General features: G+C 41.8%; 1 protein-coding gene and 1 pseudogene across 1 annotated transcript; one reads left to right on the forward strand and one right to left on the reverse strand.

Moving 5' to 3' along the window:
* Window positions 1-13,627: 13,627 nt before the first annotated feature.
* Window positions 13,628-105,470, forward strand: dcaf12 (DDB1 and CUL4 associated factor 12). Its single transcript, XM_043687546.2, has 9 exons — window positions 13,628-13,941; window positions 35,386-35,640; window positions 44,552-44,764; window positions 44,986-45,046; window positions 49,924-50,117; window positions 58,388-58,453; window positions 67,401-67,563; window positions 85,826-86,013; window positions 104,951-105,470. Exons 1-9 carry the CDS (start codon window positions 13,885-13,887, stop codon window positions 105,107-105,109), a joined length of 1,356 nt encoding a protein of 451 aa, XP_043543481.1. The 5' UTR covers window positions 13,628-13,884; the 3' UTR covers window positions 105,110-105,470.
* LOC122548786 (L-lactate dehydrogenase B chain pseudogene) lies at window positions 86,866-87,855 on the reverse strand (annotated as a pseudogene).
* Window positions 105,471-143,691: the final 38,221 nt, after the last annotated feature.

Consider the following 143,691-nt stretch of genomic DNA (forward strand, 5'->3'; position numbering starts at 1 on the left):
CGTGTGTGTGCTGTGTCTATGTGTGCATGCTGTTTGGAGACTCACCTTCCAAAAGGCAGCAGCACAAGCAGTCTTACTGTTGGTGTCAAGCCCGGCTGCCCCAGAGAGGGGTGGGGGCAGACGGGGGAGGGGGGGGAGTGGGGGAAACGCACGGGGTTAGGGGGCAGTGATGGATGAGGGTGGGGCATGGGTGGAGGGCAGTGTTGGGCGGGGACGCCGCGTTGGGGGGCAGGTGGGGGGGGCGGTGTTGGATGGGGCAGGAGATGTTGAGCGGGTGGGAGTGGTGTTGGACGGCGTTGCGCAGTGTTGGACAGAGATGGGGACAGGGAAGTGGGGGGCAGGAGGCGTTTGATGGGGAGGTGTTGGATAGGGATGCGGGTGGAGCTGCAGGAAGTGTTGGATGGGGATGGGGGGGCAGGCTGGGAGGCAGTATTGGACGGGGATGCGGCGGGGGAGTGCAGGGGTTCAGGCGTGGTGTGCTGCTGCCTCATCTCCTGAACGGGGAGCGATCTTAAATAACTCCGATCTCCAGAGGAAAGGCATTTAATTGATTAACCGAATAATCGATTATCCGAATGAAATAGTGCCGACCCATCTTGTTCGGATAATCGAGGTTCCGCTGTAAAAGAGACCTAAGGGGGAACTAGGGATAAGCGATAAATGCAGACCTATCCAGTGAAACTCACATGCCATGAATGAATTTTAAAAAAAGTATAGCCTAGCTTTGGGCAATGAAATAGGATCCTGGCATCATGAGAAGAATTTCAGAGCCTGACAACATATATGTGGCATCTTTTAATATTTTAAGGCTGAGGCAGATACATTCTTGTCAAGCAAGTTTGGTTTGCTGTCGTCTTACTCAAAGGTGGAGCAAGTTTTAATTGGCTGAGTGGCCTACTCCTGCTCCTAGTTCAGATTTTCATATGCTTGTATGTGACAGTATGTGAAATTGACAAGATGAAAAATTGCGAAGATCTGTCCTCCTCAGAAAAATATGGGCAATTCCAGTCTGCCTAATTACTGTCTCATTAATCTACTCTTAATTATCAGTAAAATTATGTAAGGAGTTGTAAACAATGGATGTAGGTTTGCTCAGTGAGCTTGAAGGTTCATTTCTAGACGTTTCGTCACCCTACTAGGTAACATCTTCAGTGGGCCTCAGGCAAAGCACTGCTGAAACTTCCTGCTTTCTATTTATATGTTTGGGTTTCTTTGGGTTGGTGATGTCATTTCCTGTGGTGAAATCACTTTCCTGTTCCTTTTCTCAGGGGGTGGTAGATGGGGTCTAACTCGTCGTGTTTGATAGAGTTCCGGTTGGAATGCCATCCTTCTAGGAATTCTTGTGCGTGTCTTTGTTTGGCTTGTCATAGAGTCATAGAGATGTACAGCACAGAAACAGACCCTTTGGTCCAACCTGTCCATGCCAACCAGATATCCGACCCAATCTAGTCCCACCTGCCAGCACCCAGCCCATATCCCTCCAAACCCTTCCTCTTCGTATACACATCCAAATGCCTCTTAAATGTTGCAATTGTACCAGCCTCCACCACCTCCTCTGGCAGCTCATTCCATACACGTACCACCCTCTGCGAGAAAAGGTTGCCCCATAGGTCTCTTTTATATCTTTCCCTCTCACCTTAAACTTATGCCCTCTACTTCTGAACTCCCCGACTTCAGGGAAAAGATTTTGCCTATTTACCCTATCCATACCCATCATAATTTTGTAAATCCCTATAAGGTCACCCCTCAGCCTCTGACGCTCCAGGGAAAACAGCCCCAGTCTGTTCATCCTCTCCCTGTAGCTCAAATCCTCCAACCCTGGCAACATCCTTGTAAATCTTTTCTGAACCCTTTCAAGTTTCACAACATCTTTCCGATAGGAAGGAGACCAGAATTGCATGCAATATTCCAACAGTGGCCTAACCAATGTCCTGTACAGCTGCAACATGACCTCCCAACTCCTGTACTCAATACTCTGACCGATAAAGGAAAGCATACCAAACGCCTTCTTCACTATCCTATCTACCTGCACTCCAAGGTCTCTTTGTTCAGCAACACTCCCGAGGACCTTACCATTGTGAGAAACAAAGCTCACTCACTTCAATAATTTCAGTCCGAGACAAGATCTGAAGCAATCAGTATGTTTATTATACGCTTGCAAGCGTGGTGCCTGGAATAGGGCACACAGAGTTTAGCAAGTACATATCTTATATAGGACTCACTACTCCCAACCCGGTGCCCATTACTATTGTTTATCTCTTGCCTGACCCAGCCTTGTGCATAACAAAGTACAAGTTTTACTCGGCCATTTCACCACATCCTGCTGTGGTCCATTGTTAGGTATATCCTTCTTCACTATTATCTACTTCCCCCACCTGTGACATTTCCTCCCTTTCCCCAACCATATTGATCCTTATGACCTTTTAAGTGAGGTTTGTTTTTGTGTTTTTGCAAAAGTGGGAAACAGATGCTTATAACTACTGCTTGTACAAGCATATCTGGCTTAACCTACATCCTCACAGCACCTTATCTATTTGTCTGTAACATCTACCATTGTTTGCAGGCACGTTTCATTCTTGTATGCACATTTTAGCTAATACAAAAGCAATTATATATTTCCTCCACATAGTTTTCATTCTTGTTGACTCAGCTCTTGGTTGAAACAATTATACACTGGTGTGAGTGCATTTACCTTGCATAAGTAATTATGATTGCAGAAGTAACACTACTTTACCTATATCCCACAATTTCCCCCTTTTTCTTTAAGTACCATTTGTTATCTTCTGAATTTTTCTTTTAAGCATCGCCCCCAAAATTCGCAAGCATCATTCCGGAGATTTCATCCATCTTGGTCTCACTCATCCCCTCATTATTTAATCGATAAAGTTCCTCTGCCTGATTCCCTTTTAGGGGCATCTGTTTCATTAAGGCTGTTTCAATCAGTCTTTGGGTGAGTCTTTGTATACAGGGTATGATGCAACAGCCAATGGCTACCAATACCCCAACTACTACTATCAGGGAAGTAAGGATGGAAACCACCATCTCCTTCCATTTCCAAACCATGATTCAAACCATCCCGTGAGAGATGTGTCTACTCCTGAATTCTCAGCCAGTTCCTCTACTAAGGTCGTCAATCCCCTTAAGGCCCGAGTCTTTGAACCATCAGGCGCAGTGTTATTAGGAACAAAGGTACAACAGCTTCCTCCTAACATTACACACACACATCCTTTTTCCGCTAAAATCATATCAAGGGCCATTCTGTTTTCCCATGCCATCCTACTTGTCGAATCAAGCTGTTCTGATATTCCTTTAACCGCATCTCTTGTATAATTTATAAATCGCTGTTGATTATAGAAAATCTAATTTATCCAATCTACATTTTTATTAATTGTTACCCACCAGAAGAGAGCTGACTCAAAGCCTGCTGTAATCTGGTTACGAGCCTTGAACTCATCAGGTACCCCCCTAGGGACTCCTATAGAATCGAGATAAATCCTGTCATCGAAAGAAGTGTCTAACAGTGATCTCTTACTCCTTCCCTTTTCCCCTACTATCTTTTCCTTCTCAAATGCCAGGGTAAATGGAATTGCCAATTGTACAATTGCACATATCCCTCTCCAATCCGGAGGGAGAGTGGGTCTCAGTATTTTGCCTCCACAGTACCACCACAGATCTGCTCGGGGAACCTTTAGTTCTGAGTAGTTCCCTCCCTTGTCCATTTCGGTGACATTCTTAATCTCTGTACATAATTTCAGCTCCCTCAAATCTCTAGACCAATTTGTACCTCGTCGACGCACACACGACGTGTGATTTCTGACTGCGGCTGAAAACATAGGGGGGGCTTTTGAATCTTTCTTCTCCGAGGGAGGGAATATCAGAGATAGGGAGGTACAGTTCCTATCATTCCATGCAGTCTTATCCTGATACAGGGCTATCATACATTTCATGCCCTTCCCGTCTCGCTTCCACCCGAGCGGAAAGGGAGCCACCTGGGCCACTGGCCTACCGGAGGCACATGCATAGCAATTGCTCTAATTCAGACATTTTACAGTATACTTTACCCATTCAACCCAGGCATTTGCATCCCCATATCCAGTTTCTATTTCAATGGTATGTTTTAAGTCCTTTACCTCGATAATTTTTACTACTTTAAGGTCACCGGGAGGGGGTGAAAGGTTGTACCTTATTATCCAGTAGTTCTGCTCATTTTCCCTTTCCTACACTAATTCAAAAACAACAGCCTGAGAAATCATTCCTGTTTGCTTTCATTTCTATCGCAAATGTTTCATTTAATTGTATTTCATTGGTGCCCCCCCCCAAGAATTGCTTCGTGCCATGTGGTTTTCTTTATCGTTAAGTATATTGGGTTACACTTTTTATTGGGGAGAAAGTGAGGTCTGCAGACGCTGGAGATCAAAGCTGAAACTTTATTGCTGGAACAGCACAGCAGGTCAGGCAGCATCTAGGGAACAGAAGATTCGACGTTTCGGGCACATGCCCTTCTTCAGGAATGAGCAGAGAGTGTTCAGCAGGAGAAGATAAAAGGTAGGGAGGAGGGACTTGGAGGAGGGGCGTTGGAAATGTGATAGGTGGAAAGAGGTCAAGGTGAGGGTGATAGGTCGGAGCAGGGTGGAGGCGGAGAGGTCAAGAAGACGACTGCAGGTCAGGAAGGCGGTGCCGGGCTGGAGGGATTCGGCTGAGACAAGGTGGGGGGAGGGGGGATGAAGAAACTGGTGAAGTCCAAGTTCATCCCCTGTGGTTGGAGGGTTCCCAGTCGGAAGATAAGACGCTCCTCCTCCGACCGTCGCGTTGTTGTGGTTTGGCGGTGGATGAGTCCAATGACCTGCATATCCTCGGTGGAGTGGGAGGGGGAGTTGAAATGCTGTGCTACAGGGTGATTGGGTTGGTTCGTCCGGGTGGCCCAGAGGTGCTCTCTGAATCGCTCCGCAAGTAGGCGGCCTGTCTCCCCAATATAGAGGAGGCCACACCAGCTGCAGCGGATGCAGTAGATAATGTGGGTGGAGGTGCAGGTGAATCTGTGGCGGATATGGAAGTTTCCTTTGGGGCCTTGGAGAGAAGTGAGGGGGGAGGTGTGGGCGCAAGTGTTGCACCTCCTGCGGTTGCAAGGGAAGGTGCCGGGAGTGGAGGTTGGGTTGGTGGGGGGTATGGATCTGACAAGGGAGTCGCGGAGGGAGTGGTCTCTACGGAAAGCTGATAGAGGAGGGGAGGGAAATATATCCTTGGTGGTGGGGTCCGTTTGGAGGTGGCGGAAGTGACGGCGGATGATGCGCTGTACATGGAGATTGGTGGGGTGGTAGGTGAGGACCAGTGGGGTTCTGTCCTGGTGGCGGTTGGAGGGGCGGGGCTCAAGGGCGGAGGAGCGGGAAGTGGAGGAGATGCGGTGGAGGGCATCGTCGATCACGTCGGGGGGGAAATTGCGGTCCTTGAAGAAGGAGGCCGTCTGTGTTGTGCGTATTTTGAACTGGTCCTCCTGGGAGCAGATGCGGCGGAGACGAAGGAATTGGGAGAATGGGACGGCGTTTTTACAGGGGGCGGGGTGGGAGGAGGTGTAGTCCAGGTAGCTGTGGGAGTCGGTCGGTTTGTAGTAGATGTCCGTGTTGATTCGGTCGTCTGAGATAGAAACAGAAAGGTCTAGGAAGGGGAGGGAGGAGTCCGAGACTGTCCAGGTGAATTTGAGGTCGGGGTGGAAGGTGTTAGTGTAGTGGATGAACTGTTCAACCTCCTCGTGGGAGCACGAGGTAGCGCCGATACAGTCATCAATGTAGCGGAGGAAAAGATGGGGGGTGGGGCCAGTGTAGTTGCGGAAGATGGATTGTTCCACATACCCTACGAAGAGGCAGGCATAGTTGGGGCCCATGCGGGTGCCCATGGCTACTCCTTTTGTTTGGAGAAAGTGGGAGGATTGGAAAGAAAAGTTGTTCAGGGTGAGGACCAGTTCAGTCAGTCGAAGGAGGGTGTCGGTGGAAGGGTACTGGGTGGTACGGCGGGAAAGGAAGAAGCGGAGTGCTTTGAGTCCTTCGTGATGGGGGATGGAGGTATAATCAGTTACTCAAAGTCTCTTTAGCCTGAGTTTCAGTGGTTCTTGCATTGATTCGGCTGTCCAGACTTCTTCCTCAACTGGAGATTCCACTGGCCCTTTGATCAGAGTGTAGTGAGTCCAGCCTTTCTCCGTCATCCTTATTGCCATTTCGGTCGTCAAAAGAGCCTGATACGGCCCTTCCCAGTCCGGCTGCAATTTCGTCTCTGTCCATGATTTTACTAAGACCCAATCTCCCGGCCGGATGGGATGAACGGTGAATTCAAGGGGAGGAGTCTGTGCCAATAAACCCTGTTTCCTGAGGAAAGACAAAGAGGAGGAAAAGCCCAGTATATACTTCTTTAAGAACAAGTCTTTAGTTTCGGGAATTGGCAATTCTCTATTCGTTCCCAGATAATGTAATCCAAATAAGATTTCATAGGGGGATAGTCCCAAATCTTTCCTTGGGGCTGTTCGTACTCACAAGAGAGCTATAGGTAAACATTTAGTCCAAGGGAGTCTGGTTTCTATTATCAATTTAGAGAGCTGTTGTTTGAGTGCATGGCTCATTCTCTCAACCCTTCCTGGTGATGGCGGGTGCCAAGGAGTATGGAACTCCCAGGAAATTCCCAACCCTTTCATTACCCCCTGTAACACTTTAGAGGTAAAATGAGTTCCTTGGTTGAAATCTATACTGTTCACTAGCCCATATCAGGGAATTATGTGCTCTAATAGTAGACACCCCATTCGCAGTGGCAGTAGCTAGGGGGTATGCCTCAACCCAACCAGATAGATGATCTACTATGACCAGCATATATTTTAGTCTTCCTACTCTGGGTAGTTCAGTATAATTTACTTGTATACTCTGGAAGGGTCTCAATCCTGGGTCTCTTCCTTCCAGGGTCTGTTTTCTCAAAACTTTCTTATTTACATTTCTGCATATTATACATCCCTCACATATTTGTTTAGCAATTGTATATATTCCTTTACATCCATATTCCCTAAGAACTAAATCACACATTGCTTGTACTCCCCAATGGGTAAAAACAATGGCTGCAGATGCTGGAAACCAGATTTTGGATTAGTGGTGCTGGAAGAGCACAGCAGTTCAGGCAGCATCTGAGGAGCAGCAAAATCGACGTTTCAGGCAAAAGCCCTTCAGTACTCCCCAATGGCTGCCTTGATGTAGGACTGCCATAATTTCTCGAATCATCATTTTGTTTAACATTTCCCTTCCATCAGGTAACATCCAATGCCCATCTGCTGTTTTTGCAGCCCCTAAATCTCTCAATTCCTTTTCCTCTCTTTCAGTAAATATAGGAGCTTCCCAAGGATCTGGGACAGTAGGTATTAGGGAATGAATCACCACTTCCTGTGGGTTCAGGGTGGCTTCCCTAGCCACTTCATCGGCTAATCTATTCCCCCTAACTTCTGGTTCATTTCCTTTCTGATGACCATTTACATGCACTACCGCTATTTCTCGGGGGGAGTAATAGGGACTCCGTTTAATCAACTCCTCATGTGCTAATTCCTTTCCCCGGCCATTGATCAGTCCTCTTTTCTGTCATATCTTTCCGAAAGTGTGCACAACACCAAATGCATAATTACAGTCTGTGTATACTGTTCCCTCTTTATTTTCTAACGCCCTAAGGGCTCTTTCCAATGCATAGAGTTCGCAGGTCTGAGCTGACCACCCATTTGGCAACCTTCCTGCCTCTACTACACTACCTTTTGTCCCATCTACGACTGCATACCCATTATGTCTTTTCGCTTCAGTCACCCGGGATGATCTGTCTATAAAAAGTCGGGCTCCTGCATGAAGCAGAGCATCTCTCAGATCTATGCAGACCTTAGTTTCGTATTCTATAATGTCAAGGCAGTCGTGCTCTGGATTCTGAGGAGATTCTCCTTCCCCTTTCCAAAGAAAGGCAGCTGGATTTAAACAATTGTCCGTGACCAACACTCGATCATCCTTTTCTATTAATATTGCCTCATATTTCAGAATCCGCGAGTCTGTCAACCATCGTCCAGCTTTTTGGTATAGGATTGTTCTCACTTGGTGTGGAATGCTTACTATTAGGGCTCCCCCAAATGTAAGCTTTCTGCTTTCCTCCACCAACAGTGCAGTGGCAGCCACGGGATACTAGATCCAATAGCTTCGAAAGATATGCTACTGGCTGTTTCATTCCTCCCTACCTCTGGGTTAATACTCCCAAAGCCGCTCCCTTATCCACGGTAGCAGAGGTGGAAAGGTTTATCTAGAGAAGGTAAGGCTAACACAGGGGCATGGATCAGATCTCTCTTGAGTTCCTCAACTAGTTCTTTTTCCTCATCATCCCAACTTAGACACTTTGGTTCCTCCTCTAATAGTTTGAGATATAATTTCTTAGTCTTTTGATCAATTCACAATCTGCAATATCCCATTAGACCCAAAAATTTACGTAACTCCCGTTTAGTCCTAGGCAGCGGCATCCCCACTATTCCCTCTATCAGTTCCGGGCTTATCTTTCGCTTTCCCTCACTAACTTAATGTCCCAAGTATTTCACTTCTCACTCCACTTTTTGTGGTTTGTTTTTAGATACTCGCAGTCCCTGCTGACCCAGGAAATTCAATAATTTGTTAGTGGCTTCTACTACTCTTTCTCTTCTTTTTCCTGTTACTAAGAGGTCGTCTACATACTGCAATAGGGTAGTTCCCTTGGGGCTGCTAAATTTCTCCAATATTTGTTCTAACATCTGTCCAAATAAATTTGGAGATTCCGTAAACCCCTGGGGAGCATGGTCCACCGGTATTGCTGTTTCCGTCCTGTCTTGGGATCTTCCCATTCAAAGGCAAACAAACTCCTACTTTCCTCCACCAAGGGACAAGCCCAAAAGGCATCCTTTAAATCTATCACACTAAACCATTTGTGGTCATGAGGGATCTTACTTAATAACGTATAGGGATTTGGCACCACTGGGTGCCTGATCTGTACTATTTGATTCAATGTTCTCAAATCCTGCACCAATCGATAACTTCCGGCGGATTTCCGTACTTGTAGGATTGGGGTATTATAAGGAGACGTACATGGCTCCAACAGTCCATCTCTAATCAGTCCCTCAATTACTGGCTGCAGTCCTCGTTTACCTTCTATGGAAATGGGATATTGTCGCTCACAGACAACGTCCCCTTTCCTTTTTAAACTTATTTCTAAGGGAGGGAATCTGTATTTTTCCACGATTCCCTTCTCGAGCCCATACAATAGGCCTACCTCTCTCTCCACATCCTCTGTCAACATTGCCATTTGTACAACTAATTCTTTTTCCTGAATTCCATTCTCCAGTCCTAAGAGAATAATTAAATCTCTCCCAAGTAAGTTACTTCCTATATAAGGGATATACAATATACAACAGTTCCCCTGTGACTGTATCCTTAGGAGCTTCTATCATCACAGGTACAAATACTGGAACAGTAAACCCTTCCCCTTTTACCCAGGAAACAGTAATTGACTGTGTTGACATTCCTACTTTCTTTGGTTTAAAATTCAGCAATGACCGTGCTGCCCCCGTATCTACGAGGAAGACTACCTCTTCCCTACAGGGTTCCACCTTCAAGTTTATCAAGGTTTCCTGGTGGGTCCCCGGGGGCAGAAACCCCTGATACCCCTATTCTTCATTAAAATTCAAAAGCGGAATTGCCCTTTCTTCCCTTTGTAGATCAGGACACTCCCGCTTAAAATGCCCTATCTTTCCGCAATAATAGCATCCTACCTGTGGAGACTTCCATCTCTGCCCCTGTCGCCCGAACCCTCTATCAAATGCTCCCCCTTGTCCTCTCCCTCTCCCTCTCTGTCCTACATGCTGCCACCCACCGCTCCGGTTGCTCACTATTGGTTCCATTCTTTTAACTAACTCATCAACCGTAGCTACCATCATTTTTGCCTTCTGTTTTTGTCTCTCATCCTCTCTCTTTACAAACACTTTCTGTGCCTCTCTTAACAATTCATCTAATGGTTTTTCGCTCCACCCTTCTATCTTCTGTATCTTTCTCTGTATGTCTGGCCATGCCTTTGTCACAAAATGTACTTTCAAAAGACCCTGCGCCACTGGGTCCTCAGGGTTCATTCCAGAGTATTTCCGCATTTAGTCTCTTAATCTTTGCAAGAAAGCTGAGGGACTCTCATCTTTCTCCTGTCTAACTTCAAAGGTTTTAGTCAAATTCTGCGATTTCGGAACTGCCTCTCTTATTCCTTTTAGAATCAGGTCTTTCAATTCCCTCATTTCTTCTTTATGCTCTGGGTTTTGATTTTCCCACTGGAGGTCTCTGAGGGGAAACTTCGTCTCTCCCTGTCCAGCATCCCCATCTCCAATGGGATGTTCCTTGTCCCATATTTTAATGGCTGCTCCTCGTATAAGTCCCCTTTCTTCCCCAGTAAATAGTATATTCAAAATAGACATTAACTCAGTCCACGTATATAGACTGGGCCCCAAAAATTGATCAATTTGTTCAGACAACCCTACCAGATCCTCAACCAGGACCTTCATCTCCTTTTTAAATGTTCTGACCTCCCCACTGGTGACGGAGTCACTTACAAACCCAATCTCTTTGTCCCCTATTGGTACCTCCCGAAGGGGATAAGTCTTTACATTCTTCCCCTTTTTTTATTTTTGCTTTCCCCCTTAGGCTTTGGTTTAGATACTCCGGAGGCCTCCTCTACACCTACTTTATCTTTCCTTTCTTTTGTTGAGGATTGAGGGTCGGGAACAACAACATCCCCGTCCACCGCCCCTTCGTCCTCCTCGTGGGTCATCAGTTCCCTATTCCTGTCTGTCTGTCTCTCCTCCTCCCCCATGTTCACCTAATCTGATTTTATGGTACGGGGGGAACAAGCAGCCAAGAGGATGCCAGGGACTGGGTGGGATAGAGGGGGAATCCTTTGTCTTTACTACCATCATTCCCAAACTGCCCTTCCAACAGGACGCACATTCCGCCTCGTCTTGACTAAAAGGTTGTTTTTTATTCACATACAAATCTAAATACTGACATACCCAATCCTCGTCCGAACCATACTTTGGCCAGAAGACAGCCGGTCGAAGGATTGGTTCTTTGGTCCATACTAAACAACAATATTTAATCATTGTCTTTTTATCTTTTGCCCTTATACAAGTATTACTTGTCCATTCCCACAACATCCTCCCCAACGGACTTTAAGGTGGAATGTTACCAGGGACTTTTTCTTCCTTTACTCCGTGACAGTTACTCTGCCTACCCCCTATTTCTCGGGGCCCTCGCCAGTCCCTCAGCGATTAAATACCCCTTTTCCTGGCCACCAAGGCATTTAAAAGTCAGTTTTCTTACCTTGGTCTGTGCACAGAGTTGCCTGGCCCCTTTTCTCAGTATTTTCTATCGACCTCCTTTCACTGTCTGATCTCACTCTCTTGTGGGATTCGTACCAGCTGCCCAAGGGAGCGGACCAAACCGGGACACGAGACCGCTCCTCAATTGGAAACGGGACACGTCTTCCCAGTATCCAGGACCAGCCACTCCCCCCCCACCGCCGGCGATGGAAGAACATCCTGGACGAGCCCCCAATTGTGAGAAACAAAGCTCACTCACTTCAATAATTTCAGTCCGAGACAAGATCTGAAGCAATCAGTATGTTTATTATACGCTTGCAAGCGTGGTGTCTGGAATAGGGCACACAGAGTTTAGCAAGTACATATCTTATATAGGATTCACTACTCCCAACCCGGTACCCATTACTATTGTTTATCTCTTGCCTGACCCAGCCTTGTGCATAACAAAGTACAAGTTTTACTCAGCCATTTCACCACATCCTGCTGTGGTCCATTGTTAGGTATATCCTTCTTCACTATTATCTACTTCCCCCACCTGTGACATTTCCTCCCTTTCCCCAACCATATTGATCCTTATGACCTTTTAATTGGGGTTTGTTTTTATGTTTTTGCAAAAGTGGGAAACAGATGCTTATAACTACTGCTTGTACAAGCATATCTGGCTTAACCTACATCCTCACAGCACCTTATCTATTTGTCTGTAACATCTACCATTGTTTGCAGGCACGTTTCATTCTTGTATGCACATTTTAGCTAATACAAAAGCAATTATATATTTCCTCCACATAGTTTTCATTCTTGTTGACTCAGCTCTTGGTTGAAACAATTATACGCTGGTGTGAGTGCATTTACCTTGCATAAGTAATTATGATTGCAGAAGTAACACTACTTTACCTATATCCCACACCATTTTTAACTTTGTACACCCCAGTCCAACACCGGCATCTCCAAATCATTATTGAATTTTAATGTTAATATATTTTATAAATTCCAGCCTGGAGTGTTTCCGGGGACAAGAAACCCACACACTAAAGATCCTCCAGAGAAGAAAAGGTGTTAAGTAATCCATTCCAATTGCAATCACCAACGCGGGAAGTACAAAAAAATACAGAGCAGTAAAGGTTGGCGGGACTGAATTGAGGGGTGTTGCAGCAAATCACAAGTGTCCAGCCTGGGGAGTCCTGCTAAGAATACCAATGTTACATTCCTCTTGACTGAAATCATGAGCTTTTATTTTTCACAATAACCTATGATATGGTACTTTATCAAATGTCTTCTGAAAATTCAAGTACATCTCTTTTATCCACAGCTGGTTCGAATCACAAAGAATTCCAATAGCCTGGTTAAACATTAACCCTTTCACAAAACCATGTTGACTCTGGCTGATTAGCTTGAACTTACCTCAGTGCCCTGCAGTAATTTCTTTAATAAAAAAAATTAATATTTTCCCTGCTACTGATTTTAAAATAAGTGGTCTGTTTTTTTGTCTAGAATATCAGAACAGGCTTGAATAGCCCATTCCTGCTCCTCAGTTCTATGCTTTGATGTGACTGTTTCCGTACTCGTGCCTTGCTGTAGGTGTACCGTAACCAATCAGGTGACACCGTTGTCCCTGCTGCCGGGAAGCAACCAGGATGTGACTAACTTCGAGGCCGAAGGGCCTGTACTGCGCTGTATTGTTCTATTGTTCATTGATCATGGATTAATTAATAAAAGTCCGTTCTAATGAACCCAACCGCATTCTTCTGCAGACATGATTCTGCCCTGCCAACAAGATACCTCTGCAGCATAGTCTAATGAGCAGTGATAATAACATTCTAGTTGATAAGGGCAAATTCCGTTTGGTTTTAGATATACTCAGCAGACAGGCGTATGATGGAGAGAAGTTAACGTTTTCAAATCCTTCATCAGATCTGAGAAAAGATAGCAATATAGCACCCACTTTATGCAAGTGGGTGGGGGTAGAAAGAGAAATAAACTATCATTTTTGTTGGTTGGTCAAACTTGTGGAGAAAGTTACGGAAAGAAACAAAGTCTGTTGGAAAGCCATTTCCGGATTGGAACGGAACTGTATCCATTACGCACTGGAGGAACAGACCGGAAGTGTATCGGGCGAGCTCTGTAAGAACGGAACGGAAGTCATTTGACAACGATTCCGGAGCGGAACCGAATTGAACTGTGTCCGTCGGGCATTATTGGAACGGAAGTATATTGGGCGGGCGTTGTTGGGGAGGGACGGAAGTGTGTCAATAACGTTCGCTCGCTCGCTCTGAGTGCGCGCGAGCGCAGCGTCGGCAGGAATTTGTTTTATAACATAACGCCGACGTGCAAACGGCTTTCGGTAATCATAAATTCCAAATAATTACGACACCAAATACCAAAGAGGTGCCCTTAAAAAAAGTTAAATAATCCTTTATCTTCACTGCCCACTCTCCGGGACCTGTCCATTAAATCTCTGATTAGTATTAACTCTATGTCCATGTGGATTCAAAGACTTTCCCTCCCACATCATGGCCAGAAAAATAGTTAGCAGAAAGAGAAAGGCTGCGGAACTAGAACCGGAGCAGGTAGGCCGCTTTTTAAAAAAAAACTTTATTGCAAACGAGCTGTCGGTCTGGTCCAGGCTGGACACTTGTGATTTGCTGCAACGCCCCTCAATTCAGTCCCGCCAACCTTTACTGCTCTGTAATTTTTTGTACTTCCCGCGTTGGTGATTGCAATCGGAACGGATTACTTCACACTTTTCCTTCTCTGGAGGATCTTTAGTGTGTGGGTTTTTCGTCCCCGGAATCGCTCCAGTCTGGAATTTATAAAATATATTAACATTAAAATTCAATAATGATTTGGAGATGCCGGTGTTGGACTGGGGTGTACAAAGTTAAAAATCTCACAACACCAGGTTATAGATATATTTTTGTTTAACAAACTTGTCCAGGCTATGGCAGACAGCCCAGAAAGTAGAATTGGGAGGGCAGTCAGCTCTAATCTTAGAGTATTGCAGCTGGCTCAAAGGGCTGAATGGTCTACTGCAGCTCCTAAATCCTTTATCTATATTGCTTTGTATTTTAGAAAGGATTGAACTTAATTTCTCACTTTAGTTTGTAATCTGCTTGAAGATATCTGGACTGTGGGTTTTATTTTAAATTAATTGTGTACTTATTACCTAACTGGAATATGAATCTTCAAATTTTAATATTGAGCTTCTCTCAATTAAGTTTGGCAGTTTCACTTGCGTCCAGGTTTCAGGTGATGATGTGATTATTCTGTAAGAGACTAAGTTATGTAAACTATTAAATATGCAGTTTAAAATGAAAAATTTGTTACCATGCAATATTTCCAAAACTATAACAAAACTGGTGAGTTTCAAAGTGTTGTAGTGTCATCTCTTTGTCCATTTGGTATCAAATGATTGTTTTTGTATATGGAATATTCTTGTTTCTATTAGTGTCGCTGGAAGTACATTTTCATGTAAGCTTGGTCTTGGTTTTGGAAAAGACTGAGTGGTGTGCAGTCCATCAACTCACTGGTTCAAATATACATGATCTGAAATGTTTTTCTTGGCTTTGAACAAAATGTTATGCATTTTTATAGTTCAAAAGTCAGTTGAGATTGCTTAGTGAAGTCATTTTGCCATTATGATGTCATAGTCCTGAGAATGTGACATATATTTCCATTATGTACTAACTGTATTAGATTTAAAATTAGTTTAATATATATTTAGCGTCAGAGAATCCTACAGCACAGCGAAAGGCCCTTTGACCCAAACTGGTCCATGTTGACCAGAGTGTCCGTACACGCTAACCCCATTTCCCTGCACTTGGCCCATATCCCTCTAATCCTTTCCTCTCCATGTATTTGTCCAAATGCCTCTTAAATGTTAATGTACCTGCCCCAACCACTTCCGCTGGCAGCTCATTCTGTACCCATACTACCCTGTATGTAATAACCCCTCCAGTTTTCTCTTTTATTTTTTCCCCTTCTAACTTTAAACTGATGCTCACTAGTCCTCAATTCCCCAACCCTGGAAAAAGACTAAATGCAAAGTCCCTCCCTACCCCTAACAGCTTTCTGCAAAGTCCCTTCCTATCTCTATCTGCTTTCCGCAAAGACAGTTCCCTCCGCGACTACCTGGTCAGGTACACGCCCCCTAACAAGCCACCCTCCTCTCCTGGTACTTTCCCCAGCCACCTCAGAAATTGCAAAACCTGCGCTCTCATCTACCCACCCCACCCCACCCCACCCCCCTTTACCTCCATCTAAGACCCCAAAGCAGCCTTCCACATGCATCAAAGTTTCACCTGCACTTCCACACATCATTTATTGTATCCATTGCTCCCGATGCAGTCGCCTCTGCATTGGGGAGACTGGATGCCTTTTTGCAGAACGTTTTAGAGAACATCTCTGGGACAACAGCACCAATCAACCCCACCACCCTGTGGCCAAACATTTCAACTCCCCTTCCCACTGCCGTGGACATGCAGGTCCTGGCCCTCCTCCATCGCCACTCCCTCACCACCCGGCGTCTGGAGGAAGAACGCCTTATCTTCTGCCTTGGGACCCTTCAATTCCAGAGTATCCATGTGGACATTGCCAGTTTCCTCATTCTACCCCCCCCGCCACCTTACCCCAATTCCAACCTGGTAAAATGAAGGACTGCGGATGCTGGAAAGCAGATTCTAGATTAGTGATGCTGGAAAAGCATAGCAGTTCAGGCAGCATCCAGGAACAGGAAAATCGACGTTTCGGACAAAGGCCCTTCATCAGGAATAGAGGCAGCGTGCCTGCAGGGTGAAGAGATAAATGAGAGGAGGGTGGGAGCGGTGGGAAAGTAATAGTACAGTGGGTGAATGGGGGTGGGGATGAAGGTGATAGCTCAGAGAGGAGGGTGGAGTGGATAGGTGGAAAGGAAGATAGGTAGGTAGGACACGTCATGGGGACAATGCTGAGCTGGAAGTTTGGAACTAGGGTGAGGTGGGGAAAGGGGAAATGAGGAAACTGGTGAAGTCCACATTGATGCCCTGGAGTTGAAGTGTTCCGAGGCGGAAGATGAGGCATTCTTCCTCCAGGCGTCAGGTGGTGAGGGAGCAGCGGTGAAGGAGGCCCAGGACCTCCATGTACTCGGCTGAGTGGGAGGGGGAATTGAAATGTTGGACCATAGGGCGGTGTGGTTAATTTGTGCGGGTATCCCAGAGATATTCCCTAAAGAGCTCTGAGTGGAGGCGTCCAGTCTCCCCGATGTAGAGGAGACTGCATCGTGAGCAACAGATACAATAAATGATACTGGTGGATGTGCAGGTAAAACTTTGATAGATGTGGAAGGCTCCTTTGGGGCCTTGGATGGAGGTGAGGGAGGAGGTATGGGCGCAGGTTTTGCAATTCCTGTGGTGGTCGGGGAAGGTGCCAGGACAGGAGGGTGGGTTGTTGGGGAGGCGTGGACCTGACCAGGCAGTCACGGAGGGAATGGTCTTTGCGGAAGGCGGAAAGGGGTGGGGAGGGAAATATATCCCTGGTGGTGGGGTCCATTTGGAGGTGACGGAAATGTCTTTGGATGATTTGGTTTATGCAAAGGTTGGTAGGGTGGAAGGTGAACACCAGGGGGGCTACCTTCCAGCTCCTCGCTGCCCTCATGACCTGTCCCACCTGTTAATCTTCCTTTGCACCTATCCACTCAACCCTCCTCTCCGGCCTATCACCTTTACCTCCATCTCCATCCACCTATTGCGCTCTCAGCTACTTTCTCCCCACCCCCAAGGCCTCCAGCCTCATTCCTGATGAAGGGCTCCGGCTCAGATGCTGCTTGACCTGCAGAACAGAAATGTGGAGGCTGTTTAAGGAGCACTTGTTGCGAGTGTTGGATAACTTTGTTCCACTGAGGCAGGCAAGGAATGGTAAGGTGAAGGAGTGTTGGATGACCAGAGCAAAGAAACTTCTTGTCAGAAGGAAGAAGAAAACTTACTTCAGGTTGAGGCAGCAAAGATCTGGCACAGCTTTAGAGGATTACAGGGTAGCTTGGAAAGAACTCAAAAGTGGAGTGAGGAGAACTAGGAGGGTACATGGAAAAGCCTTGGTGGGAAGTATTAGGGAAAACCCAAAGGCGTTCCACACGTACGTGAGGAAAAAGAATGATCAGAGGAGGGTAGGGCCAATCAGGGATAGTGGAGGGATCTTCTGCCTGGAGTTTGAAGAGGAATGGGAGGCCCTAAATCACTTTTTTTGCTTCAGCATTCACTAGAGAGGGGCACCTTGTTGATAGTGAGAACACTGTGAACCAGGTTAATAGGCTTGAACAGATTGATATTAAGGAAATGGATGTGCTGGAAATTCTGGGAAGCATCAGGATAGTTAAGACCCTGCACTGGACCAGTTATATCCAAGGTTACTACGGGAAGTGAGGAATGAGATTGCTGCACCTCTGGTGATGATCTTTGTATCCTCACTCTCCATGGGCGGAAGTACTGGCTGATTGGAGGGAGGTGAATGTTATTTCTCTGCTCAAGAAAGGGAATAGGGAAATTCCTCGGAATTACAAATCAGTCAGTCTTACGTCTGTGGTAAGATTGTGAGAGTCAGGATTTATGACTATTTGGAAAAACATAGTTTGATTAACAATAGTCAGCATGCCTTGTGAGGGGAGGTCATGCCTCACAAGCCTTATTGAGTTCTTTGAGGATGTGACAAGACAAGTTGACGAGGGTCGAGCAGTGGATGTAGTGTAGGTTCTGCACGATAAGCTCATTCAGAAAGGTAGGAGATATGGGATACAGGGAATTTTGGCCATCTGGATACAGAATTAGCTGGCTGAAAGAAGACAGCAAGTGGTAGTGGATCGAAAGTATTCCACCTGGAGGTCGGTGACCAGTGGTGTCCCATGGGGATCTATTCTTGGGCCTCTGCTCTTTATAGTTTTTATAAATGACTTGGATGAAGAAGTGGAAGTGGGAGTTAGTAAGTTTGCCGATGACACACAGGTTGACGGTGTTGTAGATAGTGTTGACGGCTATTGCAGGCTAAAACAAGGCATTAGCAGGATGGAGAGCTGGACTGAGAAGTGGCAGATGGAGTTCAACCTGGATAAATGAGAAGTGGTTCATATTGGAAGGTTGAATTTTAATGCTGAATACTGGGTTAAAGACAAAATTCTTGACAGTGTGGAGGAACAGTGGGATATTGGGGTCCACATATGTAGATCCTGCAAAGTTGCTACCAAAGTTGATATTGTCATTAAGGTGTATGATGTTTTGGCTTTCATTAAACAGGAAGATTGAGTTTAAGAGCTGCAAGGTTTTGCTGCAGCTCGTGGAAAGCCCTGGTTAGACCACAGTTGGAATATTGTGTGCAGTTCTGGTCACCTCCACCATAGGAGGGATATAGATGCTTTAGAGAGGGTGCAGAGGAGATTTACCAGAATGCTGCCTGGGTTGGAGGGCTTGTGAAGAAAGGTTGAGTGAGCTCGGATCTTTCACACTAGAGAGATGACTTTATAGAGTTGTAAAAGGTAATGAGAGACATAGAGTAGGTAGCCAGAGACCTTTCCCCAGGGCAGAAATGGCTGTCATAAGGGGTCATAATTTTAAGATGATTGGGGGAAGGTATAGGGGAGATTCCGAGGTAGGTTCTTTATGCAAGGAGTGATGGTTGTGTGGAATGCTCTGCCAGCAGTGGTAGTAGAGTCAGAGACATTAGGGACATTTAAGCGACATTTAAGCGACTGCTGGACAAGCACGTGGGCTGCAGTAAATTGATGTGTAAGTTTGGTTGATCTTGGATTAAGATAAATGCTTGGCACGACATTCAGGGCTGAAGGGTCTATACTATGCTGTACTGTTCTATGTTCTGTGTAACATCCTTGTAAATTTCTTCTGTACTCTCTAAAATTTAATAATATCCTTCCTATAACAAGGTAACCAAAACTGAAATTAAAAATCACACAACACCAGACTATAGTTCAACAGGTTTATTTGGAAGCACTAGCTTTCGAAGTGCTGCTTCTTCACTAGGTGGTTGTGAAGCAGGACCATAAGACACAAAATTTATAGCAAAAGCTTACACTGATACAATGATATATTGAACAAACCTAGATTGTTAACTATTTCATCTTGTAGAATGGATTTGCTGGTTTCCATTCTTTAATACCTAAATCCAAGAACATCTTTTAAATGATATTCTCAAGATAATTTTTAAGTTTTCATAACAGAAGTTGACATCTCAGCTCAGACTACTTTAAAGGTAGCAAAAGGGATGGGCACTTAAGGCAGAAATTCAGGGAGCTAGGGTGGAAATTGAGCTAGAACAAACAGTTGTTATCTCTGGTTTCTTCCCTGTGCCATGTACTAGTGGGGTGAGGAATAGGGAGAGAGAGGAGTTGAGCACATGACTGCAGGGATGGTGTAGGAGGGTGGGATTCGGATACCTGGATAATTGGTGCTCATTCTGGGGGTAGGTGAGACTGCTACAAACTGGATGGTCTGCACCTGAACCAGAGGGGTACCATTATCCTGGGGTGGGGGGATTTGCTATTGCTCTTCAGGAGGGTTCAAACTAGTTCAGCAGGGGAATGGGAACCTAAATTGTAGCTTCACTGTCCAGGAGATTGAGAGTAGTGAGGTCAGAAATAAGGTTTCAAGGTTGCAAGAGTGCACCAGCAAGCACATAGGTGGTCTGAAGCGTGTCTACTTCAACGCCAGGAGCATCTGGAATAAATTGGGTGAACTTGCACATGAGTTGGTACCTGGGACTTCGATGTGGTGGCCATTTCAGAGACGTCGATAGAGAAGGGACAGGAATGGTTGTTGCAGCTTCCGGGGTGTGGATGTTTGAGTAAGAACAGGGAAGGTGGTTAAAGGGTGGGGGTGGGGATGGTATTGTTAGTCAAGGACAGTATTACAGTGGCAAGGACTTTTGAGAACTTGTCTACTGATGCACTATGGGCTGAAGTTAGAAACTGTAAAGGAGAAGTCACCCTCTTAGGAGTTTTCTATAGGCCTCTGCATAGTTCCAGAGATTGCTTGTGGATGTGGTGTCAGTCAAGTGGGCTGCTTCATTCTGGATGATAACTTCTTGTGTTGTTGGAGCTGCACACATCCAGTCTGGTAGGGAGTATTTCACACCGCTGACTTGTCTTGTAGATGACAGGTTTTGGAGAGTCGGTGTGAGTTACTTGCTGTGGTATTCCTAGCCTCTGACCAACTATTCTAGCTGCTGTATTTATATGGTGGTCCAGTTGAGTTTCTGGTCAATGGTCTCTAAGACCCGATCTGGTCTATTAGTAGCTGCTGAGTAACTCTTCAAGGTGGATGTTGAAATTCCTCACCCAGGGTGCACTCTGCACCTTGCCACCCTTGGTGCTTCCTCCAATTGTTGTTCTGCATGGAGAAGCACTGATTCATCAGCTGATGGGGGATGGTACCTGGTAATCGGGAGGTTTTCTTGCCCATGTTTAGCTTAAAGCTATGAGACCTCATGGGGTCTGGAGTCAATGCTGAGGACTCCTTGGGCAACTCCTTCCTGACTGTATACCACTGCTGCTACCTCTGCTGGGAGAAGACTTATCCCGAGATGATGATAATGGTGTCTGGGATGTTTTCTATAAGATGTAATTCCGTGAGTATGACTATATCAGGTTGCTTGACTAGTCTGTGAGACAGCGCTCCCAATTCTGGCACTAGCCCCCAGATATTAGTAAGGAGAACTTTACAGGGTTGACAGGGCTGTTTTTGCTGTTGTCATTTCTGGTGCCAAGGCTGATGCCAGACAGTCCACCAGGTTTCATTTTTTGTCGAAATATGGCAGTGATTGATACAACTGGATGGCTTGCTAGGTATTTCAGAGGGCATGTGAGGGTCAACTGGATTGCTGTGGCTCTGTTGTCACATGTAGGTCAGACCAGGTGAGGGTGACAGATTTCCTTCTCTGAAAGGCATAAGTGTATTTAAGGAATAAGCAATGATGCAGCCAGGAGAGAAAGGCTAAACACTGTCTCTTGGTATTCACTGACATTGCCATTGTAGAATTTACCCACCATCAAAATTTTGGAGCAATTGATGAGAACCTTAATGAGACCAGTCCCACCAATACAGTGACTGTACAAATAGATCAAAGCTTAGGTATTCTATACCAAATAACTACCTTTTTGATTTCTGAAGTCTATCCACATCTATAAGGTACACATCCAGAGTGTATTGGAATTTTCTCCATTTCCCTGATTGACTTGAGAAACTTGAAACTATTTGGGCCAACGCAGCACCCTATTTCCACCTTAAATCTTCCCTCCCTTTTTCACCAGTTCAAAGTTGGTGCAGTGCACATCATCTACAAGATGCACAGCAACAAATTGGCCAACCTTCTTTGGCAGCATCTTCCAAACCTGTGACTTCTGCCACCTAAAAGGATGAATCTCACCAAATCTCTGGTAATACCACTCCCAAGTCTTATCACATCCTGCCTTGGAACTGAATCACCATTTCCTCATTGATAGGTCAAAGCTCAGAACTTCCTTTCTAACAGTTGTAGCTAATCTACATAGACTACAGTGATACACAAAGGTAGCTCACTGTTACTACATTGAAAGCAATTAGGAATGATTTAATTTGTTTTATTATTGTCACATGTACCAACACACAGGGGAAAATATTGTTTTGCGTGCTAACCAGACATATCACATCTTATTTAAGTACATCAGGATAATAGAATGTGGAATATAGTGTTACGGCTACAGAAAAGGTGCAGAGAAAGACTAACTTTAATGTGAGAGGTCCATTCATAAGCCTAATAACAGTGGGAAAGAATGCATGTGGATGTTGGATATGTTAGTGATGCCCATAACCTAGAACTGATTTTTTTTTTAAAATGAAAAGTACAAATCTCAATTGACAGGTTTCACTAGTGTGAAAAGCGTAAGGTGACACAAGATGTACCCCATCCTGTCTTAGATAAATAATAAATATCCTATGGTAATATTCTCAGACAACAGGGAAGTTGTTCCCTATATCCTTATATTTATCTTGCATCATGAGTGTAGATTTATCTTCCACCCCCCACTTGACTCATGATGACCTGCAAGCTGTTTTCCGCATTCAGTCTGGGATCAAGAAAAGCTGTGCCATTGCACCCATTGCTCTTCCCATTCTTTGTTGCTATAATGCTCCTTCTAGCCCTCAAAAGGAGTGGAGCTGATCTGTGGAACAAATGGGAATCTGTTGATGACCTCCACCTACAGGGCAAATCCCAACATCCACTGTCATTGAAATACTATTCAGAAACAGGGCTTTCACTTATGTACTGTTTGAGGTTGAGCTTGAAGCCATTGTCTATAGCTGATGTTTCCGTGCTGTACATCTCTATGACTTTAATGTGGCTCAGAGTTGTCGACTATGTATAGAATAGGCACTCAAAACCATGGCATGATACCACCAGTGCTATATCAACAAGATCCTATAAAGGTGCGTCAAAGTCAGTGTTCTTATTCAGGTCATCGTTACAAGATTCGGAACATTAACTATGCTTGATCAGCTCTGCTAAATCAGCCACATAGGCTGCATGCCTGAACCAAGACTTCTGGAACAAATGCTATGCTTGGAGCTTTGACATGACATGTGAGCCCTAGGAAGGCAGAGGAACCCTTAAACCTTCCTTGGAAGTGTATAATATCCCCATCAACACCATGGCCCAAGACTGCTCGAGTTTAAGGGAAAGGTTAAAGTCTCATTGCCAATAGCAAGCTGAAGTCAAGCATTGACAGAGAAAGAATGCGTAGCAATCATGGCATCCCATCCTCTTAATCTCCAAACTATTGTCTGCCCTACCCGTGACAAAGACTGTAGGTTGTGCATTGGGACTCTGGCATTATACAATGGATGTTTCTCACCTTGTCAACTGGCATTACATAATGGATGCTTTTCACTTTGTTAACCTACTACCCTTGTCTCCAGGATCTCATTGTTTACTGCAAGTTCTTATCTACTCAAAGTTATGCTAGCTGAGCCTTTGCTACACAACCCAAAACTTTACTCTTTCCCTACCTGCTCATACCTTATACACTCTTGAAATGATAAAAGGAAGGAATAAGATAACCACCTAGATGGCACTACCAGCTTTTATAAGTCTCTGACAGCTAGTATTTAAGCAAGTTATTGACACGCAGCATATAATCATTATAACAAAAAAGATTACGAGTCCATTACAGTAAATAGAATTTCTAGGGTCCTCCTGCATGGGAAGAAGTTCACCAGTAAAGTTCTTAAATCCACAGTCCTTGGTCACTACTCTATCCCTTCCAAGTCGAGTGGAAACGAGGCAGTTCTCCAAAATCTCCTTTAGTAAAGTCCAACCAGAAAACAAAATTCAGTCTGTCTTTCTGCATCACTCCATGGAGAAATCCGAATTCTTGGGTAAAGGCAGTTAAATACTTAACATAGCTGGCGAGACTTCTGTCCTTGCAAAGATGCTTCAGATGGAGGATATCAGCCCATCTGAGCGTGCAGTGCTGCAGCTGCAGCAGCAAGCTAGGTGAGTACAGCATTCTTTGCTGCTTCTGCTTCTGCCCTGCTGTTAAACGTAACAAAGCCAGCTGGCTGTTATGATGTCAGCTTGATCAGGGACCTTCATATCCCTTAAATGAACGAAAGACTAGGTAAAGCTCACGTGGTTTGATGTCAGTAGGAAGGCCTCTAACAAAAAGCGTCATACCTCCTCTTCACTGTTGTTAGCTGCTTCACTTTTCATGCTCCTGACCGGGGAGCTGATTGAATCTGTTGGATCAGGTTATGGAGGGGTGGGCGTTGGTCCAAAGGCATGCTTTACCTTTGAATGGAGAAACACGAGACAATGTTAGCTGCTGAAAGTATTTTTGAAGTTCCTCTCTCATTCCTTCCTTGCCAAGGTGATTATCAGTATGAAGGCAGTCACACATTTAACTACACTGAATGGTGTCTGCCTATTTCACCCCTCTTTGAATTTTTGAAGTCAGTTACTCTGTTCACTGACATTATCTAGTTTTATACAATCTATAAACTAAATTGTACTGTCTAAACAATTCACTCAATTGTGAACAACAATCAATGGTCCTAAAATCAAACCCTCGGGGGCCCCATTCACGTTATTCAAAAGTTATTTTCCTTTAACAAATTAATACTTGGCTAATGTAAAAGCTGTCAGGAAACGTATTTCAGAAATCCAGAACAGCAAAGTGGCAACTTTGGTAGAGATCAACATTCTTTGAATTTGCAATTTGAATGGGGCCAGTGAAGTCTCAATATTATTTAACAGAACTGAAACAACTCAGCCTCAAGTTCTAATAGTCTCTAAAATCTTAACAAAACATCAAACTTAAAATGCACTCTTCTTTATGTGAACACGCTGCATTAAAAACGCAGCAGCAGCAAAGATAATACAGTGCTCTCATCTGGCTAAAGCGTGACCACTGACCCAATTGTTTTTTTAAACAGACATTGCAGAATTTGAAACAAATCAGGGACTCGGCACACAATCAATTTGTTTTAAGGTTACAAGTTTCCTAATTTTAAAAAGGACATAATGTACAATTTCAATGTAAAAACAAAGTCTACCCTATTACATAGCCCACAAAACACTTGTCTGAATTAGGATTTCAATTCAAGGCAAAACAATTAGTTAAAAGGGTTTTCTGAACCAGTATTTTAACAAACCAAACTTTTTAACAACAAATACGCTCAGCATGGCACAATTTACATTGAAGCTTCCTTTTCTGACTCAAGTACAAGTAGAACCTTAATTTCAGCATTTTATTTTGTTTTGAAGAGCCTCTGGTCAGAAATTTCTCATTTTAATTCAGGGGGAAAACGTGCACGTTTGAGGACCCCCCCCCGTTAACCCAGTGATGATCCATGAAATGGAAAACAAGGAGCTAAAAAGATGGAGGAGGTGGCCCCAAAAGATCCACACGAGAGACGGACAAAAGTAAATCACATCCACAGACTTTGAATCAACCACCACGACACAGAAAAGAAAAAGACAAGCACTGGTCCAAGATTCCCAAAGCTTCACGAAGCCCACAATGCGGGGCACGTGCACACAAAAAGATCACTGAAACATCGTCGCCTCTGTGGAAACCAGACGATGGAATGCCACCCAACTACCGGACGAGGTCGTGAAGGAAAGAAAGACCACCCGTACTCTCATGATAAAATCACACGCACAAAAATAACCTTGCAGTGGAGTGCACAGTGTTGTAGTTCAAGCCTCCGTCTTCCCCCTGAACAAAGACTCTCAGAGCCTCAAATTTCACCACGAGGGGACTTTAACCCCTTTCTTGCTTTACTACTCATGGGGACTCTAACCTCTTTTCTTATTCTATATGTTCAGGGACTCTAGCACCAATTAAACCCAAGGGACTCAAACCCCAATCAAACACCGTATTGTTGTTCTGTTTTCTCTTCAGTTGAAGCAAAATGTTCAGAGAGACAAGGTAGTTTTACCGCCTTCATCTTTATTCCGGGCCCTGAATGGAGAGAGAATGATCAGCCGTGTGCACAGAGACATGAGTTCTCGGTCTTCTCTCTCAAACAGCAGTTTCTTAATGAGTTATATAGTCATTTTACAGGGAGGAGCATCCAGATAAGGCAACCTACACATTGATTGGGTGACCGTTACAATCAGTGAGTGTCAGTAATAGAGATTAAGTCATCTGCTGTTAAACAATAAATGTTCTTAACTGGCTTCAAGTAATTAATATTTTTCTTCTTGTTAAACTGACTTTACATACTGAATTCTTCCAATATTGTTAAATGGCTCTACATAATGAATGCTTTTCCACCTTGTTAACCCATAACCTTTGCTTCCAACACCCCATTGTTAACTGCACGTTCTTATCTGATCTGTCATGCTCAGCTGAGCCTCTTGTTTCACAAAACTCAAAACATAACTCTTTCCCTACCTGCTCATACCCGATACACATTCTCAATTTGGGACTCGAACCCCAATTAAAACCCAGAGGACTCAAACTCCTGTTTGTCAGCGCATTTACGAAACTCTGTCTCTCGACTGAACCAATTACCATTTGAGGAGTCTATAGAATAGAAGGCAATTGAATGATGGGACCGTTTCTGACACACAGGAATATCAAGGGGGACCAAGGTTTAAAATTTTACCTTTATAGGCCCATGTGTCTCAAGACACTGGTGTTCCAGGCGATCGCTGACACCATTCGATCATAACTGTTCGTTTGGACTCCTGCCTGACTCGCCATATTGTCGTCGCCCTTCCCTATCCCCATATCAGTTGGAGCAAACACTCAAGAGACACAGTATGGCTTTACGTCCTTCATCTTTATTCTGAGCCTGGAGGGAGAGAGAACGATCGCCCATCTACACACAGACATGAGTTCTTGGTCTTCTCTCAAACAGCAGATTCTTAAGGAATTATATAGTCACTTACAGGGAGCAGCATCCAGATAAGACAACATCTGTATTGATTGGGTGACTGTTACAATTAGCAAGCATTAACAGTAAAGATTAAGCCATCTGGCATTATACAATGGATGTTGACAGTAAAGTATTTTGGGATGTCATTTGACCTTGAAAAATGCAATCTAAAGATGTCTTTTTTTAATATTCAGAAATTGAATAAAAACCTTTGTACAAACAAGTGCTTATAAAAGAAAATCATACACTAAATGCACATTTGTGTAGTAACACAAAACACACAATATTGTAAGTGTAGAAAATTGGTATACAGAGGAACCTATATTATCCGAATGTGATGGGTAGGCACTATTTCGTTCGAATAATCGATTATTTGGTGAATCGGTTAAATGCTTTTCTTCTGGGGCTCAAGAGTTTTTAAAGTCTGCTCCCAGTTCAGGAGGTAAGGCAGCATCGCAGCGTGTGAGAACCCGCCCCCAACCACGTGCAATGCCATCCCGCCCTCAACCCCCTGTCCAACACCGCCACCCCCAACCCCGTGCGACACCGCTCCCCCGCCCCTAACCTTGTCCAACACCACCCCCTCTCCGGGGCAGTTGGACTGGACAAAAAGACTGATGCAGTTGCCTTTGTGGGGTGAGTCTCCAAATAGTGTGCGCGCACACAACTTTTTACTGCTACTTTTTGACAGGTTCCACCTTTGCCCTGTACAGGACAATGTTGGAGAGATTATCTTGGGAAGGGGGGGTGGGGGTGGTTAGGGTACACACCTGTGTAGAACTCTAGAGAAAGTGTGGGGAGAGGGGGCCGGCAGGCATTGGAGACAGTGCCTGTTTAATCACTGTAAACAAAATATGTGATCGCTGTTGGAAACACGTCTTTCATCGGGACCTTGATTTCCTTTAGATAGTCCGATATTCGGATAATTGGTATTCGGATATTCGAGGCCCCTCTGTATTGACTGTTGTAACTCAAAACAATTTTGTGCAGAGTGGGCTAGCTTCAGGTCTTAACCATTATTGAGCTGTTCGTAAAGTTGTCTTGCACTGTGGGCGCCACTTCTCTATTGATCATTTTGAGCGAGTATCTAAATTAACAAGACTGGTAAAATCTAATAGCTAAAGAAACTTGTTGGAGAAAGCTAAGTTTTAATCACCATTTGATTAGCCTTTTAAGTGGAACTCCACTCCTGTTATGATCAAAATGATAATTGGGATTATTTTACTTACTTAGTGTGCAAACAGGCCCTTCAGCCCAGCAAGTCCACACCGACCCTCTGAAGAGCAACCCACCCAGACCCATTCCCCTACACTTACCCCTTCACCTAACACTACAGGCAATTTAACATGGCCAGTTCACCTAACCTGCACATTTTTGGACTGTGGGAGGAAACCCACGCAGCCACGGGGGGGAATGTGCAAACTCCACACAGACAGTTGCCTGAGGTGCGAATTGAATTCAGGTGTCTGGCGCTGTGAGGCAGCAGTGCTAACCACTGTGCCACCGTGCCGCTCACATTTTTTCTTAGGCTTTATTATTTGTCAAGTAGTCTCTCAATGTTCATGTTGATGAATAATTGTACTAATGCAATCACTAATTTTGTTACTTAAATTAATGCTCTTAATTTAACACAAACATCATAATTGAATATTTATAAGTAACATTGACTTGCAGATTGAACTGGCACTGTTCTTTTTGTGTAAGCACATAAGGAACACAATTTATATATAGGAATATTCCAATAACTTGAACTCTTTTTGTGGCGAAGAATTGCAAAATTGTCAGCATTGGAATGTTTCTAGAATTGTGTACTGTGATAGAAAGCAGCACAGTTTTGCAGCTGTGTTTGTGTTGCAGCTTTTAAGAAATGTAAATGTGGAGCAGAGGTATAAGATTGCTGCGACAAAAACTTAAAATTGAAGGATCATGTGTCAAAAAATGCACAGGGGGAGTGAGTGATATTCACTTGTAGTAGCCTAGTTCCTAGTTATAGGGTCAGGTAGTATAAAATAGCTTGTTGGAAAAAGTGGTACGGCATTGCCCTCAAAGAGCAACGTTGTCGAGTTTGGTTTTAGTTTGTAGTTGGAATGAATGAGTGAATGGAAGTATTAAGTAGCAATGATCAGAAAGATTTTTTTTTGGGAAGAAGGAAACGAGAAGTCTAATAGAAATTGTTATGGTAGTGAGAGATCGAAGTAAAGTGATTCGGCGAGAAATAATGTAGTCTACGCCCAATGTGATTCAATATTTGATTTTTTTCCGCAGCTGACCAATGATTTAAAAATGCAATTTTTCTACAATAATGTTGACCCCCGCCAACAGCTAGTCTAGCATCGGGTTTACACTGTAGATTGTTAACCATGACTCTAACCATTTTAACCCTGGTACTTGCATAGAAATGGGATGAGTAATTTTAAAACCAGAGTTAGTCTTGGTCACCTTTGTGATGTCATTCATCCTTGTGATGTGATGAGACAAGTCCACCTCCATTTCTCATGTAATAGTTTACTTCCCACAACTCACCTTCTTAAATCTCCCTTTTCTCCTCCCCACCCCATCTGTTTCTCTCTCTCTTTGTGTCTGTGTAAAGTGGTAGTTTATTCATATTTCATACAACACATCAGGGAGACAACAATAGTAAACCAGCAGGTATCCATGGGATACCTTTACTTTGGCAAGTTTGCAATTCACAGTACAGAAGGATGCTAGTAGGCAGATATGTTTGATAAGGACTGTGGCTTTTAGAGTAATTCATGGGTTTATTTTAAATTCTAAATGGCTCTGGATTAGGAGGAATGGGACTATGCTGGTCTCGGCTGCTTGCAAAATTGAACTGCTTATTACAGTATGCCAGCAGTAGACAAAATGCCAGTTTTGGGTTGAGACCAGGACCATGGCAGATTGCAGAAGTTTCTGGGCAAGTGGAAAAGAATAATGTGGAAGAATTACTGATAAGAGTAAGCTGTTTTGAATAGCTTCTAAACTGCCTTGTACTTGGCTATTTTCAGTAAAATCTAGTAAAGTTATTTGATTTAATTTCCTTATATGCATTTGAAATCTAGGTTTGCTTTATGAAATATTGAAAATAATCTCTCACTTTGTCATCCAACTAGTGCAGTAACATATAATTTAGTCTGCCAAGGAATGCAAATTTATTTGACCTTTTGAAACCCTTATTTGAATAAGGGATTAAAATGATCTGCAAATGTCCTGCAATAGATTGATTTTTATAACAAATTTGAGTTGGCTACACTTGCCAACTACTTGATCAGTAATAGTTTTGGAATGTTGTTTGAGTTGTCTATTGATTAATTTGAGGAGTGCATTTGGCTTTAGATCTGTGTTGATTGTTATATCTCCAAAATAATCTGACTGTGCATATATTCTGAGATAAATTTATGAAGTAAGCCTGCTCCAATTTATTAATCTCACTTCCCTGTGTTTACTTTATGAATGTGTTGGTTTTTATTTGAATATATCTCATTGGCTTTACATCTGTTGGTGACTGAACCACAGTGCTGGATTTAATGGAGGCAGTGCTGGCTAGAAAGCTGTGCGCCTTACTGTTTCCAGTGGAAAGCCTGCTGAATTTACGGAGTAAAATGCAGCAAACAACTCGGGCATTTAACTGTACAGCAATAGACTTTACCTGGAACCAAAGACACTGCAAGGGGAATTCCTGCTTACTGAAAGCTTTTGGAAAATCAGCTGAGTGACTACTGCCAGTTATATTCACATCGAAGGCCATGGACTGTCATTGGATCCCAGGCCACACAGCGTGATCCTGAGTTGAGAGGTTGGGGGCCACAAGCAAGGGCGATTGACAGCAACAGCAGAAGTTAATCCTCAGCAGCTAACCCCCTCAACATATGCTTGGTCTCAAATCAGGCAATGTGCCTGTGCACTTGCCCCTGTCTCACATGAGTCTCCTTGTGCTCCCCGCATGGCATGCTTTTAGAAGGATGAACTCTTAAGGCTTGTTTAAGGGCTTTAATTGGCAGCTGGTGGGAATGCCATCTAATGGCCTTTCACCCTTGCCAACTCTTCACTAATTGAGAATGGAACTTAATATCATCAATGTGGGTAGTCATGCTAGAAATTGAGGTCAAGCTATGGAAGCTAGGTATCAAGCACAAATGAAAAATGCTCTTGCTACAACCAGGTAGAGTACAGTATACTTAATCTCTAAAGTAATTTCTGGTGCATGAGAAATTCTGTATTTGAGTAAGTTGTTCTAGGAAGTGAAGCAAGACCATTACAGTGTGTTTGGGCATGAATTTGTGCTTTAATTCTGCATTGTTAATCCGATTCCTGAGATGATAAGATGATGTAATGAAGTGAGACTGGGGAAACTGGGCCGATATTTTCTAAGAGTGAGATGATCTCATTGAAACTTCAAATTCTCACGGGGCATCATGGTGGATGGAAATAGGATGTTTCCACTGGTGGTTGAGTCTAGAGCTAGGTGACATAATCTCCGAACAACGATAGGCCATTTAAGACAAAGATGAGGAGGAATCGCTTTACCCAGGAGTGGTAAATCCTTGGGATTCTGCACTCCAGAAGACTGACGATGTTCAAGATTGAGCATATTCAATATAGAAATTGATAGATTTCTGGATGCGAATGACATCAAGGAATATAGTGATAATATGGGAAAGTGGCATTGAGATAGATGGTAAGGTATGATCAAATTATATTGTGGAGCTGGCTTGATAGGCCAGATGACTTTACTCTTGTTCTTGTGTTGCTGTCTCTGTGAATGGTATACATTGAATAAAAATAGCTCTTTTTCAGTGTTTGATCAGGGCATCTAATTTTGTAGCCAGTGGAGTTGGCAGGAGACTGAATTTAATTTCAAATTAGTGAGGTGTGTACCACAACTTGCTGATTGAAAAGACCAGAAATCCAACCAGAATAATACTACAAAAAGACACTCTACAACCTTTGTTAAAAGGAGATGCACTTTTCATTGGTTTGTCAAAAGTCAATTTCTGGAGGAGCATTCAGTGTGATTTTGTGGATGATCTTTCCATTCTTTTCAGTCACACTGAGCAACAAAAAAAGGGACGACTTCTCTTCTGTGTCCAGTAATTGATTCAACAAGCAGTGGAGTGGTAGTAGGCTGACTCGCTGCCACCAATCTTGCTGGAAGAAATTTGATGACCTTAGCAGGACTATCCAGTAAGACCCTTTCACACCTCTTGAAGCACAGCCTTGCAACCCTTTATTTTAATACTAATACCATGAAACCTTTCCTTCACTAGTTCCTGTGCCACTTTTGTAACTGCATCAAAATACTTCATTGCAATTCTTTCCTACAAACTCAAACTCTAGATATACATCTGCCCTTACAGTTGCATTCCATCTTGATCATACTTCCTTGTCAAATGCTCAGCTGTCTCACATCTTTTAAACTTCCGGCAGGACAGGTTTTAATTCATTGGCAATATTGCAGTTGTGGCTGGATAAATAAATGGCGACAATGTACAAGGACGTGAGGAAATATCAAACGATGTAAATCATGGCACCAACAGAGAAAGTGGTGACAGAGAGGAAGGTTGTACTGCATTGAATCTTGCATTTTTGTTCCCTGATGGGAGGTAGCGGTAGAGTGAACAGTGGAATTTGTCTACTTCATATCCACCAGGACTCAAAGAGCTCATGAGTTCTGAAGTAGGGTCACTGAACCTGAAATGTTAACGCTGCTTTCTCTCCACAGGTACTGCCAGACCTGCTGAGCTTTTCCAGTAAATTCTAATTTTGTTTCTGGTTTCTAGCATCCACGGTTCTTAGATGTTTTTTGTTTTTGTGTCTATCTTTGGTGTGAATGGAGACTGAAAACAAATGGGTTTCAAGCAAAGGCAATCACATTACACCTGTTTCATTTTCTCTCTGCTAAAATTGAGAAATAATTAATTCTTTTGTTTAAGATACAAAATTGTTGTCTATAATTATTTGCAAAGTCTCAGATTGGTTATTGTAAAATCTGGTTAAGAACCATTGGAGTAATTGGGATTAGAAAAGCAGAAGTTGCTGGGAAAGTTTAGTAGGTCTGGCAGCATCTGTGAGGAGAAATCAGTTACATTTTGGGTCTGGTGACCCAATTATTGGGGTTCTTTGATTTAATTTTACTTTGCAAGTACAGAGATGGGAAAGCTGATTTGGCTGCCTGTCTCCTGTTATAACAATTGCTTCAACCAACCTGAGGGTCTCCTGCTCTGTTAAGACCCATTTCACTCCTACTTTTGAGGATGATCACCCACTTCTCTCTTTCTGCATTGTTGTTGTGCCCAGACCATCTCTCAACACATAGCTTCTACTTTTTTAGGCAGCCACTCTAGGTTGAGAATAATTTACTTCAACTCTTTCTTTTTTGTTTATTTCTGTGATGACTGAAAAGCTTAATGAGCAGTCTGAAGACTCTGCCATGTATGAAACAGGTGATGGTTGAAGGGTTGAGCGTACGAGTACTTGGGACATTTGTATGCTTGTTCCTAATAATACTGTAAAGTGTGATCAACAGCTATTCAAGGATTGTGAATTTTCTAATGATTAACTATAGATCGGCTGCACCTGGAAACAGGATCTGAGAATACCAAGTATTGCTAACACATCATGGTTTCTTATTCTACTATTTCTTCTGCCTACTTCAATATATATTGTGCTAATTTGTAAATGCTTTCCCAATAATTATGTCCTGTTTGCTTAATGCAAGGTATTAATTTGTAGAAAAGATCTCTGTAAAACCTCAAGTCTACGGTTATTCATCTAGCCACTCAGTTTCTGAGGATCTCTTGCATTTGTTCAATTTGATTCCAAACTGAAATGAATTGCTTTAAATCAAGTGTCATTACCCACACTTACTTTGACTGCTTGTAATTTTAAAGATCTTACATTGAAAATGACACACGACCCTGTTACCTCAAAATTTCCTCTCCAAATGTGTCTCTATTCTGCCTTGAGCATCTGTTGCTCTTCCTTTTTCATTACTTGATCACTTAACAGTACTGTAAAAATCCCATCACTGTTTGGACGATATTGGTTGAAGAAGGTGACTCATCACCGCCTTCACAGAATTATTTGGGTAGGGATTAATAAATGTTGGCCTTTCTATTTTATGTGAATGATTGATTAAAAATTCTGCTTTGATATAAATGCCAAAAGTTATCAAACCAAGTGTTGCAGTAGCTATAATGATGATGGAACTGAATATTTTCTACTCTGAATCTGACAGCAACATCTGGAGTTTACATGCAGAATAACAGAAGTTGCTGTTAATAATTCTACACTTAACCAGAGGAAATGCTGTTGTGGTCCCTCCAGAAAGTAATGAAATACAAATCATTGAATTGATATCAGGCTCTCACATCACACTGTGAAACAGTTTGTTAATGTTATGCCCTGTTGAATGGCATAGGAAAGTTGTGAATGTTGGTATAACCAATGAGAGCCACATCCTAGGAATATTTTTTGAAATGTGCTTTTCATGGTGGACTAAATTAATAATTAGTAATGAACACCGCTACTGTTCCTGAAGGTATACTTTTATATTTGGTAAACGCCAAAATTTTCCACTATGACAATTTCCACATTTTTGAACGTTATTTTAAGTTCTGTTTTAATTCGGTGTTTTAGTTGAATTACTTAAATTAACTGTTGAAATGAAAACAAAAAAGATAAATTCAGTGGCTTTTACTTTCCGGTTTTGTGTCAATTAAGAATAGCTCAATATGATGGATTACTTGATGACATCACTCAACATAGCTAGTTGCCTTGAATTTCATCCCGAAGTCCAATGAATGTCAAGAAATGGAAGTGAAAAGTTGGTAGAAATCTATATCATCAACCCCACCTAGATCACCTATGAAATCCACCCTATAATCGTGCAGTTCAAACCAACTGAAACTTTCATCTCAAGATGATCCATATAAAAGTGCCAGCTTTCAAGCAAAAGAAATCTCAATCACGCAGTAGTTTTAAATGTTTATGTTGCTATGTTTATTTATTCCCTTTTATGAAACAGAATGAATGTTTGACTATTGAGAGAATACTTACTGATATAGATTATGTTCTCTCTGGACCACTGTGTCTAATCCTTCAAATGATTGAGCTGCACTATGTTGTTTACTATGTATACAGTGTTGGATCAATATCCTGGACTATTAATCTTTGGGAGGGAGAGATTTTTGGAAATCTCATTTCTTTTGGCAGATGCATTAAGATAGTCTGTGACTGTAAATTTTATACTGCTTTTTCCAAGGATAGTTGGATGTCCATTACTTATTTTTCTTTGCGAACTTGGTTCGGAAGAATAGTAAGGGGAGAAAGTGGGTTTAAAACGTCAGAATATTGCACTCTTTGTTGTTTTCTTTGTGACCTTGCACACCTCTGATATTGACTAATAATACTGGCATGGAAAAGAATAGCTGTAGCAAATCAATTGTAATTTTAAAACTTAAGTCAGATAGTCACAATCTTTAATTTCTTTGGTTTGAGTACTTTAAGCAATTGGTTATCTGAGCAAAGGTTACTCTTAAGACTAATTATTTGTTTCTGAAAAATCATTGATCAATTAAATGAAATTTCTAATTTATTCGCATTTACCTTCAACAGTGCAGCCAGGATCTCTCACTACGTAAAAAGAAAAAGCTACCACTTGTGAGGAAGTCCTTTGTCTGTTACCTTGCGGGTCAACAGATTAAGCTTCGTAATGAGAAGAGCTACCAACAAGCACTACGTGGTTATGCGGCTCACAGACTACCTGCCCTTTTGAAGGAGGAAGAGTTCCATTTGGGAACCCTGAACAAAGTGTTTGCATCCCAGTGGCTAAATCATCGGCAAGTGGTATGTGGGACAAAATGCAACACGGTAGGTTTTTTCAAATCTTTATTTTCATGTCAGTAAACTTTAGAAATATCACTCAATTTTGTTAATTCTTAGAGTGAGAGGTAAAAGGTGGTATTTAAGAATCACTATTAATTTTTTCATCCTCACTGCCCAATACTTAAGAAAGCTTTTCAAAATTTAAATAGTAGGGTTCAACAAGGTTGTGATCTATGGTTTCACTTGAAAAAATTTTTCTTAAACCTATTTCAAAGTCATCAACAGCTTCTGTCACTAACCCAGAGTGCTTTCATTTACCTGGAACACCAGATAAATTTAGAGCATTTCAGAGAAACTTAACACTGAGTGTATTGAATCCATTGCATGTTCTCATGGTCATCTTGATCAATCAATATACTTAATTCTAGTATAAACATAATTTTGTTTCTCTGTTTACTATACAGTATATGATTAAGTGAATAATGGAGCATGTGGAGATTCAGCAATTGTTAATTGTAAATATCCCAATTGAGAAATGGAGTATGATTTACATTATACCACAGTTAGATTGTCCAAAATATGGCTGTTCAAAAACTGAACATTTTCCTCGAGGAAAATCATTCCTGGAACAGTGACACAAATGTTTATTTCAACTGTCCATCCCAACACACTGCATGCATCCATTCATGCATTGTTGTTCAAAATGTATTAGTTTCGATAAACTCCTGTGGCTATTATAAACTCCTTTAGAATGTTGTGTGTTTTAATATTATCAACCCTCATTCTTCTAAACTCTAATGAACAAATGACTAACCCATTCAGCCGTTCTTGATATTGCAATCCCTTCATCCTAGTAATCAGTCCCTAATGCTGATATATCATTTCCTAAATACAAAGATCAAAACTGTACACAATACTTCACCACCATCCTATATGGTTGCTTCAAGACTTCCCTATTTTTAAACTTCAACCCCATAACAATAAGGCCAAAATTCTATTTAACTTAACTACTTGCTGCACCTGCCTATTAACTTTATGTTTCATACAAAAGAACACCCTCAGCACTGCAATATTTTTGGAGTCTCTCACCTTATCAATAATAGTTTATCTTTTGGGTCTGCCTATCAAAGTACACAATCTCGCATTTTCCGATGTTAAACTCTGTTTGTCAAGTTTTTGCCTACTCAATCAACCTGTCTATACTCCCTGCAGATTCTTCATGTTTTCATCACAACACACCCTCATGCTTATTTTTTATATCATCAGCTAATTTAGATACATTACACGCTACCCTCTCCTTGTGATATAGATGATAAATAATTAAGGCTCTCGAACTGATCCTTGTGGCACTTCGAGTTAAATCCAACCTGAAACAGACCTATTAATCTCAACTCTCCACCTCCTGTACATTAGCTAATCTTCAGTCCATGCTAATATGTTACCCCCAATACTGTGAGCTCCTGTATTGTGCAATAAGCTTTTGAGTGGCACTTTATCAAATGCCTTCTAGAAATTGAATATTTAATGATATTACAATCAGCAAATCCCCCCACTCTGGAAGTTATTATTGATCTTAAACTAAACTGGATTAACAGTGTGCAAATTCTGTGGCTCCAATAAGTAACTTACCACCTAATTTCCCAAAGCCAGCCCACCATTTACAACTTAGAAGTCAGGACTGTGAAAGAATGCTCCTAATATGGCTGGATGAGTGCTATTCTAACAAGACTTCAGGAACCTGACACCATCCAGGAAAGAGAAACCTGTTTATTGGCCCCACATACATAAACATTCATTTCCTGCAATACACAGTAGGAACACTGTGTTATTTACAAGATACACTGCAGAAATTGATCAAGACTCCTTGGGTAGCGTCTTGCAAACCCACAACCACTGGCATCAGGAAAGACCAGGGCAGCAGATATATTTGCAAGAATTCCTCTAACTATTCGCCATCCAGATTTGGCTCAGGGGCAATGAAGGAACAGCGATACATTTCTAAGTCAGGAAGATGAGTGGTTTGGAGAGGAACTGAAGGTGGTGGTCTTCCCATGTATCTGCTGCCCTTATCCTTCTAGAAAAAAGTGGTCATGGGTTTGGAAGGTGCTGTCTGAGGATCTTGGGTGCATTTCTGTCTTTTGGAATTCAATGTATGCCATTTCAACTCTCTGTTCCATCTTCAAAAAAACCCCAGGTTGGTTAGTTACAATTTTCTCTTAACAAATCCATGCAGGCTTTTCCTAATTAACCATATTCTTTTCTGTTGCTATTATTCCTATTCCAATTAATTCTTTCCAGGAATTATTTCATAAAAAACATCATGCAGACAGCCAATTTCTGTGACATTTCCATTCCAACACCCTGGCCAATGATGGCCCAAACAATTAGTAAAGCTGAATAAAGCAGTGTTCTCTTTTTCAGAGCTCTTTTTTGCATCCTACTTCAGATAAGTGCAAGGTATAAAGCTTCAACTTCTTATCTCCTTTTAGCAATAATTATATTTCTAGAAATTTCCCAACTACCAAGGTTAAGCTGACTGATCTATAATTTTTGGGCTTAACTTGACAATCTTTTCTGATAGTTGAAATTCTCTAGTCTTCTGGCACCATCCCTGAGTCTAAGGAAGATGAAAGATTGCTGTCAGTTTCTCTGCAGTTTCAACCTTCACTTCCATTTATATTGTTGGATGCATCTCATTAGTCCTGGTGCCTTGTCAACTTTAGGTATAGACAGCTTAATTGAATAAAATCACTATCAATTTTACTTCCTCCTAATGGTGTGTTTTTTTCATTGTCACCATGACATGGGCAACATTTGCCACATAAGCAGACATAGACAATAGGAACAGAAGTAGGCTATTAGGCCCTTGGATCTAGCTCCGCTATTCAATATGATCAAGACTGATCATCCTAATCCTGATTACTGTGGGCGGCACGGTGGCTCAGTGGTTAGCACTACTGCCTCTCAGCACCAGGGTCCCAGATTCTATTCCAGCCTCGGGCGATTGTCTGTGTGGAGTTGGCACATTCTCCCCATGTCATCGTGGGTTTCCTTCGGGTGGTCTGGATTCTTCCCACAGTCCAAAACACGTGTGGGTCAGATAGATTGGCCATGCTAAATTGCCCATAGTGTTAGGTGCGTTAGTCAGAGGGAAATGGGTCTGGGTGGGTTACCCTTCGGAGGGTCGATGTGGACTTATTGGGCTGACGGGCCTGTTTCCTCACTGTAAATTAATCTAATCTATCTAATCTAATCTAATTTAATCAGTACCCTGTTCCAACTTTTGCCTCATACCTTTGATCTCTTTAGCCCTAAGAATTATATCCATTTCCTTCCTGAAAAGTGTCAGTATTTTGGCCTCGCAGAAGGTGGTGCGTGTATGGAATGAGCGGCCAGAGAAAGTCGTGGACCTGATACAATTGCAAGATTTAAAAGGCATCTGGATGAGATCTGAATAGGAAAGGTTTAGAGGGATATGGGCCAAGTGCTGGCAAATGGGACTAGATTAGGTTGGGATATCTGGTCATCATGGACCAAAGGATCTGTTTCCGTGCTGTACATCTCTATGACTCTATGATTCTAACTGCTTTCTGTGGCAGAGAATTCCACAGGCTTACTCTGGGTGAAGTCCTTTCTCCTCATCCCAGTTCTGAATGTCTTGCTGAATATTCCTACTGTGACCCTTGGTTCTGGACTCTGCGGCTATTGGGAGCATCCTTCCTGCATTTACTGTATCTAAGTGTGTTTAGATTTCATAGGTTTCTATGAGATCAACCCCCTCACTCGAAAAAACTATTCCTTTAAGTCCCAATGAAAACAGCCTTAACCCATCTAATCTCTGTGTCAGACCTGTCATACCAGGAATCCGTCTGTTAAACTTTTGTAGCATTTCTTTCATAGCCAGAACATCCATTGTCAGAAAAGGCTACCAAAACCATACAAAATGTTGTAGGTGTGGTCTCATCAATACATTGCATAGTTGAAGCAAGACATCCTTGCTTTTGTACAAATTCTTTTGTTATTAAGGCCAAATATCATTTGACTTCTTTTTCTGCTGCACCTGCATGCTTACTTTGTGACATAAGGACAGATGTGAAATATTTATTTAACATCTCTGCCGTACCTTATATGTAAATCCCCAGTTAGCATTTCTTCGATGGAAACCGCTCATAACATTGTAAATGCAGTCTGACCAGACTGTGTTTGTATTCTAGACCCTTCGCAATGCATGCTAGCATTGTGTTTGCCTTCCTAACTGCCAACTTAATTTGCTTGTTAAGTTTATGAGAATGTTGAACTAAGGCTCCTAAATCCCTTTGTACTTTCAGACTTCTGAAGCTGTTCCCCATTTAGAAAATAATCTCTGCCTCTATTTTCCAAATTCCATGACTTCATATTTTTCCATGTTGTATTCCATCTGCCAGTTCTTGGGCCTACATTCCTAGCATGTTCAAGTCCTTCTTTAGCCTCCCCAACTCTTCAATATTCCCTGTCCCTCCACCTGTCTTTGTATCATAAGCAAACCTAGCAGTTTCTTTGTCCAAACTGTTAATAAATAACGTGAGTAGTTGTGAATGATCCCAACCACTGACCCCTGCGGCACTCCAGTAGTCCCCAGCTACCATCCTCAAAAATACTCCTTTATTTACCCACTCTGACTTCTGCCAGTTAGTCAATCCTCCATCCATGCCAGTACCTTGCTCCTAATGAATGGGCTGTTATTTATTTTGGTGCCACCTTGTCAAACCCCTTCTGGAATTCCAAATCATTCATGCCCACTGGCTCTCCTTTGTCTAACTTGCTTATCACCTCCTCAAATATTTCAAACAGAGTTGTCAAGTATGATTTCCCTTTCATGCAGCCGTACCGAGATAACCATATTTTACCATGCACCTCCAAGTACTCTTTAATCTTAATAATGGACTGAAGTACTACCAATGACTGAGTTCTGGCTAACTGAGCTATAATTTCTCGTCTTCTGCCTTGTCCCCTTGTTTAACAGGGGCGGTACGTTAACTATTTACCAGTCCTGTGGGATCCATCCTGATTTATGTCAGATCATCACCAATGCCTGCACAATCTCCTCAGCCATCTCCTATAGAAACTTAGTCTTCTCCATCTAATCCAGGTGATTTATCCAGTTTACAACCCTTCAACTACCCCAACATCTCTTTAAAGATGGTCACTACACTCACCTCTGACCCTGATTGTTCAAGTTCTGGTATGCTGCTGATGTCTTCGATCGTGCAAACTATCTATTCAGTTCTACCACCATTTTTTTTGTTCCCTATTACTACTACTCCAGGCTCACTTTCCAACAATACAATGTGCATGCTTGACCATCTTACCTTTTGTATATCTTAAAAAAAACTCTTGTACTCATCTTTTATGTTACTAGTTAACTTACTGTTGTATTTCAATTTCCTCTCCCATTTTTTTAAGTTAGCCTCAGTTGGTTTTTAAAGGCTTCCAATCATCTGACTTCCCACTAATCTTCACCACTTTGTATGCTTTTCCTTTTGCTTTTATTCGGTCCTTGATGTCCCTTGTCAGGCATGGTTGCCTCATCCACCCTTTAGTATGTTTCTTCCTTGTGTCTCCCAAATTTCCCCCAGAAACTCCTGACATTGCTGCTCCACCATCTTCCTTGATGGGCTCCCCTTCTGTCCCCTGTTGAAGACGTTTGGGATTTTTCTTTTGTATGTTCAGCTTGTTCCTTAATTGTAATTTTTTTCTTGCCTATTGTGCACAATTTTACTTCATTGTTCAACTTAATTTATTTTACCATGTCATCCAGGGAGCTCTGGAATGGGTCTACCTTTTGGGTTTTGAGGTAATATACCTTGACTCTGCCTGATCAATCTCCGGTCTATCCAGCCCAGCTGTATGTTATTTTTAATCCCCCAAAAGGTTGACTGTCTGCCAGTGGACTACTTTTGTTCTAGATTATTCATCATTTTACATAATCATGCTAAAGCTTATGATACAATGATCACTATCCCCGAAATGTTTCAGTAACACTTGCTGTACTTGGTCCACATCACTCAACGATCGGGTCTCGCAGTAGGACCTTTCTTGATTATTGTAGATACATTTCATTGTAAAAAAATTGTCTTGAATGCAAGACTGTTGTACTCTCAATTCCACCTTTGACCACCAGCCCACCATCCTATAACCCTTGACTCCCTTGTAAATCAAAACCCTGTCTAACCCAACTTTGAATATTACTTTCTATTAATCAGCCTCCACCACTCTATCGGGAAGGAAAATTCAAAATTCTGACCACCTGAAAAAGCCTCAGGACACTGTGTTGCTTATGTTTTCATATGCACAATAATTAATTTGAGTACTTAGGAAGTTCCATTTGAAGACAAACTTGTGCCATTCTCAATACCTGTCTTTGTTGTTTTTCCAAAAGGTTAAATTTCTGTATGAATGACATCTGTTACATGTACATTTTTAGCAAACTTATGTTATAGCATGACTTTTGAAAATCTCCTTATTTCAAATCATTCATCTAGTCTTTTATTAATTCTTCAATCACTTCCAGCTGCTTGTCTGTGTTTTTAGAAGACTTAGCAATTTTGACATGTTAGTGTTGTAAACAAGGCTAACATTTATTGTCCATCCTTAATTGTTGTCTTGAATTGTTGGTGTCCAGGTCATATAGTCACAGAGTCATGCAGCATGGATAGATGTGTCCATAGTACTTTTTTTAAATCTAAGAGTTTTGATCGAATTGAGTTCTTTGCTTGGTCGTTTGAGACCTGTTAAGAGTCAACTATATTGCTGTGGATCTAGAGTCACCTGTAGGCCAGACTAAGCAAGTCGTCAATAACGTTTGTGATCCAAGTGTGTTTTTACACTAACCTGGTCGTTTTGTTATAATTATGAATGTGACCAGTAATAATATTACTGAATTTCGATACCTGCTAGTACCATGGTAAAATTTGAACTCGTGCCTCTGGAGCTGGGGCTCTGGATTACTAGTCGAGCAATATCACCATTCTGTACATCCTGGTCATTCCCCCTCTGCACCTTCTGTCAAAACTCAATATTCTTCATTGCATGCATAGATCAAAAACCCAAATATAGTATTTTTGTTTTATATTTGATGATTTGAGCAATGTAATCTAAAGCAGGAATTTTCACCCCTTTCCACATACTTTAAGACCCCTCTCTCCCTTTGCACACAACACACACACTCGCTCTTAAACACACATGCACAGTCTTCAATGTCATGTTTGGAGCAGAGCACCATTTTTCTCCCTACATAAAAGTTCTCTGGTTGTTGCTTCCACTTTCTCTTGCACATCAGCCACTCCAAGTTGTAACTCAATTTTTACCTCATGTACCAGTATTTTAAAGCTAAAAGCAAGAATGTACAATGAAAATTAAAGAACAGAATTGATTTAATCTCCTCAGCTCAACCCAAAATATGTGTCCAATTAAGTGATTTTTTAAAATAATACAAGTAGAGAATTCAAAATCTGAAGCACCATTGACATATATTTATGGATGATGTTGCCATTACGTAATTTTTGTAGTGGTGGGTTATAGTTACTACTGATGGCTGATCATGGTATGAGGATTTAGGAGTATGGGAGGCGAACAGAAGAGCACCAAGTTCAATTAACCATGCAGCAAATGCATCAAGACAAAATAAGCTGTGGGATACACTTGACAGCAGTTTTTGCCAAGACCAGGCACACTAAATGAGCTGGGAGAGAGGTGGAGACTACTGCTTAATAAGCTTTCTGAGCAGCGATCTTCACCTCTCTACCATCTCATTCACTGGGCCTAGTCTTGGCAGAAGCTGCTGTCGTCATTGCACAGGAGTGGCAAGCAGAAATTGAGTGAGTTGAAATTGCAAAATAGATTAGCACAATTCTCACCTTCGCGCAATGGTATTTTTCTAATTTTTAGATTATTTTTAAATCTAAGGGGTTAATTATGGTCGATCTCCTCGACCCTTGGTGGAATTGTTCTTATCTCAAAGAGAAATGACTGAGGAGTGACCTGATGAAGATCTTTAAAGAAGGGGTTTGACAGTGTTGAAGTACAGAAGATGTTTCCACTTGTGATCAGAATAGAGGCCATAAATATCATAGTTGTTAATAAATCCAATAAAAACTTAAAAAGAACCCTCTTTATCTCACGAGTAGTTAAAATACAGAGCTCACTGTTTGAGGTGACTAAGTGCATTTAAGGGGCATTAGGATGAAAGGAATGGAAGAATTTTGTAATAGCATTTGACAAAGAGAGGTGGGAGGAGGCTGCGTAGAACATTCCATCATGAGGCTACAGGGCCAAATTCATACTTTTGTGCTTTATTACATGTAATAATGGCATTTTGCCAAATTAAGATTAAGCAATTTGTCACATTCGCAGCATCAAAACTGAAATCATCTACTGCAGTGCTTAGGCACAAGTACCCTTTCTATGTCACCTGTCTCTGTTCATCCTTGGTTTTCTGAGGTTGATCATCATGCCACCACACAAATGTCTATCTCAAGTTGTCTCTCAATGATGTTATGAGATCACATTGAAATAATTAGAAAAGGCAGGCCCCAAGATGAAAGTAGTGCCACAGCCAGCACAGAGACTACATACATTGTTGGCATTGTACTCTTAACCATCTTGTCAACAGATCAGGTAGCTATTGAACTGATTCTTTTTGTCTAATTTTTTTGTTAGATTATTTCATTGAGCACAATATATCTCATACTGTCAATGTAAGTTTTTAATGACAACATTAAATGTTGTCAGCCAAAATTGCTGTTCCATCCATTTTTATTCAACTTTTCTAAATAATATGAATTGAGGAGCAATTCATACTAATTGAGGGATTAGATGATCAGCTCATTTTGCAAACAACTGTTTAAGGAACTTAAAAAAAAACTTAGTTGAGTTAAAATGTAGGGTGACACTGTAATTTCTGCTGTTGTTTTTGTAGCTCTTGGTGATGGATATTATGACTGGTCAGATAACAAAAATTCCCATGTTGAAGGATCGGGAACAGCCCAGTGTCGTCATGGATCAGCAAGGTTGTGGTATCCATGCCATTGAACTGAACCCTTCTCGTACCTTGTTAGCTACTGGAGGAGACAACCCAAACAGCATTGCCATTTATCGCCTGCCAACCCTGGATCCTGTTTGTGTGGGAGATGTAAGTTAAACATCTAAACTGTAGGGGTTCATTTATTAAAGTTATTAGCTGAGACTTAAATTTAAAGGCCTAGATTATAAGCTTCACACCTCAAGTTTAAGCGAACAATGGATTTGTTTAAAACATTTGGATTTGATTTTCTTGTAGTTTTATTGCTGTCTAACACCTTGAAGTAGATTTGTTTTCTTTACTGGAACTAATTTGTAAATGCTTTTTTCTAGGATGGGCACAAAGACTGGATTTTTTCAATTGCTTGGGTTAGTGATACAATGGCTGTTTCTGGTGAGTTTCAAACACATTTGCTGCACTGCTAATTAGCTTAATTTCATTAAAATGATTATTTGGAATGAATTAAAAAAAAATACTGCTGATCCTGCAAATCTGAAATGAACACAAAGCTGGAGAAACTCAGCAGGGCTGGCAGCATTAGTGGAGAGAGAGTGAGTTAACATTTTAGATCCAGTATGATTTCTTCAGAGCAACTAAAACTGACATTCTTAAGAGTCAGATCAAACTTGAAGGTTAAATCTGTTTCTCTCTCCACAAATGTTATCAAGCCTGCTGAGTTGCTTAGGCATTTTCTTTAATTTTCAGATTGCAGATTTGCATTATCTTGCTTTTATTTGAGGATCTTGTGATGTTAGGCCAAACTTTACAAAATTAAAATTAACCCAGTACACTTAACGTTCTTCTTCAAGCATGCTGATGCAATGTTTTGCTCTTGCCTTTATTTCGCATCCTTTGGGGAAAAGGCAGAAAAGTGGAGTTGAGGATTATCAGATCAGACAGATCTGGTGACAGATGGCAGAGCAGACTTGATTGGCTGTCTGAATAATCTACTTTTGCTCAGTCTTATAGTGATTTGGGCAAGTTGAGTGAATAGGCAAGTACATGACGGATGAAGCATAATGTGGATAAATGTGAGGTTATCCACTTGGTATTATCTGAAGGGCAATAGAATGGAAAAGGGAGAACTGCAGTGAGGCCTGAGTAACCTTGGTTGCTGAAAGTAAATACAGCATGTGGTGAAACACGTGATATTATAGCCTTCAGAACTTTAATAACTGTTCATGGATTGAAAGAATCACCAAACTATAAACTTGCATGCAGAAAGAAGCAACATTAACTGCCTGGAATAAACTCTTCAGGACAAACTTGTCAGGGATTTGAAAGCAATTAGTCATGTTACACAAAAGGGGGAGTGGAGATATATGAAAAAAAAACTGCTTTGACGCCTGCGGATAAACTGTATGCTGTATTGCCACAAAGGACAACCGATTCCCCAGAAGAAGAATTTAAGAAGTTAATCAAACAGTTGAACAAACAGTTAAGGCCAAGTGTAACAAGGAACAAAAAAGCTACTTCTGACAAGGTGGCAAGCTGCAGACTTGCCGTAATTTTGATGAAATAACTTAAAGAATCATCATTAATAACTTGAATGACAGAAATCTGTATAAGAATCGAACACCAGAACTCCATTTTTAGCAGAACTCTGGAGAGCAACTGTGATTACGGATTGAATCCTGGGTACTTTCAGAGGCAGGCTTCACTTGGGGTTGTGGCCAAGTTTCACCATTAATCTAGTAATAGCCAAGTTGGGTTGTGAGGCTTAACTTGCTTCCTTGACATGTCTTGTTTTGGTTGCTTTTAGAATCCCTAAAGTGTGGAAATAGGCCATTTGGCCCAACAAGACTCTCCAAAGAGTATGTCACCCAGACCCATTCCCACACCCTTTTATTTTACATTTCCTCTAACTAATGCACTTAACTATACGTCCCTGAACACTATGGGCAATTTAGCATGGCCACCTCACCTGAACTGCACGTTTGAATTTTGGGAGAAAACTGGAGCACCTGAAGGAAACCCACGCAGACACAGGGAGAATGTGCAAACTCCATGCACACAGACTGTCGCCCAAGGTTGGGATCGAACTCTGGTCCCTGGTGCTGTGAGGCAGCAGTGCTAACCACTGAGCCACCGTGCCATTGCTTCATGCAATAAAACTTTAAATCAGTGTTTCAGTACTTGATTGTCTGAGATTTCTTAATAAAGTAGCCAACTTAAAGGTAACTTATGTTGATTTACACACAGCACAGACTAATGGTATGTTAGCCTTCATAGTGTGAAAATTCAAGTACAAGAACTGGCATACCTTACTGCAATTGTAAAAGGATCTTCCGGGACCACACCGAGTTTTGTGTGCTGTTTTAGTCTCCTTAACTAAAGAAAGATGTTTTGGGTTATGGAAAAAACACAACAAAGGTTTACCAGACTGATTCCTGCGATGGAAGGAGTGACGTATGAAGAGAGCTTGCATAGGTTAGGACCATATTCACTGGCGTTTAGAAGATTGAGTGTGGATCACATTGAAACCTGTAAAATTCTAACAGGACTAAACAAGGTAAACGATGTTCCTAATGACAGGGAAGTCCAGAACCAGGGGGTGGCACAATCTCAGGATACAGTGTAGGCCATTTCAGACAGAGATGAGAATAAAATTCGTCACCCAGAGAATGGTGAGCCGGAAGATCCCCTCTCACAGAAAATGGTTTAAGCCAAAACATTGAATGCTTTCAAGAAGGAGTTAGATATAATTCTTAAGGCTAAAAGATGAAAGGGTATGGAGATAAAGCAGGAACCAAGAACAGAGGTGAATGATCGGCCATGCTCATATTGAATGGTGGGGCAAGCTCAAAGAGCTCAATGGCCTCTTCCTATTTTCTGTGTTTATGTCAGTCAGTGGTACTCAAACTGCTCCTTGGTTAAAGACTCTGGTCTCAATGGCTTAGTAATCATGGGACTTCTCATTTAAATTATGATATACCATATCTCTAATGTGGAAGTGTGCATGTAAGGAATATTTAAACAATGCTTTAAAAGGGCATTTTTCCAAATTTTAGTGACCTTAATGTATCTGCTTTTCATTGCAGTATCTGCCAACGTTCGGTGTAGACCAGAGCAAGCAGGGAAGGACGGGGGACAAGGCTGAAGCAGGGGTGATGCAGAAGCACTCCATGTTAATGTTGGCAACAAAAATAGGCAGATGGCAAGAGCCAGGGAAACAGGATAAAGGGAACTGGGAAAGTTTACAGGGCTGGGGGAAAAGATCAAGAAAAATGAGAAGGGGAACCAGTGAAAGGCGGCAAACATGAGATAAGATGAGTGATGTATGAGGTCACAGGGCGAAGTACACATGATGCTTCTTGCCCATTTACTCTGCTCAATGCTGCTATGGCAAGCCTGTGATTTCACACTCTGGTACATAACTGTTGAATTTGTCTTAGAGGAGCTACTTTAAAACCTTGCTTTAACTGTTTTGATATTGACCACTTTTTGAATCTGCTGGAGTTTAGAACTCCCTTACATATTTTCAGCGTTGTGTTATACTAAAATCAAAGTAATCTGACTTGAAATATTGGAGGTTTTGCTGATACCTAAAGCTATTTATAAAATGTTGAAATCAAGACTCCTTATGTTCGTGCCCCTCATGGACCTATATCTCGATTCCTTCACAGTTGCTGGGTGAAAATCCTGGAACTCCCTCCCCGACAGTTCTGTGACTATACCTAACTTGCACGGGTTTTTTTTGCATTCATTCATGGGATGTGATGGCTGGCCAGCAGTTCCCTTAAGAAGGTGGTGGTGAGCTGTCATCTTGAAAATACATGTTGTAGGTTGACCCACAATGTCATTAGGGAGAGAATTCCGGGATTTTGACCCAGTGACATTGAAGGAATGATATCTTTTCCATGCCAGTATGGTAAGTGGCTTGGAAGGGGTCTTGCAGCTGATGGTATTGTCTTGTACCTACTGCCCTTGTTCTTCTAGATGGAAGTGGTTGGGGGTTTGGAAGTTGCTGTCTAAGAATCTTTGGAGAACTTCTGTTCGTCTTGTAAATAGTTCACACTGATGTTACTGAGCGTTGCTAGTGGATTGAATGGATGCTTATAGATGTGGTACAGGCTGCTGTTTCTTGGATAGTGTCAAGCTTCTTGAGTGTTGTTGAAACTGCATCCAGCTAGACAAGTGGGGAGTATTCCATCACATCCTGACTTGTGCCTTGTAGAATGGTGGACATGCTTTGAGGAGTCATTACTTGCCATAGTGTTCCTAGCTTCCAATCTGCTCTTGTACCCACTGTATGTGACAAATCCAGTTGAGTTTCTGGTTAATGACAATTTCCAGAATGTTGAAACTGGGGGAATTGAGTGATGATAGCACCATTGAATATCATGAGGCAATGGTTAGATTGTCTTTTATTGGAGATGGTCATTTCCTGGCATTTGAGTGGTGTGAACACTAGTTCCCACTTGTCAGTCAAAGCCTGGATCTTGTCCAGATCTTTTTGTATTTGAACATGGACTGTTTCAGTATTTGAACAGTTGCAAATGGTGCTGAACATAGTGCAATCATTGGTGAACATCCTCCTTACACAGTCTTTTTTTAATTTTTGTGGTGCTTATTTTTCTTCCATGTTGCATATTTAAGTTAATTGCCTCACTGTGGAGCCTCCTAGAGGAGGTGTTGAAACAATCGCAGTCAATTTAAAAGTTTCATATGCTTCTCAATGATATCAAAAGTGATCAAATTACTCATAAATTCTTATACTCCACCCCCCCCCGACACTACCATTCCACCCTTCTGCTCTTTTCCCTGAGAAAACTTGTGTGAATATCTATCTTAAGTATTCTCTTTCATTATCATGAACCTAAACAAAAGTTCTTTTTAAAAGAAACTGATTTCCTGTTCCATTTTCCTGTCTACATTTTTATTTCTCTTTTAGCAGATCCCATATTGCTCAAGCCCACCCTTTCCATATCCAGCACTGTGTTGGATATCCAGGTGGTTGCCTGCAGATGCTTCCTCCTGCTCTAGCCTCTCCATTAAGACTCACGACATTTGCTTCAAAACCCTGATGCCTCATCTCCCTCCATATATCATCCACTCAGCTGGTCCTGGACTCTGGAATTTAGATGGAGCATTAAATGTCTGTAGGGCTGTATAATAACTCTAAAGATTCCTGCTCTGTTCTTTTAAATTTGCATGAAAAGTTTTTGATTTCAAGCCTGCAATATAATTTGTTTACCAGACGCTGTGTGGAAAAATGGCCAACAGTTCCTAAATGTAAAAATCACGTGTCTGTATTTTTAATCCGGCAGGTTCAAGAGATGGTTCAATGGGATTATGGGAAGTGACAGAAGAAGTGCTAAACCAGACTGATATAAGTTTGGATCCCACCCAAGTCCCCAGTTACACCCACATAACGCACAAGGCATTGAAGGATATTCCCAAGGAATATACAAGTCCATACAATTGCAAAGTGAGAGCTTTGGCTTTTAACAACAGTAGCAAAGTAAGTTTCAAGATGTTAATTTATATCCACAAGAATGTGTTTTGGGAAACTTGGCAAATTTGTTTTTCTCTTGTATCTTTTGTGCAACTTAATCTATCCAAGAATATGTTCTTGACACAAAAAACCAAATGCTGTTGAGACTTGTGTTTTCACCTTTCTGTAATCTCCTTGCAGATTATTTCCTAAATCCTTTTTATTAGTTTAGTCACCATGCAATTTGATTCTTAGCTCTAGTCAAATTGATTCAGTCCTTCAATCCTTCAGGACATTCTCTTTTCTACAATGTATTGCTTAACCAATATTGCCACCGTCCTCCATTATTCCCTTATTATCCTCCCTTAGCATCCCATATCAAGGAATATTTAACATCTACCCTATTATAGCCCCACACAAATTGCTTATGGCTGAAGTGACTTCACTGTATTTCCCTATTTTACCTGTCCAGTACTTTGAAATGATTTGTCCAATAAACATCAAGTGGCAAAGTTTCGTCTGGACGGGAGGGTATATTTCAGTATGCGTACAGCCACACAGGTTTTTTTGTGAGGAAAGTTGATTATCTTAAAATTCTCAACCTTGCACCATCATATTCCTCCAGTTTTTTTGTGGGTTGAGAATATCTACAGTGTAAAATTCACACCTGATCCTGCTGGGGTCAGAATCCCCATATAAATTGGGGAGGCAAAACTTGAATTTCTTCCTGCACACTGCTTTTGTCTGGTGTGGTTTTGAGAAAACCTACCATCTTCAATTGATTGAAAGGCCCTCTGCTTTGAAATTGAAATGAGCACCTTCAACATCTTTCCTTCCAGAGACGCATCTACTGTTTGAACAGCTGTGACCATTATCATTGTTTGGCCTGGAATTGATTTTACTCCTGTGCATGTTCATCTGAGAGTAGTTCACATTCCAAAGGTTGTCCCTTTGCGGTCATTTCTGTTTTGTAGAATTAGAATTAGCTTTATTGTCACATGTACTTAAATAAATACAGTGAAATGTTTATAAGTTGCAGTTTACAGCGCCGTCTTAAGTACAAAAGTACCCAGGCACAGCTTTTTCAGTTACAAAATCTTAGAAAATGGAGAAATAAAAGTCCAGCATTGTAGAAGTGAAAGTTCAAAACAACAGTCTTTCAACCCAGATCACACCGAGGCCATACCAGGCTGAGAGTACTGCTGGAAAACTGCCATGCCAGGCTGAGAGGAAGCCAAACCATGCCGTGCCAGGGAGCTACTGTGCCAGGCTGGGAGGACCCTTCGTTATGTCTACGCTGAGGCCGGGGTTGACCATACTCCGTAAGAACACAATCCTGCTGAATTTCAGAACACCAGTTCATGAAAGCATCTCAGCACAGTGCAGAAAGCATTTAAATATGATCAGATGTCCAAAACGGCGCACACACTGCCGAATCTAGTCAGTATCGGAAAACTTCCTAATGAGGATTACATGTAGAGATAGAAGACCTTCAAGTCAGCTGTTCCCCTCACTGGTGACTTGCTGGTGCAACTCGGCCAATTACACACGTGGAAATAGCTCAAGCTCAGACTTGTAGTTAGAGCATGGAAACAGACCCTTCGGTTCAACTTGTCGAGGCTGACCAGGTTTCCTAAATTAATCCAGCTCCAGCATTTGGCCCATATCCCCCTAACCCTTATTCATATACCCATTCAGATACCTTTTAAATGTTGTAATTGGACCAGCCTCCAATACTTCCTCTAGGAGAAAGTGAGGACTACTGTTGCTGGAGATCAGAATCAAAAAGTGTGTTGGAAAAGCACAACAGATCAGGCAGCATCTGAGGAGCAGGAAAGTCAACGTTTTGACCATAAGCTCTTCAGGAATGTTGGGGGTGGGGGAGAGACTTGTCACTACAGCCACCATCACCATGACAAACGATGACATCCCTTGCGCCTCCGCCGCCCCACAGCCACTGCCAACTATACTGTTTCTGTGATCGCTCCCATGACCACTGCCTCTGTTATCGCCGCCAAGACAACTGCCTCCGTAATCACTGCCAGAACCATCGCCACCGAAACCACTGCGAAAGCTATCTGTCACATCACTTCCACACCTGTGGTTGCCACTGCCTCGCCACTTCAGCCCCTACTGATGTCATGCACTGGGACACCATCAATGAAAATGCAGCCACTGCCAAAGACATAGCAAATATCACACGGAACGTCACTTCACCCCCCCACCACCACCACCACCACCACTGATGCCACTGAATGCGCCGCTTCCACCCCCACTCTTTCTCCCCCTCCCCCCCCCCCCCCCCCCCCCCCCAGCGACCCCTGCTGTGTTCGTCACTTCCTTTGCTGATGTGACCCATGACACCATGACCACACCCACTGCAGAGATAGTGTCTGCCCCCACACCAGGTCCTAGCACGCAGCCCTGCTGTATTTTTTTTTTTACCATCCCTCCTTCCCCCCCCGCGCCCCCAATCCCCGCAACCTTCAACCTCCCCTCACTGAGGATGAATGATCAGTCATCAGTATAGGCCTTACCACTACTCCCACTACTCTCCCAGACCAATGAATTCAACACGCGGCGAGACATCGAATTCTTCTTCTGCCGTGTCTGTGCTTATTTTTCCATAGGGACTTCCAATTGCCCTCCAAAGACCCCCTTCTCACTCCTCCACCATACTCCATCCACTTGGACACCCCGTGCTGATCTATTATCCGCCCTTGATCTCTTCATTTCCAACTGTCAACGTGACATTGACTGCCTTAACCTATCCACCCCTCTCACCAATTCTAACCCCTCACCCTCGTAATGAGCAGCCCTACGCCCCTTCTGCTTCAAAGTCTACCTCACCATCAAACCAGTGGGCAATGGAGTTTGCTGCACTGACCTGAAAACCACTGAAGCTAAGCGACACCTCACAGACACCTCCTCCTACTGCCCCCTTGATCATGATCTCCCCTCCCATCACCAAACTTGTCATCTCTCAGACCATCCACAATCTCATTACCTCAGGGGATTTCCCATCAACAGCCTCCAACCTGAGTTGGAACAGTCCATCTTCCGCAGTTACACCAGCACCATTTCCCACATTTTCCTCCACTACGTTGATTGGCGTCATTGAACAGTTCAACTTAACGAACATCTTCCACCTGTTCACTTGGACCATCTTCGACACCTCCCTCCCCTTGACCCCTCCATCTCCCATTTCTGGCAACTGACTCAACACAGACATCATCATCAAATGCACCGACTCCCACAGCTACCTGGACTACACCTCCCCCCTATACCACCACTACCCACCCCCAGTCCCCATAAAAATGCTATCTCTTACTCCCAATTCCTCTGCCTCCACCGCATCTGTTCCGAGGAGGACCAATTCCACTCCAGAACATCCCAGATGGTCTCCTACTTCAAGAACGCCAATTTCCCCTCCCACATGGTCAACAATGCCCTCCAGTGCATTGCCTCCACTTCCTGCATCTCTACCCTTGAATGCTATTCTTCCAACCACAACAAAGACAGTGCCCCCCCCCCCCCCCCGGCCAATTCCACCCCACCAATGTCTGGATACAACACATCATCCTCCAGCATTTCTGCAAACCTCCAGTCAGACCCCACCACCAGAGAGATATTTCCCTCCCTACCCCTTTCAGCATTCCGCAGAGACCATTCCCTCCACGACTCCCTCGTTAGGTCCACTCCCCCTGCCAACCCACCCTCAACTCCTGACACTTGCAAGTGTTGTAGAACCTGCACCCACGCCACTCCCTCTCCTCCATCCAAGGCCCCAGAGATTTTCCTGCATATCCAAGCACCTCATCTAGTGTGTCCATTGCTCTTAATGATATCAACTCTACATTGGGGAGACAGGGCGCCACATTGTAGAACATTTGAGAGGACATCTCTGGGACATGCACTAAATGGGGCCTCATGGTGGCTCGGTGGTTAGCACTGCTCCTTCACAGCGCCAGGGATCCGGGTTTGATTCTGGCCTCGTGCGACTGTCTGTGTGGAGTTTGCACATTCTCCATGTCTGCGTGGGTTTCCTCCGAGTGCTCTGATTTCTTCCCACAGTCCAAAGCTGTGCAGGTTAGGTGAATTGGCCAAGCTAAATTGCCATAATGTTCAGGGATGCGTAGGTTAGGTGCATTAGTCAGGAAAAATGTTTTTTGGAAGAATGTTACAGGTTGGAGGGGGACTTGATTAAACTGCAGAATTGGGCTGAGAGGTGGCAAATGGAGTTCAATGCAACTAAATGTGAGATGATGCACTTTGGGAAGAATAACAGGAAGGCAGAGTACTAGGTCAATGGAAAGATTCTTGGTAGTGTGGATGTGCAGAGGGATCTTGGAGTCCATATACATAGATCCTTGAAAGTTGCCACCCAAGTGGATAGTGCTGTTAAGAAGGCATACAGTGTGTTGGGTTTCATTCGTAGAGGGATTGAGTTCCGGTTCCGCAATATCATGCTGCAACTATACAAAACACTGGTGCGGCCACACTTGGAATATTGTGTACAGTTCTGGTCCCCATATTTCGGGAAGGATGTGGAAGCATTGGAAAAGGTGCAGAGGAGATTTACCAGGATGTTGCCTGGTCTGGAGGGAAGGTCTTATGAGGAAAGGCTGAGAGGCTTGTATCTGTTCTCATTGGAAAGAAGAAAGCTAAAAGGGGATTTGATAGCGACTACAAGATGATCAGAGGATTAGATAGGGTAGACAGTGAAAGTCTTTTGCCTAGGATGATGTCAGCTTGTACGAGGGGGCATAACTACAAAGTGAGAGGTGATAGATTTAAGACAGATGTCAGAGGCAGGTTCTTTATGCAGAGAGTGGTAAAGGAGTGGAATGCCCTACCTGCTAATGTAGTCAACTCAGCCACATTAGGGAGATTTAAATAATCCTTAGATAAGCACATGGATGATTTTAGGATAGTGTAAGGGACGAGCTGAGAATAGTTCACGGGTCGGCACAACATCAAGTGCTAAAGGCCCTGTTCTGCGCTGTATTGTTCTATGTTCTATGTAATAGGGCAGGGTAAGGGTCTGGGTGGGATACTCTTTGGTGGGTTGGTGTGCACTTGTTGGACCGAAGGGCCTGTTTCCATACTGTAGGAATTGTAATTGTAATTCTAATTCTAAATATCCCCAATGTCCTGTGGCCAATCACTTCAACTCTCCGTACCACTCCGCCAAGGACATGTAAGTCCTGGGCCTCCTGCACCATCAAATCCTAGCCACCTGACGACTGAAGGAAGAACACCTCATCTTCCGCCTTGGGACCCTCCAACCACACGGAATCAATGTCAACTTCATCAGTTTCTTCATCTCCTCACCCCCCCACCCCCCCCCCAGCCTCTGATCTTATCTCAGATCCAACCTTCCAACTCAGCATTGCCCTCTTGAACTATCCTACCTGTCCACTTTCCTTCCCACCTATCTGCTCCACCCTATACTCTGACCTACCTTCATCCACCGGTTGCATTGCTAGCTACCTTCCTCCTAGCCTCACCCCCATCCGATGTATCGCTTAAACCCCACTCCCAATTCAGGTTGTTCAAAAGGTATTTTCCTTTAACAAATTAATGCTTGGCTAATGTGAAAGCTATCAGGAAAAGTATTTCAAAAATCTGAATCAGCAAGGAAGTAACAAAATGTTTCCTGTGCTATAGCCATTGAAGAGGCAGTTTCAGTTCAGATTTAAATCTCAAATATTCATGGGACTCAAATGCAGAATATATTAAAATATGTTCTCCAAATGAAACTTCCCGAATAAAACAGTTGGAATTACTGTGACAACTTTGGTAGCGATCGACATTCTTTGAATTTGCAGTATGAACAGGGCCAATGAAGTCTTAAAAATAATTAACAGAACTTGGTGGGCGGCACAGTGGCACAGTGCCTCACAGCGCCAGAGACCCGGGTTCAATTCCCGCCTCAGGCGACTGACTGTGTGGAGTTTGCATGTTCTCCCTGTGTCTGCGTGGGTTTCCTCCGGGTGCTCCGGTTTCCTCCCACAGTCCAAAGATGTGCAGGGTCAGGTGAATTGGCCATACTAAATTGCCCGTAGTGTTAGGTTAGGGGTATGGGTGGGTTCGCTTCGGCGGGTCGGTGTGGACTTGTTGGGCCGAAGGGCCTGTTTCCACACTGTAATGTAATCTAATCTAATCTAAACTGAAACAACTCAGCCTCAAGTTCTAATATTCTTTAAAAATCTTAACAAAACATCAAAATTAAAATGTACTCTTTGAGAACACTGCGTTAAAAACACAGCAGCAGCAAAGATATTATAATACAATACTCTCATCATGGCCACTGATCCAATTGTTTTATTAAAATAGGCATTGTAGAAATTCACACAAGTGAGGCGCTCAAGGCACTCAATCAACTTGTTTTGAGGTTACAAGTTTGATAATTTTAGAAAGGACAAAGTTGTATAATTTCAATGTAAAAACAAAATCTGCCCTATACATAGCCCACAAAACACATTGAATTGAGATCCTGATTCACATAAGGCCAAACAGTGACCTAAAAGGATTTTCTGAACCATTTATTTTAACAAACCAAAATATTTAAATATCAAACACTCTCAGCATGGCACAATTTACATTGAAACATTCCCCCTTGACCCAAGTATTAGTACAACCTTCATTTCAGTGTTTCTTGTTTTTTTTTGAAGAGCCTCTGGTCAGAATTCTTCTCATTTTTAATACAAGGTAGAAGCGCGCACATTTGACACCCCCTTCAGTTCACCCTGTGATGATTCATGAAATGAAAAACGACGAGTGAAAAAGGTGGAGGAGGTGACCCCAAGAGATCCACACCAGAGTCGGACAAGACTAAATCACATCTGCAGACTCCCAATTAACCACCACAGCACAGAAAAAAAACCCAAACATTGGTCCAAAATTCCCAAAGCTCTACAAACCCCACACCACCTGATGTGCGCAAACAAAAAGATCACTAAAACGTCCTCTCCTTGGTGGAAACTGGACAGAGGAATGCCACCCAGCCACCGGACGAGGCTGTGAAGGAAAGAAAGACCATCTGAGAAGATGTTTCAAGCCAATTCTGGATATATATATATAACATATTAGTGTTGACACTTCTTAATCAGAAATAGTTTGCATTGTCTTTCTAAGGCAATTTGAGATAATGTGTTGAAGTTGCAAATATCACATGGCCCTTTGGAAACTAAAAAACTGAGTTCCATGTGAGTGTCCCTTCGAAACAAAATATTGGTTCCAGAGGGCTCTACAAGAGTTTAGTTCAGGTTTGATGTTCTGAATACAATATGAGCTATAAAACCTTTCATTGAAAGAAAATATTTTTACCAATTGCAAATTAAATCTTACATTTTTGTAAAGACTAAATTTACTTTATCAATACAGGGGAACCTCAATTATCCAAATGAGACGGGCGGGTACTATTTCGTTCGGATAATTGATTATTTGGTTAATTGATTCAATGCCTTTCTTCTTGGACTCGGTGTTTTCTGTAAAGTCTGCTCCCTGTTCAGGAGATAAGGCAGCATCACAGCACGCATGCAAGCCCCCTTCCAACGTTGCCCCCCCCCCCAACACCGTCCAACCCTGCCCTCAATCCCGTCCAACACCACCCGCCTGCCCCCCCCCCCCCAACACGATCCAACACCGCCTCCGGTCCATCTGGCTGCAAACCCTGTCTCCTCCCCCCGTGCGCATGTCCACCTGCTGTCCCAGACAGCCGGACTGGACACCAACAATAAGACTATTGCCTTTTGGGTGGTGAGACTCCAAATAGCGCGCGCACACAATCTTTTACTGCAACTTTTTGACAGGTTCCACCTTTGCCCTGTACAGGGCAATGTTGGAGAGATTATCTGGGGAAAGGGGGTTTAGGGTGCATGCCTGTGTAGAATTCCAGAGAAAGTGCGGGAAGCAAGAGAGAGAGAGAGAGAGGGTGGGAGGTCAGTTATTTAGAGATAGTGCCTGCATTGTTCTTGGCAGCACTTGTAATCACTGTAAACAAAAGATGCGATCAGTGTTGGGCACACATCTTTGATGTAATGTTTCTGTTGGGATCTCGAGATTTTCTTCAGATAATCCGATTTTTGGATAATTGGTATTTGGATAATCAAGGTTTCTCTGTAATGCTTTGACTGAAGCTTAGTTAAACTGCAAAGAATTTCAACAACTCATACAATATAAAGAAATTGGGATTATTGTGATTGATATGAACTCTGATTTGCACATCTGACATCAAATAATTAAACATGAACTTTGATTTGTACTCAACATTTCTGTTAACTGTTTAACAGGAACTTGGAGCAGTATCTCTCGATGGTTACTTTCATTTATGGAAAGCAGAAGGCAATTTAACAAAGGTATGTTTCCTTTGTTTATTAAATTTGCTGTAAAATAACATACAAAAATTATATTTTCGAAGAGGTAACTTACTGGTCACAAATTAATTTGTTTGACTAATCTTGAAACAATTATTTTGTATTATATATTGCTAGATAATAAATTAAATAAATGATGTCCATTTCCTTTGATTAAATTATTAACTGAAGAGTGAAAAGGATTCTTTTTGTCCACATGTTGGTAAAAATTTTACTGGTTGCTTTTAAGAAGTTTCCCATTTATTATGGGTGTTAAACCACAGATTTACTCCATTGCTCTGAAAAGTTTTAGGGAAGGAAATCACCCTATGTAACCAAGATAATTTTCTCATCAAGGGCGGGATGCTGCGTACTTTGGGCCAAATGGCCACTATCTGCACTATAGGGATCATAGAACATAGAACCATACAGCACAGAACAGGCCCTTCGGCCCACGATGTTGTGCCGAACATTTGTCCTAGCTTAAGCACCCATCCATGTACCTATCCAATTGCCGCTTAAAGGTCACCAAAGATTCTGACTCTACCACTCCCACAGGCAGCGCATTCCATGCCCCCACCACTCTCTGGGTAAAGAACCCACCCCTGACATCTCCCCTATACCTTCCACCCTTCACCTTAAATTTATGTCCCCTTGTAACACTCTGTTGTACCCGGGGAAAAAGTTTCTGACTGTCTACTCTATCGATTCCTCTGATCATCTTATAAACCTCTATCAAGTCACCCCTCATCCTTCGCCATTCCAATGAGAAAAGGCCTAGCACTCTCAACCTATCCTCGTACGACCTATTCTCCATTCCAGGCAACATCCTGGTAAATCTTCTCTGCACCCTCTCCAAAGCTTCCACATCTTTCCTAAAGTGAGGCGACCAGAACTGCACACAGTACTCCAAATGTGGCCTAACCAAAGTCCTGTACAGTTGCAACATCACTTCACGACTCTTGAATTCAATCCCTCTGCTAATGAACGCTAATACACCATAGGCCTTCTTACAAGCTCTATCCACCTGAGTGGCAACTTTCAAAGACCTATGAACATAGACCCCAAGATCCCTCTGTTCCTCCACCTCACTAAGAACCCTACCGTTAACCCTGTATTCCGCATTCTTATTTGTCTTTCCAAAATGGACAACCTCACACTTGGCAGGGTTGAACTCCATCTGCCACTCCTCAGCCCAGCTCTGCATCATATCCAAGTCCCTTTGCAGCCGACAAGAGCCCTCCTCACTATCCACAACTCCACCAATCTTCGTATCATCTGCAAATTTACTGACCCATCCTTCAACTCCCTCATCCAAGTCATTAATAAAAATTACGAACAGCAGAGGACCCAGAACTGATCCCTGCGGAACTCCACTTGTAACTGGGCTCCAGGCTGAATATTTACCATCTACCACCACTCTCTGACTTCGACCGGTTAGCCAGTTTTCTATCCAATTGGCCAAATTTCCCTCTATCCCATGCCTCCTGACTTTCTGCATAAGCCTGCCATGGGGAACCTTATCAAATGCCTTACTGAAATCCATGTATACTACATCCCCTGCTCTACCCTCATCCACCTGCTTGGTCACCTCCTCAAAGAATTCAATAAGACTTGTAAGGCAAGACCTACCCTTCACAAATCCGTGCTGGCTGTCCCTAATCAAGCAGTGGCTTTCCAGATACTCATAAATCCTATCCCTCAGTACCCTTTCCATTACTTTACCTACCACCGAAGTAAGACTAACTGGCCCGGGGTTATCCCTATTCCCTTTTTTGAACAGGGGCACAACATTCGCCACTCTCCAGTCCCCTGGTACCACCCCCGTTGACAGTGAAGATGAAAAGATCATTGCCAACGGTACTGCAATTTCCTCTCTTACTTCCCACATAATCCTAGGATATATCCCATCAGGCCCGGGGGACTTGTCTATCCTCAAGTTGTTCAAAATGTCCAACACGTCTTCCTTCCTAACATGTATCTCCTCTAGCTTACCAGTCCGTTTCACACTCTCCTCTTCAACAATACGGTTCCTCTCATTCATAAATACTGAAGAAAAGTACTCATTCAAGACCTCTCCTATCTCTTCCGACTCAATACACAGTCTCCCACTACTGTCCTTGATTGGACCTACCCTCGTTCTCGTCATTCTCATGTTTCTCACATACGCATAAAATGCCTTTGGGTTATCCTTGATCCTATCCGCCAGAGACTTTTCATGCCCTCTCTTGGCTCTCCTAATCCCTTTCTTCAGGTCCCTTCTGGCTATCCTGTATCCCTCCACTGCTCTGTCTGAACCCTGTTTCCTAACCTTATGTAAGCCTCCTTCTTCCTCTTTACAAGACATTCAACCTCCCTCGTCAACCAAGGTTCCCTCACACGACCATTTCTTTCCTGCCTGACCGGTACATACATATCAAGGACACGTCGTATCTATTCCTTGAAAAAGTTCCACATTTCCACGACATTCTTCCCCGACAGCCTATGCTCCTCAGATCCTGTCTTACAGCATCGTTATTACCCTTCCCCCAATTGTAAAATCTACCCTGTTGCACGCACCTATCTCTCTCCATAACCAAGGTGAAAGTCACAGAATTGTGGTCACCATCACCAAAATGTTCACCCACTAACAAGCCCATCACTTGTCCCGGTTCATTACCGAGTACCAAATCCAAAATGGCCTCCCCTCTGGTCGGACAGTCTACATACTGTGTTAGAAAAGCTTCCTGGACGCACTGCACAAACACTGCCCCATCCAATCTACTTGGTCTAAAGAGCTTCCAATCAATATTTGGGAAGTTGGATCCTATGATTCCATGAATTTTCTGTCCAAACAAATATTTTCAGAGTAGCTAAATCACAACATAATTAAATTCATTCATTGCACTATATTTTGCTTTGTGATCTTGAATACCTTGTTAAATATTTGCTTCATGCGTTCAGCTTCTGTGGTTGTCTGTAGTTTAGTTTGCTGAAGACTGATTCTATAGTCTGAATATATGTACAGTTCAAAAACTTTATCTTTGGCATTTACCCAAATGCCAATCATTCTCAGCCTGACAAAATCTGTTCAGTTGCTTTTCAAATTATTTTGAATAAAGCCTTGGGCTAATTTCAAAAATTGTGTTCAGGTGAAATGTATGTATGTTGAAAAATGTATTTAATTTTGAACAGTTGCATTTATATGACAGGAGGAAGGGCATACTGCACATCTGTTGGCTTTGTTGATTTTGAAATATAAATAATTCACAAATATAAAAGTTTTAAGACTTCCTGCAGGATAATGGTTATCTTAGCTAGATCCTTTCTTGCTGCATATCATGCAAGTTCATCAAAGACACTAAGACATTGACTCATGGACATGTAAAATGCCAATCTGCCTCATTACCCTGGAAGGGTACGTTATCTCAGAAGATCATGCTGCTAGGCAGCAACAACACACATGTTGTTTGCCACAAACAGAATGATGCTGTTGAGCCAAAAAGAGGTTCTGCCTAAAACACAAATGAATAATTATAGTACCAGTGCTGATGTAGGTCACACATCCCTAAGACTGACTGATCATATCAAGCAGCATGTCTTAGCTGTTCACAATAAACAAGGTAGTTACCCAGCAAGAACCTTTTGGGACTCTCTCTTGGCTGCAGAGAACAGTATCTAATCCCCTAACTCTCTCCTATTTCTACTTCATTTCTCTCCTGAACCCTTTCTTGCATGGCATTCTGGACCACATTCACTCCTCCTCCCTACAGTCTGTGCCCTTGTCCACAAGGGGAGCTAAAAACTTGTACTATTGAACACAGGCACTAGCTGAGACTACTCTGAAGCTAAATTTTGTGTTCCAGTAATTATCTTGTGCAAGAGTCACAGCTCTTGCTGCTCACCACAGACCAAATTTAATGCAATTAATGTAAGTAAACATTGTGTCCAGGTAACTGTCCACCACCTGACCTTTTCAGATTCATTTATGATTTATGGGCATTGCTTTTTTAGGCCAACATTTATGGTCCATCCTTAGTTACACTTGAGAAAAGTGAGCTGCCTCCTTCTACCGCTATAGTCCACTTGCTTTAGATACATCCACAGTGCCATTAGGGAGGAATTAGTAGGATTTTGAGCAAGCAACACTGAAAGAATGGCAATAAATTTGCAGGTGGTGGTGATCCCATGTGCCTCTTGCCCTTGCCCTCCTGGATGGTTGTGATTATGAATTGGATGTTGCTAAGGAGTCTTGGGGATCCTCTGCAGTGCATCTGAAAGATGGTACACACTGCTGCTGCTACTAAGCATTAGTATTAGAGGAACTTTATGGATGTGTGGCCAATCAAGTAGACTGATTTGTCCAGTTCAGTGTCATGTTTCTTGAGTATTGTTGAACTGCGCTGTCTAAGCATTTGAGAGAGTGTTTCATCACATTGCTAATTTGTGCCTTGTGGATGCTGAGCAGGCTTTGGGGAGTCAGATTTACACACTGCAGCATTCCTAACATCTGACCTGTTCCTACAGTCGCAGTCTTTATATGGTTTTTCAAGTTCAGTTTCTGGTCGATGGCCACTTAAGGAGTTTGACAGTAAGGGATTCAGTGATGGTAATGCCATTGAACATCAAGGGATGATGGTTAGATTTTTTCCTGTTGGAGATGGTCATTGTCTGACTCTTATGTAGTGCAAATGTTACTTGGCACATGGCAGTCCAAACCTCTATCGTAAGGTCTTGTTGTATTTGAATGTGGGCTGCATCAGTGTCTGAGGAGCTGCGAATGGTGCTGAACATTATTTGCCATCATAGAACCTCCCCACTTCTGACCTTACAATGACAGTAAGGTATGGATGAAACAGCTGAAAATGGAGCGTAGTGAAAAAGAGGTTTGTTACGCTAGCATTTATTGGTCAGTGCATTAGGTATAGCAACAGGAATGCCATGTCGCAGCTAAGCAGGGCACTGGTTAGACCACTTTTGGAATAATGCATTCAGTTCTGGTCTCTTTGCTATAGCAAAGATGTTGTGAAACTTGAAAGAGTGCAGAAAAGATTTACAAAGATGTTGCCAAGGTTGGAGGGTTTGAACTATAGGGAGAAGCTGAATAGGCTGAGTCTATTTTCCCTGGAGTGTCAGAAGCTAAGGGGTGACCTTTTCGAGGTATATAAAATTGTGAGGATCACTGATAGGGTGAATAGCCAAGGTCTTTTTCCCAGGGTAGAGGAGTCCAAAATTAGAGTGCATAGGTTTAGGGTGAGAGGGGAAAGATTCAAAAGGGACCTAAGAGGCAATGTTTTCATGCAGAGGGTGGTGCTTGTATGGAATGAACTGCCAGATGAAGTGGTGGAAGCTGATACAACTACAACATTTAAAAGGCATCTGGATGGCTTCATGAATAGGAACGGTTTCGAGGTATTTGGGCCAAATGTTGGCAAATGGAACCAGCATAATTGAGGATATCTGGTTGGCATGGACAAGTTGGACCCAAGGGTCTTTTTCCATGTTGTACGATTCTGTGCCTATATGGTTAGGCTGAGAACACTGCACTGAGGACCTGCTCCAGAGATATCCAGGAGTTGAAGTAACTGACTTGCAACATCATTCTTTGTGCTAGATATGACTCCAACCAGCAGAGAATTTTCCCCCAATTCAGAATGGCTCTAGTTTTCCAAGGGTTCCTTAATTTCACACTCTGACAACTGCAACCTTGATGTCAAGGACAGTCATTCTCACCTCACCTCTGGAATTGAATTATTTGTCCATGTTTGAACCCAGACTTTGATGAGGCGAGTGGCTGAGGGGCCGTGACGGAACCAAACTGAGAGTCAGTGAGCAGGTTATAATGAAACAAGGTAGCACCATCACTGACACCTTCCATCACTTTACTGATGATCAAAAGTAGCCTGTTGGGATGGTAATTGTTTGAGGTTGGTTTTGTCTTGTTTTTTAGGTCGTAGCCTTACCTGAGCAATTTTCCACATTGTTATGTAGATATCAGTGTTTTAGCTGTACTGGGACAGTTTGGCTTGGGACACCGCACCTTCTGGAGCAAAATAGTTCAGTGCTATTGCTGAATTATTTTCAGGGCCCATATCTTCTGCGGTGTCAATGTCTTCAACCATTTCTTGATGTTATTTAGAATTAAATCGGTCAAAGACTGGCATCTGTGATGCTTGGGACCTCTGGGTGGACCATCCACTTGGTACTTCTGACTGAAGATTGTTGCACCTTCTTTTGCCTGATCTTTTGCATTGAGGTGCCGGAAACCCTTGTTGTGAAGTGTGTAGATGTTTGTGCAGCTGCCTCCTCCTGTGAGTTGTTTAGTTATCCTTCACCATTTATGACTAGATGTGGCATCACTGCAGAGCTTAGATCTGATCTGTTGGTTGTGGAATGGCTTAGCTCTGTCTATCACTTGTTTCTGCTAGTTGGTATGCAATTAGCACTGTAATGTACCTTCATTAGGTTGATTCCTTATTTTTAGGTGTGGCTAGTGCTGCTCCTGGCTTGCCCTCTTAGACTCTTCATTGAACCAGAGTTAATCCCTCTGGCTTGATGATAACAGTAGAGTGAGGGAAAAGCTGGGCCATCAGGTGCAGATTGTATTGGAGTACAATTCAGCTGCTCCTGACGACCTGCAATGCCTCAGATGCACAGTCTTGAGATGCTAGATCTACTTGAAGTTTATCCTGTTTAATCCAATAATAGTGCCATTATTCTAAATGTGAAGGTGGGACTTCATCTCCACAAGCACCATCCAGTGGTCACATTTACCAGTACTGTCAGGGACAGATGCATTTGTGGCAGGCAGATTGGTGAGGAGGAAAGAATGTTTTTCCTTTTGGTGGTTCCCTCATCACCTGCCGCAGACCCAGTATAGTAACTATCTCCTTTCGGTCTCGACCTGCTCAATCAGTCATGGTGCTGGTGGGCCACACTTTATATTTGACATTGAAGTCCTCACCCAGAGTACATTCTGCACTCCTGCCACTCTTAGTACTTCCTTCAAGTGCTGTTCACTATGGAGGAAGAATTATTCATCAGCTCAGGGTCAACGGTCTGTGGAAATCGGCAGGAGATTTCCTTACCCTTCCTTTGACCTGATGTCATGAGACTTCATAGGGTCCCAGGTCAATATTGAGGACTCCCATGACTGCTCCCTTGTGACTGCAAATCACTGTGTCACCACCTATTCTTAGTCTGTCCTGCCAATGGGGTATTGTGTCTAAGTAATGATTCCGTGAGTATGACTGTCCAGCTGAGAGAGAATTCTCCCAATTTTGGTATGAGTCCCAGCTGTTACTAAGGAGGACTTGGCAGGGTCAGCAAGGCTGTGTTTGCCATTGTCATTTTTGGTATCTTAGTCAATGCCAGGTGGTCCGTCCACTTCCGATCCTTTTCTTTCCTTTCTAATGGTTGGTGAAACTGAATGCCTTGCAAGGCTATGACAGTGAACAGTTAAGAGTCAGCTCCATTGCTGTGGATCTGGAGTCACGTATACCAAATCGGGTAAGGATGACAGTTTACTTGCCTCAAGGACATGTGTAAACCAGATGGATTCTTAAAAATTGACATTTGTTTACATGGACATCATTGGTCTTTTAATTTTAGATGTTTATTATATTCAATATAGTATATTCATGTTGGGATTTCAATCTGGATCATCAGGACATTACCTGAGTCTCTGATGCAGTCCAGCTACAATGCTACTCAGTCATTGCCAATTGTCACAGTCTTCCAAACTTGGTCTCCAGCATATCAACTCCAAGATGAACTTCTTTGAGCAACCAACGCTTGCTGCTAATGTATTCACCATGGATTGTACCAGAGTCCACCAGTTCCCATGTACTATAGCTGCAACATATAGCCAGCACAGCCATATCTAATCCAATTAATTCAGTAACTATTGATAACATTTTAGAGGTGAATTTTCTAACTGTAATTTTCAGCTGTAATATATTTCTTCATTTAAAACATTTGGCCAATCAAAAGAGGCAAGAAACAAGTGCTCACCAATAACCTACCCAGTTTTCCATCCTGTCACAGCCAAGTGCAACAGCTCGAAATAGGTTGTTGGGGCTATCTCCCACTATTGCTCTCCTTGCATGTAGTTCTACTCAGCTATTATGCTGACTTGCTGCATACTTCCAATCTCTTTCTCGGGATAATCAGTGTCAACTTGCTTTGTTTAAAGTTTAAACAAAGGTTGACAGTCAACTGTCTTTCAGCTTTAACGAATATGTTCTCCAAGGGACTGCCTCCACCAATCAGTTCACTTGCTAACCAATCAGGACTCTCCTCATGTAATATCAATGATGGTTTTCACTTGAATTTGTATTCTTGTGAATTCTCCTGATGAGTGTCTTTATTTTTGACAGTACTTGAGCTCTATTCTCCCAAATGACTATTAAAACCTTTATGCTTGGGTAAACAGTCTTTCCTCAGGAAAGGACTGGAGTGTATTTGAGAGAGAGAGAAACTTAATGAAAAAGGTGCAAATAAATAGACACAGAAATGGTACAAGTAAATAAATGAATTTCAGACAAGGAAAGGGCAGATGGGTGGATGGAGATTGAAGAGTGATATTGGAGAGGGCAAGTGATGAGACCATTTCTTTTTCCCCTTGACCTCTAATATGGCATGGAAACAGACCGTTCGATCCAACTCATTCGTGCCAACCAAATTTCCCAAACTAAATTAGTCCTGCTTGCCTGCGTTTGGTTCATATCCCTGTAAACCTTTACTATTCATGTACCTGTTGAAATCTCTTTAAAATGTTGCAGCTGTACCTGTATCTGCCACTTCCTCTGGCAGTTTATTCACCTCTAGTAACAAAACGAGTATCAGCAATCTACTTCAGGGACATATCCTTGTTTAGCCCTTGTAAACACAGATGGATACAGCATAAAATAAAATGTAGTAATCTGTAAAATTCACCTTCAAATAAAATTAAATGTGTTTTCTATTCAAGTTGCTGTCTACCAAGTTGCCACATTGTCGAGAAAATGTTTGCTTGGCATATGGACAAGAATGGTCTGTATATGCTGTGGGATCGCAAGCACATGTTTCTTTCCTTGATCCAAGGCAACCGCAAAGCTACATAAAATCAGTCAGTTCCAGGGAGCGGGGCAGCGGTAAGTTGGAAGAAACTGAAGGTCTGTTGTCTCCTTGTGACTTACTTGGCTAAATACTTTGTCTCTTTTCTGGATCCACTGGCATTTATTTATTTTTCTGTCCTGCAATTTATTTCAAGAAACAATATATATTTAAACAGGTTAGATGTTCAAACCAGAACATTGGCATTTAACAATTCATCGTCTCCATGAGAATGAAGTTTTTATCATTAAATGTTTTAAATCTTTTGTATTTTGTTGGAGATGTGCTGTACTGTTTTATACACTGACAAGAGTACTACTGTACTTTATATTCTTCAGATATTCGCAAGGCATATACCCAACTTGATTATTTACATTTGTACAATAATTTAACATACTTCTCCTCTGAAAAAAAAAGTTAAAGAAAACAACCAGATAGGTACTATTGTAGCTGCTAGACAGCTTTTTTTTGTGGGTGTCACTGTCAAGGCTGGCATTTGTTGTCCATCTCTAGTTGTCCTTGACCTGAATAGGTTGTTAAGACCATTTCAGATGACACTTAAGGGTCAACCATATTTCTGTATAGGCCAGATCAGGTAAGAATGATATATTTTCCTCCTTAAAGGACATTAGTGAACCAGAGAGGTCTTTATAGAGAATCAGCAGTAGTTACATGGTTGTCATTTTAAGTCCCACACTCGCATTTAATTCACAATTCACCATCTGCCATTGTGAGATTTGAACCTGTGTACCATACCATGAAGGTACTAATTTTTCTGTACATCCAATGTAGGTGAATGCTTTTGTTACCATTAATCTACAATTGTATCTACCTCATCAGCTGAGAGGGACCCTTTTACATCGATGAAAGTGAGACCAAATTGTTTTTTTTTCCATTCCAACTAGGGATGGGCATATTGTTTTCTGTATGAGCTCTTATTGCCCATCCCTAGTTGCTCTTGAGAAAGTAGTGGTCAACTGCCTTTTTGAACTGAGTAATCCACAAGCTGTAGGTAGACCCATAATGCCATTAGGGAGGGCATTCCAGAATTTTTACCCAGTGACACGAGGAATGGTGATATAACTCCAAATCAGGAAATGAGTGGCTTAAAGAGGGGATTGCAGGTGGTGGTGGTGGTGTTACCATGTATCGGCTACTTTTGTCCTTCTAGATGGGAGAGGTCATGGGTTTGAAAGGTGTTCTCTGAGGAACTTGGTGAGTTCCTGCAGAGTTCCTGTATCTTATAGATGGTGCACACTGCTGTTACTGCACATTCGGTCCACCACTGATGAACATGTACCAAGCAAGGACACTGCTTTGTCCTGGGTAGTGTAGAGATCGTTCAGTGTCCTTGGAACTGCACTCCTACATGCAAGTAGAGAGTATTCTGTCATGCTTCTGACTTATGCCTTGTTGATGTTGGGCATGCTTTGGGGAGTCAGGAGGTAAGTTATGTACTGCAGGATTCCTAACCTCTTGTAGCCATTGTAGCTCTTGTAGCCATTGTATTTATATGGCAAGCTCAGTTCTGTTTTTGGACAGTGGTAATCTCTGATGTTATCTGAGCGTTTCAGTGAATGTCAAGGGAGTCAATAAAAAGTGGAGCTGGAAAGGCATTGCACGTCAGGCAGCATCAGAGAAGCAGGGGAGTTGAGGTTTTGGATCAGGACCCTCTTCAGAGATAGAAATGGGTAGTGCAGGGTTGGAAAACTATCCGATTGGAGGCTGCGGATAGGAGATCTCCTGAGGGGATGAGATTGTTGATTGTCTGGGAGATGATGATTAGTGATGAGAGGTAGAGTCATGGTCGAGGGAATGATAGGAGGTGGTGTCAGAGAGGGACAATGGTTAGGTTTTCTTGTTGGCGATGGTCATTGCAAGTCATTTGTGAAAGTTACTTGCCACTTGTCAGCCAAGCCTGCATATTATCCAAGTCTGGTTGCATTTGGATAAAATGATCAAAGTTAGCCCCACAGAACATTAAAGAGTTGCAAATGCTGCTGAGCATTATACAATCATCAGCTAGCATCTCACTTCTGACCTTATGATGGAAGGGGAATCATTGATGAAGCAGCTGAAGATGTTTGGGCTTATGGCACTACTCTGAGGAATTTCTACAGAGATGTCATGGACCTGAAATTACTGACCACCAACAATCACAACCATCTTCCTTTGTGCCAAGTGTGACTTTCAATAAATGGAGCATTTTCTCCCAGTTCCTTTTGATTCAATTTTGTGAGGGCTCCTTGATGCTACATTTGGTCAACTGCAGTATTGAAGACCTAAGAACTAGGAATAAGACTAAGCAATTCAGCCCCTCGAACTTGCTCCACCATTCAGTGAGACCATTGCTGATCTCATCTCCACTTTCCTGCTTGCTCCCTACAATCTTTTAAACCAATTAATAATTAAAAAGCTACCTGCTTAAATTTGTTCATACCCCAGAGTCCACCACACTCTGGGATAGTAAATTTAGCAAATTCATGGCCCCTTGAGCAAAGCAATTTTTCCTCGTCTCCATCTTAAATCTGCCACCCCTTAGCCCAAAACAATAACGTCATGTTTAAGATTGCCCCACAAAAGGAAACTTCTGCTCTGCGTCTACTTTGTCAATCCCTTTCAAAGTCTTTTATACCTTCATTTTATGTCCCCTCATTCTTCCAAACTGTCAGCCTCCACCTCTCGATGTCTCCTCATTAGACACACCTTTGGAAGTACTCCAGTGAACCTTCTCTGAACTACTTCCCATGTATGATTAATCAAGGAAACCAAAATACTCAACACCAAAGCTTTGGAATTTTCTTTCCATTTAGGTCATTTGCCTTTTGCTCTGCCAAACAAATTGAATAGCCTCACATTTCGCTATGTTACACTCTGTCTGCCAAATTTTGGCCCTAACAATCCATATCCATTTATAAATTTCTTATTTTTTCATTGCATGGACTTTGTTTAAGGCACTCACTTTTTCTTGAGCATGGACCTGAATGTCTTAAAGTTTAAATCCGTAAATTTTATCACTCTAAATGGGCACAGTGGCCAAATGACTTTGTCCTGTAATGTAAACATTTGACTCTATTACCTGCACTAAATATCTGCCCATAACCAAGACTTTTTGCATTGTTACGTTCTTTATTTCTTGAGATCCTCACACAGTTGATGCAACTAAGAAATGCCAACTTCTGTGAACAACAACCAAATTTTATTAAGCACAGTACAGTACAAACTTTCTGGAGGAACTTTTAAAATGCACTTTGCAAGGCTAACAGGATCATGGCAAAAGTTCTCCCCGAACAAAGGAAACAGACTTTCCTTTATACAAAATCTTTACATCACAGTTAGTAATGCCCACAAAACAACCCTCAGCCACTCCCTCACAGTCATATGCCACTCAAGACACATTGCAGTGACCACTTCACGTCTAGTAACAATATAACGCAAATCATCTTTAATGGCCAGATCTGGTATGAATTGTGTTTTTTTGTAACTATAGGGTACAGTCAGAATTTCCATTGCAATGTTCCAACTGACTTCTGAATAGATGATGCTGCTGCAAATGGCTCTGAATGGGCAAGGAATGACCATGTGAACTCACTTACACTCTATCTGTAGAACAGAGACACCCATCCTACCTCTAGAGCATTCACTTTCCTGCAGGTCAGCAGAGCAAATTAACACTTTAATATCACACCATAGTAGGTCACATATTGCTGTTAGATTGCCCCAAAGACAATAAAAGTGACAACAAAAAAAAGTAAAGATTTTTGAAGTCATAATTAATGTTCTGTGGGGCTAACTTTGATCATTTATCAATTTTTTGATTGTTATTCGTATGTTTAATCTTTCACAGCAGCTTTACCCTTCACTTTTTATTTATGCATAATTGTGCACTATTGTCTGGTTGATTTTTATTTTTTAGAGATACGTATCTGTCCAGATTTAAAAATCTTGGTCATCTTTTTAAAATTGTATCTCTTTTGTTGATCAAGGTTACTTTTTCCAATTTACTTCCAATAATGCTTTCCTTGTCCCTTCATAATTAAAATATGCTTTTACAATCTTTTACTTTGATAAGTGTTTAATGGTTATCTCAATTATTGTAAACTTTAGGATTAAAGATCAGGCTATGATCACTATTGGGTAGATTGTACCCCCGTGCGTTTTCCTCTTAGTCAACTTTGGTCCATTTCCTATTAGCAGATTATTCCTTATTGGGGTTTAGGAAGAAAAGAATGTTGGAACAGTGGATGACCATTCAGCTTGTTGAGCCTGCTTCTGCATTTAATATGGTCATGACTCATCCACGAGTTGGGGACCACGTGTAGAGTGTCAAAGTTTGCACATGACACTAAGATGAGTGGTAGAGCAAAGTATGCAGGGGACTGTGAAAATTTACTAAGGGTCATAGTTTAAGTGATTCAGCAGAGGTTTGGCCAATGGTTACAATGTTAATAAATATGAAGTCATCCATTTTGGTAGGAGTAACAGTAAAATGACCTTTCCTTGAATGATTTTTTAAAACTTGCAGCATGCTGCTGTGCAGAGTGACCTGGGTGTCCTTGTGCATGAATCTCTCAAAGTTGGTCTGTCGGTGCAACAGATAATTAAGAAGGCATATGGAATTTTGTCCTTCATTGCTAAAGGGATTAAGTTTAAAAGCAGAGGGGTAATGTTACAGCTGTATATGGTGCTGGTGAGGTCACGCTTGGAGTACTTCATGCAGTTTTAGTCTCCTAACTTGAGAAAGAAGGTACTGGCACTGGGGGGGGGGGGGGGGGGGTGCAGAGGAGGTTCACTAGGTTGATAGTGGAGTTGAGAGGGTTGGCTTATGAGGAGACACTGAAAAGTCTGGGATTATATCATTGGAATTTAGAAGAATGAGGGGAGGGGGAATCTTATCGAAACAAATAAAATTATGAGCGGAATAGATAAGATAGAAGTAGAGAGGGTGTTTCCACTGGCAGGTGAAACTATTAGGGGAAGCTGATTTAGGACTGAATTGAGAAAGAACTTGTTCACCCAGAGAGTTGTGAATCTGTGGAATTCCCTGCCCAGTGAAGTAGTCGAGGCTTCCTCAGTAAATGCTTTTAAAGCTATAATAATAACATTTGAACAGTAAAGGAATTAAGGATTATGGTGAGAGGGCAGGTAAGTGGAGCTTGAGGCCACAAAAAGATCAGCCATGATCTTATTGAATGGCAGAGCAGGCTCAAAGGGCCAGGTGGCCGACTCCTGCTCCTAGTTCTTACGTTCCTTCAACTCCTTCTACTCCCTGGCCACTTGGATCTCTCAATCTCAGAGACTTCTGCTATCTTTCTCAGTGAAAACCAAAACACAAAGTAATAAATTAGCTTCTTGGTCAATTCCCTATTCAAAATTGTAAATTCTCCTGACTGTGCCTGTATTGGTCCCACATTTGCTTTAACCAAACATTTCCTTTTTGCATGTGAACAGAAACTTTTACAGTCCATGTTTATTTTTTTTGCTAAGTTGTATTCCTATTCTGTTCTCCTTTGCCATATCAGTTTCTTGGTCTTCCTTTGTATTCTATGAACCTCAATATTACTGGTATTTATGCCAAATTTATAGACCTATTTTGATTAGATTAGATTCCCTACAGTGTGGAAACAGGCCCTTTGTCCCAACAAGTCCACACCGACCCTCCGAAGAGTAACCCACCCAGACCCATTTCCCTCTGACTAATGCACCTAACACTATGGATAATTTAGCATGGCTAATTCACCTGATCTGCACGTCTTTGGAATGTGGGAGGAAACCAGAGCACCCTGAGGAAACCTACCCAGACACTGGGAGAACGTGCAAACTCCAAACAGACAGTTGCCCAAGGCTCGAATTGAACCTGGGATCCTGGTGCTGTGAGGCAGCAGTGCTCACCACTGAGCCACTGTGCCGCCAACTCTTTATACACTCCTGAACTTCTTTGTTAGTGCCAGTTGATGGTTTTTGAGTTTTTGCACCTTGAAGGAATGTATGGTTGCTGTAAGTCATGTAATAGGATTAACCCATCCATTGCCTATGTGCAGTCATGACTTGTAATGTATTTTCCCAATTAAGCTCAACCAACTCGTGCCTCGTGCTTTAGTAATTTTTTTTCAATTTAATACTCTTGCTTCAGATTGATCAATGTGATATAAAATTCAACCATGTTGTCGTCACTTATCCATAAAGATTCTTGTACGACGTTATTAGCTAGCCATTTGTCATTATAAAATATTAGATGCAAAATAGCCTGTAGTCATCTCTTTGATTTGCTGCTCTAGTATCATCCCAAAGTTATTCTCCAAAGTTGTATTGCTCAGTTTGTTTACCTAGGTTTTATGTAGATTGATTCTTGCTCATGCTACAACTTCCCTCCACTGATTTACACCATGTCTCTCATTACTGCCAGTTTTTAGTGGCCGATGATTAGCTTTGAACACTGTCTGCTGCCTCTTGTTGATTCTCAGTTCCATATTGTTCTTCTAGTTTGAGGCAGTCCCTTATTAATATACTGATCTCATTTGCTATTATCAGTACAATTCCACATTCATTTGTCTGACCTTCCTGAAAGTGGAATATACTTGAATATAGTTCCCACCATGCAGCCATGTTTCTTTAATGGCGATTAATGGCCATTTTTCTTTATTAGTGCCTTTAGATCATCTAACGTTGCAAATGTATTCAAGTAGGATGCCCTTAATTTTGTGACTTGATATTGTTGCCCTTTTGAAGCACACTCACTGCTGAGCTTCAGTTGTCCTGTCTTCTTTTATCCTTAGCATCTTTTCAAATTCCTGTTACTAACTTGATTTCCTGCCAATTTGGTTTACCCCCTCCGGTTCCCTGTGACAGACAAGTTTGAATCTACCTCAACAGAATCACCAAATCTCTGTGCAAGGTCCCAGTCCCATTTGAGGTGTAATCCTTTAAGCTTAAAAAGGTCTCATCTTCCACAAAACTAGACCCAAATACTCAGAATTCTGATGCCTTCCCTCCTAAGTCACGTTTCCAACATAGTGATAAACGACTCCCTTTCGGAATGACAGGCGATGACCAGTGGGGTACTGCAGGGATCAGTGCGAGCAGCATTTTGCAATATATATTAATGATATAGAAGATGGTATCAGCAATAACATTAGCAAATTTGCTGATGATACAAAGCTGGGTGGCAGGGTGGAATGTGAGGAGGATATTAGGAGATTACAGGGTGACCTGGACAAGTTAGGTGAGTGGGCAGATGCATGGCAGATGCAGTTTAATGTGGATAAATGTATGGTTATCCACTTTGGTGGCAAGAACAGGAAGGCAGATTACTACCTCAATGGAGTCAAGTTAGGTAAAGGGGCAGTACAAAGAGATCTGGGTGTTCTTGTACACCAGTCAATGAAGGCAAACATGCAGGTACAGCTGGTAATGAAGAAAGCTAATAGCATGCTGGCCTTCATAACAAGAGGAATTGAGTATAGAAGCAAAGAGGTTCTTCTGCAGCTGTACAGGGCCCTGGTGAGACCACACCTGGAATATTGTGTGCAGTTCTGGTCTCCAAATTTGAGGAAAGACATTCTGGCTATTGAGGGAGTGCAGTGTAGGTTCACAAGGTCAATTCCTGGAATGGTGGGACTATCTTATGTTGAAAGATTGGAGCGACTGGGCTAGTATACCCTTGAGTTTAGAAGACTGAGAGGGGATCTGATTGAGACGTATAAGGATTGGACACTCTGGAGGCAGGAAGCATGTTTCCGCTGATGGGTGAGTGCTGAACCAGAGGACACAGCTTAAAAATAAGGGGTAGTCCATTTAGGACAGAGATGAGGAGAAACGTCTTCACCCAGAGAGTGGTGGCTGTGTGGAATGCTCTGCCCCAGAGGGCAGTCGAGGCCCAGTCTCTGGATTCATTTAAGAAAGAGTTGGATAGAGCTCTCAAGGATAGTGGAATCAAGGGTTATGGAGATAAGGCAGGAACAGAATACTGATTGAGAATGATCAGCCATGATCATAATGAATGGTGGTGCAGGCTCGAAGGGCAGAATGGCCTACTCCTGCACCTATTTCTGGATTAGTGGTGCTGGAAGAGCACAGCAGTTCAGGTAGCATCCAAGGAGCAACGAAATCGACATTTCGGGCAAAAACCCTGATGAAGGGCTTTTGTCCGAAACGTCGATTTCGCTGCTCCTTGGATGCTGCCTGAACTGCTGTGCTCTTCCAGCACCACTAATCCAGAATCTGGTTTCCAGCATCTGCAGTCATTGTTTTTACTCCTGCACCTATTGTCTATTGTCATTTGATCAACCCTCCTGTTCTTAGGTTCATTATCAGGTGGCATTAGGCCTGTTCTAAGACTACTGATCTTGATGTCCTGCTTTTTAATTTTCTTCCAAATTGCCCTAAATCTGCATTCCCTTTTCCATCCCAATGTGGGCAATGGTTTCTGGCGGATCCTTCATCTCCAGAAGAATGTCCTGTAGCTGTTTTGTGATATCCTTGATCCTGTAAGAGGGTAAAAACAATGACTGCAGATGCTGGAAACCAGATTCTGGAGTAGAGTGGTGCTGGAAAAGCACAGCAGTTCCAGCACCACGCTACTCCCCTTGATCCTGTAAGAGCCATGTTTCTCCATGGGATGATTTCTGCAGTACCTTATATGATCAACTGGACTGGAAGTTGGATGTTTGGTAGCAAGTAAAAACTCCAAATTTAACTGCCCCCATGGACTACAGTGGTTGAGAAGGCAGCTCGACAACACCACCATCACCACCTGAAGGGCACTAAATATAGTCTATCCACATCTTAGGAAAGAATCAAAGGTTATAGAGGTAAGTAGATTATAGGTGTGACTTTGATCTTGATAAGCGTTTTAGAATCATAGAATTCCTATAGTGTGGAAGCAGGTCATTTGGCCCATCACGTCCACACCATCTTTCCAAAGGGCATCCACCCAGACTCTCACTCTTACCCTATCCCAGTAACCATGTTTATCCACCTAGCCTGCACATCTTTGAACTGCGGGAGGAAACCAGACCACTTGGAGGAAATCTGTGTAGGGCTGGGAGAATGTGCAAACTCCACAACCGACAGTCCCCTGACGCTGGAATTGAACCCGGGTCCCTGGCACTGTGCGACAGCAGTGCTGATCACTGAGCCACCGTGCTGCCCCTTCAGTTTTAGTTTTTGTTTATATCAAGCACATTTCAGTTAATTCTATGTACAGGCTGAATAGATTTAGGAAACATAATAACTGGAAGACTCTATTAACAGGGAATTTAATGTCTGCAGTAAACAAGCTAAAGAGGGAGTATTGTAGATGCAAACGTCCAGAGTTCAGACTGTTTGAACAACAGAGTTTTGACCCAAGAAGACACTCGCTTGCTGAAATGGATGCATGCAACCATGGGAAAATTGGAGGAGATTTGAAAGAATGACTTTCCAAAAGACACAAGAAATATGTTCCTTGAGCCCAAGTGCTTAATCTTCCAATTTTTACTTAATACCTGACTTGGTTTTCTTATAATTTAAGTCAAATGGGTGTAGGAGGAAAGTTATGAAGTTCAGTATAAAGTGTACATATGTGTTTATGATACTTCTGCTATCTCAAGCATAACTGCACTTTAATAAATATTAGTTGTACCGAAATCCTCTATTTGTACCTAATTTTTTATACAGATAGAAGATCCTTTATCCAAACATTCAAAAACTGAAAAGCTTTGAAATCTGAAGGTTTTATTCTGAATTTTCTTTCTCATTAACAAGGTTGTTTGGCAAGCAAACATTAACCCAAGTTGACACCCACTCGATGTGTGTTACTCTAATACAAAATGGGGGACGTGGCCAAGCACCAACAGGCCTGGGGTTTCTCTGTGAACGCCCCCAAGTTGACACCCACTCGATGCGTATCTCTCGGATGCGACGTAGGGGGTTGTGGCCTAGCACATTCTTAGTTAGAAGTCTGCTTCTCCAGTAAGATTTTTAAAAATTTCACCATTAAACTGTCACTTATTCTGAAAACCAAAAAATTCCAAATTCCGAAAAACAGCTGGTCCCGAGCTTTTCGGATGAAGGATCTTCTACCTGTACTGAACAAACCAGCAATCTGTGACAGGTAATATTTACGGAACAGATAGTTTCAAGAGATACTTGGTGGCAACATTAAATTCTGCCCAGAAATGGGGGAGGAACTTGATGTAACATTTTTGATAAGTCAATAATGAAAGTTCAGAAAATCACAGACAAGTTGAAATGTTGCAGGCAGTGAGAAAGAGAAAAAGCCATAGACAATGACTCCATGTTAAGAATGCTTCAGTTAGCTATACTGCTAGGAATGCAGGACTCTGAAGCAAGCCTGGCGTGTTGAGAACGTAGGAGCGGCACTAAATCTGCATTTGGTAAATTTATGAAGGAATAAGAAGAAGCCTATGGGCATTAACATTTGAGTGCAACTGTGCATCAGGTCAAAAAAATTTGCAAGCAGTATTTACTTGATATAACTGAACATGATTTGAACCTAAATAAACCCAGGGATTAAATGTTGAAGAGCTGGAAGTATGCTTGTGAATGAGTACTAAAACATAGTTTCAGAATTCAGAGGAGTGTTGTGGTTCTGTTCGCCGAGCTGGAAGTTTTTGTTGCAAACGTTTCGTCCCCTGGCTAGGCGACATCATCAGTGCTTGGGAGCCTCCTGCGAAGCGCTTCTTTGATGTTTCCTCCGGTGTTTATTGTGGTCTGTCCCTGCCGCTTCCGGTTGTCAGTTTCAGCTGTCCGCTGTAGTGGTTGGTATATTGGTACAAACACATCGACTTGGACCCAATATACCAACCACTACAGCGGACAGCTGAAACTGACAACCGGAAGCAGCAGGGACAGACTACTATAAACACCGGAGGAAACATCAAAGAAGCGCTTCGCAGGAGGCTCCCAAGCACTGATGATATCGCCTAGCCAGGGGACGAAACGTTTGCAACAAAAACTTCCAGCTCGGCGAACAGAACCACAACAACGAGCATCCGAGCTACAAATCTTCGCACAAACGTTGATCAGAGGAGTGTAACCAATGAAATAGGGTCAGGGTGTGGTTGCTCATGATCAACCAACACAGGAGCAGTTATTGAGGCAGTCCGTGACAGCATGACTCTTGGGAGGGAGTTAGAAGATTAAATTGGCAAAAGTAACAAATTGTGGTCCCTTGTGAAGTTTAGTAAGATTTGATAATCCACTGTGTCATTAATAGCTGGGGAAAGATTTGCTGAAAAATCTGTGGGATACCATGAGTGCACTTTGCTATTTGAGGTGCATTTTAAGGTAGTATGTCAGAGTTTATCGCTCAAACAAATCCTCAAAACAAGTCCTCAGTGGCAATCCATTGGAAGATACTGTGTGATGTCAAAGATTGCGGCATCAGATGAAGGCTGCAGGAGGAGGGAAATCCTCAGTTGTTGAGGTTTTCGTAACGCTGGAACTGGATCTACTTTTTGTCAAGGACTGTGTGTCTGCTGATGTGCAATAGCATTCCTACATTTAAAGATGTCCTGTACAAGATGTCTACCTAGATGAATTCAACACTCTCCACATACACAACACCGAAATGAAGAACTGCCCTTGTTGCCCATGAACTTGATCACTTCAGTATTAATATTCCTGCCCTGCAGGAGACGTGAAGAGATGGTGCTTATACCACCTGGAGAGGAAAGCCAGAGGGTCAACGTAGGTCTCATGGCATTAGATTTGTTATCAAGAGCAAATTTGTCAATCAACTCTGAGCTCCCTGTTGGCACCAATGATTGCCTCATGACTCATTCACAACTTGCCACTATCCGGACTGCCTCTGCTCCAACCTATGATATCATACCTGAGGCTAAAAAAGGCTTCTACTCTACCCTGGGTGCCATACTCACCAGCATCCCTAACAAGAAATTGGAAAGGGCGCCCAACTCTGGAAAGGAGGGGGTTGGGAATTGCAACACCAATGGGATGATTCTTAACAAATGTGAGAAACACCAGCTGGTCATCAATGCAATGTTGTGCCGAAAAGATCACAATGAAAACATTGGCACATGATTAACTACATTAGAACAGTGTTGCATAGGAACAGGCCCTTGGGCCCAACATTTCTGTGCTGACCATGATGCCCTTTGAAACTAACTCCATATGCCTACATATTTTCCTCTATTCCCTGCCTGTTCATGTCTGTCTAAATGTTTTTTAAACACTGTTAAATATGTCTGCATCTGTGTCATAGTTTAATCCCAAAAGCTAAAGGATGTCGTCATTACCATAGAAATAACCAGTGAAGGTGACTGCTAGACATATCACGAGCTCATCTGCTCAATGTCCATCAAATGCCACTAGAAGCAGCTGGAGGTGAAGAAACGGTTCAGAAAAAAAGCTTAATGTTGAATGGTGTCAAGAGCCATGTAGACTAGTGATCCCCCAACCATGTTTTCACCAAAATCTTCTGAAAGTTCATTTTAATGGAGCAGAGTGAGTCTGGAAAGAGCTTAAGACAGATATCATTTTATGCTGTGAAGAAATCATTGGTACAAGATCAAGAAACACCAAGACAAGTTTGACAAGAATGACCACATCATCTAAGACCTCATCAACAAGAACAGAAAAGCTCGCTGTGCCTGGCAAAACAACACCACCAGTGAGGCAAAGAGGCGAATTTATCAATAGCCAAGTCAGAGTTACAAAGTAGAATCAAGAACAAATGATGAACTGAGAAACTAAGAAGTTCCAAATGCTTGCTGACAAGCACGATGTTTGGAGTCTTTTCAGTGCCAGCAAGGCAATATGCGTGCCCAATACCCTTGGTGCCTCAAGTGCGGAGAAAGAATGGCACCTTTTGTGAGACCGCGAAAGCATTAGACATTGATGGAAAGAGCATTTCAAAGAACTTGTAAATTATGATACAAATGCTGATGTTTTTCAGGAAGTCCAACTCCCCATTAAAAAAAATCTTGAATTCTTATCCAGTCATTAGATGCATGCAGAATTGAAAAGATGAGTGGTAGACAAGATTCCAGCAGAGACTTTCAAGCTTGCAGCAGCAAACCTTAGCCGTGGTCTCTATCAACTGTTCCTTAAAATTTATGACAAAAGAAGAAATCCCTGGTGAGCAAGCAGGAGACTGGAAAAACACAGCAAGCCAGGCAGCATCAGGAGGTGTGGAAGTTAGCTTTTCGGGTATAACCCTTCTTCAGGACTGGGGATGGGTGTGGGGTGAGTTGCAGATAAAGGGGGAGGTGGTGAAGTGGGACAGGTGAAATCAGGTAGACTGTACAATCTGCTTGGTCAATGGGAAGAATGGATCCGTTTGGTGGCAGGTAGCAATGGAGGTGAGGGGGAGGGGCTGGGAAGGGAGTCGGTGATGGGAGGGAGGTTCTTTGAAATTGGAGAACTCAATGTTGAGTCCTCTGGGATGTTGAAGCATGCTGAAGAATTGGTCTCAGTCTCTCACAAGAAGACTCAAATCCTTTATCAACCCATCCCAGATCAAATCCTTTACCAGTCCATCTCTCTATTAATGTCAATGGAGAAATCCTCCCAAACATTTCACCTATCTGGGAAGCTACCTCTCATCTAAGGCAGACATTGATGCAGATGTTCAACATTAGATCCAATCTGCAAGCACCCCTCCCTCTCAGATGTCATAGGATGAGAGTCCTTGTTGACTGTGATGTTGAGGCCCTTGAGAAGTACCATCAACATAGGTTAAGACAGATTCTTCGTATTAGCTGGCAGTCAATAGCGCCAGCATCAAGGCCACAATCATCCAAAACCAACGAAGTAGACGTAGAATGGATGTTTCCTCTGGGGCAATCTCAAACCAGAGATCGTAGTTTTAGGTAAGGGCTAACAGGTTTAAAATAGAGAAGGGGAAATTACTTCTCTCAAGGGTCCTGAATATATGGAGTTTGCTACCTCAGAATATGGTAGATACTGGGATATTGAGTATATTTGAGAAGGAGATTTTTAATTAGTATTGGGTTGAAGGGTATGGAGGGCAGGAAAGTGGAATTGGGACTGAGATGAGATCGGCCATGACACATTAAATGGCTCAAGGAGCTGAATGACCTAATCCTGTTCCGAGTTCTTAGCAATGGAGATGACTTTGTTTTTAAGTCCTGCTTTCTGGTCTCTGTAGGTCCTGAAAAATCATGTGCGCCCCCCCCCCCCCCCCCATCTTTTCTCCGTCTTCATCACAATCTGCCGATTTTGATATGAACATTATCTTTTATCAAGCATTTTAAACTACCAAACCTTCAGCTTATATTGGCCATAATTTAGCTGTAATTGTTTTAGGCAGGGCATGTTGCTCGAGTTTATCCTTGTGGCTATTTTGAGATAGTAATAGACATTGAACAGTACACATTACAAGGCCCTTCAACCCCCTCTGTTGTACCGGCCTTTTATCCTACTAATCAGACTAATCTACTTATGCTTCATTGTACTATCTTACATGTCCCCATCCAAGAGTCGCTTAAATGTTCCCACTGTATCAGACTGTACTATCACTACTGGCAAGGCATTCCACGCACCCACCACTCTTTGTGTGAAGCACCTTACCTCTGACATCTCCCTAAACCTTCCTCCAGTTATCTTAAAATGATGCCTCTTGTGATAGACATTTCCACCATAGGAAAAAGTCTCTGGCTATCTATTCTATCTATGCCTCTCACTTGTACATCTCTTTCAAGTCACCTCTCATTCTACTTCACTCCAATGGAAAAAAAAATGCTGTAGCTCCCTCAGCCTTTTTTCATAAGATATGCTTTCCTGTCCAAGTAAATCTTTTCTTCATTCTCTCTAAAGCTTCCACATCTTTCCTATAATAAGGCGACCAAAACTGAACACAAGTGTAGTCTAATCAGGGGTCTGTAGAGTTGCAGCATAACCTTGCAGCTCTTAAACTCAATCCCCCTGCGAATGAAAGCCAACACACCATGCGTCTTCTTAACAACCGTACCAACATGGGTGGCAACATTGAGGAATCTATGGGCTTGGAACCCCAGATCCCTCTGTTCCTCCACACTGCCAAGAATTTTGTGTTTAACCCTGTAATCTGCACTCAGATTTGACCTTTCAAAGTGAATAACTTCACACTTTTCCAAGTTGAACTCCATCTGCCACTTATCAGCCCAGTTCTGCATCCTACACTATCCACAACTCCACAAACCTTGTGTCATCGGCAAACTTATTAACCCACCCTTCCACTCCCTTATCCAAGTCATTTATAAAAATCACAAACAGCAGGGGTCCCAGAAGTGATCCCTGCGGAACACCACTGGTTACAGAGCTCCAGGCAGAATGCTTTCCATCTCCTAACACCCTCTGTCTTCTATGGGCCAGCCAATTCGGTTTCCAGACAGCCAGATTTCCCTGTATTCCCATGCCTCATTACTTTCTGCATGAGCCTACCATGGGGAACCTTATCAAGCGCCTTTAAAATCCATGTACACATTCCCTGCTCTACCTTCATCAATGTGTTTTGTCACACCATCAAAGAATTCAGTAAAGTTTGTGTGGCATGACCTGCACCCTTCAAAGCCATGCTGACTATCTCTAATAAAACTATGGTTCTCCAAATAATTATAAATCCTATCCCTCAGAATGCTCTCCAATACTTTGCCCACCACTGTCGTAAGACTGACTGGTCTGTAATTCCCAGGATTATGCCTATTGCTCTCCTTGAACAAGGGAATAACATTTGCCACCCTCCAATCATCTGGCACTACTCCAGTGGACAGTGAGGATGCAAAGATCATTGCCAAAGGTGCAGCATTCTCTTTTCTCTCTTCCTATAGTAACCTAGGTTATATCCCATCTGGCCCAGCGGACTTGGCTATCCTTATGTTTTTCAAACTTTTCAGCACATCCTCCTTCCTAATATCAACCTCTTCTCGCATATCAATCTGTTTCTCGCTGTCCTTCTACACATCAAGGTCCCTCAGTAGTGAATACTGAAGCAAGGTATTCATTAAGGACCTCCTACTTACTCCAACTGCAGGCGCATGTTCCCAAAACTATCCCTGATTGGTCCTACCCTCACTCTGGCTATTCTCTTGATCCTCACATAAGTGTAGAATGCCTTAGGGTTTTCCTTCATCCTACTTGCTAAAACTTTTTTCTGCCTCCTTCAAGCTCTCCTAAGTCCATTCTTCAATTTTTTTCTGGCCTGTCTGATCATAACCTCCTCAACCTTAAGTAAGCTTCCTTCTTCTTCCTCACAAGATGTTCCACATCCCTTGTCACCTAAGGTTCTTTCAACCTACCATTCTTTCCTTTCCTCAGTGGGGCAAACCTGTTCAGCAATCGCAGCAAGTACTTCCTAAACAGCTTCCACATTTCTGTCATGCTTTTCCATGAGAATATCTGTTCCCAATTTAGGTGCCCCAGTTCCTGCCTAACAGCATGATAAATCCCTCTCCCACAATTAAATACTTTCCCATACCATCTACTCCTATCCCTCTCCATGACTGTAGTAAAGGACAGGAAGTCGTGATCACGATCACAGAAATGCCTCCCACTGAGATCTGACACCTGGCATGGGTTCGTTGCCAAGCACCAAATCCAATATGACCTCTCCTCTAGTTGGCCTATCTGCATATTGTGTCAGGAACCCTTCCTGGACACACCTCACAAAAACTGCTACATGCAAACTATTTGAACTAAGGAGGTTCCAACCAATATTAGGGAAGTTCAAGTCATCCATGATGACAACCATGTTACTTCTGCATCTTTCCAAAGTCTGCCTCCCTGGTGTGTGATTTGCAAATTTAGAGAGAATAGTTTGTATTCCCCTGTAGTGTGTTTTGATTAAAAGTGAAGCTTTATGTTTTAAATAAAGGTTGATTTATTGCAAAACTAATGCCATAAAAGCAACAGTGTTACTAATTCCAATAGTATATTCAACATTTAAAACTGGATACTGATAAAGATATGCTTATAAAGGTGGAAGCAATAGCACACTCACCCAATATTATTACAGACCCTTTTTTTATTTGTTTGTGAGATGAATTGTCCATCCCGAATTGTCCAGAGGGCGGTTAGGAGTCAGTCTCATTGCTGTGGATCTTGTAGAGCAGAAAAGGATAAGATGACAGATTTCTTGCTATAAAGGACACAATTAAATAAAGGACACAATTGTGGCAATCAGCAGTGATTGTGGTCAACTTTAGGCTAGCTTTTTATTCCAGATTTTTGAGTTTAAATTTCACTAAATGTCATGGTGGGATTCAAACCAAGTTCCCCAGAGAATTAACAATAGCGGAAATTATTGGAGAAACTCAGCAGGTCTGGCAGCAACTGTGCAGAGAAAGAAAAGTTAAAGTTTTGAGTTTAGTGACTGTTTAATCAGAATCGAGAATTGGCTTGGGGCTGTGAATTGTTAATTGATCAGCCTAAATCTTGGTACAGAATCATCCATTGTATTTTGGTCAAAGTTGTTATATTTTTAACTGTCCAAGCTTGATCTTGGACACTTTCACCCTGTCAGGTTTTTGCTGAGATAGGAAAAGTTATTCATACATCGAGGGGAATTATTGTCAATATTAACCCTTGGAAATAATAATTGAATTTCTAAGAGTTTCTCTTCAATTTCTTCTTGAGACAAATGCAGCCTGGCTCTAATACCAGCTGATTGCATAGGTGGTGGTGTGACTTATGGGAACCATTTTGCGAGATTATTTGTGTCAATTTTAAAGACAGATTAACCTTCCTTCTTTTCAAATTATACATAACATAAATAAGAGCAGGAGTAAGTCACCTGACCTGGTGACCCTGCTGCACCATTCAATATGATCATGGCTGATCTTTTTGTGGACTCAGCTCCACTTATCCGCCAGCTCACCATAACGCTTAATTCCTTTACTGATCAAAAATATATCTGCCTTAAAAACAATAAACGAGATAGCCTCAGCTGCTTCATTGGGGAGGAAATTCCACAGATTCAAAGCCTTTTGGGTGAAGACGTTCCTCCTCAACTCAGTCCTAAATCTGCTCCCCCTTATTTTGAGGCTATGCCCCTGGATCTAGTTTCTAGTGTAAGATTTAACATCAATTTGTGACACTACTATTTTGTTCTTATCCTCTGATTCAAGCCAGTAAGTAGCTTTAATAGTCAACTTTCCTTTGACTACTGTATAATTATAGTTCTGTAAACAATTTTTGTTTTTACTCTGTTCATTTATGCAGCTTTTTATTTTATGACAAATGTTTTCACACTTGAAGAAAATAATCCAGATGCTATTTTGAAGTAGAGAAGGAAGATAATAAGCGGTAAAAAGAGATCTTGTTTTGTTTTTTAAACAGGTATTCGATCTGTAAGCTTTTATGAACACATTATAACAGTAGGAACAGGACAAGGTTCTCTGCTTTTCTATGACATCAGAGCTCAGAAGTTTATGGAAAGGCTGTGTCAAGCAAACTACTACAGTGAGAAGCTGAAACTCAAGTCTTGTGAAGAAATTTTAAAATTAACAACAGGGAAGGGTTGGTTGGTAAGTTGGGACATTTTATATTTTCTATTAAGTGCAAGATGTGAACAGTTCTAGAATACCTGTTCCATGGGGTTTACAAAGTACTTGGTTTTAAGTTTGTCATTTCTGCACAAAAAGATAATCTATTTAATTCATCACTAGATAATTATTTTAGCAATGTTGTTAGGACTGTATTGGCAAAGGCACCGGAGACCTCTGATGCTGTGCACTGATTTGTCATGGATTTTTTTTAACATCCGTTTAAGGATTGATGGAACCTTGATTTAACATGTTGACACCTCTAAAACATAGCACTCCCTGCATTGCACTACTGTGTCAACCCGGGATTATCTTTAAGGTTTTGAAGTCAACATTTTAACTGCAAGATGAGCGTGCTACCAATGGGTCTAGACCTGACGCAAAGTATATGAAACACTTAATAACTTTGTACGCCATCCATGTAAGCTGCATCCATTGATACTATTAGGGGGAACTAATTATGTAGTGGTGATGTCACTGGGCTAGTATTCTCGAGACTAGGCTAATGTGCTTGACACAAGGGCTAATGTGGTTGAGGTGAGGTGATGATACAGAATAGAAAGAAGAAGAAAGTGGTGTGCAGTAAATTGGCAAAAATATGGACATTAATTATGTAGTTGATATTAAATGGCAAATTAAATTTTTTTGTAATTACATGTTTTACTTTATTTTTTACTTTTTTTTAAAGCAATAACCATGTAATATGGGCTAGTTAATATTTGAGAATACACCCATTACAAATCATGGATAAGAGTTTACCCAAGATACTCGAATCTTGCTGCAGATGGTTCCTTTGCAGCTTCGGCGAAAGGAACACTGCAGTCAGCCTCAAAATTACAGATCCTTCAGTTCCCTCTGAGTTTTCCACAACGTTTCAGCACTGTTTCTCAGCTAGGTCACCTCCTCTTTCAGAGTTTGATTGATGACATCAGTTAGACCAACTGTACTCAGCACACACTACACGCTCAGGAAGACTTCTTCCTCTATGCCATGCATACCCTTTACCATGGTGGATACTGGGTCAGTCCGCTTCAGATTCTTCACAATAGATTCAGTCAGTTCAGCAATACAGAGGCCAATGGCCCAGTTAGTATATCCTTTCAGTTTAATCACTTCATAAGCACTATCCACCACCATTTTGTGGACGTCTTTCCAGTTCTCCTTGTCCTTCACTGCTGCAGTCCAACTGCCGCCACATTGGCACCACTTCAAACGGAACACTAGAATCTCCGAGTTCACCAAGCACCCAACCATGGCAACTGAATGGATGGAACCCACGTTTCTCAGCCATCAGGTAACGGAATTGAGCAGAATCCATATTACAGCCGCTGCCAGTCACATGGTTCTTTGGAAGTCCACTCATAACGTTGATATTTGATGTTACGTACATCAGAATATCAACTGGATCGGATACTACAATATGTTTGCAGTTGGGGCTGTATTTTACAATCTGAGGTGATGAATTTAAAGATGTTGACATTTCTCTGGACCAGATTCAGTCGGCTCTCACGCCCTCTTGTTGGCAGCCACCAGCAGTAACAACCAAGATCGAGAATTAGCAGTTATTGCATAATATTTATCAGCATAACCTTTGGGTTTTTTGAGAAACAGGCTGCCATGAAGAAGATCTATCGTTTCTCCCTTCCGTTTGTCTTCCAGAACATCACCCAAGGCCATCGCATCGGTTAGTTCCCTTAAAAGAATGCTAATAGCACACCACATCCCAACCTGGCCTACACCTACAATGATGACCTTATTTCTTGAGGCTTCAGATCCATTTTGAGAAACAGGCGTGTTAAGTTTCTCCAGCACTGTCGCCATGTTATCTTCCAGAAGTTTGCAATGTGGCACCTCCCCCTTTCCACTGCTTGCTTGCTCTCTGTCTTGGCAAATGAAATTTTAACATTGAGTTATATGAATTATTATAGATATTTCGATAGGAAGATGTGGCTCATTGTATATGATGAATGAAATTAAATATCATGCAATGAGACTTGTGGATGTAATAGGTGTAAGCTTTAAAATCCAGGCTGAGAGTCAGAGGCATTGGAAAAGCTTATTGCATACAAAGACTTGTCGCCTGTGCAATAGGTTAGAAGGTCACAGAGCTTGGTCTGTGGCTTCATAATGTACTTGTCAGATCATAGTTAAAAATACTGCTGGGGGGGATCTAAGATGGCGGCAATCTGAGAAGATCACCCTGCAGAGCTTCACATCGCAGCAGGACGGTCCTTTAACCCACCCAACCAAGGTCATCAGGATTTCTTGGGGCATTGGAAAGATTGTGGAGCCCCAAGAAACATTTAAAAATTGACTTACCTGTATTTTCAACTGTCCAGAAATGCCGAAAAAGGGAGGAGGAGCATCTGAGGCCGGGCCTGCAGCTCAGCCTGCAGCAGCCTCAGAGCAGATTACTCTCCAGGACCTGGTGAACCAGCTCTCGAAATCTCGCGAGATGTTGGGGAAACAGATTGAAGAGAAGCTGGCTCCAGTCTCTCTCATGCTGCAGAAGCATGAGCAGCAGCTGGGAGACGTGGAAAAGAGGACGGATGAGGGAGCACAGGGTCACAGTGATGGAAGTTGATGCCAATTCATTCAAGGAAGAGATCCAAGCCCTGAAGATGCAGGTTCGTAATTTGCATGACCAAGTGGATGATCTTGAAAACAGGGGCAGGAGAAAAAAACATTCGGATCATCGGTCTGCCCGAGGGTAAGGAAGGTGAGTGGCCTGTGGAATTTGTTGAAGATTGGCTTCCGAAATTCCTTGACTTGGAGAATGGCATGAGAGGATTGAAGATAGAGAGGGCTCACCGGGTCGTAGCACGGAGGTCAGGTCTGGGTCGTCCTTTCCTGGTGCGGTTCCGTCATTACCGGGATAAGGAGAGAGTCATGGACCCTTCCAGACTCCAGGGGAAGGATCCAAAGGCCCTAATTTACGAGGGGTCTAAGATCATGTTTTTTCAGAACTTTTCAGCGGCGGTGATCCAGAAACGAAAATCATACGATGGTGTCAAGAGAAGATTGAAGGAGCTTGGGATTCAATACTCCGAGATATCCGGCAGTGTTTCGGATCACCTTAGATGGATCCATGCATCTCTTTGACACATCGGAGAAGGCAAGAGACTTTGTGGACAAACTAACCAAATTTAAACAATTGTAGTATGTATAAATATTGTTGCTTGGGTGTGCATTTATCATTCTGTAAAAGAAATGGAGGAAATCCCCGGTTAGAGCTTTGTTTTTCCCCTTTTTTCTCCCTCTATTGATGATGATAATTTGGTTCAAACTATGTCTGGTGGTGGTTAAGATGTACATTTTAAATTGCTAAGTTAGGAATTACCAAAGGATGGGTGGGGTATTTATTCCCCCTTTTTTTATATAAAAGAATGTTTTTTTATTCATATTGATATTCGATGGGGTGTTTATTCTTTTTAGCTTGTGCTTGCGATGCGGCTCTAGCTGGGAGAAGCGAAGGTGGTTGAGATTGTTAGAACTGGAAATGTGTTGCTGGAAAAGCGCAGCAGGTCAGGCAGCATCCAGGGAACAGGAGAATCGACGTTTCGGGCATAAGCCCTTCTTCAGGCTTATGCCCGAAACGTCGATTCTCCTGTTCCCTGGATGCTGCCTGACCTGCTGCGCTTTTCCAGCAACACATTTCCAGCTCTGATCTCCAGCATCTGCAGACCTCACTTTCTCCTCTGAGATTGTTAGAAGCCTAATTATGGGCAGTTCGGGGACAGTAGTTGCCCCCTCCGGGCAGGGGCTGAGTTCCCCTACTCAGCGCTATTGGCGCTTTATATGTTGGTTTGTTTTCTGGTTTTTGTTGTTTTGTATTTTTAATAATTTTGTGTGTTTGTTTAAATGTAGTGGTTTTAGTTTGTGTAGTTTTTATATTTGGTGGACCATGCGACACTAAGGCTCAGCAATTTGTGGTTCGGGTTCCTCCTCTCTGGAATTTAAATGTAATTGCAGAAGATTATGGCTAATGATTTGATTAAATGGTGTACCTGGAATATCAAGGGAAGTCACTCACTAATTAAGAGGAAGAAGATAGTCTTGAGTCTTAGAAAGGAGAAGGTGGATATTCAAAGTTTGTGAGAAGATTTGTAGCTCAGGTGCTCGTTGCTGTGGTTCTGTTCGCCGAGCTGGAAGTTTTTGTTGCAAACGTTTCGTCCTCTGTCTAGGTGACATCCTCAGTGCTTGGGAGCCAGACTACTGCGACCACTAGGACTTATAACAGCACACAAACCAACAGCCACACTCGGACAACAACTCACCAGAACGAAGGACCCGATACCCAGCATGAGCAAAACTAAAAATGTAGTGTACAAAATCCCATGCGAGGACTGCACAAGACACTATATAGGACAAACAGGAAGACAGCTAATGATCCGCATCCATGAACACCAACTAGCCACGAAACGACATCACCAGCTATCCCTAGTAGCCACACACGCAGACGACAAGCAACATGAATTCGACTGGGACAACACTACCATTATAGGGCAAGCCAAACAAAGAACAGCCAGGGAATTCCTAGAAGCATGGCACTCATCCACAAACTCCATCAACAAACACATCGACCTGGACCCAATATACCGGCCACTACAGCGGACAGCTGAAACTGACAACCGGAAGTGGCAGGGACAGGCCACTATAAATGCCGGAGGAAACACCACAGAAGCGCTTCACAGGAGGTTCCCAAGCACTGAGGGTGTCACCTAGACCGGGGACGAAACGTTTGCAACAAAAATTTCCAGCTCGGCGAACAGAACCACAGCAAGGTGGATATTGCTTTGTTACAGGAGACACATTTGGATGACCAGGAGCATCCGACATTACAGCAGAATGGCTTTGACCGAGTTTATTATTCATCATTTAATACCAGAAGTAGGGGAGTGCTATATTGGTAAGGAAAAATCTCTCATTTAAATTGTTGGAATGTGTTAAAGACACATACGGGAGGTTTGTAATTCTTAAAGCCTTGATAAATGGGGAAGAATATGGCATTTTAAATGTTTATTGTCCCTCAGCTCATCCTCTTAAATTCTTGGTAGATGCTTTTTCTAAACTGATAAGTCTCGTCTCAGCACATCATTATAGGGGGAGACGCCACAGTAGACAGGTTGCGTAAAGGTCCCTCGATATCCTCTGCACAAACGAAACAGTTATTGTGTTTGTGTGGGGAATTATGGTTGGTGGACGTCTGGAGGTGTCTCCACCCTACAGGTAGGGATTTCACGTTTTTGTCCAATCTGCATAGATGTCACATGAGGATTGATTTTTTTTTTTCTGACCCCTGCAGTAACCCTGGATCTGGTGGCATCCTGTATGATTGGTAATATTGCCATCTCTGATCATGCTCCAGTGTACCTCATAGTTAAAATTAAGGATGTTACAGTGGATTCAAGGTACTGGCGAATGGATCCCTTTATTCTCATGGGCAGCAAGTTTGTGGAGTATTTCTCGAGGGAATTTCGGGCATTCCTAGACATCAACATAGGCTCGGTTCATAGCTCATCTGTTCTCTGGGAAACTGCCAAAGCTTATGCCAGAGGGTTAGTTATTTCATATTCCACAAGTAGGAAGCGGCAGAAGGGTGAGCAGCAACGTCTCCTTGAAGCACGGTTGAAGGCAGCCAAGAAGGCCTATTTTGACAGACCCTCGTTGGTCAAACTACAGAGGATTACGGCACTGCAGTCTACACTAAATTCCGTGCTCACGCAGACGGCAAAGAAGGAGCTGGCTTTATACAAGCATGGTAACAAGCCAGGCAAATACTTAGCATACCTTGCCAGAAAGAGAAGTGCCCCACAAACCATTACAGCGATTAGGGAAGGGTCTGGGAACCTAATATGTGATTCTAAAAAGATTAATGTGGTGTTCCAGAGATTTTACTCTAAATTATATCAGTCTGAGAATTGTGAGGAGGGGCAGACCAAAATGGAATCCTTTTTTAGAGATCTGAAGCTCCCGGGTGTGACTCCCGAACAACAGTCCTTTCTCAATGCCCCATTATCAGAGCAAGAAGTGCAGGAAGCTGTGAGGCACCTTCAGAGTGGAAAGGCGCCCGGTCCTGGTGGACTTCCCAGTGAATTTTATAAGGAATTTATAAGTATACTGTCAGTCCCGATGCTGAATATGTTTAATGATTCATACAGTCATGTTTGTCTCCCACCACCTCTGAGAGAGGCCAATATTTCACTTATCCTTAAAAAAGGGAAGGATCTGGAAGACTGTGCTTCATACAGGCCCATCTCGCTCTTAAATGTGGACTTTAAGATCCTTTCTAAGGCTCTTGCGTTAAGGCTGGAGATTGTGTTACCTTCTATTATTAAAGAGGATCAGAGGGGCTTCATAAAGGGTCGCAGATCCTCCAATAACGTTAAGAGGCTGCTTAATGTAATTCAAGCATGCCAACAGCAGTCAATACAGGGATTGGTGATCTCTTTAGATGCAGAGAAGGCATTTGACCGAGTTGAGTGGCGTACCTTTTCTATACTCTAGACCGGTTTGGTTGGGCGAAGTTTTCATAAGATGGGTAAAGGTTCTCTACAGTGTACCTCTCACTGCGGTCATTACCAACGGGGTACGATCAAGCAATTTTAATATTTCTAAGGGCAGCCGGCAGGGCTGTCCCCTTTCACCATTACTTTATACGTTGGTGATTGAACAGTTGGCAGAGGCCATTCGTGGGGATCTCAATATATCAGCTCCAGAAGTGGGGTCAAAATTACATAAGATCTCGCTGTATGCAGATGATGTTCTAATTTTCTTGACAAATCCAGCAGTTTCAGTGCCTTGCCTGATACAATCCATTTACGCGTTTGGCGCTTTTTCAGGGTATAAGATTAATTTTGCCAAATCAGAGGCTATGTCTATGGGTGGTCTTACGAAAGAGTTGGCTCTTGAGAGTGACTATAGATTCCCATTTAGGTGGTCACGGGGGGCTTTTGTGTATTTGGGCATATTCATTACTCCAGTTCTGGATTGGCTGTTCAAAGCCAATTTTACTCAATTATTTGAAAAAATTAAACAAGATCTCCAAAGATGGGAGGCACTTCCAGTCTCATGGTTGGGTCGGATACCGCTTATTAAGATGAATATTCTCCCGCGTTTGCTATACCCTAAACTGATGCTCCCCCTGATTTTCAATAAACCAACACTCAGGAGACTGAACAGTTGGTTCAGCTCCTTTATCTGGCACCGTAAACGGTCCCTCATTAAATTAGCCAAACTGCAGTTGCCTCACAGATTGGGGGGAGTAGACCTTCCGGACATTAAAAATTACCAATTAAGCTCGCTTTTGACCTACATAAGTGATTGGGTTTGTGGGGACCCTCTTTCAATATGGCTAGATATCGAAGTCTCCCAGGCAAGGTGCCCCCTTACAGTTTGCTGTTTTTGGACAAAGTGAGGACAGTTAGGGAATATTGCCATAACCCAATAGTCATCAATACTGTTAAAGCATGGAGGGCAATTCGGCAGAGGGAAGGTAATATTGGCAAAACATCTTTGTTTACACCTTTAGTGGGTATGTCGAGTTTTCAACCAAGTATGATAGATTCAGGATTTAAATGTTGGGCAGCTAGGGGTATATCCTGCATGGGTGATTTATTTGAGGGAGATGTAATGATGTCCTTCCATCAGTTAGTACAGAAGTACAAGTTACCTAATAGAGACGTCTTTCGTTTTTTTCAAGTTAGGGATTTTATTCAAAAAAAGACCACACTTTTGACTGATCCCTACAAATCTGACGTAGAAAGAGGCGTACTAAGGGATAAGAGTACATTCTCTGACTACTCTGTATCACCAATTGGGGGGTGCCACCTCAGATGAGTCTGACCGACTCTGCAAGATGTGGGAAAGAGAGCTGGGTGTTGAAGTTTCTTCAGAGGCATGGGAGGATATTTGGGAGAGTGCTAGGAAGATATCAATTTGCAATAGGACCCATGCTTTACAGTTCAAGATTCTCCACAGGGTCCACGTAGCCCCAGATCGTTTGTCAAAATTTAAACCAGGGGTATCTTCAGCATGTCCCAAGTGCAAGGTCTGTACGGATACTCTTACCCATTGTCTTTGGTCTTGTGATAGGCTTCAAACATATTGGAGCACTGTGGTGTGTGCAATGGAGAGGTCTTTCGGTGTAGGGGTGGAGAACGACCCTATTTCGCTCCTTTTGGGCCTACCCATTGTATTTCCTGCATAAGGAAAAACGTTTCAATATTCTTACATTCTGTGCAAGGAAGAATATCTTGCTAGATTGGATATCAGAAAACCCCCCCCAAGCCTGTCAGGTTGGTGGAAGATTGTTATGGAGCATATTCCCCTGGATTTTCTCTCAAATATGGTACACCACAAAACAGAATTTTTACAAGACATGGCAACCCTTTTTGAAATACCTGGACACAGATTTATCTGCCACACTAACAAGGGCTTTTATATAGCTGTAACGATTGTGTTTCATGAGTCCAATATCCAGGGAGGAGGAACTGTGAATGTATGAGTGTTTGGCTGGGCTGAGTTATTACTATTTATTTGTTTGTTGTTAGGTAATTATTTAGTTAGTCAAATAGCTTGTTTAGGTTTTTTAAAATTTTATACTTCTCTATATATGTTTATACATTCGTATAGGAGGGTGAGTTGGGGAATTTTTTATTATTTGGGTTTAGTTTTGTACTATTTTTGTACTGTTTTGAATTGCATTGTTTTGTATTTGTAATATTTAAAAATCTATTTTTTCTTAACAAAAATATATTTTTTTAAAAACTGCTAAATCATATTCACCAGGCCGCAGAAAACATGTATTGCAGAGGATCTTGAAATGACCGACAAAACTGGATCCCAGTATAGTAATATGGAAAGGGAAGCTTGTAGACCATGAAAGCTGATCAGTTGTTGGTCATTTAAGACAGATGTATAAATGTATCACAATACATATCAGTGTTAGATTAAAACTTCAAAGTGCCTCAAAAAAGTTGTATTTGTGGATTTATATTTATATCAGAAAATGAGTGAAAGCTGCTCATCAGACACTGGGTAGAGTTTTATACATTATTCCTAAATCTACCTATAAGATGTGGCACAGTAGCTCTGTGGTTAGCACTGCTGCCTCACAGCACTAGGGACTTGGGTTTGATTCCAACTTCAGGCAACTGTCAGTGTTAGAGTTTGCACATTCTCCCCGTATTTGCATGGGTTTTCTCTGAGTGCTTGAGTTTCCTCCCACAGACCAAAGATGTGCAGGTTAGATGGACTGGCCATGCTAAATTGCCCGTAGTGTTCAGAGATATGTTATTTAGGTGGATTAACGATGGGGAATGCAGGGTTACAGAGATAGGTAAGGCATTGGTCAGGGTGGGATGTTCTTTGGATGGTCATGGACTCAGTGGGTGGAATGGCCTGCTTCCCCACTGTAGGAATTTTATGCTTTTTAAGAAAGGTAATTGAGGCAAACAATGGTTATGATCAACATAAATTTGGATGCAAAAGATCAAGAATTAGACAAACAATAACAAGACTCAATAACTCACTAACGTCATTTGCTTTCAGAACAATTTGAGACTCAACATGTACTATACTAATTCAGGATTTCCTTCAGTATGAGAGTCATAGTGATGTACAGCATGAAAATGGACCTTTCAGTCCAACTTCTGCATGCTGACCAGATAACCTAAGTAAGTCTAGTCCAGTTTGCCAGCATTTGGCCCATAGCCCTCTAAACCTTTCCAATTCATATACCCATCCAAATGCCTTTTAAATGTTGTAATTGTACCAGCCTCTACCACTTCCCCTGGCAGCTCACTCCATATACACAACACCCTCTTTGTGAAAATGTTGCCCCTTAGGTGCTTTTGAAATCTTTCCCCTCTCAATTTCAACCTATGCCCTGTAGTTTTGAACTTGCATATCCTGTGAAAAAGACCTTGTCTATTCACCCTATCCATGCTCCTCATGATTTTATAAACTTCCATAAGGTCACCTTTCAGCCTCCGACATTCCAGAGAAAATAGCCCCAGCCTATTCAGCCTCTCCCAGTAACTCAAACCTTCCAACCCTGGTAACATCCTTGTAAATCTTTTCTGAACCCTTTCAAGTTTCACAACATCCTTCTGGAAGGAGACCAGAATTGCACGTAACATTCCAAAAGTGGCCTAACCAATGCCCCGTACAGTTAAAACATGACCTTCCAACTCTTATACTTAATGCGCTGACCAATAAAGGCAAGCATACCAAATGCTGCCTTCACTATCCTGTCGGCCAGTGACTCTGCTTTCAAGGAACTGTGAATCTGCACTCCAAGGTCTCTTTGTTCAGTAACACTCCCCAGGACCTTACCATTAAGTGTATAACTCCTACCCTGATTTTTGCCTTTCCAAAATGCAGCACCTCACATTTATCTAAATCAAATTCCGTTTGCAACTCCCTAGCCCATGGGCCGTTATGGTAAGGGTCTGTTATACTGAAGTAACCTTCTTCACAGTCGACTACACCACCAATTTTGGTGTCATCTGCAAATTTACAAACCACACCTCTACGTTCACCTCCAAATTATTTATGTAAATGACAAAACGCAATGGACCTAGCACCAATCCTTGTGGCACACTGCTGGTCACAGGCCTACAGTGTGAAAAGTAACACTCCATCACACCCAACTGTCTCCTACCTTCAAGCCAGTTCTATATCCACTTGGCAGCTACTTCCTGTATTCCATGTTACGTAATCTTGTTAACCACTCTACTGTATGGAACCTTGTCAAATTCCTTACTGAAGTTCATATAGATTAGTCCGCCATTCTGCCCTCATCAATCCTGTTTGTTCCTACTTCAAAGAATTCAGGCAAGTTAGTGAGATACAATTTTCCATGCACAAAGCCACACTGACTATCCCTAATCAGTCCTTGACTTTCCAAGCACATGTAAATCCTGTCCCTCAGGATCTCCTGCAACAACTTGCTGACTGCTGATGTCAGGCTCACCAGTCTATAGCTCCCTAGCTTTTCCTTACCACCTTTCGTAAACAGTAGCACCATGTTAACCAACCTCCAGTCTTTTAGCATCTCACCTGTGGCTATTGATGAAACAAATGTCTCAGCAAGGGTCCCAGCAATCACTTCCCTAGCTTTATACAAAGTTCCAAGATACACCTAATTGGTCCTCGGGATTTATCGACCTTTTTTGCATTTCAACATGTGTAGCATCACCACCTCTGTAATTCTACTAATCGCAGGAAAGATCTTACTGAGAAGGGATGCTTGGTTGCTGGCTTAATTGTTGGGGTTTTGGGGCTGGGATCCAAAAATCATACTTGGCGTCCAATTGAAAAGGTGACTTGATGTATGTAAAAGTTTCATCAAGTTTTGTGATGGTTCTTCTATTGTAATTATCTTTTCATTGGGCCAAATGGTTGACATATTTCTGATCTGTTTTTGGCACATTTTTGTATGTATATAAAATTTAATGTTTATTCAAAGAACAGTAAGCTTCTATATCTGTATGAGTAGCTAAGTTATGAGTTGCCTATCATCTGTTAATTGATGAGATAAATATTACACTAACTTCCTGAGTAGTATTCTGTTTGTGCTAGTGCAGAACCGTGTAGAAATTTGAAAGTAACACCCACATGTTAAGAATGAATGTGTAAAACAAAGTATGGCTAAATTGTGAAGAGGGATCACGTGACTTAGCATTAGGATATGCATTATATAATTTCGGGTTGAGTCAGTGATAGTAGTGGAAAACCTTTTAATTGGATCTGTTACGTAGCAGCAGAAGTCTACTGAATTTATTTTCATGGAAAAGTCCTTGTGTTATTGTTTTTGTGCTGTGCACGCACAGTAGGTCTATTTGCACAAGTTAGCAGTCCTGTGGGGCTTCTCCAAATAAGCCTCCTCTGAATGAATGAAGTGTTCATTCATTAGCCATTTATTTAATTATGGAAGGCATTACTAATTATTCTCAATGCAAACATCTTCACGTGCACACCTTCCAGCATGGATTCTTGGTGATGATTCCACTTAATTTTCTTTATCCCCCCCCCCCCCAACGTTTGTCTCCTGTTTGTAAAGTGTACCAAGGGACAGTGGATTCCATCTGATTGAGATAAGCCAAATCACCCCAACAGGACATGAGCCTAATCCTTTTAGGACTCTATGGGTTTCCTTCTATACTGTTCTAAGTCTTTACATCACAGAAAGAATTGCCTTTGCATTAAACCATAAATGAGGCTATTCACTATTTGAGCTGATACCCGTCGCGAAACCATAATTCATAGAGCCATACAGAGATATGGCTCTCAAGTTTGGTCTTGGGTCTGTGTCATCAGCAAATCAGCCGTACTGCTATCAGGATGTTACAGTTGTCCTGAGCACCTTTTTCATAAAGGAATAAAAATTTGCTAGCCCTTATCCAGCATTCTTGCTGATTGTTTATGTTAATATCAGAAGATAATAGTCGTTATGTTTCTAACTATATTGCGCAGTAGTTAACTGGCAGTTGGATTCCTAGGCGTGCATGCTACCTCTGTGTTAAATATTCACCAATTTTTCCTTAAAATTCACATTGATTCCAGTTTTAACAAATCTTTGTGGCAAAGCATTCCACGCCCCAAAAATCTTCCATTCAAAAAAAAAGCTCTACTCCCTTCCTCGCCCCTTTATTGATCTCTCTCCTCCTCTGCCCCCCTGCTGTCCCCTCCCCACCTCCCGACCTCTCTCCCCCCCCCCTCCTCTTCTTGCCCCACCCCACCCCCTTCCTCACACTCTAGTTATTTGACTCTACACTGTACATTCAAGTTGGCTTTTTGTACTTGAGCTGAAAATTGTTCACCGTACTCTTGATTCATGCCTAATGTTTTATGCCCCAATTAGTTAATATAGGTACCCTACTTAAATAATAGAGTATAGCCATAACAGCCCAAAGTTGAGAGATTAATGCAAGTGTACTCTTGTCTGAAGCCAATATTCTTTCTTGCATGCAACCAAATTAATTCCAGCATGATCTATTGATTTCTTGAAAAATTCAGTTGCAATATTTTGTTTTATGTTCAAAAATGAAGTGACTTTTGCTGTATAATAGTTTCTCAAAAGTGTAATTCGTACTTGCAGATTGAATATCCAAGGGACTCTGTTTTGGAAGGATAGGTAGATAGGAAACGGTGGTGGTGAAGTTCTCTTAGTAAAGGAAGAGCTCAGTGTTGTAGTGAGAAATAATATCATCACTGGAGATCAAAACATAGAACTAATCTGGATAGAAATATATAGCAAGGGAAAGAAGTCTGGTGGGAGCAATCTATATGTTCCCAAAATGGCCACCTGCAATGGAGCACAGTATAAACCAGGAAATAGTGGGGGCTTGTAAGAAACTAACAGCAATAATCAGTGGTGATTTTAATATAGGCTGGATTAATTAAATTAGCAAGGGTAGCCTGGAGGGAAAGATTGTTGACTGCATTAATGTTTGTTTCTTGGAATAATATATTGTACAACCAACCATGGAACAGGCTATTTTGGATTTGATATTGTGTAATGAGATGGAATTACTGAATGATTTCATAGTAAAGGGTCCTCTAGGCAAGAGTGATATAGTTTCAAATTCAGCTGGAGGGCGAGAAACTGGAGTTCCACACTTGTTCTGGAGTTAAACAAAAGTAATTTCATAGGAATTTTAGGTGACTTAATAGAGACATACAAGATAATCAGAGGGTTAGATAGGGTGGACAGGGAGAGCCTTTCTCCAAGTATGGGGACGGCAAACATGAGGGGACACAACTTTAAAGTGAGGGGAGATAGGTATAGGACAGATGTCAGAGATAGTTTCTTTACTCAGAGTAGTAAGGGTATGGAATGCTTTGCCTGCATCGGTAGTAGATTCGCCAAGTTTAAGTGCATTTAAGTCGTCGTTGGACAGGCAAATGGACGTACATGGAATAGTGTAGGTGGGATGGGCTTCAGATTAGTATAAGAGGTAAAACGTCCATCAAAGTTTTACCTGCACATCCACCAATATCATTTATTGTATCCGTTGCTCCCGATGCGGTGTCCTCTACATTGGGGAGACTGGGCGCCTCCTAGCAGAGTGCTTTAGGGCACATCTCCGAGACACCCGCACCAATCAAATAAACAGCTCCATGGCCCAACATTTCAACTCCCCCTCCCACTCTGCTGAGGACATGGAGGTCCTGGGCCTCCTTCACGGCCGCTCCCTCACCACCAGATGCCTGGAGAAAGAACGCCATATCTTCCGCCTCGGAACACTTCAACCCCAGGGCATCAATGTGGACTTCAACAGCTTCCTCATTTCCACTTCCCCCACCTCATCCTAGTTTCAAACTTCCAGCTCCGCACTGTCCCGTTGACTTGTCCGACCTGCCTAGCTCCTTTTCCACCTATCCACTCCACCCTCTCCTCCCTGACCTATCACCTTCATCTCCTCCCCCACTCACCCATTGTACTCTATACTACTCTCTCCCCACCCCCACCCTCCCCTAGCTTATCTCTCCACGCTTCAGGCTGTCTGCCTTTATTCCTGATGAAGGGCTTTTGCCCGAAACGTCGATTTTGCTGCTCGTTGGATGCTGCCTGAATTGCTGTGCTTTTCCAGCACCACTGATCCAGATTCAGATTAGTATGACAGGGCGGCGCAACATCGAGGGCAGAAGGGCCTGTACTGCCCTGTAATGTTCTATGAATGGGGACAGATTTGGCCCTAGTGATATGGGCAGGAAGACTAATACGACAGTTGATGAACAGTAGCAGATGTTTAAGGAAATTCTGAATGGTTCCCAACTAAACTTTATTCTAGATAAAAAAAGAATATAAGGGCAAAAGCAAAGGCATGTCACATTGCAAAGGTGGTGGCAGGCTGGAAGATTGGGAAACTTTTAAAGATCAGGAAAGGGTTACTAAAATGTAATAAAAAGAGCAAAGGTAAATTATGAAAGAAAACTAGTGCAAAATAATAAAAATGAGTAAAATCTATAATATAAAATAGAAGAGACTAGCTAAAGTGAATATTGGTCCCTTGGAGGATGAGATTGGGAATTAATGTGGAACAGAGAAATGACAGAGTCACGAAATCAATACTTTGCTTCAGTTTTCATGGTGGAGAACATTCCCTTTTTATTATTGGGTTGATGCTAACGCAGAGATTATGAAAGGGGGGGAAACTTAGAACAATCATCATCATGAGAAAAAGCAATGAGCTAAGTATTGGGTTTAAAGGCAGACAAACCCCTGGAGCCTGACAGCTTACATCATAATAGCTGAAAGGAAGTAGCAGCAGAAAAAGCGCATCTGTTTGCAATACTATTCTCAATATTCCTGGATGTGGGAAAGGTTCCAGTGAATTTTTAAAAACGCTGATACAACATCCTTATTCAACAAGGGAGGCAGAAAATAGGAAGCTATAGACCAGTTAGTTGAAGGTGTATCAAAGGAAATTGTTAGAATCCATTATTAAGGAATACAGTAATAACAGGACATTTAGTCAAAATCCAACTGTTAACATGGTTTTATGAATGGTAAATCAAGTTAAACTAATTTTGTAGAGTTATTTGAAGATGTAATGAGCAATGTAGCTGACTGGGTTCCTGCAAATGTAGTAAATTTGAAGTTCCAGAAGGCATTTGATAAAGTCCCATTCAAAATGTTCATACACAAAGTAAGATCACTTACTTTGTGTAATTTATTAGCTTGGAAAGAGGATTGGCTAACCAGCAGAAAGTAGGGTTGGGAAAACTGGGTTTTTTTTACTGGTTGTCAAGACATAGCTAGTGGGGTGCCACAAGGTTTGGTTCACAGGCCCCAATTATTTACAACTTGGATGTGGGAATAGACCAAACCGTAGCTAGATTTACAGATGGCACTAAAATAAGTGGGATAGTAAGTTGTAATGAAGAAATATGAACTTTATAATTGGACATGGTTAGGTTAGGTGAATGAGCCAAAAGTTGGCAGATGAAGTTTGATGTGGAGTTTATATATTTTGATTGGAGGAATATAAAGACAACTTATTATCTAAATGGAGACAAACTTCAGTGTCTTTTTGTGCATAAGGATCTGAGTGTCCTCTTGCATGAATCACAGAATACTTGTTTGCAGGTACAGTGGATAATGAGGAAAGCCAATGGAATTTTTGCATTTATTACTAAAGGAGTAGACTATAAAAGTAGGAAAGTGTTGCTGTACAAGGCATTCTGTACAAGGCATTAGTGAGACCACACCTGGAGCAGTGCATGAGATTTTGGTCCCCTTACTTGAGGAAGGATGTTGTTGCATTGCAAGCTGTTCAGAAGAGATTCATTAGAATGATTCCAGAGATAATTTTGTCTTAAGAAAAAATGAGCAATTTAGCCTATATTTTCTGGAGTTTAGAAGAAGAGAAGATCCAATTGAAATATAATAAAAGATGCTAAAGGGGATTGAGAAAGTAGATGCAGAGAAAATGTTTCGTCAGGCCATCGAGAATGAAAGGTTTTTTTAGGATAAGGGAAACAAATTTAAAACAGATGAAAAATTATTTCGCTCAAAAGGTCATGCATCTATGGAATTCACTACCCTAGAGTATAGTGGATGCTGAAAAATTGAGTAAATTTATGGAGGAGATAGATTTTTATCTGTGCAAGAACATTTTGAATTACGCTGCAATTCCTGTGCTCTATTTATAAGTAATATTGCTTTGCTTTTGATGATCTATTTGAGTCTTAGATTCATTCAATGTTTGCTAAATCGTAAGTAGCTGTTTAGTAGAAATCGTATAAAAGATAACTTTCTGCTAGATAATCATTCTGGATAGAAAAATGTTTAATTATTTGCAAATGAGTGGCCGCTTATCTTCTAAAGCTACCAAAAGTCTAATCAAAGTGCTGTATGACTCTGAAGGAGGGTCACTCAACCCCCGAAACATTATCTCTGACTTCTCTTTGCAAACACTGCCAGACCTGCTGAGTTTCTCCAGTAATTTCTGTGTTGGTTTATGACTCTACGTTTTATATCTATTATTGATGGTTCCTTGTTGTGAAGAGGACAAAACTTTAATTTCTTGGGTCAACTAAGACTTACCAGACTGGACCCACTTCTTTTGACACAATTTGCAATGAAATAGAGTCCCAGCAGAACAGCGTTTGGCACCACCTGGGTTACCTAATCAGCTGGAGGAACAAAATTGCAAAATATTGTCAAATTTAATTTTGCTGAGAGGATCTAATCCAAAGTATATTGTTAAGTTGTAGAGATGTGCAGCACGGAAAGTGACCTTCAGTCCAATTCGATATTCCAACCAGATATGCAACATAACTCTAGTCCTATTTGACCCATATCCCTCTAAGCCCTTCCTTTTCATGGGTACATCCAGATGCTTTTTAAATATTTAGTTGTACTAGCCTCTACTACTTTCTCTGGCGGCTCATTCCATACACACATCATCCTCTGCATGAAAAACTTTCCCCTCTGACTTTAAACCTTTGCCCTCTACTTTTGGATTCCCCAGCCCAGGGGAAATGACCTTGTCTATTCACCCTATTGATGTGTCTCTCGATTTTATCAACCTCTATGAGGTCTTCTCTCACCCTCTGAAGCTCTTGAGAAAATAGCCCCAGCATATTCAGCCTCTCCCTGGAGCTCAAACCCTCCAACCCTGGCAACATCATTGCAAATCTTTTCTGAACCCTTTCAAGTTTTACAATATCCTTCCTGTAGGTGGGAGACCAGAACTGCACGCTGTATTCCTAAAGTGGCCTAACCAATGTCCTGTACAGGCACAACATGACCACCTATACTCGATGTAATGACCAATAAAGGCAAGTGTATCAAACACCTCATTCACTATCCTGTCTACCTGTGATTCTACTTTCAAGGAACTATGAACCTGCACTCCAAGATCTCTTTGTTCAGCAACAATCCCCAAAACCTTACCATTAAGTGTATAAATCCTGCCCTGATTTGCCTTTCCAAAATTCAGCACCTCACATTTATCTAAATTAAATCCAATCTGCCACTCAACCCATTGGCCCATCTGACAAGATCCCATTGTACTCTGAAGTAACCTTCTTCTCTGTCCACTACAGTGTTTTAAGCTGTAACATATTTAGCATTTGCAGCATACATTTCACCCATGTTCTACCTGCTGGTTGTAGGACCAATCTAAAGACTTCAAGTTGATTTCTGCACAGCTCAGTGTTTTCAAAATTTTGTTCCGGACTTGGAATACAAGCTCATTGCTCTGGCAGCATGTATAAGGTATCTTTGGTTATTTAACAAATGGTTCAAGAGTGTAAAAGAAGTTATAGCCCTGTTAATAGGATTTCTGGGCACAGTATATTGGCTCTCTTATTTGTAAGAATTTATCAAATGCTTTTATTCACATTTTTCTCCATACTCCCCTTTCCATTTCAAGAAGTAACTCCTTTATCTTATCATGATTTCATGTCCTCTCTGAATTTACCTTGGCATGTTTTTGAACACAGCAGTTGAACGTAAAGGCCTTCATACATAATTCTAATTCTCTCCTCTTCCAATATACTGTGCCCAGAAATCCTATTAACAGTGCTATAACTTCTTTTACACTCTTGTTAAATGACCAAAGGTAGTTTGCTCATGAACTGTGAAGTGAGCATAAAGCAATCAGGAGAACCCTGAATATTTTTCCTTTCTCTAAATGAAAAATGTTTTAGCCGTTACCTCTTCACAGGCTGAGGACTGACCAGATCCTGTGAATTTGGCATTTTTGTGTACTGTATGATTCAGAAATAGTTACTTCATTTCTCAGACACTGATTGAACACTTCTCTTTGGTTCTTGTAGACTTCTCCTTCTAAATGTAATTCTGCTCTTTACAAGTTTTCATTCAATTACCTTTTAGATAACGAATATTTTTATTGCACTTTTAATTTGATTCTTACATGTTTATTTTATGTTCTTACAGAATCACGATGAAACATGGAGGAATTACTTTTCAGACATCGACCACTTCCCGAATGCAGTCTATACACATTGTTATGACTCCTCTGGAACAAAGCTCTTTGTTGCAGGGGGCCCGCTGCCTTCAGGTCTTCATGGAAATTATGCAGGCCTATGGAGCTAATGATTCCTCGTCATGTACTGTATTTGCAGATCTGTTGCATTTTATCTCTTCTTGAGTTTTCACATTGCAGTAATCCTTCCGGTGTTTTAATATTGTGTGAAATACACAATATTTTTTCTTTCAATTGTATGACTGTCTTTTATTTCTTTTAATTTACGTCGTGTTTCTCAGTATTTTTCCACTTCCATCTTGACATAAGTTTCTTTCTGAAAATGTATGTAGATTAAAACTGGTTCACTACTGATAGTGAGATAGGTTCCATGAATAATTGCGTGACCACTACCAAATTTTCTGTGAAAGTTTGGAGGGGTGTAATGTGTGTAAAGGTACTTTGTGTCAATTAAATAGAAAAAAAACTTAACTGATTCTGTGCAGGAGTGATACGTTACCTTCACATATATTGACATATGTTAATGTTTTTAGTCCATGTTTCTAATGGACTTGTAATTCTACTTGTAACAATATGTTGAATGTTTTGAAGCATAGGCCCAATGATGCCCAAAGAAATTCATAAATTATTAATAAAGCTGTATGAATGAAAACTGTACATTTTTAAATTACGACATCAAGGTGTTAAATGTAAGTTTATGATGGAATTTATCTCTATACTTTGAATGGATATCACATGCTTCCAGTTAGTGTTGCTTGGCACAAGAGAGTGGTTGAATGACAAAGAGGCTTAGTTTGAGAGTACAGTTTTTTGCAAAATAATTATTGGGTGCATCAGTTCCAGTTTATATGTGAGTTAATAATTGCTCTTTTTAACAAGCATTAAATTGAAGAGACCACTATATTTTGTATTAAATTGATTGCGCTACAGTTTAGTGTTTGCACAGAAATATTTGCTTGTGTTTGGTTCCGTTATTAAAATAATCTGTACCAGATTTGGTGCGGTCCTGATTGGGATTCTTTTTTCATTTTTATTGAAATAGCAAAATTGAAAGTATTTTGGTAAGAGAGGAATTTTATAGATATGGGTACAAAATTCATGCATTAGCTAGGTTCTAGGTGCATTTAATATTTGGTTAATATTTGAGACTTGATGCCATTGTTAGACGAGTTGGAAAATTGTTCAGTACCATTTTTTTTAGTCCACAATTTCTAATACACAGAAAATGCAGAATATACTGAGGTCAGATAATAATTGTGGAAAGAAATGATTGGTTTTTCAGATGATAACATTTCATCAGTACTGGTAAAATTAGAGATTTAAAGATTTCAAGCATGTGCAGGAATAGGAGCAAGTAATATAAATGAAGGTATGTATGTGATACATTGAAAGGTGAGATTGATTAAATGACCAAAAGGAATGAATGTGAAAGTCGTAGGAGACGATAATGGCACATGCCAAAAAAGAGTCAGAAGTTAGGTCAAGGATAAATGGAAATTGCAACATCAAAACCTTTACTAATACATGCCTGAAAAACATTGGAGTAGTGGTGATGATCAGAAGTTGTTGAACTTAATGTTGAGCCCAGAAGGCTGTAATATACTAAACAAAAAGTCAAAATATCTGCGGATGCTGGAAATCAGAAACATAAACAGAAATTGCTGGAAAACCTCAGGTGAAAGAAATCAGATTTTGATCCAATGACCCTCCTTGAGAAATTGTGTCCATAGATGCTGAGTTTTTCTGGCAATTTCTGTTTTTGTATGAGGCTTTAATATTGCTTATCTGAGAGGCATTTCTGTTCCTCAAGCTTGCAGAGTTTCATTGGAACCATTTAAGATGGTCAAGCTCAGAATTTGATGGAAAACTAAAGTGGCAAGCAAACTAAAAGTTCCAGATTATCCGTGTGTCCTAAACAAAGGTGTTCAGTATAGCAACAATACAGTTTGTGTTTGGAAGAATTAAATTGGCTTGGAGCAAACTAAAAGAATGAGACTACCAGGTGGTGAATGTCAGGGAAATAGCTCTAAAGTGGCTGATGTCAATGATTGGGAAACAATGGCTTGATGTTCACAAGTGAGGTTGTCAGCCAAATGTGGATAGATGGATTAGTCAGTGTTGCGGTTAGGCCTCTGCACCTTTTGCCAAACAACAACCATCAACTATTTACATTGATTCTCTACTAATATCTGCAATAAGGCCACTGGCTCCCACAGCTACCTTAATGACCCTTCTTCTCAACTCGCATCATTTGAGAACTCTGTTCTATTCTCCTAGTTTTACCATCTCAGTTACATCTACATGGTATTACAGAACCGTATTGAGGTTTCTAGTAGGGTTTTTTATTCCTGCCACCATGATTAGTAGAGCCCTCAACTGTCTTCATCCTTTTCCATTTTGTCTTTTCTTCTTAAAATCACAATTAAATTTCCTTTGTCGTCATCATTCGCTTCTCCAGCTTCTATGTTCAAATGGATCATCCTCTGCCAGATCTGTAACCACCACTTTGCTCAAAGCATCCTGAAAAAATGAATACTTCTGTCATACTCTGATCCGCTCTTCAGTCGCCCTGGAAAGTGCACTAATCCTTTCACCACACGCTTTCTCACTGTTTCTTCTAATACTACTTCTAAGTGAGCTGAGTTGCTTGCATTTCTTTCAGTTTAGTACTCTTTATTTGCTGTTCACAATGCACTGGACCATTTAAGATTGTTTTACTGAACACCTCCATACAGTTTGTCAATGTGACCCTGAGCCATTTAATTTTCTTAATCCCTCTTGCTTTTTTGCCTATCTGTTACAATAGACAATAGGTGCAGGAGTAGGCCATTCTGCCCTTCAAGCCTGCACCACCATTCAATATGATCATGGCTGATCATCTTTAATCAGTATCCTGTTCCTCCCTTATCTCCATAACCCTTGATTCCACTATCCTTGAGAGCTCTATCCAACTCTTTCTTAAATGAATCCAGAGACTGGGCCTCTGGGCAGTGGAGGCCCAGAGCATTCCACACAACCACCACTCTCTGGGTGAAGAAGTTTCTCCTCATCTCTGTCCTAAATGGTCTACCCCGTATTTTTAAACTGTGTCCTCTGGTTCAGCACTCACCCATCAGCGGAAACATGTTTCCTGCCTCCAGAGTGTCCAATCCTTTAATAATCTTATGTCTCAGTCAGATCCCCTCTCAGTCTTCTAAACTCAAGGGTATACAAGCCCAGTCGCTCCAGTCTTTCAGCATAAGGTAGTCCCGCCATTCCAGGAATTGACCTCGTGAACCTACACTGCACTCCCTCAATAGCCAGAATGTCTTTCCTGAAATTTGGAGACCAGAACTGCACACAGTATTCCAGGTGTGGTCTCACCAGGGCCCTATACAGCTGCAGAAGAACCTCTTTGCTTCCATACTCAATCCCTCTTGTTATGAAGGCCAGCATGCTATTAGCTTTCTTCACTACCTGCTGTTCCTGCATGCTTACCTTCATTGACTGGTGTACAAGAACACCCAGATCTCTTTGTACTGCCCCTTTACCTAACTTGACTCCATTTAGGTAATAATCTGCCTTCCTGTTCTTGCCACCAAAGTGGATAACCATACATTTATCCACATTAAACTGCATCTGCCATGCATCTGTCCACTCACCTAACCTGTACAGGTCACCCTGTAATCTAACATCCTCCTCACATTTCACCTTGCCGCCCAGCTTTGTATCATCAGCAAATTTGCTAATGTTATTACTAATACCATCTTCTAAATCATTAATATATATTGTAAAAAGCTGCGGTCCCAGCACTGATCCCTGTGGTACCCCACTGGTCCACTGCCTGCCATTCCGAAATGGAGCTATTTATCACTACTCTTTGTTTCCTGTCAGCCAACCAACTTTCAATCCAAGTTAGTACTTTGCCCCCAATACCATGCGCCCTAATTTTGCTCACTAACCTCCTATGTGGGACTTTATCAAAAGCTTTCTGAAAGTCCAGGTACACTACATCTACTGGATCTCCCTTGTCCATCTTCAGAGTTACATCCTCAAAAAATTCCAGAAGATTAATCAAGAATGATTTCCCCTTCATAAATCTATGCTGACTCTGACCTGTCCTGTTACTACTGCCTCCAGTGTTGTAATTTCATCCTTTATAATAGACTCCAGCATCTTTCCCACCACGGAGGTCAGACTAACTGGTCTATAATTTCCTGCTTTCTCTCTCCCATCTTTCTTAAAAAGTGGTACAACATTAGCCACCCTCCAATCCGCAGGAACTGATCCCGAATCTATCGAACTCTGGAAAATAATCACCAATGCATCCACGATTTCTCGAGCCACCTCCTTCAGTACCCTGGAATGTACAATCAAATTTGACTGAAACTGAAGAGACAGCAGCTAATCTTTCAATTAGGCATTTTGGAACCTTCAAGACTCAGTATTGAGATCAACAATATCTGGTTATGATAATTGCTCCTGCTCGTTTTGAATAGTAGATATTGATTATGGTTTCTCTGCCATTTATTACTACTCTAGGGTCGTCATCTGTTGCTTCATTGTCCTTTTACCACCAGTTTTTTCCATTTAATTACTCTCCTCAAATAAATTAGACTTGCCCCACTGTTCTTTCTTCCTCCTCCCTTTTGAGTTCTGCACATGCTGAGCTTTCTAATTTTTTTCATTCTGATCAGTAGTCGTTAGTCTGAAACATTAATTTTCCTTCTCTGTTCACAGATGCTGCTTGAATAATTCCGACAATTTGTGTTCATTTCTGAATTTTCTCTGAAGTATTATTCTGTATAATCTCTAGTCCAATATTTCAGGACACTGGGGACTAATGTTATTTGGCTACCTTTTTTGAGAGTCATGCACTTGCTCCAAGGAGCAAATTCATTGTCTCTATTACAAACAAAATTTACAAACAGTAAATGTTAAAATTGAGAAGATGGTGTGGTGTGTGAAGATTGTTATAATATCTTAAGTCATTTGATTGGCATTTCACTGTACATCTTTTAAACCCTTTTGGGTTATAGTTGCCTTACACTGAAGTATATATATTCTCTGTACAATGCATTACTGGTTTGGGGATATGACTGAAAATCCTGTACCGTTGATAAGAGTAATGAGTTTAGTTCATTTAAAGTTAAAAGGATAATTCAGCACCTGTAAATTGAAAGCCAGATACATACTCAATGTTTGAGCAAATGAATATAGAATGAAAAGAATACCAAAGTAAAATATTGCTGATGCTGGAAATTTAAGCAATGCAATGCAGGAAATACTATAGTCTGGCAGCATCTGTCAAGGATGAAATAAAGTTCATGTGTCAGATCTGTGACCTTTCATTGGAATGTTTATGAAAAAAAGTGCTGTTTATTTAAAAGATAAGTATTTTTAACTGAGTTGAGAGAACTATCACAAGATGCTGCTGTTTTTGTGCATGATTATTTCACAACTGTCTTCACTCGCTCAGGACAAGCTAATTCTACACATCATTCTGCTATTGCAATATCATTTCCTGAGTGCTTTCCTTTCATCTTTCCTACATTTTGAAATTGGATTTCCTGACATGTAAAGTTGTAGACCAAAAAGAGATCACTTTGAGTAATTCAATTTCCAAATGAAACAGCGTCTTTACCATGCTCCAGGTTTAATAGATCCCAAGTGTTTCTAGAGAGCAATATGGGTAAAATAATCTGGGGAATTCATACAGCAAGTTCCTCTTTTAAGAGATTTATTTAAACACCTTTGAATAAGAGCACATATTACTGTATGTATTTGTCATCAAATGTAAAGGTGGAGACCGTATAATGAATATAGTATGCTATGTGCAGTTAACACCAGTCTGTTCAAAAACATGTCACACAACGGCACCACCTAGAATGTAATTAAGGTATTTCATTATTATAGATGTTTGTAATTTTGAGATCTTTTGAAAAAGTTGAGGAATTGTTTTTTAACAACAACCTCTACAGGCAGAATGCCAAAATGGGAGGGTAGTGATTGTAGTGTGTGATCTGTGTGACAAATTCTGTGCTTAAAACAGGACTGTATGTACATCCCTGGAGTGAAGTGGAATTCACTAGTGTAGTCTGTCCAAATTGGGAATCTCACTTTAGGAAGGATATGACTGTCTTACGAGAGTAGTTCCTGTAATACGAACAAATTGGAGAAGCTGAGGTTGTTCTCCTTGGAGAAGTTTGAGAATAGAGCTATTGGATGTATTCAAGATCTTAAGAGATCCAGACAAACTAAATAGAGATAAACCTTTCCATTGGTAGAAGGATAGGGATTCAGAGGACAGGGATCTTCGGTGATTGCCAAAAGAAACAACAAATGAGGAAAAAGCTTTTGAAGTAGCAAGTGGTTAGATTATGCAGGATGCAGATTCGATCCTGACTTGCACAAAAAAAATGGACATGCACCTGAAGAGAGAACTTGCAAAGCTGGGATGTGAAACTCCCTGTACTACTCTTGCAGAGAGCTGCCATGGACACTGGGCCAAAGGCATTCTGAGTTGTAATCATATTTAATACAACTGAACCACTTTTGATTGATTGTGTTACTTGGTCAGTTTGGCCCTGCTGGTATTAGATTACCAGCATGAATAAAATCTTACAGAATTCAGCTTGCGTTCAGAACTGAAAAGAAATCGACATCATAGAACCATTCTAAGTGTAAATTAATTTCTGGAACAAAAACGCATTATGTTTATGTTTGTATTTGCACATTTTTTTTTTGGATAAAACAAACTTAACTTTATATTTTTAAATATGAAAAGGCCGAAGTAACTGGATGAATATTTTTGTAAAAATCTGTTCATTAGCTTTATGCTTGAGATTATCTTTTAAATAATTAAATTGAAGTACTTCATTCATTTTAAACTGAAAACTTAGGGTAAATTGTCCCAACAATTGATCCAGACTTCTCATGGATCAAGTACACATTGAACCCTTGTGCCTTTAACTTCAGGCAGTAAAACCATCATTTATTGGTAAAGTCTACTTCACTTATAAACAACCTTGCTGGAACTGGGTGCCTGACTACTTTTACATCCCACACCCCACTCCCCATATCAAAACGTGTTGTACTAGTAAAAATGGTTCTGTAAGTTAATTAAGAAATCACAGCTTGTGGTTAAATTGTGACTTTTGTACAAGTAAAATAATACTTAGAACTTTGATCAGACTTGAATTCATGAATGCTATACCATTTGAACATTTAAGTGATCATTCTTTTTACTGAGCTAATTTGGGATTCCAGATTATCACCCTGAAGAACTGGACCAATATTGGTTGTTTAAAAATGTGTCCATGCCTAGAACAACATTTGCCTCAAATAAAAGATGCTGAATTTCACACCAGTGCAATTTGGGGAATACTTGAAGTCTGTCTTAGACACGGATCTGTATTGTATTTTGCATGTGTATAAGCACCTCTGTCACTGAACACTGATCATATGTACAATGGCAGCTCATCACAGCATCCCATTTTTTGGTCCAAGATAACTATTAATTCGACAGTTAGAAAATGGGTATTTTCCTCATGCTTCTTCAAATCTTGGCTTTGAGAAAGATTGAGAACTGTTAATTTCCTGAGACAAGTGCCTCTGCCAATGGTTGACTTTGAAATAGGGGTATCTAAATGTCTGATTTATCTTGCTTGAGTCGACATCTTCATAACATGGTATTTTGAGCAAAGATGCCGTCTGCCCATCTCTAGAGATGTCTGAACACAGTGTAACGTATTGATGCACTAACTTCAGTATGTTAATATAATTCCAAGTTTTACTTTGTTTTCTATAATTATACTCATTACTTATAGGTGGAATACTAAGTACAGCTACTGTATGGAATTACAGTACTTAAAATATTAGCTAGTTAATTATGGTAAGTGTAGTTACCTATTGCTGTCTTGATTTATGTACAAAGTTAAACATCTCACAACACCAGGTTATAGTCCAACAGGTTTATTTTGGAAGTACTAGCTTTCAGAGCGATGCTCTTCCTTCAATAATTAGTTACTTGATGAAGGATCAGCGCTCGAAAGCTAGTACTTCAGAGTAAACCTGTTGGACTATAACCTAGTGTTGTGTAATTTTTAACTTTGTCCACCTCAGTCCAACACCAGCACCTCCATGTCTTGATTTATGTAGATTGGCTTCCTTATCAATTTGCGTACCTACTGTTTTGCGGTAGCAGTCTTGTGTTTACTTGTTAAACACATTGTACATTCTGATTGCTATTCATTCTCTTTGCATTTTATTCCTTAAAACTCTTGTCCTTTTCTGAAATATCTTTTGATGTCTTTGCCATTTTAGGTTTTTAAGCCTTGTTAAGATTGCTGGTAGTCCTGCTTTTGAATTTCTGACAAAGAAGGCATGACCAAAAATTTAAGCCTGTCACTGGTGAGCACTTTGTATTGTTCTACAGAGTTATGTGAGGGTTATCTACAAGTGAAAATATGTTCTACAGTTAATTTGTATGAGTAATTTTACTTTGGCAGTTCATTTCAACTGTTGTGTTGAAGTGACTATGAATGTTTTATTTTACGATGGTCTGTGAAGTGCCTTAAAGATTCAGCTTATAAGCATCTCAAAATTTAACCATATTATAGAAATTTGAACAAAAGTGTCACGTGCAATGTAGTTGAATCATCTGTTACAATTTCTGAGTATTTAGGATTATGTAAAATTTGTGTTTCTATAGTAAAAAGAAAGGTCCTGCGGATGCTGGAGAAACACTGCATGTCTGGCAGCATCTGTGGGGGAGAGAAATAGTTAATACTTTGAGTTCAATATGACTTAAAAAGTCATAGAAATGTACAGCATGGAAATAGACCCTTCGGTCCAACCCATCCATGCCAACCAGATATCCCAACCCAATCTAGTCCCTCTGCCAGCACCTGGCCCATATCCCTCCAAACCCTTCCTATTCATATACTCATCCAGATGCCTTTTAAATGTTGCAATTGTACTAGCCTCCACCACTTCCTCTGGCAGCTCGTTCCATACTCGTACCACCCTCTGTATGAAAAAGTTCTAAAGATTGTATTTATAATAGTGCCTATAACAAACTGACACAGCATGCTTCGCTGCCAGTCATTTTAGGTACAGCAAGAGCCCATTATTGCTGGGAGATGCACAAGTCTATGTTTAATCTGCTCTTTACTTTGACCCCAAGAGGCCTGTTTTTGAACCTTTGGAGGAAGAGTGCAAGACAAGAATTTGAGTATTCTATGGCTGTGAGCATCATATGTTTCTTGAGGGTGTTATGTAGAGATAAATCTTGATGAGGATGATGTGAAAACTCTTGTATATGCGGTCCAAGGATCTTTTACATTCACGTGAGGGCAGGTAAAGTTTATGGTTTGATATTTAATGCAAACTGTAGCACTACAGTATTAGCTTAGATCATATACTCTTCAAGTGGGCAACCCATAATTGAGGGGACCTGAATCTGCAATTTTCTAGTTCAGAGGCAAGTATGATACCACTGCAACAAGGTTGCCATCACACCAAATGTTATTTTGATGTAACTGTGCTCCTGAAGAGTAAGTAACAAGTGTCTTAAGTTTGTTTGTATGTATGTTCATAAACACCACTGTCTTATGTTCTTGGGATGCCTGCAGTCCTGGAATGTCTACCTTCATTGTTGTTAAATATTTGTACTTCTATTATAGTCTCAAATTGCATTTGATGTGTCTTAAAATGACAAATGAACTCTCATTCTTGACCAGTTGCAACCTTTGACATAATTGATCACACCAGCACCTTCAATGATTTTCTTGTATCTTTTTATATTTTCTAATTAACCCATTTAGAGATGTTATTACACACGTCTGGAGCAGGTAGTTTTGGACGAGGGCCTCTTAGCTCAGAGGCAGGAAGTTGCCAAAGGATCGATTCTTGATCCTCTTTTATTTCTCAATCAGATAAACTCCCTCAGCATCAAGATCAGCACGTATAGTGACAACATCTGGCTTTACCCCATGACACTTCTACCTCACTTTTTAATTTGGTACACTCCTGTTTGATGTGCAGTACAGAGGAAGCAAATAATTACTCAGGTTAGATATTGGATAAGCAAAAGCCTTTTGTTTACAGTCTTTGCTATGAAATCTGATCTCTAGCCATTCTTCTTCCTGCCAGTTGTTTGGTCAAACCAGATAGTTTTCATTGTTGTATTTGACACCAAAAAAACTACTAATTTCTGTAACTTCACTCAATTCTAAAGCAAAGCAAAATACTGTCAAGGTTCAAAATCTGACATTTGAAACATAGTGCTGGAGAAATTCCGCACTGTGGGGATGGAGAATTAACGTTGAGTCCAGTATGACTTTGGAACTGAAAAGAGGTGGAAAAGTGATGGATTTTATAAGTAAAGGTTGTCAGAAGGGAAGGGCAGAAGAAAGTTAATAGGTGTTATTGGCAGAAAATCTGCTGAAAATCAAATGAACATCTGTTAACTGATCAGTATTATTTTAATGTTCATGACAAACCCACTGACTGTCTCAACTACTTCAGCTACAGTTCCTCTCAGGATTCTGTTGCATTCTCCCAGCTTCTCCGTCTTTGTCACATCTGTACTAGTGATGCTATCGTCTACAATATGCTTCCAATATCCTCCTTTTTCCTCATTGTGATAGATAGGGCCCTCAACTGGGCCCATTTCCAGCACTTCTACCCTCTGCCCTTCCCCTCATTCCATGAATCTTGATAAAGTTCCTTCGTTCTAACTTTCCACCTCACTCACCTCCGTGACCAAAACAACATCATCTGCCACTTCTGACATGATGTCACCACCAAACACATCGTTCCACCCCTCTCATGCAATACATTTCTCTATCACACTAAGTGCCTCATGCTCCTGCCTTGGCACATTCTCAAGCAATCATGCAAAGTGTAACAGTTCTTTTTAAAACCACCTTCCCTCTCCACTGTCTGGAGTCTCATAATACTCCTATGTGAAGCAGCAATTGCATTTCTCTCAATCTAGACCACTGCATTTGGAAATTCACTTAGTCTGCAAGTTTGATCTTGACCACCCCATTGCTTGTCATTATAATACTTCATCTTGCCCATGTGTTCAAATTTCTGCCATAGGCTTGTTGAATTATTCCAGGGAAAGCCCTATACAAGTGGAGAAACAGCATCTCATTTTCCATTTCTGTACTTTACAGCGTCTGGACTCAACACTGACCAACAACTTCAGACCATGAACTCTGTCCTCCAAAAAAAATGGAGATCAGAAGTAAAATCAGCAATTGCTGGAATGGTCCTGAAATGTTAACTCCGCTTTCCCTCCACAAATGCTGTCAGACCTTCTGAGATTTTCCAGCAATGATGATGGGTTGGCTGGGGGAAAGAAATGAGCAAATAGGTGGAGACAAAGCTGAGAGAGAAAAAAATTAAGCAGATAAAGGGTTAGTTGATTGGAAGCCAGGGAAGAAGACAGGTGGGTGATAATGAGCACTCCTGAGTAGTTGAAAATGGATTGTGCAGAAAGCAACCAATGTCATGACAGGACCTGGGGTATAGAAGGTAGTTAAAAGATATGGAAGGAGGTGTTCATGCTTTAAAATTGTTAAGCTCTATGTTGAGTCCGAAGGGTATAATGTTCCCACACAGCTGATAAGGTGCTGTTCCTCCAGCAAGCTCACAACCTCCATTATGACTTATCTAATTTTTCTGGCTTACTATTAACAAGCTTTTTGTCTACACCTTTTTTCTCTTCCTCTCTGGGCTGCTGTCCGTTCTGAAGAAAGTTCACTGGACTCAAAACGTTAACTGTTTCTCTCCACAAATGCTGCTGGGTTTGTTTCTGTTTTTGTTAGTTTCCGTTCTCCAGTGTCAGCAGTTCTTTGACTTATTTTTCCATTTTGTTTCACTGGCTTAAACACCACTTCCCCATCCCCCATCTGCTTCTCTATCAGCAGAGCTGACCTAATTCTGCCATTAATACCAACTCTGGATCTACAATTTACCACACCTTTCCCTTTTGTTCAGTGACACCTGTGATCTGTAATCTCCCTCACCCTCTAATGTTCTCTTCTGTTCCATTTGCTCCTCCTCACCTTTTTCTACACTATAACACCCATCACCTATCCACATCTCTTCAGTTCTGAAGAAGAGCCACATTGGTTTGAAAACATTGGCTCTGTTTCTGTCTCCATGAATGCTACCAGACTTGCTGCAATTCTGAAGAACTTGGTTTTTATATCACCCACCTGCATCTCTACTTCAGTTAATCTGCTGAAACCTAAACTCAAACCTTTGTTATCTTGAGTGTTCTAATCCAGTAGTCTCAAACTGAGATCCCAGCTTCTACCTTCCAGAAACATGAAGTCATTGCAATTTCCATTCTGTATGATCACCGGTCATTTGTGTAACTGCCCTAGATTGACTTTCTGGCAAGAATCTTAATGTGGTTACCTGTTTTCAAGTCAATCCATGCGCCCCCCCACCTTCCACCCCCACCCCCATTGTGACATCTTCCAGGCCTCCACTGTTAGCGCGTTACTCCAATTCTGACAAATCCCTAATCTTAATTATTCTATTGTTGATGGCTTTTTTTTTCATTTCCCCAGGCCTTCAACTCTGGAATGCCCCCATCACCAACATCTCTTGTCTGCTCTTCAAAATATCACTTTGACCAAGCTTTTGGTAATTCATACGAATATTGCCTTCTGTGGCTTGATTTCAATGCTTTTCAATAACCCTCCTGAAACACCTTGGAACATTTTACAGAAAAGCCAAAAAAATTGTGGATGCTGGAAATCTGAAACAAAAATCTCTACAGATGCTGCCAGACCTGCTGAGATTTTCTAGTAATTTGATTTTTGTTTGGGACATTTTCTTATGTTCCAAGTGCTTTAGAATTACAAGTTGTTGTGATAAGTTCATAGATTCAGTTATAATAAAGAAGGAAATCATTTTGACATGGAGTCTATTCCTGTGCTCAATGGTGCAATACAGTCTGTCCCATTTCTCCCTTTCCCTGTAGCCGTAAAAGTTTATTCTTGTTATTGTAAAACATCCCAAAGGCGAAAATATTTTCATTATGGTTTTACCTTGTGAGAGTACAATATTCCCTGCTATCTCATTTATGTTGTGTGATATGCATTGGAAAGCTTTTTAAGAGTCCTATAGTATGGAATCAGACCCTTCCATCCAACTCTTCAATACCGACCAAGTATCTGAAACTGAGCTAGTCTTGTTTGGCAACATTTGCTCTATATCCCTCTAAATCTTATAAAAACCAAAAGAACTGCAGGATGCAGTAAATCAGAGACAAAAATAGAAATTGGTGGAAAGGCTCAGCAGATCTAGCAGCATCTGTGGAGTGAAATCTGAGTTAACATTTCAGGCCAAGTGACCCAGTCTCTGAAGTCCCTCTAAACCTTTCCTATTCATGTGTCCATCCAAATAGCTTTTAAGTGTTGTAATTGCACCTGCCTCTTCAATTGCTCATTCCATACACGCACTATCATCTATTGAAAAAGCTATCCCTCGGGTCCCTTTCAAATCTAACCCCTCTCAGCTTAAACCTATGCCCTCTAGTTTTGGATTCCCCTACCCTGGGAAAAACTATCATATCTTTGCTCCCCATGATTTTATAAGGTCTCTTCTCAGCCTCTGACACTCCAGGGGGGGAAAAAGTCTGTCTATCCAGCCTCTCCCTGTAACTCAAACCCTCCAATCCCTGCAACATCCTTGTAAATTTCTTCTGCAATATTCTAAAAGTGGCCTCATCAATGTCCTGCACAGCCACAACATAACATCCAAATGGTAATTCAGGCATTATGATAGAAAAAAGCCAGCTTGAAAGTACAGATCAATGTATACATTATTAGATCATACAGGAGCAATAATTTGTTGCTTTTCTAAAATTTTCAATTTTGGTCCAGTAGATTTTTTGCCTTTGCAATTTGTTTCCTAAATAAATGCTTTCAGCTCTGTTCTTGTTACTTAGCAAGGCTGTATTCTACATGCACCTCCTGAAAGAAGCTTTAACAACTACAGTACAGCATAATGTTCCTGGTATCAGTGTTGAAAGGAGCTTGAGGGAAATATGTTCAATACAATAAGCTTGAAAGCATGCCAGAAAGTTATGTGCTATGTAAATACCAGTTAACACTGGTACGTGGCTCAGGTAAAATGAGGATGAGCTGCATGTCCTTTTCAAAAAAGAAGCATCTCAAGTGCTGTATGTGGTCCTTGCCAGTGTTAGCATGGACTTGCATACTAACATACCTTGCACAACACACTTATTATCAAACATACTTTGTGATGCACATTGCCAAGTAAGTTTGCAACGCTCACTACTTAATATCTCTCATTTTTTCCCCTTCATACTTGGATTGTACTTGGCGTAGACACTTCTTTTAAATCTCTATTTCTTGCAGAAGAAAGCAACTCAAAATAGGTACTGGAGGTGAGAAAGCTTTCATTACTGGTATGGTCACATTGAGCAAGATTCACAAGTTTCATAACTATGCTGTCCATTCTGATCGTTTTGACCACTAACCCCATCTCACTGACTCAAATACCTAATGACACACCAATCAATTCATAATTTGTAACATTTCAATTCTTTTCTGGAAATGGTCCAATAAATTTACACTGCAACATTCATGAGTTGTTTTGAAATGGGAAAAGTAGGCAGGTGAGTCTCATTTTCAGTTCAAAGTTGGTATTCTTTGTGTCTTTCTTTCATACCGTGCTCTAACGCTCTCTTAACTATTGTTTACCTAAAGTGCTAATGCTCAATGAATCATGATTGCCTAATTACCTTAACATTTTTTCTATCTTTGCAGAAATTTCTTATGGTCCAGTAGATAGGTCAACCTGGAATCCCTCACTAAGCATCAATTACACAAATTATCCTATCACTGCACTTCACCTATCCACTCACCAGTTTAAAGACACCCTGGAGAATTTAAAGAGTCAGCTATAGGACATCAGAAGATGACATGCACAGCACAGCTTGACAGGAACAGTGTCTGGCTGCAAAAGCTGCTGGAAAGCCTTTAATGGAGGATGAAATCATTTCTCATATGCTGAGTCTGTCTTTTTTTAAGAGAATGCATTTTCAATGTGAGGATTTTTGGTGTCATTTAGGGAATTTGACCAGAAACTTCCAAATACTTCCAACTCAAGTTGCACTAGACGAATCCTCACATTCAGCCTTGAAACCTGACAGCTCCAAACCTCCTGCAGTGTTATATCCCATCAGAGCTCTGCTCGATAGGTCTGTGGTCACAGTCAGGTTTGCACCTTGATCAGAATAATGGATGACTTGCCAAAATGAAGCTGAATAGTGGGGGACTCAATTAAACTGTTGCCATAGGGTCTGCTTGCATTCAGATAAAAGGAAACATGGTAGCAAGACCAAAGATATTTGACCTTTGTGCTGTGTTTCAGAAAGCTATTACTGCCTCAATGTGTCCTACCTCAGTCTATTTAACTGGCCAAGAGACAGAAAGTAGAATGGTAAAAGAAAGCTAAACTTTAGAGCAAATAGGATTTCCTGATGCAATGTTGGAATTTGGCTTTTTTTAAGATTAAGGCTAGAGTCACTAGATTTGAAATAATAACCTTTTTGGTAACTGGGCATTATTTTCCCATTTCTCCCACTGCATACAAACTATGACAATAAACTTGCCTTAAAATTTTAATGAAAAGCATTTACTTGTAAATGCTGTAACTTTTAAATTCGTATTTGCAGTCCAAAACAATATTCAAACATTATTTCTGATAATTATCAAATTTGCACTGACAATTGATTAAAAGAAATATGTAATAGTACAGCAGTACCACTGACTGCTCTAGTCTGACTAGGGCACGTATGTCTTAGCCACACTCTAATGTGAGGGGACATTTTAAATTGATTTTAGTACTGACTTTTTTCAGTTTTTGAGACAGTTGTACTTGCAAATAAGATAATTGGTTTGACATCCCACCTAAAATTTCACCTACTTATAATTTAAAGTTCATGTTAGCAAATAAAAATTAATGCAAAATGTATGTAAAAACATGCAATATGTTGTGCTCAAAAATGGCAATTTATTCAGCATAAGTATTTGAGTACAAGTGTTTTTTGTACGGTGTGTGAGTAAACTGATTTAAAATCACTGAATTACTTTTTAAGAACAATACTAAATAATCTTGTTATTTATTACATTTAGTGCTGTGGTCAGTTTTTACAGAACTATTTTGGCACCCAAGTTTGATAGCAAATGAATACATTTTTCATATTTAAAATACTTGAAATATGTCTACTATTCTAGTGCCTTACTGGCTAATGGAATGAGCTTAACTTGAAGATTCTGCTCAAGCACAATTAGCAGAAACTTGGCATGGTCAATATTTTATTTTGGGTGTGTAACCAGTTTTGTGGGCAGGGTTGTGATTACTAAACATATTAAAGTAAGTTTGCACATATGCAAAATACCTTTTGTTGAAATAGGTTTCAATAACATTTTTAGCTACAATTTTTAATGCAGATCTTTGTACTCTTCTTGAAACCATATGCAGCTGTTTTTAATGGAAACGCATTTTTTTTCAATTATGCTTGCTTTGTACAGTTTTGGTCAGACGCATACAGGTACTGATGTCAGCCTTTGTAAGGTATATAAAAAACATTAGTGATCAACATTATTTTGTAATGGTTAAGCATTCACTTCTATTTATCTTCTTTGTGCATCTTTAAACATGCAACAAACTCAATCATAATATAGATTTTTGCAGTGTTGTATGTCTCATGTCTACATTTTGTGAAATCCACTGCTGAAAATGTACTGACAAATTTAAATTTGTATTTGTGCTATTTATTATAGAAATCAAATATTTTTTACAACATGTTAGGATTCTTTCTAACCTATTTATATAAATTATTAAAATTTTGAAAACAGTTGGTGTGAATTTTTGAGCTCCAAGTGAGGAATGTTCGTGTAGACAAAGCTGAAAATGTGTTGCTGGAAAAGCGCAGCAGGTTAGGCAGCATCCAAGGAACAGGAGAATCGACGTTTTGGGCATAAGCCCTTCTTCAGGAATGAGGAAAGTGTAGACAAAGAATACTTTTCATTTCAAAGTGCAAGGAAACAAAGAAAATTCCATGAACCCTATATGTGTGTCAAGTATCTTCAATTGAAGTTTGTGCAGCACTTGCTTTACGTTAATTAATCATTGTATCCCCTTGAACATCAATATATACAGTAACATTTACCACACTATCCCATTAAAGCAATTTTTGTTGATGTCTGGAAAGACAATCCTGGATTAGAATCATGAGATAATAAGCACAGAAGGAGATTGGTTGGCCATTATGTCCATGCTGCTTCTTGTTTTCCTTAAAATTAGTCATTCCTATGTAACATATTGCCGATCATAGTGCTTAAGTCAAACTCTGATGCCTCATAATCCTTCCAAAAAACAGGATCAACTCAAAACCAAATATAAATTATGAACTATTTTTGATCACTATTTTGAAATGTGAATTTAACAGAGTGCTATTCATTGATATTTTACATGGTTTACCTAAGAAATCTCACGGAATGATTGTCATCATTTTAGAACTAGCTTTAATGAGTCATGTTAAAATGATCTTAAAAATCATAACAAAAAATAGTAACACATTTAAAGCAGAGGTTGGTGAATCCATCATGAATTTAGAACTGACATTGGAACAAGAGGGCATGTTTAACCTAAAAACAGCCTTGAATACATATCCAGCAGCAATCATACCATAAATACTAGGCAATGGCCATCTCCAATTTTAAAAAAAAGAACCACTGCCCCTCAACTTCCACAACATTAATGAAGCTTGACACCATCCAAGCCACAGCAACCTGCTTGATTAGCACCACATCTAGAAGTCTTTGATGCTCGATAGCAGCAGTGTGTACTATCTACATCAAATACTGTAGAAATTCACCTTAAACAGCTCCTTCCAAATCTATGGCCACTTCCAGCTAGAAATACAAAGGCAGCAGATACATGGACACACCACAACTGCACCATGCCCTCCCGCCACTCAATATCCTGACTAGGAAGTATATCATTGTTCCTTCCCTGTCACGATCAAAATCCTGAACTTCCCAGCTTAGTGGCACTGTGGGTCGATCTTCAGCACGTGAACTGTGACAGTTCAAGAAGTTATCATTTTTTCAAGGATAACTAGGGGCTGGTAATAAATGCTGGCCAGCCAGCAATGCCCACATCCAACAAGTGGTATATTTTTAAAACACACGTCATGAACTGTGAAAAGTAGGTAATCATGTTTATCACCAAAAATTGAAAGCTTTGCTGAAATGTGATAGACAGTAAAGATTACAGATTACTGGAACCCATGTTCAGACCAAATAGCTAGCATAAGTTTTGTAGAGAGACAGTCAGCCATCTTTCAAATGAAGAGAGGAATACATTGTGGTTATTTACTGTTGCTAGCATTATTCATTCTATACATACCAAATTCTTGGAATTAAATATATCCTTGGATTAAAATGTGGAGGCTCAAGCATGAATTTGTATGCTGGTGACAGGGTGCTACTTGTGGAATCGGAAGAGGTCATACAAAATCTTGCAGATTGATGCTTAGAATATGACTTAAGTGTGAACACAAAAGGAAATGATAATTTGGTAGGAATATATTAGAAGGCAGTACAAGTAGGATGTGTCACATTGCAATAAGATAAGATTGTACGCGAGGGACAAATGAAAACAGCCAATGTGATGCAGAAGTTAGAATAAGGATAGAGATAGTCGAGTAATTTTTTGCAGATGTAAAGTATGTTAAATAAAACTCAAAACTTGCAACAAGGAAGTTGCTGCATTCAGTTCATTTTCCTGTTAGCCTAAAAGAGCCTGGACAATAAGAAAAGATCAGTGGATAAAATAGAGGCCTTTGAAATGTAGATGCTAAGATTATGGTTAAAAATCTATATTCAGAACCTAAGACAAATGTTGAGACGTGAAATTTATAAGAGAAAGAATTCTACAAAATGGCATTCAGAATGGAAAATATCAGTATTTGTTCAGTGCTCAAACGCTAAATAGACCTTATAAAGAACAAAGTGTAGTTGGACGATGCATATCATCCTTGTGGTGGCACAAGGATGGCATATGACTGCAGATTCTCTTCAGCAACAAACATAGTTTATTAAATGAAATAATTCTACAGAAATACCTTTTAAAGTTTTCAAACCCATAAAATACCTTGTCTTTCAATGCACAGGGTTCATTAAATTCATTTTGACCCACTTTGGCTATGGCATCATTTTTGACTGCAGCAATAACACAATCTGGATAAATTGTGATGCTTTCTGTTTCAGAATCTTTCCTCCACAAATTATCTTGCTATGTATACATTGAATTGCATATTCTGCATTTTTGACTGATCTGATGATGCTGGTGCTTTTGATGAAGCAAAACTAAAAAAATTAAGCAGAGTGGAATGCATTTTTCCCACAGTGAAGATTGGTGAAAAAGATAATCATCTATCTATTCTATTCAGCATGAATATGAGCTATGATTGCCTTATTGAGTCACACAAGCAAAGGTTAAGCTATGAACATTACACCCCCTGGTATAACTGCATGTTGGATTTTATTTATTAAGATGCCTTTGATTTTATTCACGTGGGAATCTGAACATAATGCACAAGATGTTGTGGGAAGCTAGGGAAGAAATTGTGGGGCCCCTAGCAGAGATATTTGTGTTATCAACAACCACAGGTGAGGTGTCAGAAGACTGGAGGGTGGCTTATGTTGTGCCATTGTTTAAGAAAGATTCTAAAGAAACAGCCAGCGGACTACAGACCAGTGAACCTGATGTCAATGGTGGGTAAGTTGTTAGGGGGAATTCTGAGAGACAGCATATCTATGCCTTTGGAAAACAGGCACTGAGTAGGAATAGTCAGCATGGTGCATGGGGAATTATGTCTCACAAATTTGAGTATTTTGAAGAGGTTATCAAGAAGATAGATAAAGGCAGAGTGGCAGACATTCTCTATATGGACTTCAGCAAAGTCTGTAACAAGATTCCACATGGTGAAGATTTGGACCCCTGGCTGGATCTCGGTTCTGCAATCAGTCAATAAACACTTGCAATCGGTCTGGTCCTTTAAGATTTCACACTTTATTTTCTTATACGGCTGGGCACAGATCATCCTGAAACACAGAGGTTTCACACTTCTGTGTTCCTCAGAGGAGCTGTGTTCGTGGCTTAAAACAAAGATATTTTTATACTTTTGTGAAAGAGAGGTACAGGCCATGGTCGTATAGTACATTCAAACAATTACCAATCAATTAACAAAATGGTTTTATTGACAGAAATTCAGCCCAATGATAGTTCCTGGGAACCAACTTTGTTTTCCAACATTTAAGCCACTCTTATCTCACAAACCGAGTCTTTGCACCTGCACTTGAAGTTCAGTTAGGATGGCCAGTCATGTCTTATCTAGTCTAGTTACTTCTATGCTGTAAAGGAAGCATTGACTGCTAATCTTTGTTGAGGCAGACTGTGGTTAGTCAATTATGCAGCTATATCAGGATTAAAAGCCATTTTATGTAGCTTTTAGCAGAATTGTCAATGTGCAGCCAAGAAGCCATTTTGTCATTTACATTGAGAAGTTATTTTATTGCCACTAAGTTAGTGAGAGCACGTATTAAGTGGTTGTTTCTGACAACACGAGTTACCTTAGCCTGTATTCAGATTTCAGATCCTCATCTTCCCCCTTTGGTCATTCTATGACCACACCATAGGATAGGAGGGCATAGATTAGATCAGGGCATAGATTCCTGATGAAGGGCTCCTGCCTGAAACATTGATTTTTCTGCTTCTCAGATGCTGCCTGACCTGCTGTGCTTTTCCAGCACCACTCTAATCATAGATTAGATCAGTCCAATCGAACGGACACTAGAGACTGCCATACTTCCTCCTTCTTCCGAGGAGGAGGAAGTCGGGGTAGGCAACCGCTCCTCCTCATCTTCATCTGGATGGAGAAGAAGCATTTTCTGGGAGGAACCGATGTCAACAGCAGTTAATAGCTTGGCAATAATACATTTAACAATAGCAATGCCAGCAAAGAGGCAAATTAAAATAATACCAATATACATGGACAGATTTATCAACCAGTTGTACCTTGAGCCAATACCCCAACCTCCCCAGCCAGTGCCTTCTATCATTTGGTTATCTACATGCTTGGTAATGTTCTCGATGAGGTCAGTAACCCCATCATACACTTGCCTTTAACTATGATGCAAACCCCATCCTCTTTTGCGAGTATGGAGTCGAAGGTATACCGGTTTTGCTGGGAAAATAGACGTAATTCTGAGAGCGTGTCCTTAATTCCTGCTCAGGCCGAGGCCATCTTGTTGCCCAGGAGGGTGAGACTGCAAGTAACATAGTTTCAGTTTTAGTGGCTAATAATTCCTGCAGATCCTCCTAAGGAAAAAGCACTAAGAAAGGTGTAGCCCACAGACCTAGCTTTACTGTTGCCCAAAGCCTTAGCATCCCTCCAATGCATGCAGAATTCAGGTGAAACTGAGCGTTTAGTAGGGAAACCCCCAACCCCATTCCCAGGTAGTTGGACAGGGAACAGCAGTCAGCAAGTGTCCCTACAGCTACAGCACCTGTTTCATCAAGGACAAGGAAGTTAGTTGCCTTGCCTTGGCTGAAAAAATAGTAACCGGGTTTAGTGTAGATAATGGAGGGGGCTTCCCAATAAGAAGCAGGCCTGTCTTTGTGACTACCCCGAATGTACAGGTAGTCCATGACCACAAAGTATGGTTGTCCTGAGTGCTTAGGGTGAAAGCTGCTCAATAAAAAGAGGTGGGTCTTTCAGTAAGAGATGCAGTTATTGTCCCAGACTGGTTAAGATGGAAGTGCCATTAGGGTTCTCATAGTGAAGGTCGGTGTCATTACCCATACCATAAAGGGCCTGAATACCAGCAATAACAGAGACACAATGGGTGGCACGGTGGCACAGTGGTATGGGTGGCACAGTGGCATGGGTGGCACGGTGGCACAGTGGTTAGCACTGCTGCCTCACAGCGCCAGAGACCCGGGTTCAATTCCCACCTCAGGCGACTGACTGTGTGGAGTTTGCACGTCCTCCCCGTGTCTGCGTGGGTTTCCTCCGGGTGCTCCGGTTTCCTCCCACAGTCCAAAGATGTGCAGGTCAGGTGAATTGGCCATGCTAAATTGCCCGCAGTGTTAGGTAGGGGGTAAATGTAGGGGTATGGGTGGGTTGCGCTTCGGCGGGTCGGTGTGGACTTGTTGGGCCGAAGGGCCTGTTTCCACACTGTAATCTAATCTAATCTAATCCTCCATAGGCATACGCATGAGATGTGAGGTTCCATAGGGGGCAGTAACGATTGGTACATTTGACATGGAATAGTCTCAGTCACATTCATGTAAGTGCACCCCCGTCCCATAACATTGTAACAGATTGGATAGGCTACCCTGGACTTAGTGGAGGAAGTCCACAAGCAACGAGCAGGTGGGGATAAGTAATAGTCAAAAGAAACATTATGTCCGGTAAACACCTTAGAAGCATTCTATTCTCCGTCGTTGGGATTCAGGAGGGGGAAAGGGGTCAAAGAGTCCTTTGCTGATGTGAGGGCATAACAGACCACTTCATCCTGGCTGAATATTTTATTGTGACTTTGAAGAAACAAATTGTTAGTGAAAGATAACATTTCCCCCTTTTCTCTTTTGCGGCGTACAGTTTTAGACCTCTTCAAATAGAGGCAAGGCTTGTCAGGGCCGCCATAGCACAACTGAAATCAAACTGGCACAAAACACCTTGACAGGGTAAAGACTCTTGAGACTTGTTCTGTAAAAGAACTGTCCAATCTTCTTGATGCAGTTGACCATTGCGACATTTGTTCTTGGTAACGTTCCATGCATCAAAGTAATCAGTCTCTCGGCACACAAGGACATCTTTTTGGCATAAATGGTACACAGTCTCTGGTTGTTCAGGATCACACAGGTAAACAGCCCAGCCGTGATGACGAGTCATATAACAGGGTAAGTTCGACCTTCATCATAATTGTCATTTCTGGATCAAAGATTGGGATATCTAAAACAGAAGAAGAATTACTATTCAAAACATGCAGCTACATTTTAGTAGTGTGGGTTTGATTCCGGTTCCTCTCCCAGTTCCCCATCATCTCCATCTTCATCATCTGCCCCCATTGCAAGGAGCTCATCCGATGACCTTGCAATGATGGAGGTGAACGGCACCTGGCGACCTTAACAGCAGTCAGGGTGGTGGGAAGGACCTGAAAGGGTCCTTCCCATCGAGGTTGGAGACCTCGGCGTGTCCAATCCTTGTTGAGAACAAAGGAGCCTGGTTCAACAGTCGGAATACTGTTGAGGGAGGGGAGCTTCTCATGGGCAGCACTGACTTGGGAGTGAAGATCTCACAAAACTTTAGTCAAGGAAAGAACATAGGAGGACATGTTCTCAGTCATGTGGTGGAAGTAAATAGGGGAGGAGACATTAATTTAAGGTGTGCAGAAAGCTCGACCATAGACGATTTCAGCTGGGGATAAGCCACCTTTACCCATAGGTATGCACTGTAGGTGGAACAATACCAAAGGGAACACCCTAACCCAGGAAAGACCTGTCTCAGAAGTCAATTTGGCAAGTTTAGTTTTCAGAGTTTGGTTACAATGCTCCACGAACCCTGCAGCCTGTGGGCGATAAGCACAATGAAGTTGGCGGCGGATCCCAAAATGAGAGCATAATTCTTCATTAATATCACCACTAAGATGAGAGCCATTGTAAGAAGACAAGCAAAATGGAAAACCAATAATCTCCTTAAGTTAAATATTTACAACAGTTTTGGCAGTAGCATTAGAAATGGGGCATCTTCAACACATCTAGAAAAAAACGTCAATAATAACAAACATACTTATAGTGCTGACATTTTTGCAACTCAATGAAGTCAAGCTGAAGGGTTTGGAAGGGCCCTTCAGGGAGGGGTGTCTGCCCCAAGGCACACCCTTGCCCAGGTTGTATTTTTGGCAGATGAGGCACCGAGCATTGACACTTTGGGCCATCTGCTGGAGGGGAGGGTGCCACCAGGTGGTCAAAAGGAGGTCAGATGTCGAGCGAGCACCACAATGAGTAGCATTGTGGAGACAGTCAATGACCCATAAGGCAAGAGCATCAGACATACAAATTTGACCAGCCGGAGTGGTCTAGAGTTTAGTAACAGGATTACAATAATAGCCGGCCTTGGAACACAACTGCTTTTCAGAGTCAGAGGCGTCTCCCTGTAAGTTAACAACATCTTTAATGGTTGGCATTAGTCTATCTGAGGTCGACTCACCCTTGTCACAGCTTTCAGTCTGGCTCATCATTTTAGTCACAATCATAAGATGGCCGTGAGAGGTTTCTTTTGCAGCCTCATCAACAGCACGGTGTCGACAGGGGATTGGCCAATGGTATGGGCAGCACATTTGATAACAGGAACCTGTTTTGGGAGCAGGAGCTCCTTGGTTAAAAGGTCTGAGATGAACTGGCAGTGAGAAATAGGAGTGCTTGAAGGCATCAAAAACCCTCTTATTTTTCCAGAGCTGACCAAAATCATGCACAACCCCGAAAGCATAGTAGGAGTCAGTGTAAATGTTAACACAAAGGCCCATCCTGAGGACGCAGGCACGGATCAGGGCAAAAGGTTCAGCTTGTTGGGCAGAAAAGGGTGTCTCAAAAGAAGCTGACTCCAGGACAGAGGCATGATCATCAACTATCGAGTAGCCTGAAAGGTGAGCACTTGTATGGTCAATAGAAGAACTACCAGCAGAGGAATCCAAGATGGCAGCGACTCAGCAAGTCTGAGACTATAGTGCTCCTCCCAAGACCTAGGCAAAGTGGGCCACCCTCCCCCACCACACTCACCAAATCAATTAAAAATAGTGTTTACTTAATGTAATTAGTGGTTTAGTACTAAATTTATACAGTTCAGTAAAAATGACTAGGGGGAAAGGAGCCCGCAGTTCTCAGCAGGCAGGAGCCCCTCCCCCACCCTCCCCAGCTGCAGCAGAGGCGTCCGCAGCCGCCCCGGGGGACTTACCTATGGTGGCGAGGCTCGCGGAAATAATCTCCAAACTCGACATGAAGATCAATGCTTTCATAGAAGTGTCCCGAAGTCGGTGGAATTCATTCTCGGCAACGCTACAAAAGCACAGCTGAGACATCGAAGAAATTGAATGCCCAGTTGGCGGGGCGGAGCTAAAGACCGCGACCTCCGAGGCAATTGCAGAATTGGCCGTGGGTTCGGTCCAGACTCTCGAGCACCTTAGAGAACCACATTGACGACCTCGAGAATCAAGGTCGTCAAAGAAATATTCGTTTGCTGGGCCTTCCCGAATGGGAAGGAGGCGGCCAGCTTACAAGGTTCCTCGAACAGTGGCTTCCACAGTTATTGAATCTGGAGGCTGGATCAGGCCAGGTAAGGGTAGAATGGGCCTACCAGGTTGCAATACTCGGGCCCGGCTCGAACCAGCGCCCCTGCCCGGTGCTGTTCCGGCTGCAGAGCTATAAGGTGAGGCTGATGCTCTTGGAAGCCTCCAGAAAGATCCCCACGCCATGACTTATAAAAGGTCCAAGATTATGTTATTTCAGGACTTTTCCCCAGCTTTGGTCTGAAAGAGGAAGGCGTTTGTTGAAGCAAAGAAGTGTTTAAGGGATTTAAACATTCAATACTCCTTGCGCTACCCAGCTATACTACGCTTTAGCCATGAAGGGTCCATGTTTAACTTTGGATCACCGGAGAAGGCCAAGGAACTTTTGGATTCTCAGACAAATTGTAAGAGTTAATTGATGTTGTTTTGCCCTACCCCCACCCCGGTTTACCCCCCTTTTTTTTCCTTTCATTATCTTACTGTTTGATATTATCTCCAGGGGGTGGAAAAAAGGGTTTATTTATTCATCCTTTACTTAGCTATTTCCTTTCCCCTCTTTTTTATATATATATATAAGCCAGGGGGTTTAGTTAATGTAGATGGGGGGAAGGTGGCTACCTTATCTTATTTTATCTTTGTCCTTAGAAGCGGGGTTGTTTTTCCCTGTTATTTTGTATTAATATATTTAATTATTATTTGCTGAGACTTTAATTTTATAGTCATACATGTTCATATATGGTATTAACATTACCAAAAAATATCCAGGTGTTGATGTGGGGTGGGGTGGATATAGGGTACTCACTGTTAGTTCTAGTACAGTAGTATACTTGAATTTTCTTTATCCTATCGTGGGGTGCCTGGGTCAAGGGTGGGGCACTGGTTGGAAGAGGTTATGATGGGGGTTTTTTGGAAAGAAAGTGATGCCCCCTGGGAATAAGGAGGAAGATCTCCATTTAAATACGTTTTATACTTTTTTTTACTATTTAGAAATTTTTTTTATTATACTGATCTGAATGTACTAAAGAGCTTTTATTTTTGTGAATTTTATATGCTCTATGCTCGGGATGTTTTGGATAAATACGGATTTTGTTGAGATGTGATGTTAACACATTCCGAGCATGTATATCACTGCTCAATCTGTGTGTTATCCATTGGATTTTTTTTTCTCTTGAATAATGTAAGAATTTTAATGATACACTCTGGTTAGTTGTAAGTTAGACAAGTATTTAGTTGAGTTTTGTCTTTTTTTCTCTCTTGGTATTTCTTTTTTGTTTGATAGATTTTGGTTATTATTTATTTAAGATTCAACTGTATATCAATGTTTACACTTGGGTCTTTTTTTTAGTTTTCTTTTGTAAACTTGTTAAAATTTTCAATTAAAATTTTCAATTAAAATATTTTAAAAAAAAGAACTACCATCACTGAACATATTGATGTCAGTGTCTAGGCTAGGAGCGTCGGAAAGATCTGTACGAATTTGGATGTCCTCATTGATAAGGAGAAAACAATATCATCGGGAGTGGATAAGGGTGATGGGGATGTGCAAGGAAATCGGCAGGATTAATGGTGGTGCAGTACTTAAAGGTAAGATGGGGTTGTTAAGGAGGTATACCTCATAACAGTTTTGGCGAGCAGCTGTCAAATGTTGAGTTTGCAATTGTCCTAACAGGGCGATTACTGCATGAGAACTATAGACGGCAATGACCTGCTGAAATGTGAGGTTTCTGGTGGACTGTAAACTAAGATAAATAGCAGTGAGGATTTGAGTGCAGCAGGGATGTCCTAAAGCAACAGAGTCAAGTTTAGTAGAGAAATAGGCAGCCAGCGGTGTCAATCTCAGTGTGTTTGAGTGAAAACTGAGGAAGCGCAGTCATCGAGAATAGTGCAGTAATGTTGGAAAGGTCTGTCATAGAGGGGCCTTCCCAAAGCTGGAGCTTGTGACAAGGCTTGTTTAAGTTCATCGAAGGCTTGCTTTGCCTCTGAGGAGAGCTCGAAAGTATCTTCGTAGGAGGTAAAATGGGTCAGCATCTTAACGAGGAGGGCAGCGTTGGGGATCCATTATCAGCAGAAGTTGACCATGTCTAGCATACCTGTTTCACAGTTGTTGGGACTGGGAAGTTGACAATAGGATTGATGCAGCTCTGTTCAAGAGAACATGAGTCAGCAGACAGAATGAAACCTAGAAACTTTACCTCGTGTTGTGCAATTGAGACCTTTTTTGGAGAGACTACATAAGCCAGATGTTTCAGATAGTTGAGGAGGAGGACAACATCAGAGCGGTTAGATTCTTCATCTAGGCTGGTAGCAAGGAGATCGTCTGCATGTTGGATCAGTGCAGACCCACCTGTGAGGGTGAGAGACCCCAATTGATTCTGTAAGGCCTGAGAGAAAAGGGTCAGAGAGTGTATGAACCTTGAGGTAGTCAAGTCCACATCAACTGGTGGCTATTAAAGGTAAAGGTGAATAGGTACTGACTGTCTTCATGAAGAGGCAGAGAGAAAAAAAACATGTTGCAGGTCAACAACAGCGAAAAATTTAGTGTCTGATGGTACCAAGGCTAGAATATGAGCTGGACTTGGGACCAGGGAATGAAGGGGCTGTACAATAGCGTTGATAGCTTTTAAGTCTTGAACCAGTCTATACTGGTCTGGCTTACCACGTTTTGGGACAACCATAATTGGAATGTTACAAGGTGATTGGCAAGGGACCAGGATGTCTTGGTGGAGCAAGTCATCAATGAGAGTGGTAAGGCTTGGTATCGCCTGTCGTTTCAGTGAATATTGGAGGATGGATGGTAGAGTAACATTTGATTTTTAAGCAATCTGAATGGGTTTACATTCTGTAAGTCCAACATGGGAGGATGTTTCAGCCCATAGAACATAGAACATAGAAAAATACAGCGCAGTACAGGCCCTTTGGCCCTCGATGTTATGCCGATCCAAGCCCACCTAGCCTACACTAGCCCACTATCCTCCATATGCCTATCCAATGCCCGTTTAAATGCCCATAAAGAGGGAAAGTCCACCACTGCTACTGGCAGGGCATTCCATGAACTCACGACTCGCTGAGTAAAGAATCTACCCCTAACGTCTGTCCTATACCTACCACCCCTTAATTTAAAGCTATGCCCCCTCGTAATAGCTGACTCCATACGTGGAAAAAGGTTCTCATGGTCAACCCTATCTAAACCCCTAATCATCTTGTACACCTCTATCGTCACCCCTAAACCTTCTTTTCTCCAATGAAAACAGCCCCAAGTGCCCCAGCCTTTCCTCATACGATCTTCCTACCATACCAGGCAACATCCTGGTAAACCTCCTCTGCACCCGTTCCAGTGCCTCCACATCCTTCCTATAGTATGGCGACCAAAGCTGCACAAAATACTCCAGATGCGGCCGCACCAGAGTCTTATACAACTGCAACATGACCTCAGGGCTCCGGAACTCAATTCCTCTACCAATAAAAGCCAGTACGCCATATGCCTTCTTCACCGCACTATTTACCTGGGTGGCAACTTTCAGAGATCTGTGTACATGGACACCAAGATCCCTCTGCTCATCCACACTACCAAGTATCCGACCATTAGCCCAGTACCCCATCTTTTTATTACTCATACCAAAGTGAATCACCTCACACTTACCTATATTGAACTCCATTTGCCACCTTTCTGCCCAGCTCTGCAACTTATCTAAATCCCACTGTAACGTGACACATCCTTCCTCACTGTCAACAACTCCACCGACTTTCGTATCATCCGCAAACTTGCTCACCCAACCTTCTAGCCCCTCCTCCAGGTCATTTATAAAAATGACAAACAGCAATGGTCCCAAAACAGATCCTTGTGGAACACCGCTAGTAACTGCACTCCAAGATGAACCTTTGCCATCAACTGCTACCCTCTGTCTTCTTCCAGCCAGCCAATTCCTAATCCAAACCTCCAACTCACCCTCAATGCCATACCTCCCTATTTTTTGCAGTAGCCTACCATGGGGAACCTTATCAAACGCCTTACTAAAATCCATATACACCACATCTACCGCTTTACCCTCGTCTACCTCCTTAGTCATCTTCTCAAAGAATTCAATAAGGTTTGTGAGGCACGACCTGCCCTTCACAAAACCATGCTGACTATCCTTGATCACATTATTCCTATCCAGATGTTCATAAATCCTATCCCTTACAATTCTCTCTAAGACTTTGCCCACAACAGAAGTGAGACTCACCGGCCTATAGTTACTAGGGTTATCCCTACTCCCCTTCTTGAACAAGGGAACCACATTTGCTATCCTCCAGTCTACTGGCACTATTCCTGTAGACAACGAGGACAGAAAAATCAAGGCCAATGGCTCTGCAATCTCCTCCCTTGCTTCCCAGAGAATCCTAGGATAAGTGCCATCAAGCCCAGGGGACTTATCTATTTTCACCCTTTCCAGAATTTCCAACACCTCTTCCCTACATACCTCAAAGCCGTCCATTCTAATTAATTGTGACTCAATATTCACATCGGCAACAATGTCCTGTTCCTGAGTGAATACTGATGAAAAGTATTCATTCAGTGTCTCCCCAATCTCTTCAGCCTCCACACGCAACTTCCCATTACTATCCTTGACTGGACCTATTCCTACCCTAGTCATTCTTTTATTCCTGACATACCTATAGAAAGCCTTAGGGTTTTCCCTAATCCTACCAACTAAGGACTTTTCATGTCCCCTCCTTGCTGCTCTTAGCTCTCTCTTCAGATCCTTCCTGGCTACCTTATAACTCTCAATCGCCCCAATTGAACCTTCACGCCTCATCTTTACATAGGCCGCCCTCTTCCATTTAACAAGGGATTCCAATTCCTTATTAAACCACGGCTCCCTCACATGACCCTTTCCTCCCTGCCTGACAGGTATATACTTATCAAGGACACTCAATAGTTGCTCCTTGAACAAGCTCCACATATCAATTACGCCCTTGCCTTGAAGCCTAGTTTTCCAAGCCACGCATCCTAAGTCATGCCTCACCGCATCATAATTTCCCTGCCCCAGCTATAACTCTTGCCCTGTAGTGCACACTTATCCCTCTCCATCACTAGAGTAAAAGTCACCGAATTGTGGTCACTGTCCCCAAAGTGCTCACCTACCTCCAATTCTAACACCTGGCCTGGTTCGTTACCCAGAACCAAATCCAGTATGGCCTCACCTTTTGTTGGCCTGTCTACATATTGTGTCAGGAAACCCTCCTGCATACATTGGACAAACACCGATCCATCTAACGAACTCGAGCTATAGTTTTCCCAGTCAATATCTGGAAAGTTAAGGTCCCCCATAACAACCACCCTATTACATACATCAGGGTGGATTAAATCAGGGACATCCTGACTTCTGTGGTGCGGGAGTGTGGCACTGTGAGAGGTAGGATTTGAATAATAGGGGATAGTTATCCCTCCTTGGACTATTTGCAGATGATAGCAGTGTGGGTCAGCCCTGGTGATTGCACGGTGGACCAAAGGGCCCAGGTACTTAGCATAATAAGGTGGATTGACCTTCTGGGTGATTTGAGGGACTGAGGTATCTGCTTGCTTCCACAGATGCGTGGGTATTTGAACATAATTGGCTTCACCCTCTGGCCCAGTGACCCGAGTTAGGATCTGTATGGTCCATTCAGTACCAATCAAATCTCTAAAAAAGCTTTCAAGGGATTGGACTTGGCCTGTCCGATCATAAGCAAGGGTGACATGACTTCCAGAACTTTGGGATTCAAGGTCAAGTGACCACCATTGGGATTTAGCGAACATTTAAGGTAGCCAGGAAGGCTCTGAAGAGAGAGCTAAGAGCAGCAAGGAGGGGACAGAATCAAATTGGACACCATCAGGTGAGTTTAACTTGAAAGGCAAGCAGCAGATCTTATCCCATTAAATTGCAGGATAGCGTGATAGAAATCACAAGCGGTGGTCCAGGGAATAGCCTTGGAGATAGATAGGAACTGGATCAGAAAGTGGGTTTCTCCTTGGAAGCCACATAATTCCTTTGTCTTCTTAGGGATTGGAAGGTTCATGTTGGATTTCACCGAAAACATTGAGGCCCCCGTGTCAATCAGAAAGGGATAACATCTGTTTTCAACTTTAGGTAAGACTGTACATTCCTGCTTGTAAGACACAGACTTCAAAGGAAGGTTACGTAGTCATTGGGAGAAGGGGTTATTTTGCAAAAAATTAGTGAGTCATCCTCCGCCTCTCGCTTGCGTCAGAGGGTAATTATTATTAGGGAGTTTCCCACAGTTGTCATAGGTATCCTGAGAGTAATCTCCATATCTGCCTCCTTGGTTTCTCCCGATGCTCCTTTAGGGCACTTAGAAGCCCAATGAAAAGGGTGGCCACAATTAAAGCAGTCGGGCAGTCACAAGCCCAGTGATATGGGTCGCTACAATTGAAACATCTCTGAGGGAGTTGTCTGGGAGGGACCCCCGGCCACGGCCACGTCCACGTCCGTGCCCTTGAATGAGTGTGGGGCCGCCATTGCAACACCAGGTAATTGTTGAGAAGTCTCCTCCTGGACAACAAAATCTGACTTAATGCGGGTCGGAGCTTTGTGTTCGCTCTGATGTTTCCACAAAACCTTAAAGAATGTTGGAGTTGATTAGAATTAGTGTCAACCCAGTCCAGGTTATTTGTCTTAACTGCAGTGGCAACAGAGGGTGGCAGACAGTTCAATAACATAGAGTTGTATTTAGCATTGTCAACATTGAAATTCAAAGCCCGATCCCCAGAATAGGAGTCATAACATTCTCGGAAGCGTTCAAGAAAATCTTCAGCAGGCTCCTTACTTTTAGGGCGAAGTTCGAGGATATGAGTAAGGTCAATAGGTTTTGTCAGTATGGTGGATGCAGCAGCAAGGATATCATCCTGTTACTGCTGATACTTAACCATGGCATTGGCGAGGGCAACAAGGTCATTATAACCAACACGTTCAGTGAAACGGGCATGTTCAATGCAGGTAATGATCTGTTGATTAAGGGCCCAAAGGTCCTGGGCAGTGCCGTCATAAACTTTAATCGTGGTGTTTAGGAAATCAACAAACTGTTGAGGAGCCTTGTGGCGATCCGGCGCATTACTGAGAATAGACATAATTAATAGACATAATTTCATGGGGCTTCCAGGGGCAGGAAACACAGATGGTGGTGTTTTGACCAGCAGCGCCAGCCTGTGGATTTGACAGTTCTCTCATGGGGAACATGCACGGAGCGGGTGTTTCATCTCCCGATTCCTCAGAAGAGGAACTCAGTGGAGTTTCTGATCGTTGAACGAGTTGTGGCATGGCAGGGTAAGACTTTTTAGAAGATTGACGAGATTTTGATTTTTGTTGACTGCGAGCATTCCAAGCAACAGGGTCAATAAACTGAAGAGGGGACGGGGGAACAGGCTTGGCTACGGCAGCAGCGTATGTCTGAGGATGAGCTGCAGCTGCTGAACTAAAGGGAATCTGAGGAATATGAGAAGAAGTGGCATTAGTGGGGGGTAAATCCAGGCAAGGGAACAATGGGAATTTGAGAATTAGGTCCAACAACGTTTTGATAAGCTGGAGAGTGAACAGGATGTGGGAAAAGAGTTAGGGCAGAGGGCACTTGGGGCTCTTGTCTTGTCGATCCGGCAGGGACTAGAATAACTGGGGCTGCGTTAACATTTATTTGCAGGTTAGGTGGGGGTGGGGATGGAGGAGGCGGAGGCAGTGCGAGGCACGGATAGGAACACCAATCACCTAAATCTGAATTTCCGTTGTCTCCTGCACCCAAACCAAGGCCAACCATTGAACGGCACAGTTCCTTTTGTTTATCAGTCGCCGGTGACTTTTCTTTTTGTTTCTGTTGATGTTTGACTCGAGCACATTCATTTTTGAGGACATCAATAGATTTCATGGTACCATCATTCGTTAATTCAATTCCCAATTTGGTGGCAGTATCCTGCCATGAGCGCAAAACCAATTCTTTGTGGCCACAGTCCAATCAATTCTTTCGTTTTAGACCCCAGGTTTCATCGCCAAATCAATTGCTGCACTGATTTAACCAATTGAATACTTTCAGGGCCACCCAATGGCCACTGCTCATCACTCAATGTCTTATTTAAGGCGCCAGAAAGTTTTTGCAGGCTTTCAGACTGTTCCGGATACTTCTCACATAGTTTCATCATGAAGAAGATGGATCTTCTGTCTTGCCTATGTTATTACCTATCTTAAACAATCTTCCTTTTATAATCCCAATTTAAGACCTTCACTGTTTAAGAATACAACAAAACTAATGACTTCCACAAACCCTTCTCAACTTTCCAAAACCCTCAACAGTCTCATTATAATATATCGCGATACTTCCTTATTTCATCTTTCACAGAACAATTTTTGGAATCAATTTTGACAGCCCCAATCTGACCAAATCTGAGTCCCCGACTCCCTGGGGTCACCACCCCCTCTTTTTTTAGTGACTTCTTACTTGGACCGATCCTTTTCGAACTGGACTTAGATGATAGACAGTGAGGAGTCAAGTCAACGGCAACTTGGATACGAGGGAAAGCAAACGAAGAAAATATTCACATCTGGCTGGCCGAATCCTCAACACTCAAAAGTGGAGGACTCAAGGCCCTTACATCGCTGTCCACAATCCGTCTGTACCGAATCCGAGCCATGGCACCAGATGAAGATCTCAACCCCTGGGGGGGGGGGGGGGGGATCTCTCGGTTCCATGATCGGTCAATAAACACTCACAATCGGTCTGGTCCTTTAAGATTTCACACTTTATTTTTTATACAGCTGGGCAACACAGAGGTTATGCATTTCCATACTCCTCAGAGGAGCTATGCACATGGCTTAAAACAAAGACATTTTTATACTCTTCTTAAAGAGAGGTACAGGCCATGGTCGTATAGTACATTCAAACAATTACCAATCAATTAACAAAGTGGTTTTATTGACAGAAACTCAGCCCAATGATAGTTTCTGGGAGCCAACTTTGTTTTCCAACACTCAAGCCACTCATGAACCGAGTCTTTGCACCTGCACTTGAAGGTCAGTTAGAATGGCTAGAAATGTCTTATCTAGTCTAGTTATTTCTATGCTGTAAAGGAAGCATTGTCTGCTAATCTTTGTTGAGGCAGACTGTGGTTAGTCAATTATGCAGCTATAGCAGGGTTAAAAGCCATTTTATGCAGCTTTTAGCAGAATTGTCAATGTGCAGCCTAGAAGCCATTTTGTCATATTATTTGTATTGAGAAGCCATTTTATTGGACTAGATCAATTTAAATACTGGCACTCAGCTGCTCATATGTAAGTTCTAGGACTTCTGCGCTGGTCTCAGCCGGGGACTCACTGCCTGCGTGATGCTCTGGGGCTGCTTCCCTACGCTTCTCTGAGGCTCGCGGCCCACGGATTGCTCCAGGGTTTACTGCTCTGGGGCTTGCTGCCAGTGCCTGCCATTGCACCAGTATTTGCAGAAGAAGAAAAAAAGAGAGAAAAGAAGAAAACGAAAATGCAGAGCAGAGGAGTTCTGACAGGAGCATCATGACAAATGCCTGCACAATGTCTTCAGATATCTCCTTCAGAACTTTGGGTATACTCCATCTGGTTTGGATGATTTGTCCACCATCAGACCCTTCAGCATCTCCACAATCTTCTCATGAGTGTTTTTCTCGTTGTTAACTGCTGGTTTTTAAAGGCTTCCCAATCCTGTGGCTTCCCACTAACTTTCACCACATTTTATACATTTTCTTTTATGCCGTCCCTGACTTCCCGTACCAACCATTGTTGCCTCATTCTCCCTTATGTGTGTTTCTTCTTCCTTAGGGTGAATTACCCCCAGAAACTTCTGCCATTGCTGCTCCACCATTTGTCCTGCTGGGCTCTCTCTCCAAGCAACTCTGTCCAGCTTTTCCCTCATCTCTTTGTAGTAAAGGTAAAAACAAGGACTGCAGATGCTGGAAACCAGAATCTAGATTAGAGTGGTGATGAAGGACTTTTGCCCGAAATGTTGATTTTCCTGCTCCTGGGATGCTGCCTGACCTGCACCACTCTAATCTAATTTTTGTAGTAGAGCCCTATCTATAACCCTGGTTATGCAATTCGCCAGGACTGTAGTCCCAGCATGATTCAGGTGGAGCCCATGCCATCGGAACTGTTCCCTCCTTCCCCAGTACTGGTGTCAATGCCCCATGAATTCAAACCTGTTTCTCCCACACCAAACTTTGAGCTACACATTTACCTCTTTAATCTTGTTGACCTTGTGTCAGTAAGCTCGTGGCATTGATAGTAGTCCAGAGATTCTTCAATGGCTTTTTACGTGGTAATTTTGCTCATTCTTACAACAACCTCTGCTATCATCCACATAGAAAGCAAAAATGTCAAACCTTTTAGACAAGTTGAATGGCTGAGGATCCTTCAGCATTACCTCCTGGATCCTTCTAACAGTCTTGCCCGTAGTCACACACTCCTGTTCCTGACGACTGACTGAATTTGAAGTAGTTACTTAAGAGGTGTGACTGCCTCCTGAAACTCAGCGTCCAGATAACTGTTCCTTCTATGAGTGTCATGCTGTTCAAAGCTCAGACTCTAGATCATTAACTCTGAGTTGGAATTCCTCAAGTATCCAATGCTTGCTCCAGATAGGGTCACTAAGAACCACAATGGGGTCCACCAGCTCCCACATTGCATAGTTCTGCATCTCTATTCTCATAGTTATTATCATATAATCATAGAGTCATAAAGTTATACAGCATGGAAATAGACACTTTGGTCTAATGTGTCCATGCTGACCAGATGTCCTAAATTGATCTGGTCCCATTTACCAGCATTTGGTCCATATTTCTCTAAACCCTTCCTATTCGTATATCCACCCAGATGCCTTTAAATTTTATAATTGTACCAGCCTCCATCACTTCCTCTAGCAGCTCATTCCATACATGCTGGGAACCACCACCGCCCCAGCTGACAACCCGCCAAGCATTGTTCTGGCTTCCCCTCCACATCAGAAGATGGAGAAAAGGAAAAAGAGAAAGAAAAGAATGAGGAAGGAGAAAAGAGAAGGAATTGGCCAGCCAGGACCCTTGCACTACCTACCATGCTGAAGATTTCTCACTACAGTAGGCCCAGAATCTAAACTCGAGGATTCACCAGGTATTTGGCTGCAGCAGTGGCAGTGCTTGGTGTGAGGACACCTGGCTGTTGTAAGCCTTAAGCAGGGACTCGGCAGGTCATTTGCTCTGGGGATGCTGGTACTCAGATCAGAGACTTTTGGTTGCAGTGGCAGTTTGGTGTAGTGGAGTTGGTGCCCTGAGCGGGGACTCCTGACTGCACTAGGCCTGAAGTGTGGGGATGCTTCACAGACTCCTTGCAAAAGCCCTGGAGCTGTGATTGAAGACCCCTGTACAGAAGATGAACTCCAATTTAGCAATGTCTTATTAATCTTTTTGTAACTCAAAATGGCGCTGGCTTGTGGTGTCAAAACACTTTTTACTATATCTATTTAGATATATGTGACAATAGGTAACTCATAATAGCTCATAATGACCCTCTGTGTGAAAACTTTGCCATCCAGGTTCCTTATAAGTCTTTCCCCTCTCACCTGAAACGTATGCCCTATCGTTTTGGACTCCCCTACACTGGGGAAAAGACCTTTACTATTCACCCTATCCATGTCCCTTGTGATTTTATAAACTCAGCTTCTGGCACTCCAGGGAAAATAGCCCCAGCCTATTCAGCCTCTCCCTATGATCAAATCCGCCAACCCGGCAACATCCTTATAAGTCTTTACTGAATCATTTCAAGTTTCACAACATCCTTCCTATAGCAGGGACACCAGAACTGCATGCAGTATTCCAGAAGTGACCTAACCAATATCCTGTACAGTGACAACATTATCTCCCAACTCATGTACTCAATGCACTGACCAATAAAGGCAACCATACCAAACACCTTCTCCACTATCCTGTCTACCTGCAACTCCACTTTGAAGGAACTATGAACTTGTATCCCAAGGTCTTTTTGTTCAGCAACTCTCCAAGCCCTTACCATTAAGTGTATAAGTCCAGCAGTCTTCTAAAAGAGGCCTCACTGAAGTCCTGTACAGCTGAAACATGACATCGTGTACTCAATACATTGACCAATGAAGGCAAATGTACCTTCTTCACCATCCTGTGTACCCGTGTCTCTGCTTTGAAGGAACTATGAACCTGCACCCCAAAGTTCGGCAACACTCCCCAGGCCCCTACCATTAACTGTAATGTCCTGATTTGTCTTATCAGTTCACATTTATATAAATTAAACTCCATCTGCCACTCCTCGGCCCATAGAAGTGATCAGTAAAAATTTCAGAGCCTGACCAATTAAGTATTTGATTTTAAAACTTATAAAATTTATAAATCTTAATCTTTCTTTTGTTTTTTGTAGATCTGTACTAGTAAGTAGATGAGGATATTATTTTTAATGTTTTACTGAGACCTGTTTCTTGATTAAAGTTTTATTATAAAAGATAGGTATTAGGTTATCATGCAGAAGTGTTTTAAGACAGTGGTAACACTGAGCTTTTGAGAAAATGTGTTATGTTTATTTTTTGGGTATATTGTGAGTCTGTAGATTGTTTAAGGTGCAGAGATGGATTTAGTCGAGTGATATGGTCTTCCTGTCTGATGTGGAGATTAGGGAGAATTTCAATGTTTCTGGAGATAGGTTCTGCAGGAAGTGTATTGCGTTGTGAATCCTATCAGATAGCATGAATTGGCTGGAGCAACAGTGAGGAATTTATAGGAACAAGGATTGTGATGGATGGCAGTTTGAGGAGGGTGGAAAAACTGCAGATACAGTCAGGTAGATGGGTTACTGCTAGGAAAGGAAGGAGAGACAGGCAGGAAATGCAGGAGTCTTCTGTGGCTATTCCCATCTCAAACAAATATGCTGTTTAGGATATTGTAGGAGCTGATGACCTCTCAGGGGAATATAGCACTGACAGCCAGATTTCTGGTACTTGGCATGGGTTCTCCTGTAATGGGAAGTATGTCAGATTCCAAGCAATCAATTGTGATAGAGGTTTTGCTGGACTGGGAAACAGACAGATGTTTCTGTGGCCAATAGCAAGATATCAGAAAGGTGTGTTGCCTTCCTGGTGTCAAAGTCAGGATGTTTCAGAGAAGGTGCAGAATAGTCTCAAAGGGGAGAGTGATCAGCAGAAGGTTGTTGTACACATTGGTATCAATGACATAGGAAGAGAAAGGTACGAGGTTCTGCAGAGAAAATATCAGAAATTAGGCAGAAGGTCAAAAAGTAGGTCCTTGAGGG

This window comes from Chiloscyllium plagiosum, unplaced genomic scaffold, assembly GCF_037043375.1.
Source record: "Chiloscyllium plagiosum isolate Xiang-an unplaced genomic scaffold, Cpla_swu_hap1 HiC_scaffold_1, whole genome shotgun sequence".
In the NCBI taxonomy this organism is placed as follows: Eukaryota; Metazoa; Chordata; class Chondrichthyes; order Orectolobiformes; family Hemiscylliidae; genus Chiloscyllium; species Chiloscyllium plagiosum.

What these genes read in the sequence shown, in the direction of transcription:
- dcaf12 (XM_043687546.2), top strand. Translation starts at nt 13,885, where the DNA reads ATGGCCAGAAAAATAGTTAGCAGAAAGAGAAAGGCTGCGGAACTAGAA. An exon ending in CGGAACTAGAACCGGAGCAG is followed by an intron (nt 13,942 to 35,385) that starts GTAGGCCGCTTT and finishes TACCTTCAACAG; the next exon opens with TGCAGCCAGGATCTCTCACT. An exon ending in GTGGGACAAAATGCAACACG is followed by an intron (nt 35,641 to 44,551) that starts GTAGGTTTTTTC and finishes TTGTTTTTGTAG; the next exon opens with CTCTTGGTGATGGATATTAT.